Source organism: Mustela lutreola, chromosome 10, assembly GCF_030435805.1.
Source record: "Mustela lutreola isolate mMusLut2 chromosome 10, mMusLut2.pri, whole genome shotgun sequence".
Classification (NCBI taxonomy): domain Eukaryota; kingdom Metazoa; phylum Chordata; class Mammalia; order Carnivora; family Mustelidae; genus Mustela; species Mustela lutreola.
The window spans coordinates 90,801,759-90,945,937 of record NC_081299.1 but is presented as its reverse complement, the minus strand read 5'-3'; the positions used below and the strand labels follow the sequence as shown (position 1 = coordinate 90,945,937).

The 144,179-nt window shown below is 37.4% G+C and overlaps 1 long non-coding RNA gene across 1 annotated transcript; it reads left to right on the top strand.

Annotated features, from left to right (window-relative positions):
• The first annotated feature begins 29,855 nt into the window (after positions 1–29,855).
• Positions 29,856–126,629, top strand: LOC131809791 (uncharacterized). Its single transcript, XR_009345302.1, has 6 exons — positions 29,856–30,040; positions 41,146–41,284; positions 45,418–45,520; positions 62,000–62,039; positions 125,310–125,416; positions 126,412–126,629. It is a non-coding gene; the product is annotated as an uncharacterized LOC131809791 (long non-coding RNA).
• Positions 126,630–144,179: the final 17,550 nt, after the last annotated feature.

The following is a 144,179-nucleotide window of genomic DNA, read 5'->3' as shown; positions in this document are numbered from 1 at the left end:
GTAAATTCCTGCCAAGTGTTGAATATGCCTATACAGATTAGCTGTTGCTATGAGATAGTCTTCAGCAAGGGTTACAAGGAACCAATCAGAGAGTCTATCTTCACACATAATAAGTATGAGCGAGCAGAATTCCTTGACGATGTTTATAATCTGAATGATATATGCATGCAATATTTTTATAGAATGGAAAAGGTAGCCTCATTTTTCACTCATTTATGTATTCAGCATATATATGATGTGTAAGGCACAATGTCTTGGGAGAACAGGTATAGAAAGATGTTACCTCTTCCTCTCTTTCTTGTTCTCCTTCCTTTGTTCAGAAAATCTTCAATGTAATATTTTCTCTAGAATTTTATCTGGATATTTGCTTTCTCTTTCTCTTTAACTTTGATGGTTCAAAGAATCTTGTGTAACACGTGCTTCGGAGCTTCACCTAGAAACACTCCCTCCCGGGTGGAGGTACTGAGATCTCAGGTTGACAGGCTGCTCATGGTTACCCCTTCAGTCGCCCTCAGTTAAGGGCACACCTCTTCCTTTGAAGTAACCTTAAATCCAACAGAATCCAACTGAATCCTTCCAACAGAAGGCCTGGCCTCTGTGCCTCAATTTGGGAAAACTCTGAAGTATTATCTCAACTCCTGAGCTCTCTGTGGTCTTGTCTGAGGGTCTGAGGCCTCTGCTCCAACAACATTGAACTTGGACTTTTCCTTCCACCAGTCCTGCTCTCTTCACTTCTTCCCAGGTGTGGTTCCCAAATGCCCTTTGCTCTTCGCCGTCGCTTGCATACATATCTCCTTCTCAGTTTTTATAGATAGTAAACTTAACCTAGAAGACTTAGTACTGGAAGTGACCTAGAAAGCAGGCTCTAAAATGGGGTTTAGCATCTGTGGGCCAACTGGCAGGGAATACAGCTCCTAGCATGCTGTAGGGGTGTCACTGTGAAGAATTTTACAGGTGGTGAACCTGGGAGAAAGGAAGTCCTTAATGTTTGCAATATCTCAAGTATCTGAGAGCTAGAAGGAAATTAATAATTCTAAAGATCATCAGATCAAACGGCTGTTTCTGGGTAATATTGATGTGTCAGATAAAAATAGGCTGAGAGTGATTAATAAGGAAATTGATAAGCAAATTAAAGCAATTGAAGTTAAATTTTACCGTTATATGGTTTCCTTGGCAGCGTATGTGAAGTCTCTCCTTTCTGACAGCCAAAGGGCAGAAGATGAGGATGAGACCCAAGACTTGATCAGAAAGGGAGCAGAACTCTAGAATTCTAAGCGTAGGACATTTCCTGCAAAGTCTGGGCTCTGGCTGTGGAGGAATAGGACCCTGAAACTCAGATGGAGATATCTGATATAATGCTTATAGGACCTTGGAACCCAGAACACTTCTCCAGGCTTTTGGAAATGGAAAACTCCTCCCTGACAAAGTCTAGCAAACTCCCTTGCTTGAGGATGATACAGAGACTTCTGTTTCACCAGATAACATAAGCGTTGCTCTGAGGCTGCTAACGGAAGAAAAGGGCTAGATGCCGATGGCACTGCAACATCCAGCAACATGTACAGGCAACAGCTGTGACAGAACATACGGATCCGGATCTCAACATTGTTGGATCAAAGGGGGCGGGGTATTAAGACTGATAAGGGAAAGTTTACTGATACGGCAATACTGTCCCAAGGTAAGAATTTAAAGCCCTACACAAGACCTCTAGTCCTATCATGCTGTGAGGAGGGCTTTTGTAACCTAGGGAAAGCAATGGCCTATATTATAATAAGTAGAAATGCACATGTCAGATAGTAGAGGAAGGGATCAAAATGGTAAGAGAAATTCTAAATAAACTCTCTGAGCCCAGAAAACACACCAGCTGACCATGATCCATAGGGACCCTGAAGGGCATGCCGTTTACCAACATGCTGGAGAATATGCTGATTAGAACGATACTGGTATCTTTGAGAATCTCAGTGGTAGCCCAGGGCTAAGGTTAAGAGACGCTGTTACAGAACTGGGTTCCATAGTAGCGGTGGGTATCATGGGAACCCAAAATAAGAGAAGGCAGCATCAACTACCGGAAACAATATAGGTACAACTACCATAACACATGGCAAGACTGGAATGTCAGCCCGGGGCCTTAGTCTACACAGCACTAGGAAGATGATTCATAGACCCAGTTTTCATAGAGACAAGATGTATGGACAGATACTAAGAGTGTTGCCTAATTTGTACAATCAAAATGAATTAGGCACGTGATGTGGTAAGTACTGGGTATTATGCAACTGATGAATTATTGAACTCTACATCTGAAACTAATGATGCACTATAGGTTGGCTAATTGAATTTAAATTAAAAAAATGAATTAGAATGTAGAACCAGGAGGCAGAAAGCAATCATTCTAATAAAAGTTTATGTTCTGGGGTGCCTGGGAGGCTCAGTGGGTTAAAGCCTCTGCCTTCGGCTCAGGTCATGATCCCAGGGTCCTGGGATCGAGCCCCGCATTGGGCTCTCTTCTCAGCAGGGAGCCTGCTTCCCTTCCTCTCTCTCTGCCTGCCTCTCTGCTTACTTGTGATCTCTGTCTGTCAAATAAATAAATAAAAATCTTTAAAAAAAAAAGTTTATTTTCTTTGTTTAGTTCTCAGATCTGGAACACAGTGATGGGGGAATATGAATCATCATGAGGAAAGATCCTGATATGTACGTGCGATGATGATTCCCCCAGACATTCCCTAAAGGAAATTATGGTGACTTGCTCAGGGAAGCTTATACTGGACAAAAGGGAATGACAAGGCATTTACAGAACTCTTAGGCATGCATCTGAGTCCACCCTGACCACTGGATCCAAAGTATCATCATGGCACCACTACTGGAAATAAGACAGGTTCAACTCTAGCTGCCAAGGCAGGAAATGAAGTTGATTCAACTAACTCTCTTCTGGTAGATTTCCTTAATGAACAAGACAGACTAGTACCCCCACTGATCTTTACATTAGAAGGGAGTGAGCAAAGCAGGAGCATAGGAGGAGGATTATAGTGGGTGTCGTGCTGGTCTGCCTGGATCCCCTGTCCAGTACAGAGACACTCACTCCTACAGCTTCCAGGATCTTTGGTTGCTGATAGCTTACATCTGCATCTCTCACCAGTGCTTGTCTTGGCTTAAAGAAACTGTGCTCCCCATGGTCTATTTGCTCTCATTTTTTTCCTAAAGCCAGCTCATAGATGTGCCAGTTTAGAGCTTGAAGAATCCGTAATCACCACCAGATAGTAGCTGCTCCAAAGCGTGTTGCCATACTGCTCATGCTGTGAAATGAGACGGAGGCCCTGGTGAAGCCAATGAAATTCGCACAATCCGAAGAAATGCTTTTTATTTAATTCCTCAGGGGCTGCCATTGATGCTGAGCTGTGGGGCTATCCTGGATGGTCTTGCCAGGCGGGACAGCTGTAACCCACACACATTCCCTTGAAGCTGGCAGGCCACCAAGATGGGACACTACTCGATATGGCTGCTCAAGACGCTTGGTGAACCTCTATGCCTTGTATCATGCCACAGCTGTCTCAGTTCACATGCACAGACACACACACACGTGTGCACACACATGCAAGCACATACACACACACCACTCACACAGCCATTTTTTACCTGTTGAGTTACCTGGTGAATTTAGAACTGGGTAAGATCATCTGTCTGGGCTCCTCTTTCTAAAAAAGGAAGCAGTTAATATCTTAATTATTTTCTTCACAGTTAAGTCTCCATGCCTTGTGCTAATTGTCTTACATTATGCCCAGAAAATTGAATTCTACATACCAAAAAAATTTGCAGTGAAGTAATCTCTGTTAAAAACAAAAACACAAAAAACCTGTTAAAAGCTTTCTCCAAAGCAATGGGTACTGGCTGTCTCATATGTGTTATGTAAGAGACCACATGAGAGATTCCTTCCAAAGCAAAAACAACAATATTAGGGAGACTTTTATCTTTGTGCTAGATCTAGGGTCTGCTGGCTTTAAATATCAGGTTTTTGCTAATAACACTAAGAAATATTTAACATACTACCTTATCAAACATTCTTTGACATGCATATTAACTTTCTTGGTGAGACAGGAAAGAGAAACTAGACATAAGTGTTTGAAAGTAAATTAATTGTTATTATGTGATGCTAATTAACCAATTCGAAAAGCATCCCAATGTAATAATTTGTTACATTTAACTATTTCATTATTGAATACATTTTTCAGTTTTATTTTCACCTGTTTGCCATAAACTTGATATATATTTTTAATAAATATATACATATATTTAAATGCAGGTTTAAATATATACATGTATTTAAATATATATAAAATAGATATATATGTATATTTTACGCAGACTATAGTAGAGGCAAAATAAATGGTGGTTAAGTCTGCAGTAGAAATGAAATGTTAGAACTTTGGCTATAACACTGAACACGGAGTGAAGTCAAAGTTTATAGAAAGTAGCTTCCCTTGAAATACAATGATCGGTTGTCTGCGTTTGATAAATATATTTTTATAATTGCTCAAATCATATTTCAAATGGCCTCTATGAATATATCCTCCCTGGAATATTTTAAATCTTTCAATGCATTTATTAGGAGCATATATTATAAAGTATGAAATGATTATTTAATGAACTTTCTCTTCTGCCTCAGCTCCTACTGTGACGCACCCACCCACAAAGCTACAGTGAAGGGGAAAGCAATGTGTCATAAATAGAACATTCCTAAAGATGATAATATAGTATCATTTTAAAACTTTAAATTGCTAGCAGGTGATGAATGAGGTTCTAGGTCTAAAAAAAAACCAAAAGCTTCAGCTGCTGTTTTATCAGACGTCAGAATGCACCCTGCCTGATATAGGAATGCAGTGTTGCAAAAAAGAGTTCCAGAGCTGCTGCACACAGCAGTGTGTCTAAGACCAGAAGGGTGAACAGGCTTGTGACTTCCGCAAGCATGCAGGTGAGGTTTTTTGTTCATACACAGATTAGAAATTCCTGATAAGAGAACAGGGACTATACCGTCTTTCAATCACTGCAATGAGATTCAAAAATCACTGAGACATTTGCTAAAAAAACAAAGAGCCATTAAAGAAAGGCAGGAAAGTATTGCACCATGAGAAGAGAAAGAGCATACTAGTAGGGTCTAGTGGCCCGTGTTTGCAGATGTATTGGAAGAACAAAAAACATCTCGATAATGTAGCTAAAGCTGTTGACAATTGTCTTTACCTCTGCCTTAACTTTTTTATTTCAAGGGGTAAAAATAAATACACGGAGGGGACTCGGAATGTTGCCATCAGAGTGCACCCAAAGGCCACACTGAAGGGGTTGAGTGGACTCTAAGCAGAAAGAGAGAAGGAAATGGCGAGAAGTCTATTTCCCACAATGCTCCACAAGACATATTGTTAATGGCAGTGATGATAACTTGCTTTAAGTATTTCCCTCTCTGATTTTTGTTGCTTTCCTAGGAGCATTATTCATCACCACAGAAGTGGGTGTGGGTTTGAGGATAGAAAGGGCATACAGAGTGAATAATTCACTTAATCCTGCTAAATCTTTGGTACTTTCCTCTACATTTTTTTTTCTCAAGTAAAACAAAAACCCCCTAATATTTCAGATTTACATAATAGTGTCAAAGCCAAACTGACCAAAACCCTTATTAGTTCAGAATAATTAATGATTTTTCACTATCATTACTTTTGGCTTCATCTTTAAAAAATCACATTTTTCTACATTAAGGATGTGAAACTAAAAATACAAATTCAGGCTGGAGTGGTGCTCACTAATAAAAGAAACGCATTTCCGCGGGTATACTGGATCCTTGCTGACCTTCTTACCTGGCCTGTTGGAAAATCAGAAACAGAGTAGGAAGAAAATTGCTATTGAAATAAAATTGCAAATTTCTCTTTCATTACAATAGGAAGGATGAAGTCACTGTGGTTCAGAGTTATCTGTTATCTGAAACAATTATTTGTTTCAACAAACAAATACTAGACATTTATTGCCTGCCAAGCACTGTGCTAGTTGTTCAAGATAAAAATGTAAGCATGGCCCTATTTCTCCACCCTCAGCCTGCCGGCGGTGCCGCTGCGAAGTCAGAGACTGGTAAGACAGTTCACGAAACAATGTGTGCTGTCCTTGCCGTGGGGGTAGCGTTGTGACCTAATGTGGCTGCCAAGATAGAGCCAAAGAAAGCTGTAATTTTTTTTTTTTCATCCATGGTTCTTGAACATCATGAATATGTAGTCTGGGAAGGAAGGGATGCTGTCAATCACCAGCTTGAAGATCAGGCAGAAAGACACGACAGAAATAAGAGGGAGTGCCGACTTGCATCAGATTTCCAGAACACGGCTTCATTCTTTGAATGGGAGTGAACTCTAAGATTTTTGGAAATACCCCTATGGTAAAGCTCTACTCACCCCCCCCCCAAAAAAAAAACCATAAATGCTTTTTGAATTATCTGATACTTTGTATTATTCACGCTTCAGGTCCTCTCCATCAAAATAAAGACTGCATGTTGAACAGCAGGGCCCTGGCTTTCCATTTCTCCTCTGTCAGTGTGATTAAAAGGTGAAGACATATTATTGAGCCCTAGGCAACATCTTGCAGGGATCTCTGGCATTCAGTAGGGAATTATTTTGCAGTTAATGAACTACTGAAAACATTTCTAGCCAAGCAAAATATTTTATCAAATTCATTTTCTACTTTTAAAATATATGCTCATTATTTTTGGCACATAGGGAAATGCCAATTTAAAAAAGAAAAAGTCATTTAAAGTTAAAAATGATTTCTACTCAAACATGGTTAGAGGGGAGAGGCAGGGTAAAAAGTTAAGGATTAAAACAGCGCTGTCCCAGACAGAACCATGATCATAGAATCCTTTGCAAGGCCCTCTCAAGAGAGCTCACATAAGAAGATAGCTTTGAATTCTGCTTAGAAAGTACGAGTGTGTATTTTTAGGAAACTGAACACTGATAATGTTCATTGGAGAGAGTCATCAAAAAGGAAGTAACTTGTTATTCTCTTTTCTCCAAATGGAAATACTTTTGTTGTTTCCCATTATAAAAGTATTTTATGCTAAATGCAAAAATCTAAACAAGTCAGAAGAGAAAACTGGCTTCCATGAATGCCTCTAGGAACAGTTGGGTGTAATTCTCTCTGCTATACTGAGCTTCCGGCTCCTCCCAGAATATTTCATGGGCTCCCCATCCTCAAGTTTTGCATTTGCAATTCCCTCTGCTTGCAGTTCTGTTCCCTAGATATTTCAGTTGCTAGATCTCTACTCCCTCACTTCTTACAGTTTTCTTCTTGAGCACTTAGAAAAGCCCGCCAGAATGCTCTCTCACTAAAATACCAGTTCCCACCCATGACTCTCTATTCTCCTTACCCCCGTGCATTTTCCTCACAGCACTATCTTCCACTAAGGGAGCATACATAACTCGCCCAAGTTCACGCAGCTAGAAGTGGTGGACTCAGGATTCACTCAGGCTCTCTGGGTGCTTGTAATTGCTACACGAGACTGCCCTTCTGGACGAGATGTTTCATACATCTTCTGGGCTGAATTCAGTATATTTCCTGATACATTTTTATGTACATCTACGTTCTTTCACAAACTGGAGCATATGAAATAAACTGTATTCTCATCTCTTAAAATATATCAAAAGTTAAATTTCTATGCTTCTATGTGGCTCTCTCTCTCTCTATTTTTTTTTAATTTTTTATTTTTTATAAACATATATTTTTATCCCCAGGGGTACAGGTCTGTGAATCGCCAGGTTTACACACTTCACAGCACTCACCAAAGCACATACCCTCCCCAATGTCCATAACCCCACCCCCCTTCTCCCAACCCCCACCCCCAGCAACACTCAGTTTGTTTTGTGGATTAAGAGTCACTTATGGTTTGTCTCCCTCCCAATCCCATCTTGTTTCATTGATCTAAATCTGTATCCATACATCATAATTATTTTAATCAATCCATTATTGTCCGATAATTAAGTGGCATTCATAGGTTCACAGATGTCCTTATTGTAAGAGTGTTTTGACTACTTATCTGATTATTTTAGAGTAAATTTCTGCAAATGAGATTACCAGGTGAAAGGACATGCACATTTTGAAGGCATTTAAATCATTTTACGGATTCATGTGCAAAAATTCTGTACTGACTTAAACATCCATCCACCCAAGAGGGTTTCTTACGTCCTGCCCCTCGCCTGTGTCCTAACCCCCACCTAGTATTTGCCAGTTCTCTGTAGGAAGCAGGGTAGTCAGCTGTGTGCCCACACTGATGCTGTCCGAGTCAAATCCCAGCCTTTTCATACCTTTGCTTTCTTAGCTATAGAATTTTAGACTCTTTTTCTCTGAATTTGTGTCTTAAAATACTATATGTAAATATAACTGATACTTTATTGTACATGTTACATGTTTTTGTCCCTTCAATTTCTTTTTGTCTTTTATCTTAGTGTGTTTTATTTGTCTTCCATACATTTTATATTTTTTCTTTTTCTTTTTTTAATAGGGGAGCTGTTTTAGAAATTTTGTTTTACTTCTTATATAGTCACATTAATTAAACATCATGATTTCTGTCTAAATATGAAAATTATAATTCATAAGGGTAGAGGGTCTTCCTTATAATATTTTCCCCTATGTTGGGACTGTTCTTATGTTTGCATAAGTCTATTCATGAATGTTTTCTAGTATAACTTTCAAAAAATTGTAAGAGAAGGGCTTGCTCCTTGTGAGAAAATGAAATACAAAACAAAAGTACAAAATAAGGAGTAGAAGTTCTTATCTTTCACTCATTCTTAGATTAATTGCTATTAACAATTTCTTTGTATCCTCTGCACTTCCTCTGATACACAAATTCTATCCATCGTTCTGCAACAGGCTCCTCACTTAACAATATAGGTAGTAGAATATGATGTATTCTTTTAATTGTTTATATAGTTTCCCATATTTAAAAATATGAAAATGCATTTAACGATTCTTAAGTGGTAAAGCTCTAGGCTGACCCTGGTTTTCGCTACCATACGTGTTCAGCATATGTTCTTGCACATTGGTGCCAATATCAATGGAGGATAGATACCAGGATAATCAACTGATCACTCTAAGGGATATGCACTTTTAACAGTTTTGTAGAAACTGTCAAATTGCCCCCGGTTTGCACTTCCATCGATAGTTAAAAGCATGGACATGTTCCACTCTTTTAACAAATGTTCAGTATTTACCATCTGCTTTTCGATCTAATGTAAGTAACTTATTTTTTTATCCCGAATATAATTTGAATTTCTTTTTATTTTTTGGTTCCCAGATTACATGAAGACTATCCTAGACTTGTCTCTAAGGAAATTTTTCTATATTAAGTATTTAATGTTTTCTCTTCCATTGTTTCTATTCTCCATTTGTAGGATACTTGAATTGCTTGTGAAATTTCTATTCGCTACATACTGGATCATTCCAATCTACCCTCCTGTCTTTTAAAGCTTCTTTATTTAAAAATAAAAATAAATCTTCTTTATAGTTCTACATTACTTTTTATTCTGTCTTTTATTGTGGGAAAAATATATCTTCCAGATTACAAATTCCATCTTAAATATGATTTTTTTCTTCAACTCATTCTTTATGTAGAGATTTGAAATTATTTTAGTAATCAGGTTTCTAATTTCTGAGAAAAGTCACATCTTTCCGTGTATTAGTTGCTGCTAGTTCTACCACTTAATCCTTCTCCTCTTTGCCAACAGACTATGGAATAGTAATGTGCTTAGCTTAAAAAAAAAAGAGAGAGAGAGAGAGAAAGAAAAAAAGGAAAGAAGGAGGGAGTGGGGAAGAAAGGAAGAAAGGAAAGGAGAGAAAGGGAAAGATTAAAAAAAGGAAAAGGAAAAGAACATTTTTCCAGGCTCCCTTGCAGCAGTACGGGGTATTTTAGTAAATGTTTGACAGCTGACTCCCTGGAGGGAAAAAGCACAAGTTTTGCAGCTTTCACAAATTCCACGGTATAAATACTCCCAGCTGAAGTGACCAGAGGAACTCCCTTCATTTTCTCTGTGGCTGCAGTCTGTGCTCAACTCTATCAAGGAACAGGTTTGCCTTATTTCAAGAGTTAATTGTAGCGTGTTCACTGAGAACAGACATCAGAGCCAGGCCCACGGAAGACTTGTCTTGAATGAACAACCTCCCTGCTACTCCTTGGCTTACTCACCCCCTCCAGCAATGATAAACCTAGACCCTGGGTCCAGGTTCTGGATCGGCAAGTGTATGTGATTCAGCAGCTATCCTATTACGTGTGATGGAATTGCACGCTTTGTGTTTTTAGTTTCTGTCATTAATCCAGTGCAGTCCCCTTTATGTTTTCAGATTCTTCCTCAGTGTTGCTCAGTGGGTGGCCCCTTCTTGGTTTTGTTTTGAAACCATGAATTGCTTTTATATTTACATTTCTTCTGTTTCTGAAATCATCTTTCAGGAAAGAGGAAGTAAATATTTTCTAATTGAATTGGAACCAGATAAACTTTAGAATCAGACAGCAACGTTGAAAAAAAATCAGATGTTGAGTAAAATTTCATAAATGCAGTGTATACGGAAAAAGACATCAAAGTTATGTTTACTGTGTTACTAGTTTGTGAAGTTCTTAGTGCTGTAATCACTCAAGATTGCATACTGGGTAAGAACTTTCCATGTCCTCAATATTTGAGGATAATCTTTTATTTTATAATATTTTAACTGCTTGCCTGTATTAGTTTTAGGGAGCTATTTTTCTGTTGGTTATTACTGTTTTACTTTTTAAGCAATATCATAGTGAGCATCATTTTATCTAAATCTTTGGTTATGTTTATAACTAAGTGTTTGGTATAATTTTGTAGAAATTAAATCAGACCAAGAAATTCCACTTTCCAATAAATATTGATATAAATAATCAAATTGGGTAAATTGGGTAGTGGTATTAATGATAGAGATACTAAACAAAAAGAGAATGGGACCTAGAGTGAAACAGACGTGATTTTAATCTTTGCTCTGCTGTTTACCAGCTGAATCATCTTGGAGATACCCTCTCACCCCTGTATGCTTCAGTTTCCCGGAATGTAAAATTGTGATGGTAATGTTTTATTCAGGGGATTGTTGAGGCAAATAAATGAAATTCTGTGTGCAAATCACTCTGTACTGGTAACTAGTGATTCAGCGGTCCTGTTTGGGTATAGGTTCTATGTGGCAGTTGTAAAATGCATACCTATGTGATCATACGTATAAAACTTTGGCTGAAAATAAATGCTTCCTCTTTTAATTGATACATTATCAATAGCTTTACATAGCTTTCATAGTTATCAAATGTTTCAAATTCTTTTATCATTAGTGTTCTGAACTAAAACACTTAGTCAATTATCTCAATCTTCTTCTAGCTATAGTTTCTGGGCTCTAATTTATAATTTGATTGAATTTCATCTTTAATTTTTCTAAGTGTAAGCTCTGCTTTATGGTAACTGACTCCAAGTATATTTGCTCAGCATTTTTTTAATGGAGCTTTTGTGTCTTCAGAAAAATCACTATAATTGTTTCTCTCACCCCTCTAGGCGTCTCCAGATTGTATGAGAAGGCAGGGTTGACTTTATAGATAATTACGCATTTTGTGGATAATTACGTGAGAAAATTATTTGCTTTCTGGGACTTTTGGGGGGGAAATCTAACATAGTAGCCCTTGAGACAAAATCATATATACTAACAAGAATTTATATCATCACAGAGAATAAAAAAAGTAAGTAAGTAGGCTAGCACCCAGTTTTGAGATAAACATTGAATACCTACAACGTAGCAGACTTTCTGCTAAGGGTGGCAAACAATTCTAATTCTTCAGATTTCATATTCTTAAAAAAAGGTAATAGGAGTGACTCAAAAGCATTTCAGAGCCAAATGGGTCTATTTCTCATTGAAGCTATGCATGAAAATTAAATTCTTCTGGTAACCCATTAGAAGGCATCCAAATTAATGGCATATTTAAACACACTCACACAAAGGGAAACCTGATAATAAATAGTTATTCTTGCCAAATACCTACATTACATATGTGAGGAATAAATCACAAACTTCTTTTTCAACTTTATATGCACATTCCAGCCTTTAAAGGAGTGGACTTGGGACGCCTGGGTGGCTCAGTTGGTTGGACGACTGCCTTTGGCTCAGGTCATGATCCTGGAGTCCCGGGATCGAGTCCCGCATCGGGCTCCCAGCTCCACGGGGAACCTGCTTCTCTCTCTGACCTTCTCCTCGTTCATGCTCTCTCTCACGTAAATAAATAAAATCTTTAAAAAAAAAAAAAAAAGGAGTGGGCTCAGCAGAACAGCATTGCTACTATAATTGCTTTCCACTGAAGTCTTTAGCTTTTCCCAATCTGCAAAATGACATGAACCAGAATTCTTACTTCTCTCTGAAGATTATCCACAACCTTAGGGAAGAATCTGCTTTTTGTTCTGTTTTTTTGTTTTTGTTTTTGGTTTTTTTTTTTTTTTTTTTTTTGGCAATGGGGCAGAATACTCAACATTTTTATATTTTTATATAAATAAAATTTATATTATTATTATAACACATATATTAAGTCTAATGAATACAATATGTTGATAGATAAAAATACACTTTTATGCTACATGGTCTGTTAAAATCTCTTTACTCGTCTTAACATTTCAGATTTCAGTTCCCTTTTTAAATTTGTATAATATCATTTAAATATTAAAGATTAATCTCACTGATGGAGAAAATATATGCCAAGTCACTTAATTCTTGTATGATCTTACCATGAAGGTAGACAGGAATGTCCCTTGATCAAATGGACATGGGAGCTTTAGAAAGCAGCCTAATATTGAATGGGCCTTTCAAGCAAATTAATTTCACTATTGGTCAATATTAAACTGTGGTTTTCTAAAGTCTTTCAGGGTTTCTTCCCATGCATTGCTGTCAAATCAGGTCTCTGTAATGATCTGCCTGGCTCCTGTCCCTACTGCATGCCCAAACTGAGGGAATCGAGACCCCATTGTAAACTTTAAAACCACTGTATTTGGGGCTTGGCAATTTAGGATTTGTTCACCGATAATTTTGTAACAAGATTTTTTGGGTTTTGGTATTTTTCTTTGCTCTTTGGATTGAAGTTTTCCTCCAGAGAGCTCAGGATTAACAGCTGGCAACATCTCTTGTCAATCCGGGTCCCGAGACCACTGTCTTCATTCTTTAGTTCAAGTCTTGCTCTTAAGCCTCAATTTGTGTCTAATCAACAAAATCTTGTTTGTTTGCATTCTCCCCATTCTTAGGTTATTTTCCTGATAGAGATACCACTCTTGATTTGTAAGAGTGCATTTTAGGCTTACGTTGTTAACACATTCTAGTTTACTTTTATCTCCTTGCCTTAGCTGCCCTTAACTATAGGCTTTTCTCTTCGTCCTATTTCTAATCCTCCTTGTTTTTAGAAGTCAAGCTTCCTGGACTATCATTTATGCAGTGAGCAGGCTGTAGAATAGCCCCCAAAGATCTGTCGCCTGGTATGCCCATCTTTACCGAACGTCCTCCCCATGTGTGTAGGCTGGGTATGGTGACTCACCTCTAATGAAACGAAAGAAGCAAAAGTGGTGGGCTGCCATTTCCAAGGTTAGGTTAAAAAACACGATGCCTCCTGCCTTAGGCTGCCCTTTTTTGATCACATGCCTATTCATTTTGTGGGAAGCCAGCTGTCGTGCTGTGAGCTACCCTATGGAGAAACCCACTTGGCAAGGAGCTAAGGAGGACCCCTGGTCAACAGGCAGTGAGGAATCGAGTTCTGCCAACACCCACCTGAGAGGGCTTGGAAGTGGATTCTACCTCCATTGGATCCAAAAATGATTGTAGCCCTAACCCATCACTTGACTGCAGCCTTGTGAGAGACTAAGCCACACATGCCCAGCAAAACTGAGCCTGGATTTCCGACCCATAGAAATCATGCGATAGTGTGTGTGTATTGTTGCAAGTTACTAAGTTTGGGGATATTTTGCTAGGGAACAATAGATAACTAGTATAATTTCCATACAATATACTTCACCTTTTTAGGCATACAGCTCTTTGAATTTTGGCAAATGTGTATACTTCTGTATCCACTACAGTAATTCAGATATAGGATGTATCCATCACCTTCAGCCCCTAAAGTTCTGTCTTGATCCTTTTTAATCAAGATCTTCTCCCTTCCCCTAGCTCCTGGCAAACTGATCTGTTTCCTGTCCCTATGATTCTGCTTCTTCCAGAATGCCACATAAATGGAATCATACAGTATGTAGCCTTCTGTGTCTGTTTTCTCTCCCTTAGTATATAATGTATTTGAGATTCATCCAAGTTGTGGCATGTAGTGGTAGCTGAGTCCTTTTTACTGGGAGCAGAGTTCCATTTTATGTATGGACCATAGTTACTGATCTGTTACCAGATGATGAACATTTGGAATAATTCTAGTTCAGGGTGATTATGATAAAGCTACTATAAATGTCTGCAATCGTTTTTGTATGGACATATTTTTTTCCCCTTAGTTAAATACCAGACGGTAGGAACTATATGGTTGCATGTAAATATGGGTTTCACTTTATAAGAAACTAATGTGGTGAGAGTTCCAGCCACTCCACATCTTCACCGGGCCTTGGGATAATCAGATTTATTTCTGTGTTAGTCACTTAAATATATGTGTAGTGGTATTTCATCAGGAGTTTAATTTGCATTCTCCTAATGACTAATGATATTGAGCATCTTTTCATGTGTATATCTGTCATCCAGACATTCTCTTTGGTAAACTGACTGAATTTTGTGCTCGATTTTAAAATGCTGGATAGAGGGGCGACTGGGTGGCTCAGTGGGTTAAGCTGCTGCCTTCAGCTCAGGTCATGATCTCAGGGTCCTGGGATCAAGTCCCACATCAGGCTCTCTGCTCAGCAGGGAGCCTGCTTCCCTCTCTCTCTCTTTCTGCCTGCCTCTCTGCCTACTTGTGATCTCTGCCTGTCAAATAAATAAATAAAATCTTAAAAAAAAATGCTGGATAGGAGAGATGAAAAGAAATCTTTAACTTTTTCCTGGTCTTAGGAAGAAATATTCTTTATTTCACTGTTAAATGTGATGTTATCTCGAGGGTTTTTGTTGTTTTTGTTTGTTTTGGGTATTGTTGCTGTTGTTTTTTGGTAGACGCTATTCATCATGTTAAGAAAGTCTCTTTAATTCTTAAATGACTGAGATCTATTTCATATCATTAGTGAATGCTGAAATTTATCAAGTTTTTTCTGGATTTATTGAAATGGTCATATGATTTTCCTTCTTTACTCTGTTAATATGGTGAATTAAATTGATTTTCAAATGCTGAACCAAATTTGTATTCCTGGGATAAAGCACATTTGATCACGGTAGAGTCTATGGATTCAATCTGCTAATAATTTAAATATTTTAAATCTATGTTTATGATGTATATTGATCTGTAAACTTTGTTTCTTGTAATATCTTGTCCATTTTTCATATTAATACAAGCTTGGTGAATTGGGAACTCACAAAATGAGTTGGAAAGTATTCCTTCCTCTTCTGTTTTCTGGAAGGGTTTGTGTAGAATTGGTATAACTTGTTCTTATGAATATAGATCATGTCAGAGATACAACAAAACTTTTTCTATTCTTTATTCTGCTTTCAGTTAAATGATTCTTTTAGAAGTGTTTTCTTTTTTATAAATACTTGCAAATTCTTTCCTCTTTGCTTCTTTTGTAGTATAGATAAGGAAAGTATAGTTTCTCTCTTTCTTCTCTTTAAGAAATCATCTTAACACTCTCCTCCAAACACCAGGCTTTTATTTTTAGATTTGTCACACACACACACACACACACACACACACACATACACACGAATTTCTTGTTAAGTACTGTCATTTCCCTTTCTATAAACATATTTACTTGAGAGTCCTCTTTCTATTAGCATATGTTAGTTGTCAGTTCATAGCACCAAACTACGCTATTATATATAAAATGATATTTGCCTACTTGTGTTAATATATTAAGCCCCAATTTTTTGATTCAGAATTGTGTTCTCACTGTGTACAGGCATTGTCCTTAGGCGATGAGGCTATGGCGATAAAGACAGATGTGTTTTCTACTCATGGAACTTTAGGCAAGGGGGAGAAAAAGTATTTTTACTAAGTCAAGTAATTCCAGCTTTGCTTTAGATCATCTCTGTTTTTTATCCTAATATTGGGGGAGGTCATTGAAAGGATGTAACCACAGTTTGACCTTTGAGCCTGATGGAGGTAATGGGAAACTTCTCACCACTCCCCTCCCCTGGTCTTGGAATGTGTCCTTGAAATTTCCCCCTTCCCAGAAGCTGCTCCAAGGTTACAGCTTTAAGATAGTGATGTGGTGTTGAGAACCTCTGGATTTTATATGCGACCAACCCATTTGAGACCGCTATATAAACTTTTACGATTTGACTGATGGGTACAGAGATCTACTCATGTTGTGGCTTCCCAAGGCCGACATCATATGTTAATTTCCTTGTCTATTAAACTTGCCACCTACCAATCCAGAGTGGCCTGCTTTTTTTGTCAGTATCTCCCTGCCCCCTGGGTATGGGGGGTGGTTTCACATTTCACCTGGGAAGCTCCCAAAATTGCAAACCAGCACTTAAGAGTGGGGAAGCCTTCTTTACTCTGATTTTCTATTTCCCCACTCTTTTCCCTTTAGTGTTTACTTCGCGCATAGGTAAAAAAGTGGAGGATTTTCTTCTTTCCCTTCGAATTTCAGTTTAAAATTTTTCTGAACGGTCATTGAAAATAGTTGCTTTGGAACCCATTGTGTTGTCATTGGCAAATGTGGCATAGGGAGTCAAATCCCTTTCTTTAGCCATTTGCACATTGTCGAATCTTAAAAAAGTCTCAGTCACAGTTCAGGAATAGAGAATAAACTCCTGCCTATGCTAGCAGCTCTGTATGACAGCATTTCAACTATGCTGCAGTAATTCCATTTTTTCTTCTACTTCTTGAAACAAGTATGAGGTTTACTTTCTGGATTAATGAAATCTGAAATTTTCTGTCTTCAGCAATACTCCCTGGAACCTGTTTTGACTTGAAATGATGCATAATTCCTTTTGATATTTAGTATAATCCCATTCATACCACTGGTATCTTAAAACTGGATTTTATTCCATTCTAAAGTCACTGAAATTATGGTTTTTTAAATATTTAGGGTTTTTACCATGAAAGCAGTGCATACAACCTAAAATAAATAGATGAGAATGCTATGAAGTTAAAAAGTAGTCTCTTTTCAAAATTATTCTTTCCGAGGTATGCTTACAGAAATTAAAAATATTTAACTAAAAAGAAGGAAGCCAACAAATATATATGTATAATTTTTTAAAATATATTTTTTCTGGGTGCAGAATTCTAGAGTTGTTATTGTTGATAAAGATTTTCCTACTGTCTTCTAGCTTGCAATTACTCTTAGGAGGGATCTAATGTTATTTTTAATTTTATTCCCTTTTATGCTATATGTCTAGTAGATTTTAATTTTTTTTTCATTGTTATGAGTTTAAAGCAATTTGATTGTGATTTACTTTGGTGTTGTTTTCTCATGTTTGGGCTTCATTACACTCCTTGAATTTGTGAGTTTATAGTTTTTGTCAAGTTTGGAGAGATTTAGCTATTGTTGCCTTCAACTTTTTGTTGTTGTTCTCTTCCCCCCATTTTGGGATGCCAGTTACACATGTGTCAGACCCATTAAAGTTGTAGCAAATCTCACTGATGTAACAAAACTCTAAACCAAGCTTTATTCATTTATTTTTGGCCTTTTTCTCTATCTGTTTCAATTTTTATTCTATTGCTATACTTTCCTGTCCTCCACTGTTTTCTTCTACAGTATTTAATATGCTGTTAATTACAGCTGGTATACTTTTAGAAGGATTTATTTTAGATAGAGAGCATATGCAAGCAGGGGGAGGGGTGGAGAGAGAGAATTCAAAGCAGAGTCTTCACACATGGAGCCTACATGGAGCTTGATCCCAGGACCTGAGATCATGATCTGGCCCAAAACCAAGAGTCCCATGTTCAACTGACTGAGCCTTCCAGGGGCCCCACATCCAGTATATTTTTAATCACACATTTTATATATCATTTCTTGAAGATAAATTTTTATGAAAATATCTTTCGTGACTCTACTTACTTTCGTGACTATACTTATTCATGTTTCTTCTACTTTCTTGCATACTTGCTTTACTTTCTTGACACATCAAATATAGTTTAAGTTATTTAAAAATATCCTTGACTTTTAACTCTATTATTACTGTCATTCCTACTGATTAATTTACCTTCTCACTATGAATCATGTTTTCCTGCTTACTTGCCTGTCTGATAATTTCTGACTGGCTGCCACACATTTTGAATTTTAACTTTTTGCATACTGGATATTTTGTATTTTATACTCAAGTTTTTTATTTTGAAATATAGGTAGTGTACTTTGGAACAGATTGATCCTTTCAAGGCTTGCTTTTAAGCCTTGTTAGCTTGGATTAGAGTAGTCTATAGTCTTGTCCTACTCATGAAGCAAAGCTCTGCTGAGTACTCCTCAGACCTACGTATCATGAGGTTTGCAAGTGTCTGTTGGGACATGTGTTGTACCTTTTCTTGTGTTACTCTTAGGGATTTTTTCTCCAGTTCTTTTCCTGTGACTCTTTTTTCACCGCTGTGTGATAAAGTACTCAGTTGGGGACTTGTGGGGGATTACTCTCCAGTTTTCCCAACTTCTTTCTGCATTGTATCCCCCTCTCTAATACTCTTCCCTGTCTTTCCCCTCTTGAATTCTCAATAATGTCTCCTCAGTTCATAGAGACCACCAGGATCTGTTTATGGTCCCTTTCCCTGGGTAATGGACTGGAAATGCTAAGGCCAGTCGTCTGGGAGAATGGTTTTATCTCATTTACTTCTCTTCTTTCAGTGCTCACTGTCTTGTGATATCCATTATTGAAAGTCTGAAAAAACCTTAATTCACATATTTTGTCTGATATCTTACTCCTTTAAAGTGAAAGTTAAGTCTGGTCCTTGTTACTTCATCACAATAGATAGCCAAAGTCCCCCCACGATAGAGCATGTTTAGTTTTAATATGCCACTATGTTCTTACAGTATAATTTCCATGTCTCTACTGAGATTCCTTATTTGTTCACCCATGCTGTCCATCTTTTGCTATAAATCCTTTAACATATTTATTATAGTTGTTTTTAAAGTCCTTTTCTGCTATTTCTACACCTGAGACATCTGTTTGCATGCTTTTCTTGAAATTTATTTGTGATTATGGGCTACTTTTTCTGTAATTTCTAATTGTATTCCAGTTGAGGTGGCTTATAGATACTTTGGATTTTATTAACCTCTCTAGATTGGATTTCATTTGGGCTAGCAGTTAAAATTTCATAACCATTTATTTATTAACTACTTTGTTGGATTTTGTAATATATCCAGGATACAAATCTTTGGTGATTACATGTGGTACAAATATCTTTCCTGCTCTGTGATTTTACATTCTCTTAATCATATTTTTTGATTAAAGAAGTTCATAATTTTGATGTAGTATAATTTTAAGTGTTTTTTTAATGTTATCTTTTATACATGACGTATCGATTTGTACTAACACCAAAAGTGGTCACATTCTATTTCCTTATACACTTGCTAATGATAGATTTTGATTTTTTATTTGCATCTACCTCTTACATAAGACATTGTATGTTATTATTTCAGTACATGTATTCAATATATTAATCCAGGACTTGTAACATAGTTAAAAATTTTCTGTTTGTGTTCTCTGGATAGACTTATACATAATACCACAAGGTTACAACTCTCAGGGATGTTCATTCCAGTTCTAGGATGGTGTTGGGTTGGAGTGAGACAGCTAGAAAGAAATCAACTAACAAACACATTATAAAGTAGTAAAACTATGCAGGAAATCAAAACAGGGTTATGTGACAGTCATCGAAGTGTTGGCAACCTTATTTTGGGTGACTGGAAATAGTTATTTGAGAAAGTGATATTTCAGCAAAGATTTAAAAAAGAAGAAGGAGCCAGTCATATGAAGAAAGAAGGTGAAAACACTAGGAAGAGGAAATCGCTAGTGCAAAATGTCTTACTCGGGTATGAATTTTATTTGTGAAACATGAGGGAAAAATACTGTGACAGTGGTGAACATGCATGTGGGGTGAGACAGAAGTAATCAAAACTCACATTTGGTAACTGGCATGTTTAAACTTGAAGTAAGGATTAAAAGATATAAGAAAGGTGCCCACGGCCAATGGATAAATTATGAATTACCAAGAATTATGACAGGAGTGGCATTAGAGAAAGTGACCATAATTTAGGCGGTGAAATCTTCAGAGAGTTACAATGAGTATCTGTGGGTGACTGCACTATGGAGGGGTAGTTAGCGGCATAGTTTAATGCCAGACTGTTCAAATCTAGAGGCGCTTAGGGAGAAAGGAGGAAAATTGTTACAAAGCATTAATGTGCATTGAGAGGATACTTGACACTCTCTGGGCTCAGAAATGAGAAGCATGAGAGAAACACCGCCCATACTTAGGAGAACAAGTGACCAAACAACAAAGGGAAGGAAACATTCTGAGAAGAGTTTGAGTACCTAGGGATTTTGATGATTATAATTTGGTAATTTTGAGTTACAGAAAATAGAGTATCGGGACAAATAGAGAAGGGTAAGGAAATATTGTCATATTAATCTGAGAATAGGGAAGTAGAATCCGTGGATCTACTATTATTTTAAAAGATTTTATTTATTTATTTGACACAGAGAGAGAGAGAGATCACAAGTAGGCAGAGAGGCAGGCAGAGAGAGAGGGAAGCAGGCTCCCTGTGAGCAGAGAGCCTGATGTGGGGCTTGATCCCAGGACCCTGAGATTGTGACCTGAGCTGGAAGCAGAGCCCCAACCACTGAGCCACCCAGGTGCTCCTAGATCCACAGATTTAAAGCAGCTGGGTTTTTCCTGACCCTGTTGAGTTCCTGACCTACACACCTCTGGCTTCCAACAGTATTTTTTAAGCCTCTGCTGTTTGGGTTTGTTGTTACTTGTAACCAAATGGATCCTGATATAAAAGATATGGGTTGGTTTTTAGCAGGAGTCTGATTTATATCTAAGGTAAATTTTAAGAAGAACATTCTCGCTGCTCTGTGGAGAATGTGATACATGGAAGCAATGATAGAGGCAAAATTAGCAATGGCCAAGAATTCATAAAAAGATGCTCAAGCTGACTTTTAATATTGTTGACCATTTGTTTGCTTTTATCTCATTTGCTTGATGTGTTACTTTCCTAGGAAAACCAGGTGGCTTAAACCAACAGAAATTTATTTTCTCACAGTTCTGGAGGCGAGAAGTCTGAAATCAAGTGTTGGCAAGGCCATGCTCCCTCTGAAGTCTCTAGGGTGGGATGTTTTCTTGCCTCTTCCAGTTTCAGGTGTCTCCAGGTGTTTCTTGGTTTGTGGCAGCACTGACTCCAATCTCTACATCCTGCTTTAAGGGCCATCAAACCTGTGTGTATTTGAGCCCAAATTTCCTTTTATTATAAGGACACTAGATATTGGATTAAGCTCCAGCTTCTGTCTAGCATTTTTTCCTGGACTATTTGTTTCTTTCTTACTATTGCTTTGTAAATTTTTTTTAGTCTTTATACTTCATTTAAGAAAAAAATAACTATTTTAGACCTTTTTAGACCTTAGGAAGGTCTAAAAAAGAAATCTCCTTTCTTTTTTAAATTTATAGCATTTTGTTACTTATAAAAATATATATCATTCCAAGATGCCCATTTTAATCAATTATCTTTTTAATACTTAAATACTTAATACTTAAAGAACTGAATTTTGGATGACTTTGGAATTTACTTCTATTGGGATTTTTAATTATGTTATCTTTCATCACACCCTTTAACCTCTTTTATTAACACAGAGATCAACTTGTGTTTATTGCTTACATAATCAGTCCCTGCTTCAGGTCAGAATGATCCATAAAGCCCTTCCTTCACCTGGGTTGGTCCCCAACTGTTCTTTCTTCCTGTTTATCAGGATGGACCAAGTTATTTATCATATGCTCCCAAGAGCTTCTTGCTAAGCTGACTTGGAAATTTCTAGGCTTACTCTCTCTGGTCTGAAGTATAGTTTTCTCTTGGGAAATTCTACTCTTGCAAATTTAACTTTCCCATGTGTGTATGTAGACAATTGCTAAATGGAGGTACTCTTGAGGGATTTAGGGGAGGAAATAGCCTTGAATGGAGGGATAGGGCATGGATTATAGAGTAGAAAAAATTCCGAGTCTCAGTGCCCAGGAGAAAAGTGCTAGTGAATAGCAAGTTCTTGAACCAGCCTAAGTCACAAGTTGTAACTGTTTACACATAGATTTTTCTTTATTTTTCCTTTTCTTCTTCTTCTTCTTCCTCCTCCTCCTCTTCCTCCTCCTCTTCCTCCTCCTCCTCTTCTTCTTCTTCTCTCTCTCTCTCTCTTTTTTAAAGAAATAAGGACTTTCAGTCTTACGGTTGGCAGTCAAGCTTCCTTTAGTGGCCATAAATCTCTCCCAAATGCTAAGAACCTGCTCAAATTTGGCAAGCCAGCTGAGTAAAAAGGTCATCTTCTTGCCTAACGGCAGATTCTGTAGTTTTTACCACACAATTCCCTTTATGGTCATAATTGTCCCTTGCAAAAATATAGTGTTACAGCAGAACTCATAAAACTGCTGCCTCTGGAATAAACAAGAAAGGGCACATTCTCATTTCAAAACAACTTATGCACCAATAGAGTTTAGCTTCCATTTAAAATGGAAAGCAGTGATTCCACTAACAATGCAATATCTTTGATAGATGGCCTGTTTGACCTTTTAGCGTGTAGATGAATCTGTTGACACTTATTTGGATAGGTATCTTTTAGGTTGTCATCAACATATGACTCTCACATATATTTACAGTTCCTGTACAGCAGCAATGCTCTCTTTGGTTAGTCCAGGATCCAACACGCTTTTAAGTGCAAGGAGAAGCTTAATAATACGTCTGTTTTCACCATTTTCAGCCCTGAAAAGAAGCAAAAAGAAAAATAAAGAAATAAGCAGGGCATAGTGAAAAATGGGAGGTAGCCTCAACCTGAAAGAGAATTTAAATTGACCTCCACACTTTGAAGTTCACAAGAACAGGTTGTATGGAAAAAGAAAGGATAAACAGTAAGAATCACATAGGCAAATTTATTTCTAAGTTGTGTGAGGTTTCAGTGGTTATTTCACAGATGCAATGGCCAAGGCCCTCTTGTTTTGATGGAGGGAATGGTAACTTTTACATTCTTGGCCATGCAAAAGGAATAAAAATTTCGAGGGGCAGTTTAACTAGGCAAATTGCTTTCCTTCCTAATGTACCTGATCTGTAGGGAAAAGAATATCCCACAGATATGTTGTGACGGAGGGAACCATTAGACCACAGGAAAAACGTAAGACACTATCTAGCTTTTGAGTTTTAAACCATGTGGCCCAGTTATACTTTGGTTTTGATAGAAGACGGTGTGTAGATGTTAAGAGCCCTAGGGCTGAACAGTCTAGTTTGGACCTTTTTCCTCAAGTCTCTGCTCATGTGAGCAAGTAAATTTGTTCTTCCATAGGTTGCTTTATTTATAAAATGGAGCTAATGATAGGGCTCACTTTATGAGTCTATGTTGCAATGAAATGAGTCAACATATGTAATGCCCTTAGATTAGTGCCTGGTGCTAGTATAAACACAAAAATGTCAGTTATTGGAAGTAGTTGTAGAAACAGTAATACCAGTTATCCTAGTTTGCTTGGGCTGCCATAATAATGTATGATAGACAGGTGGCTTAAACTACAGAAATGTATTTCTCAGAGTTCTAGAAGCCACAAATCTAAAATCAAAGTGCCAGCAGGGCCACATGCCTTCCTTGCCTCTTTTGGCTTCTGGCTTCTGCTGGTTCTTGGTGCTTTTTGGCTTGAGGTGGCATTGCTTCGATCTCTGCCTCTATCTTACCTGGCCTTCTTCTGGGTTTTGATCTCCCTCTCCTTTATCCTACTTTGGATCCATCTGTCATTCAAGATAATCTCTTCTTGAAATCTTTCTCATTATGTCTGCAAAGTTCCCATTTCCAAATAAGGTTACATGCACAGTACCCGGGATTAGGACTTGGATGAATCTTTTGTGGGGGGACACAGTTCAACCCATGGCACACCCCACACCCCACACCCCATGGTTTAGGTGTGGCTTGTCACACACATTTCCCACCCCCACCCCAAATAGGTGTTTTAACATCTGAACTATTTAAAGTCATCCATCTTTCCGATCTCAGTTATGGGTTTAAAATGGATCGGTAATTTTAATATGGCCAGTGAAATCTTTTCTAGAGTTTTGGGATTTTTCCGATATGATGATATACCATTGATCTAAGTAGGCGTTGGCTGAAGTCATTATGCCTAACCACACTTGAGGAAGCCATTTAATTTTCAGTGCTATGAAAGCAGCTTGCAAAAGGAAGCACAACTTCAACAGTGGGAAGCTGGAAGGGAAGGATGGAGGGGACAAGAAAAAGAAAATATTTTCTGGCTTAAACGGAATGTATCTGTTCCTTACTTACCACTTGATTTCATCATATTTTAGACATTGTCTGCATGTTTCTCTCCTTTATTAAGTGCAGGATTGAAGACTCCTTGAAGGTCAAGTCTGTATGTGATTGATCTTTGTAACCTCTCATAGTTTCCGTCCATTCAAAACTGGGAACTCAGTAGACATTTATGGAATGAATGGGAATGGGTAGGATTAAGGCAACTCATCTTTTAAAATCTCTTACTATGTTCTACACTTTGTGCTATGTACTTCCCATAAAATATGTCATTTAATCCTTATAACATCTTTGTAAGGCAAGCATTATTATTTCTCTTTAGGGATAATTGAGCCACAACTCAGGAAGTTTGTGTGGATTTCTGAACACCATAAAGTCTTAGGTGGTGGAATTGGGATTTGGACCCAAAGCTACCTACTTTTAAAACTTGGCCTTCGAGTGTACCTGGTCTCCAAATCTGATGTTTGAACTGAATTTCTAACAAGAAGGAATATTTAGGTCAGGATTTATGGTGATAAATGATAGAGGTGGGATACTTCAATGGAACTTCAAGAAATGGATGTAATTTCTTTATCCAGAAAAGTATTAGGAAGATGCTTAAAATATATAAATGAGCTCATGTAAATTCCCAGTTCAAAACTCCCCAGTGGTTTCTCCTTATTCTTGGAACAAAATCTAAACTTTTCACCCTGTCTTAAAAAGCCCTTCATGAACTTTTGCCTTCTCATCTAGCTTTATGCATATATTCTTTAGCTTACTTAAATGTATTAAAGTTTGTTAGTTAACATATAGTGTGATAGTGGTTTCTGGAGTAGAATACATTATTCATCACTTACATTAAATACCCAGTGCTCATCACCAGTGCCCTCCTAACAGCCCTATATATATATTATCTCTAGACGTTCAAAAGCTTCCTTTCTCTTCCCTGAACACAACTGAACTCACTGCTTCCCATTCACGCCAGCATTCTCTTTCTCTGATGGACTCCCCTGATCTCATGACTGGTTCTTGTCTGTCACTTGGATCTCAGAGAGGTCACATATCAAAAGCTGCTTATTCACTTCCATCATTTAAAAATATTCAATTTTAAATTTTAACACTTCACACTATTTGACATTTTCTTGTTAGTTTTCTTACTTGAATGTGTTCATCTTCTATTTTCCCACTCCACTTCAGTGGAATGTAAAATATCCTAAAAGCTTGACCAATGTCTGTCTCCCCTCTCCAGATCTTTGGCTATCATACACTTCAGTAGGTATCTTTTGAATGAATGAATGAAATTATAGCAGCTTGAAGTGGCTGTGGATTGGGAGGGCCCACGATAATTGAGCTTAAGATCAGATGTAACAGAATAAATATTTGAAAGTAGTTGGCTAGAGTACAAGGTGCATTAGGGATAGCAGGATGTAAAGCAGGGCATTTTGATATGACCATTTTGATGCTGCCGTTTTTTTTTTTTTTTTTTAAATGCATTTGTATCAAAATGGTTCTGGCGAAATAGATGGGACCATGATGAAAATGCCACATGGCAAATATTCACAGGCTTTTCTTCTCTTATGCCTACAAAGGAAGAGCCTGCATTTTCTCTGTTCACTTTCTTGCATCTGTGTTAAGCAGATGATGGGAGTTACCTCCACTGGAGAGAGATCTCTAAGGTCTCTGTCTCTAATAGAGAAGAATTAGAGGGAAGGAAAGATGTGGTAATTTACATAAGAGAGGGGATGGAGTACGTCCTGCAAGGAAAGCGTTTATCAGGAAGACAAAGTCAGGGAAATAGGACTGATGTTCAGAGAGAAACAAAGAGATTGAAGGAGTAGCAGCTGTCCTTTGAAGAGGATTTTTGAAGCTTTTGATGGGTAAATAGGACTGATTAGGACATTTGGAGCACTCTGTGTGATGTGCTTTTTCTGTTTTATCGGCTCTTCAAGGTACTTCAGTAGAGATTTGTAGGATTTTTTTCAAGGCCACCAGAGTTGGATTTGTGTTTCTTCTAGATGTGACAAGGCTCAGATGAGCCTCCAAAGTAAAAGTTTTGAAACACAGATTCATCTGGCCTGCGCGTGTCTGTTTATTTTTATCAGTAAATAAGTCATGCTACAATGCAGATCTCCGATGCTGACTTCATTCTTAACCCCATTCCTGTCACTCAGTGAGCATTACTACTTTATAGCCAGAAAACAACCAATAGTGGGTTTGCATTTTAAGAACTTAGTACCTGATGCTTTTTAATTATAGTAAAAATATAGAACAAAATAAAATATAATGTCTATATGCCATTGATGATTGATTAAGGGAAGTAGTAGAAATATCATTGAGAATTTTTTGTGCAATTTGATGCTGAGATAAGTAATCGTACTAGGACCCAAGTCTCAGCCATGTTTCCCCATAATGCCACTTTTTTCAGAAAAATATTCTCAATGAAATAGCATTGGCCATATTAGGACGTTTATCAAAAGCAATTTCCAATAGATATAAAGAGGAAAATTTCCAGTATTGAGCTATTGGGTCTATCTATTCCCATTTGGAAATGATGTTTCTAAGTGAGAAATCAAAGACCAAGAGTCAGGCCATGCAAGGTGTATGTTCATATGGAGATAATCAGGAAACATTTAGCTTATATTGATTAATGGTTTTCCCTGAGAAAAACAAGAGTGGTGACCTGACTCCTGATTCTATGTGATTTGTTTGCTGGATGTTTCTTACAAGCCAGTTCATTCTTCAGCCTGTTTCTTGCCTCACACACCCCTGGCCTTCACGCTGTTTCATTCTCTACCTTGGGTTGGTCATGCAGTGGCAGAGTTTATAGATGGAATGAGGCAGAAGGAGGAGGTAAAAATATGTGTTTTCCAGAATTGAGATAGGTGAAAGTTTGGGGTTTTTCTTGTTTATTTAAGAATGACTACATCAAAAACACTCAGTAAAACTGGTCTTGGTGGACTGTGTCTGGTATTAATAATCAGCTGTACCAAAGTCACCTCTCCACATGCCACATTTCCAGGGGAAGAGCTGGGTAAGATTCATAAATGACCAAGATTAGATTTAAAAGGGACATTAGTGTTAGATCCTGCAGGGTTGAGTGAAAAACACGACATTTGGCCTCGATTCTGTAAAAAAGAGGAACTAGAAAATTGTCCTTTTAATCCAAGTGAGTGATAGAAATAAAGTGGCACTTTTATTGTGCTTTAGAAGACTAAAGCCCAAAGTTAGTTTCCTGGGTATTAAAGAATCTTACTTGGAAAAACACAAATAAATAAAAAAAAAAACAATTTTCATCATCAAATAAAGTTAAGAAATGCTGAGTTAAACACAGCTAAGCATATTTCCAAGCTGCAAGGCCTCCAGGACTGTCAGAGACAGTTTATATTCCACATAAATGTCCCAAAAGGGAATACTAGACAGTATTTGCTCAACTGGGGGAACTTTGGTCTGAAAGCACACTGATCTACAGAATGCAAATGGTTTTGAGGATAAACAGAACAAGAAGGCAGAGGAAATAGTAAAAGGATTATCCAAGTAACCCAGAGGGAGAATAATAATATCCTGCCTTAGAAGTAACAGAATGAGATTGGAAAAGGAAGTTTTCAATGTTGTGGTGTATAAGAAGTGTCCAAAAACATTGATGTGAAATAGACATCCTTGAGATACTTACTCTCCTTTATACAGGTGCATGTATCTACATCTTTAATTTTTTATTAACCTATATTTCTATGAATTGAACATTTCTGTCTTTAATTAAATGGGACACATGCCAAACTTCTTATACTTTACCTGCTCGCTTCTTATATAATTTATTCATCTAGTACCTCCATCTCTCGAGCTCTCCAACACGTCAGATTCTTCTTTGACACCTCCTTCTCACCACCTGAAAACTCACCCAAAACACTGTCACTTTTTACCTCCTAATTATTGCTAATTTTTGTCCACCTCTTCATCTCCTCAGACTTCCCATCAAATTCTCCTTCCAAAATTATTTTATTTAAAAACATGTTGAATGGTGTCACCTTCACTCCGCTTGAAATTCCATACTTCCCAGTTGCCTAAAGGATAGAGTCATCCCTCTAAGTGAAGGTTTACCTGACTGGCCCAGGCTCCACATCTACCATTTCTTTCTCAACCAAGCCGAGGTTGTTCCCTGAAACAACACAGCTGGCATTAGGTCCTGTGTCCTGTACACGTGTTGTGTCTTCTCCCTTTTCTATTTGGTGAAAGCTTGCTGATTCTTTAAAACTGCTCCCTCTTTGAAATCAGTTTTGAAGATATTAAATACATCTGTTCTGTCACTCTCCCACACATACTTCAATGCTGCTACCATATAAAGAAAACCAATGTGGTTCTACCTTTGTTTGTTCTACCAAAGTCAGTTTCCTCTTCATGAGTGAATAAGCATTTTCTTCTAATCTTCTGGTGAATATGTTGGTCTGGAAGCTTCCCAAGCCTTTCTAAATGTTGAAATAAATTATTCCCATTGGTTCCCCTTTGTCCTCTGTTCTTCAAAATATAAAAACTAAGTAAATTTAGTTAAATTTAATTCCATTTTGGCCCATTTTGCCTTTCTAAAAACAACTAAAAACTGCTTATATCATTACCATTATTTATCACACAATTTACTAATTTTCAACTCAATGCAGCAAACCAATTCCAAGGTCACTTTCCAAATCTTTTTTAAAAACGAGATGGCCAAGTGCCAGCAGTTTGGTGCTGTGTCCAATTCTAATGAAACATTAAACATTTTAGCCAGCAATTCCAGTGTCCTCTAACTGCTTTAGAAACATTTGGTTGGATGCCATCTGTTCTTGGTGATTTATTTATGTTTTGTTTGTCAAATTTTTTCTAAAGTATCCCTTTACTTATTTATTTATTGATCAATTTATCTGGCCTATACACTATGAAAGTCACTAAGAATGTATTAAACAGCTAACCGGTGCCCAGCATAGTGCTGGGTAACATGCGGAATACAAAACAATTGAGGTTATGCATCTGTCCTCTAGGAGTTTGTTTTTAGTCGGGGCAAAAAAGCAAGAACAAAAATATGTAAACCATGTGACTTAAGTAACTCAGGTGCTATCAGCTGCAGGTACAAAATACATTAAGCTCCAGGTTTCAATGTGTCCTGAGCTCCTTCCAGCAGCCTTCTCCACTTCCCTGTTAAACCCTTCCATTTCTCTGTGGAATTTCTAAGAGGTATTTCTCATGTGCTCAAGAACAGTCTATTCGCATTCTTTTATGTAGCACTCTTTTGGACATGTATTGCTTAAAAATGTTTTGAGAGAGGTATTTCACCATGGCCATTGCTGTCAGTCGTCTTGAAATTTTTGCTCTCTGAAGGCATAGCTGGTACTGTTGATGCTTCTCATCTGCTATGCAAGCTGGCTGGATGCTGCCATTTTCAGAGATGGAAAGATGAGAAGAACTTTGGTCTTCCTAACTCTGTTCCCCACACCCTGAGGTATGGCTGACTGCATACAGAGTCTCTCACTATCTTTCATCAGAGCAATCCTTCCTCTTTTGTCTTGCACTTCTTTTCTAGACCTTGAGGTGGCTGAACAATAGACTTCATCTTCTGTTTCCTCAACTTGAGTATCTTCTGTGTCTGGTCGCCATGTACTATTCTTTTGCTTCCTCTTGCAACCCCAAATTAAATTTCTCATTCACATAGACTCATGCAAAACAATGCTGGGAGGTATCATTGATCCTATGTGTCCAGTCTTCATTTGGTACTGAATAAATTCACAATGCATCTCAACCCTCACAGCAGCCCTACAAGGTAGTCACTGCTATTCATATTTTATAGCAAAATGTACTTAAGTTTACAGAAACTAGCTTAAGGGTACACGACTAGTAAGATTCCATTATTAGAAAATGTTGGCAGCCTATTCCATGAGTGGGAAACTGCAACAGTTTGATTGCTTTAATTTGCATTCCCTTTTTGTTACATAAAAAAGTAATGTCTTGATTATAGGGAAACCAGTAAAATGAATTTTATTTTGATAGAACTTTAAGCTAGAACATGATAGAACTTTAAGTTAAACTTGCTGTGGTTAATTAGTCCCTCCCTCAGAATCTTTTTTTTTTTTTTTTTTTAACTCTTATGTAACCCTCTAAGCCAAATTTGAAATCAATAAACAACAAGGCCACTGCTCAAATCAGGCATTATCTGCTTCAGAACTTGTCATGTCTCAGTTTCTGATTGGCAAGTGAATTACAGCCAAGTACTTATTAGATGGTTAAGCTCTCTTCCAGTACAGTCTTCAATTATCTTTGTTATTGTACAGCAAAGAACATTTGCTTGATGAAGTAGGGCCGATGTGCTTATTGTATGTCTTTGCATTCTCGTTAATCTCCCCAGTTCTGCAGTTTGTATCGGTTTTCTAGTTATTAGAGGGAATTCATGAGAACATGCTTTATTATTAGTGCTGTCTCCTAGCAGTATGTAAACCTTTGGAATATGCAGAAAACATGACAAATCTCCCAGCCCTGAAGTCTTTCCAAGCTGAGTATGAATGGCCCCACTACAGCAAACTGACAGGGAAGAGTGCTAGTGTTTTAACTGGTGAAGCTAGAGTGAATGGAATCTATTAACATTCTTAGTCATTTAAATAGTCATCTTTTCCTTCTTCTCATCCCTGTGGCTTAAATGTAGTTTAAAAAATGTATTTTCATATGTGTGTGATTGTCATTTCTCTACTAGTATACATGTTTCATGATGATGTTAGACTGAACCTCAATTTTACTGTAGGACTTTAACTGGAGAACTCCTTGAACCTCCTAATAAAGCTTTTCCTCTTAGGTGACCCACCTGAACTCTCTAGCTTCTAATTAAATACTGATTAAGAAACAGCCTTGCATTATCTCTTAGGAAAATCCCAAGTAATCAAATGGTCATGTTCCTGAACTTTGGGGATCCCTTGTCTTTTCCTTTCATTGGACTTCCCTAAGAATCATCGCACAACCCCTGACTGAGGGCAGACACAGGTAGCCATCTTGATATCTCTTGAACACTACTTCAAGGAGAAAGGTAACACTAATTAATACATGTCAAAGATCTTCTAATCAATTTCTTCTTCTCAGTAGTGAATTATTTCCATAGGAGAGTAAAACTCTTGCTTAAAGACTTGCAAAATATAAAATTTGGCATGGGATATGGAGATTCACACATAGCATATAATGTTGTAGCGTGGAAGCAATATTGAAAGAATAGATTACTGGAAATAATGTTTTGGACAGAATTGAAAGGTTTTGGTAAAGAGTAGATTTTTAGAAGGGGCTTAATGGAGAAAAGGAATTATTCTTTGGAGGAAGATCAAAATACCTGTTTCTACACATGGAAAATGTCTTCATGTTTACTTTCTCTAAAAACGGTAGTCCCATTCTTTCAAGATCAATATCCTGAAATGAGGGAAACATATAGTCTTTAATTTGTGTACCTTATATCTCCTGCATTTTGTTAACTGAGTACTTATGATCTTGTGTCTTTTTGGTGTTGACTCTTACATCCTTTCGGATGCCAGTGGGAAGTGACGATTTTTCCATTTCTGTTCAAGTGTCTCCATATTCAGTATTGTTTAAAGATGCCCTGAGAAGTAAAGTGTATGAATAATGATGTTTTATGACTGCAATTATTCCTCAGTTGATTATTCATTACTCATAGTATGAACTCTGAGTGAAATTTACATTTTCTTCCTATAGTTAAATGTTATTATCAATTTAGTGTTATAAATTTCTGCCAGATGTAAAGCAATCATGCCTCATTTCCAATATTGAATTGTCTTTGAGTGAAAGATCATATGTCTTTACCAAACCTTTTCTATTAATTACTAATATTTTCATTCTTGTATAGTACCATAAATCTTATCCATTAAATGAAAAATCATGGCTAATTCTGAATCATTAAATGAAAACTAATGATTAAATCTAACTCAATTCATGATAGTATCTTTCTAAATTTCATGTTTGCCCTAATCGCCACAAAACTGGATGCATTTATATGCTTGTTTCACATTTGTGTTTTAGCTTTTATCCTAGTTTATTCTTTCCCAAATGGTTCTATATTTGCACCTTGAATTCTTCCAAAAGGTTTTTTTTTTTTTTTAAGATTTTATTTATTTATTTGTCAGAGAGAGAGAGAGAGAGCAAGAGCGAGCACAGGCAGAGTGGCAGGCAGAGTCAGAGGGAGAAGCAGGCTCCCTGCGGAGCAAGGAGCCCAATGTGGGACTCAATCCCAGGATTTCATGACCTGAGCTGAAGGCAGCTGCTTAACCAACTGAGCCACCCAGGCGTCCCTGAATTCTTCTGAAAGGTTTTAAAGTAGCTTTCTGCTGGGCTCACTATCACTTGGATGTCTTTCTCAAATTACTTTTCAAAGATCTCTGTTCTTAGGAATATCTCAATAACATGATTTTTGTTTTCATCTCTTTTTTTTTTTTTTTCAAAATATTTTGAATAGATTTTTCATTTATTTCCAATACCAAAACATGTTCACATGTTTGGCTAAATATATTATACAATGAATATATAAGGCATTCATTGAAAATGAAGAGAATTGTTTTAGTTACATATACCCTTTTCTTTATTTTTTTCCCCATTATATGTAAATAGTGCTCTAATGAATATTCTTACACATAATTTTTATACATATTTCTGCTTGTTTTCTTGAGATAATTGTTTAGAAGTTGTATCTCTAGGAAAATGTTCTTTTTAGGTAAATTTTAATCATTGCTTAATTTTGGCATTTGAATTATTTGTATATATATGTAATTAAGATCTTACATATATCATTGAACCCTGATGTTTCTTCAATTACAGATTGCCTGTTTACTAGTTTCCTTTGTCCATATGTCTTGAACTTTTCATCTTCTTACTAATTTGTAGGAGATATTAATAAATTTGTGGGGTTAATCGCTTGTCACATATTCTTGCATACATATTTTATTTGCTCAACTCTTATTAATCCCCTTTTAAATAATTCTTCCTTTTCTAAAATAAAATAACTAAGAAATTTTTTAGCACCATCAAATTACATTTGCCCATCACTTCTTTTAGATTTTTTCACTTTCCCCTGTTTACCACTTTAATAAATTTGTAATTTGCTCTATTTCTCATAAACTGACCTGTTATACCCACACTCTTGCTTTTACTATTGGTCACAGGTTTAGTATGCAATTGGAGTTGCCTCTTAGAAAGTTTGATTAATTTTGCCCTCTTGCTTATAAAGTTCATTTTCCTTCTCTGTCACTAGCAGCTTTATTTGTCTGACTCCAACTGGTCCCCAGCACAAATCAGAGGTGCCACATTATTTATGTTTTATTTAATGTATTTATTCAAGAGAAGGGAAATAGGAGCAGGGGAAGAGGGAGAAGCGGTTCCTGCTGAGTAGGGAGCCCAGTGTGGGCCTCAGTCCCAGGACCCTGTGGTCATGACCTGAGCTGAAGGGGGACTCTTAACCAACTGAGCCACCTAGGTGCCCCAAGGTGCCATTTTATGATATGGCAGAATGATGGCCCAAAAAGGATGCCCATGCCCTCAGCTCTGGAACGTGTGTATATGTTACATACAACATGGCAAAAATAACTTGGAAGATGAAATTAAGGTTACAGACCTTAAGATAGGGAGAATACCTTGGATTATCTGCATGGACCCAACATAAATACACAGGCCTTAAAAATGAAAAAGAAAGGCAGGAGAATTAGAGAAATATATGTTAAAATAAACAGGAGACATTTGAGGCATAAGACACACTTGACCCTCTGTTGTTCAAATTGCCAATGCAGGAAGGGGACCTTGAGACAAAGAGTGATTGGTTTCTAGAAGTTGGAAACTCTCCTCAGCTGATAGCCAGAAAGGAAATGAGACCTCAGTCTGACAACCATAAGGAACTGAATTCCACTAAGAACCTGAATGAGCAAAGAAATGGATTCTCCCCCACAGACAGAAAGGTACATAGCATGGCCTTGCTAAACTTTGACTTTAGCTCAGTGACATCATGCTAGACTTCTGGCCTACAATATATAATACATATATATTGTATATGTGACCTGTATAATAATAAGTTTGTGTTGTTTAAGCTCCTAAGTTTATGGTAATTTGTTTTAGGAGTAATAGGAAACCAACAAGCAAGGCTTTATGGAATTTTGCTATTGGGCATTTTGTTTCAATTTCTGACTCAGGCCCTTAATAGCTGAATAATTATAGAGCTTATTCACTACTTATCTCATGGGGCTGTTGGGAACCAGAAAGTAGTTACAATAATGATAGTAATAACAATAATGACAACAATAATACTAATAATATGTTAACAGTATAATAGTATAGCTACATACAATATGTTTTTAAAATAATGACTGTGGGTAACACTTACTGAATGTTTACCACATTTCAGATCCTTAATATGTATTACTTCTTTTAATGTTTATAATGAATTTTTGTTAGATGGTATTATTACGATCCCCCATGCTTTTTTTTTTTTTCCATACACCTGAAGGATAGAGTTATTTAAAGAAAAAAAAGGAAAGGAACAGAGAGGCTAACTTGCCTCAGCTCATACATATACAGTCAAAGAATGCTGGAGCCGATGCACTGAGCCAGACAGAATTTTCCAGAGCCTGCATATTTGATCACCATGCTAGAGCTGTTCTATTACTGTTGTTGCCATTTACTATGAACCATTATACCACAGCTGCTCAACTATCATTGTTTTCATTATAATTATATTATTCTTTTCAACCCAATATCAATAAAAAGTCCACAACTGGTATAAAAGTAAGAGTGGGGTTTTGACTTTGAAGAGATTGCCTTTGAGCCTACTGTATGGTTTGATCAAGGGGCCAATTCAGTTAATCAGAGCTTACCTTTATAGTCTAAGAGGTGGCAATATATCCTGGATCAGGTGACTTGCCTTTAAGTACCAACGGTTTTTAAATCATCTATGAATTTTGAAGTGTTTATTTAACTTCTGTGCTCCAGTTGCATAACTGATATCCCTAGTAATATAGACACCTCTTAAAGTTATGAATTAAATCAGATCGATGGTCATCGTAACTATGAAGTTATGAGATAGATCATTCAAATATGAGGCTTTATGTCATAAGAACTTTTTTTTTTTTTTTAAGAATTTATCTTGGAAAAGGGAAGAAAAGTGAATTGTTGGATTTTTCACTTCTATCCAGAGGGTTTATATGTTTTGTTTGCCAATGCAATTACTTTTATAATGTTTCCTCTGGTTTTCACAGTATTTAGGCATGGGACTTAGAGCTGGCAAAGCAGAAGTGTGTAAGAAGTGAGATGGTGAGAAGCAATGGCTAGCTGCTTAATATTATGATACCACAAAAATGAATACATCTATTTTCCTGGGGGAGACAGAAGTACATTGCTCTACAGCAGCATTGTGTGCAGAGAGAAGATGCTCTAAATATTGTGGGTGTGATGACAGAGACAGGACTGGAAGCCACTAATGGATTCTCAGGCCGGTAAGACCCCTGCCCTGTTGGCCTTGACCATCCCATGGATGGTGGTTGTGTTTCACTCACCCAAAGGGCAGCAATCATGCTTTCCCCCCAGTCTGAACAAAAAGGATAATTGGGAGCCTTGGGGGATAGGCAGGGGGAGATTTTTCAAGTCAGATCTGGAAGTCCTATAAACCTAGGCCAGAGGACACAACATTTTTTTTCTTTTCTTTTTTTTTTTTTTTCTTTTTAAGATTTTATTTGAGAGAGAGAGAGAGAGATCATGAGCTGGAGGGAAGGGTAGAAGGAGCAGCAGACTCCCCGCTGGGCAGGAGGTTGACACGGGACTCAATCCCAGGACTACTGGGATCATGACCCACGCCCAAGGCAGATGCCCAGCTGCCTGGGCCACCCAGGCACCCCAGAGGATACAACTTTAATGATCGCTGGGTCCCTCCTCACTTAGCTCAGTACTCATCTGCCTTTTTATTTATTTTTTTATTTTTTATTTTTTTTAAAGATTTTATTTATTTATTTGACAGACAGAGATCACAAGTAGGCAGAGAGGCAGGCAGAGAGAGAGAGAGAGGGAAGCAGGCTTCCTGCGGAGCAGAGAGTCCGATGCGGGGCTCGATCCCAGGACCCTGAGATCATGACCCGAGCCGAAGGCAGCAGCCCAAACCACTGAGCCACCCAGGCGCCCCCTCATCTGCCTTTTTAATTAGTGTTTCATTTCTTTGACAAACTATTTACTCTGCTTATCGTTTATATCTATGGCACTCATTTGTTTTCAGCCATGGGTCATGGTAACTCAGCGAGAGCTCGATGTTAAAGGTCTCAACATCCTCCTAATCAGCGTCCTGGTTTAACTTTGCCAGCCCCCTGCCCACCCAGAAATCAGTGGGATGTCTCTTAAAGGCAGGTCTGATGGTGATTCTCCCTGTCTACCCCGAAGCCAAAATTAAACGAAAAATCAGAGCCTCTCAGTATCAGTTATTTTACCACAAGGAAAAGTTCTACATTCCTTAATACATCTTCAAAAGTATTTATGTCTTCTGCATCTCTCCCTTGTTCATTTCTCAAGTCCCATATGTTGCTGCAAACTACCCCTGCTTTAACCCTCTGTAGTCTATATGAGCAAGAGCCTCAGATCCTTGCAATCTGGTAAAACCTTGGCATCATGTCACATCATTGCTTTCTTTCTTTCTTTCTTTTTTTTTTTTTTTTTATAGATTTTATTTATTTATTTGACAGACAGAGATCACAAGTAGGCAGAGAGGCAGGCAGAGAGAGAGGGAGGGGGAAGCAGGCTCCCCCCTGAGCAGAGAGCCCGATGCCGGGCTCTATCCCAGGAACCCGGGATCATGACCTGAGCCGAAGGCAGAGGCTTTAACCCACTGAGCCACCCAGGCGCCCCTCATTGCTTTCTTATATGTTAAAGCCATCTTACTTTTCCCGAGTAAGTAGAATGCTAATCCTTATACATACATGCATATATATATGTGTGTGTGTGTGTGTGTGCTCATGGCAATTTCATATGCATTATATGGTTTAGTCTGCATAATACCACCTTGAAGTAAATAGTACATTTTTATTATCTGTGTTTTGTAGATGATACAACCGGGCCCCATGTACTCTGTTTAGCCTGAGTCACCAGACGGTGGGTGACAGACTGCATATATCTGGTTCACTATGTAGAGTCTAGTTTCTTTTCATTTCTGGGTTATTTTCGAGACGCCTCTGGTTCAAAATGAAGAATAATTCAGACGAAAATCAAGGCCATGAGAACAAATTCCATGTAGGTTTCCTTCACCACCGTGTTGCTCAGCACTGGGCATGGCGGAGGGCAGGTGCTTCATAATTATTTATTAAATGAAGGAAGGAACTTCTACTGGGCTTTCAAGACTTTTATGCTTATGAATGGCTTGCAGAGAGGAGATGAGATCTTCTCAGGGACTTAACATGCAAGAGGGATTTAAGACATTGAAGAGTGAAGAGATAGACTCAGAAATGAATCTTGGCTCTATTCATTCGTTGTGTGCTTTTGGACCATGATTTGAATTCTGAATCTCAGTTCTATCATCTGTAATTTCAATCATCTGGCTAAAACATAAAGACAACATTACTCACTTCATAAAGTTTTTGTGGGAGGTAAATGACAGATGTATAAAAAGCATGTACCACAGGGCCTAGCATTTAGTAGGTGCTTGATAAATATTACTTGTTCTCTTCCTGCTGTGAGGGAGAAGTGTTAATTCATAGCCATTTAGGTCAGCAAGAGATCCAATCATTTAACATTTTTTTTTCTAAATAGTCATTACATATTTATAATTCCAGGCTGCTTGATTTATATGTGTTCGTGTTAGCGGCTTCTAAGCAGTTTCCAGCTTTTGCATACCCCTAGAGTTTATCTCATTCTGCTACATAGGTTGGAAATAAATTTTGAAAATCATACCAATATAACTCAACAATCTTTCAGGCTGGTGGATTTAGTAGTGAGTCTTAGCTAAGGAAAATAACAACCATAGTAAAATGTTTTGTAAATCCATACCTGATTGGAGAGAGGATATTAGAAGTTAAGCTCTTGATTTTATTATATCTGGGTATTAAGCTACCTTTTGTATTTTGCTTGGTATGCTAATCCATATAGAAAGCACTACAGAAATTTTGATTTTATGAAGCTCTCTCTAAATGATTCTTTTAACCATGTAAGTACTGAAATGTGCAGTTTTGCAATCCATTCCAAGTACTCGAGGACTCAGGGAACAGTATTCATTTTGCTTTTAAATAAAAATTATTCTAGACCTGAGTTCTGTTTAGGGGGTTAAGAAAGGATAGTGATATGTTTTTGGATTCCTTTATGTTGCCATATTAAGTTAGTGCGTTTTGTTCCTTTCCTTCAAATGCCTTTTTTTTTTTTTTAATAAGTTGAAAAACTGTTTTTAGCCATTTCTACAGCTGATTATGCTGCTTGTGAAATTTTGACTCCTTTCCCTGGTGAAAATCTGTGTGGATTTCTGAAGCGACGCAGTTTACACCAACAGTTTCTGTCGAGTTTTTGCTGTGGCTCTGATTTGTTAGCTGTGTCCTTTTAACGGATAGAAGTCTCAATTTCCCCGTTGGTCAAAAGCGGCAGTTAATACCCACTTAACCAGTCTGTTGTATGGATGAAATGATATATGTAGATCTCTGTGTGTATATGGGGCAGAAGCTCTCTAAATATTAATCCCTTTTCCACCTTGTCTGCTAAGCATTCTTTAACCATCTATATGCTGCTGATGGTTTTATAACTCGTAGTAATACCACTCTGCATTTATGTACCACTTTTCACTTTTGCCAAGCCCTCTCCTGTATTAGATTTTCATCCTCATAACAAGCCTGACATGTGGGTAACACAGTGATTACCACTTCCGTTTGGGAGATAAAACCAATTGTCAAATTGTAAACTTCTTAGGGGTGAAGGACTATGTCATTGGCTCTTTTCTTTGTTCCTCAGGCTGAGCTTGGCCCTGAGCTTGGCATATATTCAGGGATATATCAATATTTGTTGTACAGAACTGATTGATGGGAAGAGCAGTAACCTGTGCAAGGTCACACAGACAGAGGTCATGGCAAGACTGGGACAGTCTTTCAGATTTTTCCATTAGACAAGCTGTGAGCAACTTTTAATTTTTTTTTCCCCCAAAAGGGTCAATTCAGGGAAAATAAAAATGTTTACGTGCCACAATTTTCCAATTAAAATGAAAATGGCTTTATTGAGTCTCAAGGAAAAATATATTCCTTCTACTTAGATTACTTCCTTCTGCAGTAGAAAAGTGCCAATGAGAAATATTAGCACTCCTTTTTCTCCACTAAAATGTTAATATCTGGGCATACTTGAGAAGGAGCCACCCAGAGGCAGCTTTCCAATCTTTTATTCCCTCATATTTGCAGAGCACTTTAGAGTTCACAAAGTGCTTTCATAGGCATTATCTAGTTACATTCTTGAAACAATCCCCGGAAGGGGTATTATTACCAACCACACTTTACAAAGGGTATGCTCAAGTTGAGAGGGGGAAATGACTTGCCTAAGCTCACACAGCCAGTGCATACTGAACAAGCCTAGATGTGTTGCCTCATAGCTGGTATATGCTGAGCACTAGCTTCCTTTATCTGTTGTAGGTCCTGCGGATGAATGGAAGATAGGGTCCCCCCACCCAAAACAAAAAACAGTATGAGCATTTCTCTTTCTTACTGCCTGAGTCTCTAGTCTTGTCTGTCTTTTTGTTTTTGTTTTTTAAATCTAGCTGAGTACAGAGGCCTGAGAACAAACCACTCCAACAAAACAAAATGAAAACATGTTATCTCCTTTCCTTTCCTTCCTTCTGCTCTGAAAGTCTCTTGCTTTGTATGGGTAAGAATTACACTGTGTGCTGAAAAGTGAAGTTCCATGGCCTTCAGTCTGACCTGAATGACCTACCCGGGTGACCGAAGCCACCAAAGAGAGATGTGTTCTGGTTTATAGAACGCCAGTGATTCGGTAGTTTTTGACTTGAAAATCTAGAAATTAATTTTGTGGTGGTTTCAAATGTAGTCAGACTAGAAATTTTTCACTAAATATGCATGCGGTGTCCTTTCCTTTTTTTTTTTTACTTTTTTATTTTATTTTATTTTTTTTATTTTTTTAATTTCTGTAATGCTTGACATGATCCTGTTTTCCCTCAAAGGAGCTTCTTTCTGGAATGAATTCCCTTCTATTCCTAACTCTGTTTACCAACGTTTCAGCTACACTTTAAGCCTTCATCCGAACCTCTATCTTCTTTTTTTTTTTTTTCTTTTAAGATTTTATTTATTTATTTATTTGACAGAGATCACAAGTTTGCAGAGAGGGAGGCAGAGAGAGAAGGGGAAGCAGGCTCCCAGCAGAGCAGAGAGCCCGATGCGGGACTCGATCCCAGGACTCTAGGACCATGACCTGAGCTGAAGGCAGAGGCCCCAACCCACTGAGCCACCCAGGCGCCCCTGCGGTGTCCTTTCTTTCCCACCTTGATCCATTACATTTTTTCATATCCATGTCATTTGCTTTTGTGGACTTGCAACCAGAGATTGCAATAAAACAGGTTTGTTTAACTAGATTGCCCACGGTGAGTAAGTAAAAAGACGACCCCTCCACCACCACCACCACCGCCACCGCCACCGCCGCCATTCCTTTTCGGGGAGTTTTCCAAGCCTCTCTGGAATGTGGAGAAAATCTGTGGAAATATGTAAGGCAGGTGCGTATTTGCACAGGGTGCCTAAGCTGGGAAGTATGAAGAAGGAATAAGAATGACACGGGGTGGGGGGGCATGGCTTTCTGCTGATGTGACTGTCTCCCCATATCCAGTCTCAGCACACTGGTCTCCTTCTTTATCTCCCCTCCACGGTTTCTCATTTGTCACAGCTACATGAGGTAAGAATTAATTTTGAAGTTCTTTTTTTAATGATACTTTTCTTTTTTTGCTACTACATCTGCTCCCTCCCTCATTTGCATTTCACAGTTTATCTGTTGTCAGTGACATCATTTTCCAAATTCCTTTGAAGAGGACGGTGTTGTCTACCCTGTGGTAACTGATAATATCTTTTGCAGGGAGAAAGAATACTTGGGGAAAGGTGGCCTCAGATAACTCGCTCCTCTTGAAATCCAAGAGCTGCTTTATGTTTGATTTTCTGCTTTCCGACCTGATAGAAATCGTCATTGACTTGTTTTAGACAAGGTTGTGTTTGCTAGCTGATTGATGAAGTCCACATTTAGTGGACTTGCTAGGTTTCTCTGTTTGTTCTTTGAGCAATGCTGCTGAAAGTAAAATTAGACCTTCTGTGGCAGGTGCTGTTTCGGTAGATGCAAGGATAGATTTAGACCATGGTAGGGAGGTTGCCTTAGACATGGGTACATATAATTTTTCTTCTCATATTTTCTTACATCTGCACTTCTAAAATATCACTGTATCTACTTTTTAATCAAAAAACATAAATGCAAAGATAAATCAATTAGTAGTTCATTGAACTGGAAATCTTCACAATATGCAATTTGCAACTATTTTGTCACTTTTGTGATGCTTGTCATTTTCCACATTTCCAACATGCTCATGACTACATAAACAATATTTAGCCCCAGGTATTTTTATTTAGTAAGAATCTAAATCCCCCCAGTCCTAGGCCTATATCCAGAATTTCTCCAAAGATAATTATTATAATTGATCAGAAAAGCTTATATTTTCTTTTCCCCATGTGGTAACTCAATTTATTGTCAAAGGTAAGATTCAGCCCAATATTACTCACATTTAGCAGACAGACATTTATGAGTCACCGAATGGCCCATGGCACAGGGCTCAGCCTTTCAATACTAGCATGTGATATTAAAGTGTTGCAACAGCATCTTAACTAATTATAATCTCCCTGCACTTTGACTCTTTATGCATCTATCAATCCTCTACACCATCCATTCCTTTATGAAGCCATTTCTGACTGCTCAGAATTATCTCAACCTGTCTTTAAGGCAGAACACTTACTCTTGTTTTAGGGCATGGGATATATGGTATCATTAGATAATGCATTCATTACAGATGATGCATATAATTAGTTACTTGTAATTAGTGACAGATACAGATAATGAGTGGTTTCCCACTCATTTTTAAAATGAATTATTGAATATAACATGCATACAAAGAAGTGCACAAATCATAATATATATCTCAATAACTTTCATATAACCCTTTTCCAGAGTCATAAATAGGATATTACCAGTTCCCAAACAGTGGCCTTTGTGTTCCCTCCCAGTCACAATTTTTCTCCCAAAGATGACACAACCCAAACTCTCATCACCATAGTTTTAGTTTTGTGTATCTGGAATTTTTTTGCTCAGTATTATATATGTGAGTACATGAATCATTAGTGGTACATTCAGTAGCACTGATATTTAATAGCCCATTTTAAGGGCATACGACAATTTATTTATTCATTCTACTATTGTTGAAAATTTGTTTTTGTTTGCTTGTTTTGCTTACTAGCCTGGGGCTATGACTGTGCTCCTATATATTTTAACATATAGCTTCCAGTAAGAACACATATATGTATATTTCTATTCATTTGTTAATCCTCTTCTTGAGATACAGAATTTCCAACATGAAATCAAGAATTGCATTTTAATTTTTAAAGAAACACAGGAATGTGTTGTGCAAACATTTGAGTTTTGAAAGCAAGTACAGAAAACTTCTTAAGTTGGTCTACTTCCTCACTCCAAACATTGGAGCTTTTAAGTCTGTTTCAAGTTCTGTTTTCCAGAAGTAAGCAGGCTAATTAGTAGTGCATATTGGTTTAAAGAAAACCTGTTCTCAATTTAAAACAAAGAAACAAATAAATATTCTGAAGCATCAAAGAAAAAGGACAAAATACAAAAAAAGGTAATATGAATTCCTAAACAGAACTTTCACATGAATTCTTAGAAATTTTTTAAATAACAACTCATACCAACACTCAGTAAACTGAAACCGGGTCTTAGCAAGGAACCCAGAAAAGACTAAAGAGATTTCTAAGATATAAAATATAAAATCAGCATCAGAAACATTTAATATGGAATGGTAGAACTGTCTCTGAAGAAGATCAAATAATGAAGTAGAAGGCAATCTGGGATAATCTTTAAAGTATACTTAATTTCAAGAGAAGATGGAGAATGAGAATGTACTGAGTAATAGGAAGCAAAAGAGAAGAACACAGAATAAAGAGAGATGAATACATAGGCAATAATAATAATAAAATTAAATAGTAATAAAAGAAAAAAAATTCTAGAACTAAAGTAAATAAATTCCCAAGATTAGGACTTGAAAGAAACCAAAAAGGTCCATTACATTCCAAGTAAAATGCATAAATGTAAACTACTATGAAAAGACATTAACAATTTTTAACTTTAATTTTCAATATCAACATACAGTAAAACCACCTATCAATCAGATGGATACTGATTAAATCACTTTTCCAAATACCTTTTCCTGAATTCCTGAATTCCTGAACTCCTGAATGGCAGGTGTGATCCAATATCTTAAGATGTGGAATTCTACACCTTTGAATTCAGCAACAGTGTTGTTTGTCTCTGAATTTTCCTAGCACTTAGTTCACTCAGTACATGTTCCTATTTAATCCAAATTGATCTTTCTTTAGTCTTATAAATATGTATTGTACAGGTTATATCTCAGTATGTCCCATGGCACCTCAAAAAGACTCACAAGATCAATGATGAACATTCAAGGGTTAAGTAAGACTGCTATCTCAAAGCACAGGTACAGTTCTATACCAGTAATGGACTATGCACTAAACACGATCATTGTTTTTGAGAAGAAATATTTGGATTTAATTAAATAACATCATAAAGATAGCAAAAAGACTAATAAAAATTAATTGGAATACAGAACGCCAAAAGGAGAGCTGGGACTAAAAAAATCTTAACTGGTATGACTACTTGAGCAAAATAGGACACAAAGAAAAAAAAGTGAAAATTAATGGACTCTACCTTCATGATAAAGGTAGATAAGTGTCAGAAGGTAAGAGAAGCTCTGAAAGTGGTCAAATTTTCTATTTTGAAAGGTAAGTATGGAAGGACTATTCTTATATTCTAAAATTTGTGATACATTATAAAATGATTAATTATGTTATTAAGAAATAGTAAAATAAGAACATAAAATAGAATTACAGAAGATGGGGGCGCCTGGGTGGCTCAGTGGTTAAGCCGCTGCCTTCGGCTCAGGTCATGATCTCAGGGTCCTGGGATCGAGTCCCGCATCGGGCTCTCTGCTCAGCAGGGAGCCTGCTTCCTCCTCTCTCTCTCTCTCTGCCTGCCTCTCTGCCTACTTGTGATTTCTCTCTGTCAAATAAATAAATAAAATCTTTAAAAAAAAAAAAAAAAAAAAAAAGAATTACAGAAGATGACATCTAAATAATAACTAGAAGACTAGATTTAAGTGGTTTAACCTCTATTAGAAGAGGAAGAAACTTAGGGGCTCCTGGGTGGCTTTGTCGTCAAAGTGTCTGCCTTCGGCTTAGGTCGTGATCCTCAGATCCTGGGATCGAGCAGGAAGCCCGCTTCTCCCTCTCCCACTCCCCCTGCTTGTGTTCCTTCTATTGCTGTCTCTCTCTGTCAAATAAATAAAATCTTAAAAAAAAAAAAAGAAACTTAAATTGAATTAATAAATTTATAATATACAAATACAGTTTAAAAAAATCTATATAGGACACCTATGGGGACCGATGGGGGCCCCACACTGTTGTATGTGAGTCAGTGTGAACCTGGATCCACCTTCATCTGAAGTCAGGAGTCCCAAACATAGGCATGGGTCAACCAGAGCCTCATCTGCCTCCCTCTGCCCTTTCTTGCCAGGACCAGATTGACCCTCTCCATGGAGGTGCCAGCCTAAGCAAGACTACGTTAGGGGACAATTATTTGTAAGGGATCATTCAAGGAAGGAGTTTTGCTGGAGGAGGTAAGATAACATGAAACCTTTAAGCCCTGGTGACTCACAAAGCAGCAGCACAATTTTTTTCCAAACAGTCCAGACCCATCATTAGCCTTGTTCAAAACGTTTGAGTTTTTATGACTGTGCAAGCAAAATTAATGAATAGAGTTTGAATAGGATCCTTAAAGATTGGAGAAAGAGAATTATTGGTGGTACGGATTCCAGAGAAACATACACTAGCCACATGAAGAAAGCAGGTCATCTGTGAGCAGCTCCCCTACATCCCCTGTGTGCAGGATCTCCTCCTCTTCCTTCTCTTCACCTTCATCTCTGTCACCAACACTCCCACTCATGCTTTAGAATGAATGCATTTTCTTCAGACCAAATTGGAAGAACTAAAAGGAAATCTTTTGTTCTTCCCAACCTAGTCAATAGTAGCTCGGGTGAGGGCGAATTGCCTTCAGTCACAAATACTTCTCAGAGTTATGGCAAAGTTATTAAACAACACAGTACTGAGTTTTTTTGACAAGGTTGGAATGATGAAAGACATCAGAGCGATTTACAGGTTTATTTATTTATTTATTTAAAGATTATTTATTTATTTGACAGAGAGAGACAGCAAGAGAGGGAACACAAGCAGGGGGAGTAGAAGGGGGAGAAGCAGGCTTCCCACAGAGCAGGGAGCCCCAGGTGGGGCTTGATCCCAGAACCCTGGGATCACAACCTGAGCCGAAGGCAGATGCTTAACAACTCAGCCACCCAGGAGTCCCTGATTTACAGGTTTATAACACACTTCACACAAGCCAGTGTATGCAGATGTGGAAAACTGAGCTAGTTGTTGAATCTTGTCGGGCAGAAGTAAACATATTAAGAAGACAAATCACTCAGAGGGAAAACGTCTAGAACAGAAGATTGTAGCAGCGCATGATGCTAAGAAGACTGATGTCATCTGAAAATTTGGAACTAGTGTTTGGTCCTCACATGTCATAATTAAGTGTGTAGTAGAAAGTAGAAACACACTAGGAGATACAGAGGCCTCTGATCTACCTCTCTCTCACTCTTTTTTTCTTTTTTCTTTTCTTTTTTCTTTCTTTTCTTTCTTTCTTTTTTTTAATTGCACCCATCAATCAAGAAAGTACTTTGAGCCATTCTTGCATAGAAAGTTGTATCCTTCTGCCTGGACCTCAAATCATGGGCTCTTCTAACTCTGCTTCCACCAAGGCCAAACTGAAGTATCCTAGAAGTAAGGAAGCCCTTCTTACTTCCCTAAGAGTAGCTGGAGACAGAGTTGAGATAGTTGAGACATCAGATAACCGTGATTATGAAAATTGTATTGACCCCTATAGACTCTTTAACAGGGAATACTCAGATTTGAGGGATTGTCAGTACATGACATATCCCCATGGGGCTCAGACTGCCTAGATTTAACTATAAGAAAAGAAACTCTCCATTTAGCACCATTTTACTTGATTACTCGTTGAGGAAAAAAAAAATTTTTTTTTGAGGACTGGGTCATGGGGGGAGGTTACTTACTCGGATCCCTGGACTCCAAAGAGGAGGATCCTATGCATAGAACTTACAGTGGCCTAGAATTTGTGGTTCTACCTTTTGACCCAGTGTGTAGGTTTCAATAGAGAATCATTAAAAATATCAAATTGTCAGAGGGACTGGGTGGCTCAGTTGGTTGTGCATCCAGCTCTTGATTTCAGCTCAGGTCATGGTCCTAGGATAGAGCCCTGCCTCCAGCTTCTCACTCAGCAGGAAATCTGCTTGTCTCCCTCTTCCTCTGTGTCTCCCTCCCTCAAAAAAAAAAAAAAAAAAAATTTTCAAAAGAACATCAAATTGTCCTAATTCTGGTGCTATTCATACATTTACTGGTATATTTAGACAAAGTAAAATTTATGAACAAAATTCCTGTTCTCTAAAATAAATTAGAAATTAAATACTAAGCACAAGTAGTCTATGAATGTTCTATAATGAGTCTATAAATGAAAAACTTACCCTTTGCACTATCATGTCTCAAAATTTATGTTTTTCAAAAGAAAGTGAGTTTACCAACAGCCTCTAGAGAATCTTCTTTCTTTGATGAGCCAAGTTTATCTTTGCCAGAAAAAAATTTTTGATAAGAAACCTGATTGGAACAAATCAGGTTTGCCTTCTCTTGTCTTATCAGATGTGACCTAGAGAGTTTGAAAGAGAGGGTTTTGTTTTAACCTCTTTCTACTAGCCTAAATGTGTTGGCACTTAAAATGGCTTCCTTTAAAGAAATATACAAATGCTAATTACCAATAAGTAATCATGCAAATAATTATGCCATAAAATAAATAAATAAACTTTCTTTTGGAGGATTACACTGACTTCTGTCTTACACTAGCCACATTTATGATCTCTCTTCTGAAGTTCTAAAGGAAGGACATACAGCAGTAGATAACAGAAAGGCATTAGGTACCAGATCCAAACTTTATGTTCGATTCCAGACACAGTGGATTTAGTTCATTATATGTGAGGGATGCAATTCATTTAGGCCACCTGACAAATCCTAGTGTCAATTTGGTTTGTGGAGGAGAGATACTTAATAAAATGTTTGGAAATTTTTTAAAGACATATTTATTATTTGAGAGAGAGAGAGAGCATGTGGACAGTATGGGAGGGAAAGAGAGAATCTCAAGTAAAACCACCTACTGAGCAAAGAGCCCAACACAGGGCTCCATCTGAGGACCCTGAGATCTGAAATGACCTGAGCTGAAATCAAGGGTTGTATGCTTAATCAAATCAGCCACCCAGCTGCTCCAATTGGGAATCTTGATGAATGAAGATTCATTTTAAATCCAAGGAGGTGGAGAAACCCTTACAGGCTACAAATTAAAATAACTAATGAGAATTTATATTTTGTTTTTATAATCTTTTTTTTTTTCAAATATAGAGATTGTATCAATGTTTCTCAGACTGGAGAAGAATAAAATACCTTTTTGGATCTGGTTGCAGTTCATTCTAAATTCAGGGAATATAAAACGAAACTCACAGCTTTTTACTTTGAGTGCATAAAATTGAAAGTCAGAACAGATGAAATAAAATACACATTTTATTTAAAATCATAGAAAAGAAAGGGTAAAAATGAAAAGAAACAAATTTTCAATGTCTGTTTTCAGGATAATAGCCAAACTGGACAAGTTTGTTGTAAATATTGATCAAAGTGTCTGCCTAATTGCCTTTGCACCACTATTTAATATAGATGAGATAAAATTGAACAGTGTTGGTAGTAATTCCTATTTAGATTTCCAGATTACATACGAGGCTTTAAATCAAAGGATTTAGTGGCACAGTAGGCAAAATGTATAACATGGGTCAAAGGTATGGATTAGGATATAATGCTCCTTAACTTACTAATACAGTAGATAAGGTCTGCAGAGGAGACTGATGATGTTCATACTTGCTACGAATGGAAATTCCCAGCATAAGACTTACATTCACAAATTTGCATGCAATTCATATTATTATATTTACTTTTCATATTATTATATTTACTTTATAAACTTATTTTGAATGTAACAGAGAAACTCACCATGAGATAAAGTAGAGTCTTCTGACAGCTATGTTTTCATTTGTTTATAGCGATTGAAGAAATTCTAGGCATATTCATGAAAATGAATACAATATTATAGAAAATACAATAGCAAGAAATCCATTTTATGCATCAAGTTCTTGAATACTTTTTTGAATGGCTGTCCTGCTCAGTCTCATCAACTTCAGTGCATAATTTAAGGCTTGGAAGGAACATCGCATATCATCATTTGGTTTTAACATCTACCCTGAGTATTTCCCTGATAACAAATGTATTTGACATTATCACAGATGAAATTTTTTGTTTGGTTACATATTAATCTGCCATTTCCCTTTGTTTTAATATATTGAAACTGGTGGTTTTATATATAATTCATGCCAATATACCTAAACTATGCTGAACTATAAACCAAAAATATAAGCTCTAAAATTTAATAAAATGTTTTTCAAGCAATGATATATATGTTCTTAGTCATCACCTCGGAATTAAGTTTGAGAGGCCATTTGTCATAGCCATTTTGAAACCCCACATAGTGAAATTATTTTTACCCTATTTATGTTTTATTATGTTTTTGTATAGTCAGAGTATAGATTAATTGGTTTTCTTATATGTGTTACTTGAATATTTTTCACTCTGTGTCCTCCATCATATATTAGGCTCACATACATATATTAAGCTCACCATTACATATATTAAGCTCACCATTAACCCCTTTGAATTTGTTTAAAAATACATTTCATTCACTATGCAATTGAGTCTAGATTTAAAGTTGGTTCCTTTCTTTTTCTGCGTTTTCTCATGAAAATAAACCAAGATACATTTGGAGACATAAACCATTTTTTCAGATGGTTATTATATGTGGACTAAATATAGTCCATATAAATGTAATAGGAAGCAATGAAGTTCTAGGAAAAAAAAATAGAAGATATGCCATCTTCTGAGAATTAAACTAGTAAAATACAGACAAAAAGAGTGTGGTTAGAGGTTTATTGTTGATATTAAGATGGAGATACTTGAATATTTGCATAACAAAGTAAATAATGTGGACATTAGGGGGAAGCAGCTGTTACAGTGAGTATCAATAGCCAAGACCTCCCAGCATAGGAGACAGATACTCTTATTTTATTTTATTTTATTTTACTTATTTATTTTTTTAAGATTATTTATTTATTTATTTGACAGAGAGAGATCACAAGTAGGCAGAGAGGCAGGCAGAGAGAGAGGAGGAAGCAGGCTCCCTGCTGAGCAGAGAGCCCAATGCGGAACTTGATCCCAGGACCCTAAGTGTGATACTTATATTTGCTCTCTTTTTAAATTACTTTTATTTTTTTTTTAATTTTTGGTGAGGTTATTTATCCTTTACTTTCAGAAAGGGTCTTGTTTTAAGTAACTTGTCTAACTTCACAGAGTATTTTCTTCTACATGCATGAATGTGTGTGTTCCTCTGTGTGTGTATGTGTGTGTTTAATGCTTAAAATATGTGTGTGTTCCTCTGTGTGTGTATGTGTGTGTTTAATGCTTAAAATATATATATATGGTAGCTTGCTTTGTAGGATTTTATGCCTCTGTTAGCTTTCCCCACTGGATTATTTTCTTCCTTTGATTCTGTTCTATTGAGATCAATTTTTATCCCACTGTTAGTTGTTACTCCTCAATATGGATTCCCATTCCAGAAAGGAGCTCTAGCATGTCAGTTTGAGAGTTCTTAGGGAGACAGACTGCTTCAGCTCCTCAGATAATCTTGCTGTGCAGTCCTGTAAGGGCCTATTCAGCCAGAGTGGCCCCACCTGGGTTGAACTGCCATTTTGTTGTTTATGCAGTAAAACTTAAATTGACCCTGCCCCCCTCCCCCCAGGGGAACTTACTAAAAAGCAAGTCCGGGAAACCAGTCCCAGGTAACAAAGCCCAAGTACAAGGGTGGGTCGGGTCAGGTGGAGACATTCAATCAGTGGGGCTGCATCAGTATGGGCCCCGCCCTTGGGGTGCCTTTTGGGCATCCATTCTGACTAAGGTGATAGGCTAATTCAAATAGCTACTATGCGGTGAACTGTAGTTCAATTGGCCACCTGTGTGTGACCTAGCATGACTGTGCAGATTTCTCTGTATATTGCAATCTCTTTGGCCACCTGTGTGTGGCCAGGCTCAACTGCATGGCCTTTGCTTATAAAATTCTGTGAGGCAGGGAGGGGTCGCGTTCTCTGTAAGAGGCCTGACCCTGGCCAGTCTGTTTGATTCTTGATGCTTGGCGCAAAATAAAGCTTTGCTTGACCTTCGCTTTGTATCAGTCTTGCTCCTTTAATCACGGACCCATTATTAGGGGACCCAACATTGGGGACCCAATAGTCCTTAAGTTCCCTCATGTATTACAGTGGGGGAAAACCACTTAGGTTTGGCTCATGTTCTCAGACTGGTCCCTCAGCAAATATCTGTTGGCTCCTTGGTGTTCTCTTGTTTTGGAGTCTGTCAAATATCACATTGTTCTATCCAACCCCATGCAGTTCCTGAGGCAGTTGGCACTTATTTCCCACCTGTGGATGGATTGGGGGATATGTTGTGAGGATATCTCAAGTAGTTTTGTTGTAAATACTGTCTGTGTCATCATGATTTTGCTATCTAGTTACTTTGCCCATTTTTATGTGGGAATTCAAGATAGAAACTATGCCTGGCATTCTGAATTTATATATATTTTTGAAGATGTTACTTGTTCATTTGAGATGGAGAGAGAGCTCACAAGAGCAGGGGAAGGTGAAAGCAGATTTCCCGCTGAGCGGGAGCCTGATGCAGGGCTTGATCCCAGGAAGCTGGGATCATGACCTCAGCTGAAGTCAGACACTTAACCGACTAAGCCACCCAGGTGCCTCTAAATTTATATTTTTATACAGGTCTATAGGTGATTTTTATATACCACTGTAGTACCTACGAGTATCTCAGCTCCAGTGCATACCAATAGCTAACCTCAGTCTGTGTTTCTCTCTGCCCCAATATATTAGAGAGAGTAAGCCTGAGTAATTATTAGCCAGATGATTTTGCTTATTCTCATGTCCAACCACAGACTGATCAGCAATGGGTGGTGATAGGAACTATTACATATTTTTAAGATTGAAAAGTACAGATCAACAGAGGAAAGAAAAATGGCTACTTAATACTTATCACAACTCTAATTTATGGTTTTCTCTGAAATATTAAAATATGTAACTAAAAAATAGGAAAAGAATTTCTTTCTCAAACTATTACCTCTGCCTGGACTCACCCTGTGCCCCATTATTAGGCTGGCTGATTTCAACTTTTTCATCACATGTCAGTCCTGATCCCTGAACCTTCCCTGACCTATTCTTTTCTTTCAGTCTGAGTTAAAAATTTTCTCATTCGCCCACTAAGGTTCAATTTTTTATCTTTTTGTCCTTTTCCAAACAACACTAAAAATTCCTTAGGATGGGAATTGTGTTTTTCTCTCTGTATCTCCAGCATCAAGCATGATATTTTTCATGTAGAAGGAGCTAATAATGATGAATGAATAATTGATGAATGAGAGAAATGAATGAAATTAATAATTTCATTATTAAAATCATTAATAATAATTCATAATTCACCACTTAGCAGTCCTCATTGGCTGTTTATAGCAGGCTAAATAATATACCTCACCCCTCCAGGACATTTGTGTCCTAATCTCTAGAACCTGTGAATATTGTTACCTTATATATCAAAAGTGTGATTATGGATCAAAGGATGTAATTAAGGATCCTGAGGTGCAAAGATTGATCATCCTAGATTATCTGGATGCGTCCTAAATATAGTCACAGTGGTCCTTGAGGGAGACCACATGGAGTAGGGGATGTGACTATAGGAGAAAGAAGTAGTAGTCAGTCTGGTTAGTGGTCACTAGCTAGAGAATGCAGGCAGACAATGAGTTGGGAAAGGCCAAGAAACAAATTCTCCCTTAAAGCCTCTAGAAAGAGACAACTGTGTCAACATCTTGGTTCTTGGCTTCTTTCCTCTAAAACTATAAGAGAATACATTTGAGTTGTTTTAAGCTTCTTATTCCATAATAAATTGTCACAACAGCCATAGGAATCTAAGGCCTATTTTGGTACCTCAAAGTAGAGAGCTGCTTACCAAATCCCTAAAAATGCATTAAGAGTGGCTTTGGAATTACAGGAGCAGAGGCTGGAAGAGTTTGAGAGAATGATAGAAAAGGCTGACTTTGCCTGAAACAGACTACTGGTAGAAATGTGACTGTTAAAGCTGTTGTTGGTAAGGGCTCAGAAGGAGATGAGGAACACAGCAAGCCTGTATCAGGGGGAATACCAAACTAGTTAAAAATAGAATGTATCTGGATGTATGAATATTGAAAATACTTCTGTTGAGGGCTCAGAAGGAAATGAGTCCGAGAGGAAAGGGGATTCTTGTCACATAGTGGCAGAAAACTTAGTAGAATTGTGTCCTACACTTGTGTTAGGAGCAAAGTATATAGAAGAAGAACTTGGAGGGGCGCCTGGGTGGCTCAGTGGTTTAAGCCGCTGCCTTCGGCTCAGGTCATGATCTCAGGGTCCTGGAATCAAGTCCCGCATCGGGCTCTCTGCTCAGCAGGAAGCCTGCTTCCTTTTCTCTTTCTCTGCCTGCCTCTCTGCCTACTTGTGATCTCTGTCTGTCAAATAAATAAATAAAATCTTTAAAAAAAAAAAAAAAGAAGAAGAACTTGGGTATTTGGCTGGGATGATTTCCAAGCATGAAGGTATGGCTTGGTTTCTTCTTGCTGCTGATAGTAAAATCCAAGAGGGAAGAGATCAACTGAGAGATCTCTTACCCAAAAAGAAAACAGAACTTGATTTGAGAGATTCTCAGCCTATCCAAATGGTAAAAGATGCTAACATTAGGGGGTTCATTGTAAGGAAAGCATACTCTAGAGATAAAGTCAAGGGTTTGGCTGGATAATCTCTTGACAGTGCCCCCAATGGATCTAATGGTCAAAGTATCCCCACACAGAGAGCTCTTTGAGGAGATTAGACATGTCGTTCATGTACCCCTTCAGCCATCTCAGCAGAGGCAGGGAATAGAGATAGGATTATCCAGGAAAGATCTGTGGCAGAGTTCTCTTATCTAATGGAGTGAATCCCTGAGATATACACAGAAGACCCTCAGTTCATTTAGAATGTTATACCAGCAGAAACACTGTCAGCTTGGACTGCAAAGGACAGAGAGGGGATGAAATGAAAGGAGACTTTCAGACTTCCAAGATTCTGCAGGAAGAAAATAGGCTAAAAACATGACTCAGGTGCAAACATGTGCTACCCTTCATGAAAAGGGCAGGATGGTTCAGAGGAAGCTGCAGGCCTATAGGGTAGAGCTATGAACCCAGAAGATAGAATGATGAGCCCAGAAGGCAGAGCGTCTTGCCAGAAAAGACCAATCCCAGACCTTGAAACCTATCAGGGTTTGCCCAGTTGGATTTTGATATTGTTTGGCGCCAAGGACTCCTTTTTCCTTTCATTTTCTCTCGATTTGGGTGCCTGTAACTATTAACCTGTGCTTGTCACCATTATGATAACTTGTTTTTAAGTTTAATAGGTCCATAGATGGAAAGAAATTTTTTTCCCAGGATGTATTCAACTCAGACTCCCAATCCTACCAAATTTAGATAAATTAAATGGTGAGGTTTGGGATTTTTGAATGGATGAGACTTAATGAGATTTGAAGCTGTAATGGTTTGAGACTTTGGAGAAACTTGGGATATGGTAAATGTATTTTGCGTTTGGGATGAACATGAATATTTGGAGGCCAGAGGATACCCTGTGGTAGGCTGAATACTATTCCACACTCCTACCATATGACTGTGTCCTACTTCCTGTAACCTGTGAATATGCTACCTTATATAACCAAAGACATTTTGTAGATGTGATGAAATCAGAAATTTTGAGATTATTTTGGGTAATCTGGGAGCAGAAGAGGAGGCAAGTCTAATGATAATGGTATTATTTTTTAAAATATTTATTTATTTGAGAGAAAGAGATAGCACACCCATGCAGAGGGGAGGGTAGAGGGAGAGGAAGAGTCTTAAGCAGACTTTATGCTGAGCACAGAGCCAGACATAGGGCTCAATCTCATGACCCTGAGATCAGGACCCTGAGAATGCAACCTGTGCCAAAACCAAGAGCTGGATGCTTTACCAACTGTGCTGCCCAGATGCCCCAATAATGGTCTTATAAGAAAGAGACAGAGGGTGAATGAGGAGTAGAAGTCATGATGGCAGAAGAAAGCAGTTGGAGTTATGTCAAGAAAGGTCCATGGGCCAAGAAATGCAAGTAGCCTCTAGAAGCTAAAAAAGGAAAGGAAACAGAATTTCCCTCTGAAGACTCCAGAAGGAACACAGTACAAATGACCAACTGGTTTTAGACTCTTGACCTCCAGAACCATAATAGAATAAATTTGTATTGTTTTGTGCCACTAAATCTGTGGTGATTTTGTACAGAAGCAGTTGGATACGAACACATTGCCATACTTTCGTTGATGTTTCTGATCAATAACATATACTTCTAAGTTATGTAAAAATTAACTGACAATTGTTTTGTGTTGGGTAGAGAATATATTCCCAGTAAAGATTTGAGGACATTCTTCATTTTAATAACTGCATGAGTGTATGAGTTTTCTCAAGGTACTTGGGAATAGATTCTAGTCCCATAAATATGAAAGTCACTACCAGATGTTTCTTTTCCTATGAAATGTTTTTGCCACAGGCAAGCTTTTATCTTCTTCCTCACTGTTACTTTGTATTCTCAATGTCTGACCTTCAGAGACTGAGGCATCTCCCAACATACATTAGACCACACAAGGGCACTTAATCATGTAAACAGTAAAATCAGTCTCGCTGCTAATCTTTTATCTAATGGCAAGTTTCTTAGCTGTGTGTACTTTGATGGTGATGATGAAAGGAAATACTTTTATTATTCCACAATGCACATTCTAACTTGAGAATCCCAACATGCTCTGGTTGCAATTACAATAAAAAAAAATCTTGTTTCTTTTTCTTCTTTCTTGATTGTAGATACATTAGCATTGCTTTGGAATAGAATGCCACTCCGGTTTCACTTTTCTTTTTGGAATGTGTAATGTAGGGGGAAAAAAAAAGATGCAGCTAGTGATATTTTATCCATGAAAAGAACATTAGTTTTTTTCTTTTTCCTCTTGTTATGTTATGGAATATGTTGGAGATAATGGATTACCGTGAAGCCATCCTCTTTGTGATTCATCAATCTTGGTAGGTGGGGGCAGGATCCTTCTGCCCTTAATGATTGGTTTCTAACTGACAAGGCCTTTTGTGGCATGGAAAAAAAAAAAGCCTAGTTTCTAAGGCTTGAGAATTACATTTAGCAAGAAGACAGAAAATGTACTTATTGTCAATGACTAAATTAAGAGGACAAAAAGGATGTGGAATTGTTTAGGCTTCATCTTTAGAGAAATGAAAAGTAGAGTGGTTTCTCACACAGTCACACATCCACAGTCCTTTTACCTGTAGAATAATTAAACAACAAAAGCAGTTTGTGGTTTGGAAGATTCTACATTTGTAAGATCAGCTTGATTTAAGCTGCTAATCTTAGATCCGTGGTTCAACTCTGAAAGAAAGGTTTAATTTTAAATCTGATTTATAAATTATCCAGTTTAAATAATTGGATAAATGACAAGGCAATTAAAACAGCTTAGATTAGCTCTGATTTTAATATGTTAATCCTCCAAAGTTTAAAATGCTTTGGTCATCATATGTGATAGACTCAGTCACATACCAATGCTACTAATCACTTTTTGAAATTTATTATTTTATGAATTTTTCCATTTATTAATGGGTTCTCTTATTAGCTTCTCTTTTTTCACTTTTTTTTTTTTTTTTTGCAAAATTTAAAAATGTCAAAATTTAAAAATGTTATAGCCTATAGGCTTGGGGCACTAGAGTGCATCTTTTTCACCTTTAAACTTTAAAAAGACAAATAAAATTTGGATTCTAGAAGATTAAGTTTCTCTGAACGCCCAAGACAACAAAGTGATCCCTCCAGTAACTACAACCTGTCTCTGGACAATTTCTCACTGTTTTGTCTTCTGTTGGATTATAGTCCTGTTGTCACATCAATGCTGACAGTCATGTGCTTCCTGCTTATGAGTTCATAGAAGGGTTAGTAAAGAGAAAAATTAAATATCTGGGAAGGACTGGAATACAATCACTGAAAGCTGTTTGTTTACCCACCCACACCACTTCTAGTATTTGACCTCATGCTTGCAACCCCTTTGGGTCTCAATAGAATCTCTTGATTATGAATTGAAATACTGAGATTATTATTATGTTAATTAGTCATTATTTTTAAAGAAAGTTTGCTCCCCTTAGGATTTCTAATTTATTCCTTTGGATAGCTAGTATATAATTATGCAGTATTTCTGGTGAGAAATATAAATGAGATAGAAACCATGACTGTCTTGATGAGACATCCCAACACTCTACCAAGCTAACCTCTTTATGAACCTTGTTAGTTTTACTTGAGAAAGCACATATTCATCCCATTATTTACTCTATGAAATGTCATTACACCTGAAAATTGGCCCCCAAATTGTAGGTAACAATTTTCTAAATGCATTTTCCACTTACATAAATTCAGAGTCAAAGCAACCTAAATCCTTCCACAAAAAACTAAGAATAATTATTACTTCCTCCACACTCCCAATGAAGGGCATTTAAAATTCCTTTCAAGATTATAAGAGAAATGAATAATTTTTTATTTATTAAGCTTATTCATTCTGGGCCATTGAAAATGGGGAATTTTATCTTGGATATTTAATGAACAATTTTTTTCACGTATTAAATTGATATTTTATCAGGCTCTTTAAAATAAGGAAAGCTGGATGGTGGAACTTTGGGCTCTACCATTTACGTTGGATGGTAGGGCCGGAGAACTTAGCTTTGTCATCAGACTGACTTTATCTAATCCAGGCTACCTCAGTTCATTTGTACAAATTACTTCTACTTCTTTTTCTATAAAATAAGATAAAAATAGATACACCTCATTATAGATCAAATGAGATAGTCTGTATAAAGCACTTGGTACACTGCCTGGTACAAAGTGAGCACTCAATGTGTTAGATGTATTTATCATTCGTGATAACAGAATTCATGGTTATATACTGGCATTCCAACCCAAGTATGAGAATGTAGAGTATTCAGAACAAAAAAACCTGATCAGCCAATTTCTGGTTCTATTCTATGAAAATATAAGTTAATAGAAGAAAGGAAAAAGCCATGGAATGCCTGTATTATCAAAATGGGTTGAACTATGGATTCCTTTTTTTTTTTTTTTTTTAGATTTTATTTATTTATTTGACAGAGATCACAGGTAGACAGAGAGGCAGGCAGAGAGAGATGAGGAAGCAGGCTCCCTGATGAGCAGAGAGCATGATGTGGAGCTCGATTCCAGGACCCTGAGATCATGACCTGAGCTGAAAGCAGAGACTTTAACCCACTGAGCCACCCAGACACCCACTATGGAATCCTTTAAATCATTAGTCCTTCTACTGCTTATAGAAGATGACTCAATTTCTAAAACTCCAACTCAGAAAAAACTTGTCTGGAATTGAACTACTGTATGGAGGTGGTATACCACTTTTAAGAACATACTGATGTCAGTTTTCCATTTGCTTTGGTGTTGGTTCTTCTGCTGGGTTGAAGATAAACCTCCATGAAGAATGCCAGTGATTTGTTGTCATATTACAGGTTTCCATTTTGACTGTCTTTAAAACACAGTCATTTTTTTCTTTATTCTCCTGCCAAAATGAGAATGCTGATGGTTTGGAAGAAAAATAATACAGCAGGTTTTCTAGATCTGTTAGTGCTGTATTTCCTTTTGCAGGACCTGTTCAGATTAGCATAAGTACTCTGCAGGAACCACAGGGTTTCTAACTTCTCTTGCATCATTCTTTGTGCCTAGAACTATGTTTTTTTAATGCAATTTAAAATAAAAATCTCTCACTAAATAAAAGTCATGTTTTCCTAAAGATAATTATTAATTAATAAGTAATAATTAATTTATTAATAATTATTTATTTAGAAGTATTTTTTTTTCCTTTGAAAGTGTTAATACCTGAGTGGAAGGCCCTGAAAATAATACAATTACAGGAAATTTATTTTGTGCAGTTTATAAATTAAAAGAACACAGGAAAGAAAACATGTAGAAAATTCTTTTGGAGCTAAATTAAGAAAAAAAACTCAATTGCTTTGTGAGTTACTATGATTAACATAATTTGATAAAGTAAATGATTTGTACCATTTTGCTATCTGCTTTTAGTGGGACTTGAAATTGACACTTTTGACTCACATTTAAGGATCTTCCTATGGTCCAGTGAAATATACCAAATCACATATAAAATACATATTCTGAGAATTTCTCAAAGCTCAGGTTTAAACTTGTATATCAAAATTTCACTTCCACTTCCATCATTTTCTATGTTCTTGATACCTTTATTACTATTGATACTATTTTTGGAGAGATGATATAAAAATAAAGGTCTTATATATTTTACTTCATTTGTTCCTCATGATACAACTTTGTGTTAGACATTATTCTCATTTGAAGGATGAGATCAGTTAAACTGGGAGGGGTTAAATAACTGGCCTGAGGTTATATGCCTACTAAATGATGAAGTTAGACTTTAAACCAGGATTCCTAATTGAAGTGCAACTTGACTATGGTTTTATATCCCAAGAACACTATTTGTCACTAAGAAGAGAAACAAGACATACAAAATAACTACCATCTCAATCTAAAGTATGATGTTGGTGATAGAGGAGTCAGATGGTAAACTGGGATCGAGAGTTTTCCTGGAGGCAGTTGAAACATTTTCAGAGAGGAGATGGCAACTGGGCTATGTATTGACAGATGAGGGAGAGTTTACTGGGAAAGTAATGGTATCACAAAAATTGCCCAAGCCATGGAAATAAAGCATGGAGATAAAGAAAGATTTTGGGTTTTCCTTTCAGGGGAGTGCTGAGTGATATTTGGTGGGTCAGAGCTGTGTACCTTTGGTTGACTTCCTATTCACCAGGCTATTCTCAATTCTTAAGGAATAGGGACTTAACTTCTAGAAAACTAAGAGTCACACAAATGATTCGTTCAAAGGAATGAAAATGAATTTTTCCTCAGTAAAGACAGAATTTATTTCCATCCAACACAAATGATAACCCTAAATATTGCATTTTATCACTTTGTGGAATCTGGGATATTAACTAGACTTGAATATATGCAAACTTATTTCAGTTTCCTAAGTAGATACCATGTCTGTTTGTGTGTGTGTGTGTGTGTGTGTGTGTGTGTGTGTGTGTGTACACAGGCCCAGTGGTCATTATATATATATTACATATATATTTATATTTATATATATACATTTTTCTCAGGTTCATTTTATATTTTCATGACAACAATGCAAAAATTTTTTTGGAAAATTTTTTATTTTAGCAATGAGATGGATATTTTCACTCAGCAACTACCTCAAACATACAACAGACTCATAAAATTGTCTGGCATGTAGGGGTTGCACATACATCTAAAATAAAAGAGAGAAGAATGCTTTGGGTAATGCACGAAACAGGGAAAGCAAGCAAGTTCCACTTTTATAGACCTTGAATGCTATGCTAAGCAACTGGAGTTATCATGTAGGTATAAATGTTAGGTTGAGCCAAAACTCATAAGTTAAAGTCAGAAAACAGCTGTATCCTTTTTTTAATGTCTGAGTAAGCTCACTTGGTTGGGACCTCTCTATATATGGGATTCAATAAAAAAAGATTGCAATAACTTTTCTGAACACTCAATAAATTCTAGTGAAAAGTATCAATCAGTAATTAATATGCTCAGTCCTAGGTAATCAAAATTTCCAGCTTCATTCAAGTCCTGTCCACTCTGTAGCTTGGTCCTGTTGCAAAGTTGGTGAGCAGGTAGAAGGGGGCATGGTCATTATCTCCCTGTATCTATTTGCCTGTAGAGACTGTGCTCTGTCTCTCCTCAGCCACTTAACAGGTGGTAAGTAATGACTCCTGAATCTTACTTGACTGGTTCTATCCAGGTTGTCAAGAGTTAGACCTCTTTTGGCTTGATAAGCATTTAAAGCTACTCTTTTCCCATAGGGTACTTTTGAAGGTAATCTGGAGACCCCTCCATCACTGGAATTCTTATAAAGACTTGCAGGTCCTTCAATATAATGAACTCCATCATGCTTTGAATGACTACTATCATGATTGTTTTAATGTATGTAAAATATATAAGGTACAAAATAAATGTCCAATAAACATTTATTGCTATTATTGTTAAATTTTGAAATATCTGCAACATGTGATTATAGCCACAAAAGAGACATAGAGGTATGTTTGAAAATTTCAATTTCCTCTTTCATATAGTCTTAAGTATCTTAAAAGTGATACTAAACATAATTTTAAAATGATAATAAGACACATATAGAAATACTGTTTTGAAGGATTTTAAGTGTTTATGTAAAAATACTTTGCCAAATCACAATGACTTTCTGGCATAGTCATCTTGAGTTATTACACATTTTTGATTTTTTATTACCAAACTGATTAGAATTAATTTTGTTTGCTCTTTTTTCAGTTCCCAGGCACCAACCTAATTGATACTGTGTTTCTGCTTCAGTTGATTAGTTTTTTCTGTTTATATGCTATTTGGGGTTTGAAGGGAAATAATGATAAGCAGATTGAATGTCAGTAAGTTTATCAACATACATTTTTCTATCTGAATTGAATGTAAAAATTTATTAAAATTCACCTTTGAAACCTATGAAGAAATAGTTTTGAAAAATATCTAATGAGATGGCAACTGAAATTGTCTAAATGTAACTTCTGCTATTACAGTCTTTATTAAAATATAACAAACCAATTGACACATTTCTCTTTAATTCTTTTCTAGTAATGGTAGAGATGCTACCTGCAGAATCCTGATGCAAGAAGTAAGTGGTATTCTTCTTGCTTCCCTGTAAGTTGTCTTGTTTTGTTGCCTTTCCCTCACTCTTTGGATTCTTGTTCCACAACCTTCTCTAACCTTTATTTCTGTTTTTAGCACTCATACCCGAACAATACCTTGACTTACTTGAAGCGTATAGCATGCAGATACATCCATCTTCTGTGTGGTTATTTTAGATGACTAAAACATCTGTATCGATAACATTTCTAAAGTTCTGGTCTCTCAGTTATTTAATCTCCCTAATTCCTTTGAACTTTTCAACATCTCATATCAGCAACCCACTAGCATTTTTTAGTTCATTATCAAACAAACACAAAACAAAGCGAAACCAAACCCAACCCTACCACTCTCAAGACTTGAGCCCTGTGTCCTAAGGAATTCAACATAGAAATTACATTACCTGCCCTTTGTTTTCCTCATTTCCTTTTATTTGTAAAATATTATCTAATAGCTGTTGAGGGATGTTTGAACACACTTATTTAAACATGTTAAAAGACTTCATTGTGGGCAAAGGGGAATATGGGAAATCTCTGTATCTTCCACTGAATTTTGTTGTGAACCTGAAACTCTTTGTTTTTATATATAAACATATATATATGTGTGTGTATATATATATATATATATATATATATATATATATTCTCATGTAAAGCCCATAGTATCTTAGTGCCATGCTTGACTGAGCACTTAGAAGATGTTGAAAAATCAAAGATGACCTGGAAGATCCATGCCTTGGAAGAATATCATATACACACATATATATGACTCCTCTGTGCATTTATGCAGTCTAACCCTCTGTGGGCTCTTTAGGAACACCTCAGAAATCCCTTTGCACACCTATATAGTCTCTTTTCAAGCTGTTATAGATCCTCTCAAATTGTCTCAAGGTGCTAAACTACTTTGTCAACCAATGTCCTTAATACCAGACATTCCATATCAGGTCATTGAAAACTTTCAGACCATCTGGAAGTGGTTCCTTAAAGTCTGTGCTTCAGCATCTTGAAGGTCTCTCCACTCATTCTTCCTTCTGCTCTCTGGGATGAAGACATAATGGTTCCCTACTGCAAGCTTTCTTGGCTCTATACTCTCATTCCACTTCTCTACACTTCTTCTTTAACCAACCTACTTCTATTGTTTTCTAACCATTTTGGATTTTTCTTTCATGATTTCTTTCCCTCATACCTATGAATACACTTTTTCTCCCTATTTTAAATTGAAGGCAAAACCCAAAAATACTTATGTAGATATTTCTACTCAGTGAACTTATACAAAGGATATTATCTTTATATCTCTCATTAGGAAACCTTACTGTGCTGTAACTTTTACACTCAATTTTAATATTATTTCAGAATAAAGCATATATTAATATTATATATAAACATATATTAATATTTGACAACATATAAGTCAAAATTCTGGGATAAAGTATTATTTTTTAAATAATGTCTGACTCCTGATCATATAGAGTTTTAGAATATAACTTTTGCAAACCATTCATTTATTAAATAGATTCCCTTGAATCTTCAACACATTTTTTAAAAGATTTTATTGATTTATTTGAGAGAGAGAGAGAGAGAGGGAGAGCGCACAAGCAAGGGGGAGAGAAAGAGGGAGAAGGAGGCTCCCTGCTGAAAAGGGAGCTGAGCCCATCCATGCAGGGTTCAATCCCAGGACCATGAGATCATGACCTTAGCTGAAAGCAGATGCTTAAGCAACTAAGCCACCTAGGCACCACTCCCTTGAATCTTTAAATTAGAAAAATGAAATTTCCAAATCTCAGTCCTAACCTTCTGTAAAATTTAGCATTACTTTTATAAGGCTGGTTACATATTCTCCTGAAATTTTACCTTGATTGTCTTTCTAGATCTGTGGGTATTTTATCTTTTCTGCCTCTTCAGACTCTCTTCTTTTTCTTTCCTTCTACAAAGAGTCATACTCCACAAGCTCCTGCCTGACCCAAGCTGCTTCTTTCCTCCCCTTCTTTCCTGTGGTGCTTTCAATAAGTCTCACAATTTAGTCTCCCTCAGAGCAAAATGATCAACATATTTATATCTCAGATTGCCTTCTTTTCTGGAATTCTGAGATACAGAATGAAGTCAGTTGGCTGAGTCACCTTACACTTAACATGTTCAAAGTACACCTATCACCATCTTCCCTAATCTTAATCCTCCTCCTGCTACATTTATCTGAGTTAACGGAAGAAAATGATATTCTTCCAAGGCATGGATCTTCCAGGTCATCTTTGATTTTTCAACATCTTCTAAGTGCTCAGTCAAGCATGGCACTAAGATACTATGGGCTTTACATGAGAATATTGATGTCGCTTTCCTCAAAAAGCTTAGAAGTTGTTTTTAGTTAAATTATAAAAATATACAGTGGAAAAAAGACAGTCTCTTCAATAAATGGTGCTGGGAAAACTGGAATGTAGAAGAATGAAACTCGACCATTCTCTTATACCGTACACTAAGATAAACTCAAAATGGATAAAAGACCTCAACGTGAGACAGGAATCCATCAGAATCCTAGAGGAGAACATAGGCAGTAATCTCTTCTATATCAGCCACAGCAACTTCTTTCAAGATATGTCTCCAAAGGCAAAGGGAACAAAAGCAAAAATAAACTTTTGGGACTTCATCAAAATCAAAAGCTTCTGCACAGCAAAGGAAACAGTCAAAAAAACAAAGAGGCAACCCATGGAATGGGAGAAGATATTTGCAAATGACAGTACAGACAAAAGGTTGATATCCAGGATATCACACACAAAACAGACAAACATATCAAAAAATGGGCAGAAGATATGAACAGACACTTCTCCAATCAAGACATACAAATGGCTATCAGACACATGAAAAAATGTTCATCATCACTAGCCCTCAGGGAGATTCAAATTAAAACCACATTGAGATATCACCTTACACCAGTTAGAATGGCCAAAATTAACAAAAGAGGAAACAACATGTGTTGGAGAGGATGTGGAGAAAGGGGAACCCTCTTACACTGTTGGTGGGAATGCAAGTTGGTGCAGCCTCTTTGGAGAACAGTGTGGAGATTCCTCAAGAAATTAAAAATAGAACTTCCCTATGACCTGCCATTGCACTCCTGGGTATTTACCCCAAGGATACAGATGTCATGAAAAGAAGGGCCAACTGTACCCCAATGTTTATAGCAGCAATGGCCATGGTCGCCGAACTATAGAAAGAACCAAGATGCCCTTCAATGGATGAATGGATAAGGAAGATGTGGTCCATATACACTATGGAGGTGCCTCCATCAGAAAGGATGAACACCCAACTTTTGTAGCAACATGGATGGGACTGGAAGAGATTATGCTGATTGAAATAAGTCAAGCAGAGAAAGTCAATTATCATATGGTTTTACTTATTTGTGGAGCATAACAAATATCATGGAAGACAAGGGGTGTTAGAGAGGAGAAGGGAGTTGGGGTAAATTGGAAGGGGAGGTGAATCATGAGAGACTATGGACTCTGAAAAACAATCTGAGGGGTTTGAAATGGTGGGGGGGGGGTGAGAGGTTTTGGTACCAGGTGGTGGGTATTATAGAGGGCACGGATTGCATGGAGCACTGGGTGTGGTGAAAAAAATAATGAATACTGTTTTTCTGAAAATAAATAAATTAATTTAATTAAAAATTATAATAAGGATATTCTAGAATAGGATCTAGAAAGTAATTTTTAAAGAATTTTATTTCCAATATCTTATTAGGACATTAGAGCATTTCGAGAAGACAGGAACAAAAGTTGGGTTAGTCTTGGTAGGTGATTCAGCAGTGAAAGGCAGGAGAGCAATGAGACACAAGTTTCAGCAATCTCCCTCGAAAAAGCATTGCATTGTGAAGCTCTCTGTGCCTCTGTGGTGAGGTTGGGTGAATTACAGTATCAAGGCTCAATAACACCAGTCATCAATTCATTTTAATAACTCTATTTCTTCTTTTTCTACTTTCATCTGGCCACTTTCTGATTATATTTTGGCTTCTATGTCATTTTACCAAACTCAGTTGAGGCAATTGTTCAGTCTAAATAATAGCTGTATTTTCATTATAAATAGAAATATTGGCTTTTTAGGTTTTATACTGTCATCCTGATGAATGTTGGTACATTTCAGAGGATGGTCAATTTCTTTTTATTTTGCTTTCTTTGAACATATATATGACCTATGATAATTGTATAGCTCCATGAGTTTCAGACAGTTACAACACCCATATGAACCAAAATCCTGATCAATAAGCAGAAATGATCAGTACCCTCAAATCACACTATCCCAAGCCTCTGGAATCTTTTACATCGGTGCTCAGAACAGACTTCACTGCAGCCTTCCTCCTTCACTTCATGGCATTTTCTGAATCATAGTTTAGTCATAGGACCCTTTTGCTTGCAGACCCTCAGTGCTTCTAATCTATCTCATCACTGCCTAACTTCTAAGGTACTTTGAAGTCCTAACCTACTTTTCCTGCTCCAAAGCCTACTACTTCCCTCTCCAAAATAAATAATGTTCCAGATTTAGTGATTCATCAGGAAAGCAAATCAACAGGGATTACATCAAGATAAACAGGAGTTGCCACCAGAGCAGCGATTCTTGACCAACATTTCACTTTGCAATTATCAGAGAATTTTCAAAAATATACATATCTGGCACACTTTATCCATTTAACTGTTCTCTGTCATATCTGACAACCAACCTGCCAGCAAATTATGTCAGCTCTATTTTCTTTTTTTAAGATTTTTTTTCTTTTTTTGGTCAGAAAGAGTGAGAGAGCGCGCAAAAGCACGGGGAGAGGCAGGCAGAGGGAAAAACAAAGTCCTCGCCGAGCAAGGAGCCCAATGTGGGATTCAATGTGGGACTTGATGTAGGACTCCATCCCCAGGACCCTGGGATCATGACCCAAGTTGAAGGCAGTTATTCAACTCATTGAATCACCCGGGCATCCCAATCAGCTCTACTTTCAAAACATATCTAGAACTCAATCATTTCTCACAGCTTCCATGATCAACCCCTCAGCAAATATCCTATCTCATGTGGGATATTGTAATAGTTTTCAAATTTGATCTCTTTCCATGTTCCAGTTTTTTAACACAGTAGTCAGAAAGATCTAGTCAAAATGTATGAGTCAAGGCATACCTCTTTCTTTGTTCTAAAAATCCTTCAGTAGTTCTCTATCTTAGAGTAAAACCCAAAGTCCTTAAAGTAGCTTTCTAGTTCCTCAGTTTATACTGTCTGGCACAGTAGCCATCTCTGTATGTTTCTACTGAGTACTGCAGGTATGAAGTCTAAACTGAGAAGTACTGTAGGTGGAAAATATACACCAGATCCCAAAGATGTTGTACAAAAAAGTTTTTAAATATGTCAATACTTTTAATTTATTATAGTTTAAAATCCTAACACTCCTCAAATACTGGATTAAATAACACATCAACATTAAGTTTGCATGTTCTATTTTTCACTTTTTAATGTGATTATTAGAAAATTTAAAATTAGCTATATGCCTGGGAAGCCTGCATGTCTCAGTCAGTTAAGCATCTCTTGGTTTCAGCTTAGGGTTGTAAGATCATCCCATGTGGGATTCCCCTCTCAGCGAGGAGTCTGCTTGAAGCTTCTCCACCCTCCCCTCTTGTGTGCTATCTCTAAATAAATAAATAAATCTTTTTAAAAAACTGCTAATGTGACACATTATCTCTATTCGATGTTGCCACTCTAAACAGTCTGTATTATCATTCTGACTTCCTTTCCTGCTACTCCTTTGCTGTTGTCTTACCGTATCATCTTCCTAGCTCTTCTTGAAGCCCACCAGGCATGCTTCTGCTGCAGGGCCTTTGTATTTTCATTTTCTTTCAGTCTGGAAGGTTCTTTCCCCTAATATTTCATGAAATCTTCCTCATTTCCTTGAGGACTTTTTAAAAAACATTATCTTTACAGTGAAACCGTCTATGACTACTTGATCTAAAATTGAAATCCATAGAACTTTGTATCTCTCTTCTCTTTATTTTTTCCATATAGTTCTTATCTTTATGTTAACAGAGATTCATCTGATAGAGCAAACTGAATACTAGAGAATTTGTTTAAATCTAGCAATCTAGTTTCTGTGGGCCAAAGCACACAGCCCAAAGGTTTTGGTAATTTTTCCTCAAAGTTTATACAAATAATAGGGGTTTTAAAACAAAGACAAGTTCTCTCCAGGACTTAGAGCACATGACTAAGTACTTAGGAGTCCTTCATGTTCAGGAGGTACCATCATAAATAGCAGAAGCCCAGAAGTTCATCTCCTAAGAAGGACAACTGTAAGAATGTCATGGTCACACTCCTGGCCTAGGAGGGGCCTGGGTTGTTATAAGCAGAGGCGCTTACAATGGAGACTGAAGCGAAAGACCAATCTCTTCTTACTAATGGGCACAATATATGGTGGATTACTAAGAATGAAAAGCATTATCTGAGGGAATAGGCCTATTAAGCTTGTCAGTAATACTAGAGAATGCCACTCAGCAGTTATAACCATCATTAACACCGAAACAATGATCACATGGAGGAGATCTGAGGAGTCCATTGTTCTAGGATGCATACTTTATTTTATTTTTTTATTTGAAAAATATGAGAGAGCATGAGCAGGGGGAGGGGCAGAGGAAGAGGGAGAAGTAGACCACCCACTGAGTGGGGAGCCTAATGCAGGGCATGAATTCAGGAACATGGGATCATGACCTTAGCTGAAGGCAGATGCTTAACCCATTGAGCCATCTATGCACCCCTGGGATGCACTTTAATGCCTGTCATTTTTTGGCTGTATAATACACTACAGGCCAATAGTCTGATTATCCGGCAGCCTCTTGCATTGTTAGGTCACTGAATGAGCCTTTGCATCATAGCAGGCTTACCAAATGTCTCAGAAGGGCAGCAGTGTTGACTCTTTTTCCATTTCTATCCAAGAATGGAAGAAATTTGATCCTTTGAGCCATAGTGTCCAAGAGTGCTTCATCTTATCAGAGAATACACTGCACACTTCCCTTGAAAGGACTTTATTCAATATATTGCCTCCTAAAAAAATAGTTTAGAAATATCAATTATCCCTGGTCATCTTTCAAGTTTAAACATATCGCCAAAGCATGATTCCTGTTCACTACATAGAACCTCATAAACCATCAGATGTGAGCATGCTACCAGCAGGAAGAATAAAATTGGAGTCTTCCAGATCCAAGCTAGCTTATTTTTATCATCATTATTAATGATAACACTTTATTTAAAAATGAAAAATGAAGAGCAATTGCTAAATCAGGACACAGGATGACCACATCCAATGACCACTCACTAAAGAATATATACATATTATGAGGCTAGATGGTGGAGGAGTGGGGTATTCTGTTTCAACTGGTCCCTTGAATTTAGCTAGATGTCTACCAAGCCATTCTGAATGGACATGAAACAAGCCTGAGATGTAAGATTATACATCTGGATCTCTATGGGGGCAGAGGATCATCAGTTGAGAGGTATGAAGGACGAAATTGTGATTGCATGGACAGATGTCAGAGGATAAACAGAAGGGGGAGGGGACCCCCAGAATCCAGCCACCAGAAAATACAACATCAGTGCAAAAGCATCCTGTACCTGGGACTAACAATAGCTTGGAGACCAGTAGTGGCAGAATGAGAAGAGACTGATAATAGCACTCAAACAGAACACAGGGGCTTAAGCAGCAAATGTTGGGACCAGGTGTCCTCAGGCATGGACCTGAGCACACAGTCCCAGGACTGGCCACTTCCATGGCCCAACCCACAGGACCAGGATCGCTTGTGGTTTTGGTAGCATGGGGGTAGGGGGAGCAGAGACAAGTGGGGACCAGGGCCCACTGAAAGGATCTCTGGGGGCATTCACCATCTGTGGGAGGCTGCAGCTTTCAGTAGCACTTACAGAGGGGGAGACTGTGTGTTCCAGAAGGTTCAGAGAGAAACAGAATCTGGCTTCTCTCCTCTGGGGCAGAGGTTCGGGTGTGGACAGTTTGCTCTGACCCTCTGAAAAGGCCTGAAAAACTACCAGAGAGCAAAAAGCCACCAGAGAACTAAAGCCCAAAAAAACAGTATCCAAGGAGTCCAGCCTCTTGATAAGGGGGCAGGGCAACTCCGCCCAAGCAGGATTGATTGAAAAACAACACATCAGGCCGCTCCCCTAGAAGGACAAACTGGAAGAATTACAAGAAAATCTAACAATTGTATATATCTATGTCCCCAACAGGGGAGCAACCAACTACTTAAGCCAACTGTTAACCAAAATAAAGAGACATATTGATAATAATATGTTGATAATAGGAGACCTCAACATACCACTCTCAGCAATATACAGGTCATCTAAGCATCTAAATCAACAAAGAAATGAGAGCTTTGACTGATACACTGGCCAGATGGACCTCACAGATATGAATAGAACATTCCACCCTAAAACAACAGAATACTCCTTCTTCTCGACCACACATGGAATTTTCTCTGGAACAGACCACATACTGGGTCACAAATCAGGTCTCAATCAATACCAAAAGATTAAGATTTTTTCTCCTGCATATTCTCAGACTGCAATGCTCTGAAAACTGTAAATCAATCATAAGAAAAAGTTTGGAAGAAATTCAAACACTTGGAAGCTAAAGATCCTCCTGCTCAAGAATGTTTGGGTCAACCAGGAAATCAAAGAAGGACTAAACAATTCATGGAAACCGATAAGTAAAACACATCAGTCCAAAACATGAGATACTACAAAGGTGGTCCTAATCTGTCCATGACTCACTCAAAAAAATAGAAAAATCCTGAATACACAAACTTTCCTAACACTTTAAAGATCTGGAGACTCAACAACAAATTAACCTTAACCCACACATGAGAAGGAAAATAATTAAGATTAGAGTAGAGATCAATGAATCAGAAATCAGAAATATAGTAGAACACATCAACAAAACTAGAAGGTGGTTCTTTGAAAGAATTAAAAAGATTAATAAACCACTGGTCAGACTTAATCAAAAGAAAAGAGAAAGGGGGAAAAAAAAAGAAAAGAAAAAGGAAAGGACCCAAATTAATAAAATTTGGAATGAAGGGGGAAAGATCATGACTACCACCAAGGAAATAAAAACAATTATCAGCAATTATTATCAACAGCTATATGCAAATAAATTAAGCAACCTGGGAAAAAAGGATGTATTCCTGGAAAGCTATAAACTACCAAGACTGAAACAGGAAGAAATTAACAACCTGAATAGACCAATAACCAGTAATGAGATTGAAGCAGTGATCAAACCCCCCAAATCTCCCCCAAAACAAGAGTCCAGGACCTAGGAAATTCTACCAAACATTCAAAGAAGAAATAATACCTATACTCCTGAAGCTGTTTCAAAAAATAGAAACAGAAGGAAAACTTCCAGACTCATTCTATGAGGCCAGCATCACCTTGATCTCAAAACCAGGCAAAGACCCATCAAAAAGGAGAATTACAGACCAATATTTCTGATGAATATGGATGCAAAATTTTCAGCAAGATCCTAGCTAATAGGATCTAGTAGTACATTAAAAGGATTATGCATAACAACCAGGTGGGATTTATCTCTGGGATTCAAGTGTGGTTCAACATTCATAAATCAATCAATGTGATAGAGCACATAAGTAAGAGAAGAGACAAGAATCACATGGTCCTCTCAATTGCTGCAGAAAATGTGTCTGACAAAATACAGCATTCTTTCCTGATTAAAACTCTTCAGAGTATAGGGATAGAGGGAACATTCCTCAATTTTATAAAATCCATCTATGAAAAACCCACGGCAAATATCATTCTCAATGGAGAGAAGCTGAGAGCCTTTCTCTGAAGATCAGAAACATGGCAAGGATATTCACTCTGGCCAATGTTGTTCAACACAGTACTAGAAGTCCTAACAACAGCAATCAGACAACAAAAAGAAATAAAAGGTATTCAAACTGGCAAAGAAGTCAAACTCTATCTCTTCACAGATGATATAATACTTTATGTGGAAAACCTAAAAGAATCCACCCCCAAATTACTAGAACTCATTCAGCAATTCAGTAATGTGACAGGATACAAAATCAATGCACAGAAATATGTTGCTTTCTTATACACTAACAACCTAAACTGTAGAAAAATTAGAGAATCAATTCCATTTACAATTGCACCAAAAACCTTAAGACACCTTGGGATAAACCTAACCAAAGAAGTAAAGGATCTATACTCTAGAAACTACAGAACGCTCATGAAAGATATTGGAGAAGACACAAAAAGATGGAGAAACATTCCATGCTCACGGATCAGAAGAATAAACTTTGTGAAAAATGTCTATACTTTCATCACCATCCTGATCAAAATACCAATGGCGTTTTTCAAAGTGCTGGAACTAACAATCCTACAATTTGAATGGAACCAGAAAAGATCCTGAATCATCAAGGAAATGTTGAAAAAGAAAAACAGAGCTGGGAAATCACGTTGCCTGATTTCAAGCTATAGTACAAAGCTGTGATCACCAAGACAGCATGGTACTGGAACAAAAACAGACACATAGGCCAATGGAACAGAATAAAGAGCCCAGATATGGACCCTGAATTCTATGCTCAAATAATCTTTGACAACACAGGAAAAAATATCCAATGGGGAAAAAAAATTCTCTTCAATAAATGATGCTGGGAAAATTGGACAACTATATACAGAATAATGGAATTCAACCATTCTCTTACACCATATACAAAGATAAACTCTAAATGGATGAAAGATCTCAATGTGAGATAGGAATCCATCAAAATCCTAGAGGAGAACATAGGCAGTAACCTCTTTGACAGCTACCATAGCAACTTCTTTCAAGACACATCTCCAGAGACAAGGGAAACAAGAGCAAAAATGACCTTTGGGACTTCATCAAGATAAAAAGCTTCTGCACAGCAAAGGAAATAGTCAACAAAACAAAGAGGCAAACCACAGAATGGGAGAAGATATTTGCAAATGACTCTGCAGCTAAAGGACTGATATCCAAGATCTCTAAAGAACTTTTCAAACTCAGCACTCAAAAAGCAAATAATCAAGTCAAAAAATGGACAGAAGACATGAACAGATACTTCTCAAAAGAAGACATACAAATGGCTAACAGACACATGAAAAAATGTTCATTATTTTAGCCATTAGGGTAATTCAAATCAAAACCCCATTGAGATACCACCTTATAGCAGTTAGAATGGCAAAAAGTGACAAGGCAAGAAACAACAAATGTTGGAGAGGTTGTGGAGAAAGGGGAATCCTCTTACACTGTCAGTGGCAAGCTGGTACAGCCACTTTGGAGAAAAGTACAGACGTTTCTCAAAAAATTAAAAACAGAGCTACCCTATGACCCTGCAATTGCACTATTGGGTATTTACCCCAAAGATAAAGATACAGTGAAAAAAAGGCCATATACACCCCAATATTAGTAGCAGCAATGTCAACAATAACCAAACTGTGGAAAGAGCCGAGACGCCCTTCAACAGATGAATGGATGAAGAAGATGTGGTCCATATACACGATGGAATATTACTCAATGATCAGAAAGGATGAATACCCAACTTTTGCATCAACATGGATGGAACTGGAGGAGATTATGCTAAGTGAAATGTGTGAGCCAGAGAAAGCCAATTATCATATGGTTTCATTTATTTGTGGGACATAAGGAACATCATGGAGGACATTAAGGGGAAAAATAAGGGGTGGGAGATGAACCATAAGGAACAATGGACCCCAAGAAACAAACTGAGGGTTTTAGAGGGGAGGGGGTTGGGGGATGGGTTAGCCCAGTGATGAGTATTAAGGAGGGCATGTATTACATGGAGCACTGGGTGTTATACGCAAACAACGAATCAGGGAACGCTACATCAAAAACTAATGATGTACTGTATGGTGACTAACATGACATAATTTTAAAAATTAAATTAAATTAAATTTTAAAAAATACACATATTACATAACAAAATGCAACACAGAAAATTTCCAAATCTAACTGTATTAGAGTCACCAACAAAGACTACAAAGAATTTAAAATCAGATGAAATGAGCCAAATTAGTGGGGCTGCTTGTGACACTATTGTTTATACCTGCTCCCTTTAGCACTACTGGAGACCAAATCTGGCATAGGTGCTCCAGTATATATCTGATGTTCCCCATATACAACATGGGCAACATTATCCCTGCTTATTTCCCATGGTGATTTCTCCATGACACAGAAGCTTTCTATTCATCTATAGTGTAGTGCTCCACATTTTTTTTTTAAAGAAACCCTCAAAACAAAAATAAGTATACTTCTAAGAGACCAAGATGTGCACATTGCATATGGCTTTATAGGTTAGGGATGAGTAGAAAGATACAAGGGAGATTAGGAAGAGACAGGACATCATGAAATCGAATACAAAGTGTCAGGGTGTTGTTAACTCTTTTAAAAACTGGGAATCACTAGCCTGGTGAATTATGGGTAGAAGGGGAATTGACTGGGCAGCTTACTTAAGGTTTCTAAAACTCAGTTTCTACTGTGGGGGAGCATATTTACATGAAGTGTTTGCTGGGAAGAAAAAACAACATAATTCACCTAGAGCCCTGTGCCTGATCCATAGCAACCATTCCCTCAAAGTATATTTTTATTATTGTACTTACTATTTGTTCACCCAGTGGATAAGAGTTAACCCCGAGTCTGCTTTTATTGTATACTTTAATGCACACATCAAACAATTAAATATTTTTCCTGACTCTAACAATGATATTGCAGTATTATCATGAAGAAGAATTTGCTCTTCACAAAGAGGTCCTGTTTTTACAGAATCCCTGCCTCCAAGGACTATACAATCCTTTCAAACAGGTCATGTTTACACACAGGAAACAAGTTATGTCAACTCAAAGGGCTCCTCCTGCATACCTACTCAGGATGGGATGCATGAAAGCTGTGATCATTCTTTGTGTGACAATGACAAAAAGAAGAAGAAAGAGAAAAATATCTTTCACTGACTTTATGCCAAAATAATGCTAAACATTTTTAATTGATTTCTCATATTCAACTCTCATAGCACATCACATAGGAAAACACTGTGATCCTCCCCATTTTATATATAATGAAACTGGAACTTAAAGGGATAAAGTATCTTGCCCAAAGTCATGAGCTATTGGATGAGCCCACAAGTGCACTCAGTCCTTCGGACTCCAGACTCCACTTTGCTCTTTATGGTTTTACCCAGGGACCTAGTATGATACTGGGAACATAACAAACATCAAATATCTCTTCGTTGAAAGACTGGATTCAATGAAAAAAAAAAAAAAACCCATAGTGTAAGGTATAAACTACACATGCTTTTAGGAATTCCAAGACTGGGGAAATTCTTTTATTTAAGGATTTTCTCCACACACATTCATCAAGCATCTACCATAAACCAGGCATGATAATTAAAACCTCAGAATATGACAAAGGGTGAGAAATGATTTTTGCCTTTAACAATTTCTTATTCAATAAGTAGAATAAATACTTTTGATATGATGTGGTAAGAGCTGTCATAGAGGAGTACTCCAAGTGCTGTGGTAAAATGACTGAAGGAGAGATTGCTCTTGGCTATGTTGCAGTGGATAGAGAATATCTCATGAATGAAGGGTTATTAGAAGATATTCCCCAGATAGAAGAGAAATCCTAGCCAGGGAGGAGAGGCAACTTAACACTAGGTTTGTGAAACATTTTACGTTAGAAAACAAAAACAAAAACAAAAACAAAAACAACAGCTGTGAGTGGCTGGTATGTGAGTAGGGGAGGAAAATGAGAGGAGAGGGTTAACTTGACATGAGGCTGACCCCTGCAGCTGTAGCCCAGAGCAAATGCTGGCCTTCTGTGTAGGACAGTTGCTTGGATAAAGGGCATCAGGCATACAGCGTGGTAGACTACCTAGAAGGTAAAACAGGAGTTTACCACTATTCTAACTGCAAGCCTTGCACCACCCCCTGAACGTTCTAGAGAAGGCACTGGGACTTCTTTTTTATATGGTGATACATCCAAAGCCCAGGGGTCAGGATCCCTCTCCCTGTCTGAAGGTCTTTTTAAGTCCCTTTGTGCTGCTTCAGAGCCATGAGAGGACTGTGAATGCCTCACTAGGTTTCCTTCACTAAATTTGTTCCAGGTGTGGCAAATGTACAATGTATTTATGCGCTCTTAAATGATCTGCAGCTGATGAAGCTAGAGGGGCAGATTGGTCATTAGTGAATGGCATTAGCTATAGTACCAATGCTATAGACTGAGGCCCTCCCCCACCCCCACCCAATCCATATTTTGAAGCCCTAGTCCCTAATTTGGCTGCATCTGGAGAGTCTTTAGGAGATAATTAAGGTTAAATGAGGACCTAAGTGAGGGGCCCAAATCCAATAGGGCTGCAGCCATATAAAAAGAAGAGGCAGGTCTCTTCACTCTGTGAAGACATAAAGAGCAGGCAATCATTTGCTAGGAAGAGGGAAAGAGCTCTCACCAGGCCTGGACAATGCTGGTACTCTAATTCTGGATTTCAAGCCTCCAGAACTGTAAGAAAATGAATTTCTGTTGTTTTAGCTACCCAGTTATGGTTATTATGGTATTCCAAGGAGACTAAGACAACCAAGGATTAGAAATAGACAATAAATAGAGACAATTGTGGGAGTGAAAAGTACATGTATCTAGAATTGTAAGGCAACAGGCACTTTTAAGGGAATACAATTTTAATGCATATCCCCATCCTTTTCTGTTTTTTCTTCCTTTACCTAGAATAGGCTATTAAGCTTCCAACAGAAAAATGTGTTTTGAAAGAAAAAAAAGATTTTCACTAAAGGATTAAATGGATTATGTCTTCCACAGCTATTTCACAAATAAAAAAGATATAAAAATTAAAGTCAATGATACACAAAAAGGAAAGACTCTGACCTTGAAAATTGAATCATTAGCCAGAGACTATTGTTGAAAAGAGGAATTTCAAATTCCTGAAAATACTCAAAATACATAGTATTAAAACGAAAATAAACAGCTTCGCTCATGCATGCCTCTATCTCATTTAGAAAGGCTGAATGAAAAAAAGAAAGAAAGAAAGAAAGAAAGAAAGAAAGAAAGAAAGAAAGAAAACCTGAATGTAGGATGTGGGTTTTAGAAAAGAACCTTCCTCTGCTAGTGGGAAAGGAACTCTTGCTTTTACTTAAGGATCACTTGTTTCTTTTGCAAAAATCCCTTCTCCCAAAGAACAGTATTCAAGCAGTTGAGCTTTTTTTATCCCTAACTCTGACACTTTATTCCTAAGTTTTAACCATCTTAAAATAAGCATGATGAGATAAATCAACCTATTCCCCAGATCTTACTACTCTGCATTCACAGCAAGTCCACTTTAAAAATTCATTTTCAGTTTTCTGTCTTCATTTGCTATCTTCCTAATAATGACTGCACACACTGTTACCTGACTTCAGCCCTGAAAAATCCACTACATTTTCTCTACTTCAAGTCCTCCTGACTTATCAGGAACCAAATCCAGAAGACATTGCATTACCTGCCCAATATGCAAATTTTTAACTTTAAACATTTCATCCTTTTGGATCATATTTTCTATCTAGACTGCTTGCTTTTCTATGTTTTGCTTCTTCATTCTGTTTCTGGGGAATCTGTCTGTCACAGAGATTTGTCTGTGGTATTGTCTTCTCACTCCACAGATAACAACTCGGTGGACAGGTCTACTCTCATGGCGTCAGCTATAAAGTTAAGTTCTACACTCATATGTCTGGTGAACAGCTCTCTTTGGAGCTTTAACTGTGCATATCCAATGGTTTACTGGCCATGTAAAATTTTAATTTATCCTTGGAAAGATTACTTAGTTTCTTTAAATTCCTTTACTCGTAACATGGAATAATAATAATAATAATAATGACCTCACAGAGGTTTTTTGTGAGGAGAAAATGAGGTAAAGATAGAGTCATGCCTATTAGTCCACATTATTAATTTTATTTCAGGACCCATAGTTTACTTTGACTCTTTTTTTTTTTTTTAAACCACCCTACCCAAAGAGAACTTTTGGTTCTTTAAGTACACATCTCTGTGAGGTACCTATCTCTGTGTATCCTCTACACAGTTTTTCAAGGCAATGGCTAGGGAATCATTCTGAATTCTCCACTCTCCATTAACTTCCCCATCTTGTTGGCCACCAGTCTAGATGACATTTCTGGGACCCATTCTGTCTTTGCTTTCATAGCCATTCCCTTAATTCAATCACTCATCATTTCACTCTGGGGAAGGAATGCATTTTAGTTACTTCTAAACTACGTTATGTCTTTAGTCTTAATTTGATTGAATCTATTCTTGACATCACTTCCAGAATTCTCTTTCCAAAATACAATTGTGTTTATTTTCTTTCTTCTTTTTAAGTGTTTCTTTAACTCATTCTAATGTTCTCAATATAGTCCAGGCTTGGTAAATCACACAAGACCCTCCAGAACCTAAATCTAGTCATTATTTTTTTTACCTTATCTCCTATAAATCTCCAATTCCTATTCCTTTTCATACAATTATTCCTCTTTCTAAAATGGCCATCAACTATTCTCTGCCTGGTAAATACTATTTTTCCTTCCATGTCCCTTTGACGGTCTAAGCTGGAATATCACCTATATGTCTCCATTATACACTGTTTTCACATCTGTTATAACACTGATCACTTTGTGTAGTCCTGGAGATCCCCAGTGGTGAAATGATATGAAAAACAGTACAGAATTCATGTGGCCAGACTGTGTTTCAGGGACCAGGGAGGAAGCAATATTTATAGGTGGGAAAGCCTGGGGATATTGGGAGTTGTGTCTTTGGTTACATAGCTGGGTCGGTCTGTCAGTTCTGTAGTATCTGGGACAGAGCCTTAGTTTTTTAATATTGATAAAATTCCTTCCAGATAGATTGAGTCCCTAGCTATTCAGAACATCATACATCAGGCAGAGAATATTAAAGGAAATTTATATATAATTCTTTCTTTTCTTTTCTTTTGACAAGGGAAAAATATGTTAAAGTGACTGTCATATTATTTACAATATGACATCTGGAACAAGAATATTTAATTTTTTAATCTAAAATATCCCTTAGAAATATATAATGGCCTCTTGCAAGTTTTGAATAATTCATGGTGGTAGACATCAAAATTGTTTGCAAGAATACTAATTTATCCCCTTCTTTTTCTAGTTTCTCTCGTCTGGATAATAAAAAGCACTTAACATACATTTGCTTATTGTGAAATAGATTTTATTTTAAAATTAAAATGTGATATCTGGTGTTAATCGAGATTTTTGGCAGTCTCTAAGGCTTAAATTTTTAAAATCACTGCAGAACTTCATCACAGGTCCTTTTATATAATTGACATTGAGAACGTGGAGACTGGATTCCTTTTCCTTTCACCTGACATTATCTCTTTCTAGGACAAGAACTGAGGTAATGGAGGGCTTTAAACCACTGATACTACATTGTTTATTGTCCCACAAGGATGCAAGTACAACTTTCTTGACAGGTATAGTTATCTATAGTTGGCCTGCTCCAGGAAGTCCTCAAATAGAAATATGTTAAAAACAAAGCAAAAAGAACATGCAGGATATAATGTGAGTCAGGGGTAGAGAAGGGGGTACAATCCCTGTGCCAACATGACAAGAATTTCAAGAACCAGATCTTGGAAAGTAGACTTTGTGACATGATTTCTTGAGTAGAGAGATGAGTTGATGCTCTGTGCTGATGTGGCTCTAAATACCAAAGTCAGAGAGCTCACCATTCTGTGAGCCTCTGACCTTAAGGACTTCTCTCTCTGTCCAGACGTTTGAGAACTCTGAACTTGAGGACTTGACTAAGAGGAGTACAAGGAGGCAGTGGAAAACTGTGCCCACCCCTGTGCTTTTTTATCCAGTGTAGATGTTTTCTAAAACATGTTAGTTGCTCTGGGAGTAAACCACAGTAAACGTAACCTTGAACTGAGCCCCTCTTTTGAACTGGGACCAGAGTTTGTGATCTGTCAGTCAAGAGTAACCAAATCCACAGTGTTCGGAGCACTCGATTTAAAGAATCTTAGCTATAAAAGCTACCATTTTCAGACCCTTTTCTACTTTACACCACCCAACCACCCAACCTCCTGGGAACTTCTCACATACGTTTCTTAGTCATGGTCATTATATATATAGAGAAAAAGAGAAAGTTCGTTTCAAACAGCATTTTCCATAAAAGAAAAATATTGACAAATGGTTATTTGAGATAAAAATTTTGGAGCAAAATATCATAACTCCCCCCCCACCTTCGCCCGGCCAAAAAAAATCAGGCTACAATTAGATTTCTTTGGAAACTAAAAATAGCATCAATAATTTTGATTAAAAGGCTAAGTAGCCTTTCCTTAATGCTTTAGAGAATATTTCTTTTTTTTTTTTTAAGATTTTATTTATTTGACAGACAGAGATCACAAGTAGGCAGAGAGAGGGGGGAAGCAGGCTCCCCACCGAGCAGAGAGTCCAACGCGGGGCTTGATCCCAGGACCCTGGGATCATGACCCGAGCCAAAGGCAGAGGCTTAACCCACTGCGCCACTCAGGTGCCCTGAGAATATTTCTTTTTTTTTTTTTTAAATTTATTTTCAGCATAACAGTAATCATTATTTTTGCACCACACTCAGTGCTCCATGCAATCCATGCCCTCTATAATACCCACCACCTGGTACCCCAACCTTTCACCCCCTGCCCCTTCAAAACACTATGGAGTATTATGCCTCTATCAGAAAGGACGAATACCCAACTTTTGTAACAACATGGATGGGACTGGAAGAGATTATGCTGAGTGAAATAAGTCAAGTAGAGAGAGTCAATTATATGGTTTTACTTATTTGTGGAGCATAACAAATAGCATGGAGGACATGGGGAGTTAGAGAGAAGGGGGTTGGGGTAAATTGGAAGGGGATTGAAAAACAATCTGAGAATATTTCTTAAAGATATGTACCCCCCTTCTTCTTTCCAAAAGAAAGAACGAATATGTATTTTGAAAGATAAGGTTCTGGATCAATGATATTTATGAGTATTTTTCTATTTGTTCAAATGTTTTTAATTGGAAAGTAGTAATTAGCTCAGTGGCACTCATAGTAAATGCTCATTATTAAGTCTCTTAATGTTCTTGGTATGACCCCCCTCTCTGGTGGTTTCTTGGAGAAATTACTATAATTTATTTTTCCACATTGTCCAATGTGTGTGCATGTGTGTGTGGCTAAATTGTGGAGATTGCGTCTACGGATGGTTTTCCTTTAGAAAACTCAACTCTCACCTAATTAACCTGTCTGAGAAAAAGGGTATGATCAGTTCAGCTCTGTGTGAACCAGTTGTTAGTATTACTGGCACATTTGGGAGACAGAAGAATTTCCAGCTCCCTCTAAGCATTGTTTGGGCCTGAAACAATTTATTGCAAGAAACCTGATCATTCCATTTCTTTTTATTGAATAAATACCGGATGGGTTTAGACTCCCATGAGGAGAAAAGGAGTGGGCTTGTGAGACATATTATTTCTAAATTAAATATTATGTTAGCTTTTGTTTCTACTCAGCCAGAAATCTTAACCTCATAATCAAAATGCCACAGTAATGCAAAGTCGGGGAAATACATATTTATCTTTGTCCATCATATCAAATGCCCATGTAAGCATTGCAGGGCTGAGAGTGTGTGTGAAAAGCCAGATAAGGAAGAATTGAAGAGAAACAAAGCAGCAGGATATAGAGGGAACAAAGCAGGAGGCAAAGTGATGGTCAAGATACTTAAAATTTTTCTGGTTCAAAATGGTTCAAAAACTCATTTTAACTTTGCCAGCATTAATTTCTTCACCTGTAAAATCTGAATCCTTCAAAGCTCATTTCAGATTTAATCATTTTAAGAAATCCTTTATATCCATATGTACTTCTAATCAGATTTTTTAAAATTTGTAATCAAGTGGTTTATATAATGGTATCCATTTCAGAGCTCTTAGTAAATTGATACAAATTAAGAGATTTATTCAACAAGTATTTATTGAAGGCTGACTGTATGCTAAATGTTACATAAGACACAAGGTGTGATCAATGAATCACACCCTCCTGGTCCATAAAACATACTTAGAAGAGCCAAAGAGACATGGTTATCTCTGAGAAAAGTAGCATCTTAGATACATACAAATAGTGCTAGGAAGAAAAGATGAGATGGGGGCGAGGATGCATAGGTACACAGAGAAAATGACATTGAAGTTGAGTGCTGAAGGAGAAGAAAAGTAGGACAATTCAGGATGTTAGAATGGTATTGAAGTAGTGTGAACAAACATGAGACTAGGACATATATTGCCGAGAAATCACAAAATCTCTGTTACTTTCATTTTCATTTGAAAAGTAGTCATTGCTTGCCTCCCACATTCTTGGTAGTATAGTTAGCCATGAAGAATGAAAAATGTGGAAGTATAGGCACTAAACTCTGAGAGCCATAGTCCACTGGGGAGAGGAAGAAATGGATCATTTTGGTCACAGGTGTCAAATATTAGAGAGGAGTATGGGGTGTTCTAACAGATATGATGGAACATCCTACCCAAATCTAGAGGAAGCAGAACCTGGACATTGCCATATAAGTTGGGTAAAATTCTATTAACAGTGGAGTATTTCAGGAAAAGGAGACCAGAAGGAGCTAGTTAAGAAACAGGTTAGAAGAGGACTACTAGTTTATTATTGTTGGATCCTAAAGTTAAAAATAGAGAATATGGGATATGAGACTGAAGAAAGAAGAGGCAGGTTAGAGAAGCTTCATATTCAGTAATACCATATTTGGCCTTGACTCCACACGTGACAATGAAGCTGTTTAGAGTTTTAAACCGAAGAACGACTTAGATCTTTACTTTAGGACTGTGGAGGATGAAAATGAGGGACATGGACTTGAGTGGAAAGATCTGTTAGGAGGCAACTGTAATCATCCCGGCAAGAGGTTAAGGAAGGCCAGAAATACAAAGCGAAGGCATAGAGGAGAGAAGTGGGGATTAACTAGAATAAATTTCTAAGAGTAAAATATGAAGTTTTCATTCCATTATTTGTAGCCTTGTGAGGAAAAGAATCAACCCCCATCCTCAACTCCATGCCCTGCCAACATGTCTCTCTCTTTCCAAGCTTAGAAACTAGTGTCTTGATGATTTCATGGAGTCTCCTATCTCATGTCTGTAAATACTCCCAATTTGGTCCTGTCCAATAGAACTTTCTGAGATGACAGAAATGTTCTATATTTGGGTTGTCTAATATGATAGCCACTGGGCCCATGTGCCACTAGCCACACAGAGTACTTGAAATGAGCCTAGTGGGACTCATTAAATTTTTTTTCTTAAATTAATGTAAATTTAAATAGCCACATGTGCCTGGTGACTATCATATTGGGCAGCAAAGATGACAACCCCTACATTTCTGTCTTCAACTTGGATCTTTCCTCTTTCCAAAAGACTGCTTCCAATTTTCTACTCAATATCCCCACTTAGATTTCTAGGGGACATTACATGTAGCCGTTTACAATCTAACTTAGGGACTTTTCCCTTGACCTGCTTCTCCTCACATCTTACCCATCTCAATAAATGGCAACTTAACTTTTGATTCCTCCTTGAGTTTTCTTTCTTTCTTTCTCTCTCTCTCTCTCTTTCCCTTCCTTCCTTCCTTCGTCTGTCCTTCCTTCCTTTTCTAACACTCTACATCTTATCTGTAAATGAATCAAATAAAAATTTGTCCAGAATCTAACTGGTTCTTCCCACCTACATAACTAATTGCCACAAAGTCCACAACAGTGTTACCTCTTGTGAGGATTATTGCAGTAGCCTCCTGACTGGCTTCTCTGCTTTGATCTTTGTGCTTTGTGGAAATCTAGGTCCTGCAACATTATTCTTATTCTCAAAATTCTTGTTCTAAGTTAAACCTATATCCTTACAATGTTCTATACAATCTACCCTATGTTTCCTGTATCAATTCATCTTCCATTCTCCCTCATGCTCCCTCTGCCCTGGTTACTTCCCCTTGCTATTCCTGGGACATTCCAGACATACTCCCACTGCAAAACTTTGCATTTATACTTTCCTCTGTCTGGAATGCTCTTTTGGACATTGGACATTTACATGGCTTGCTTCCTCATCTTCCACATGGCCTTGTTCAAACACAGTTTAGCAGTAAGGTGTTCCCTGACAACCTTGTTTAAAATTCTGTTTCACCAAACTGACACTCTTCATTCACCTCTTATCCACTTCCCCAACTTAACATTCTCCACAGTACTTAGGTGCACCCGGCCCAGCAACTATTTTATTTATTTCATTTATTGACTGTGCTTCCCCTAGATACCATGTAAGTCTCCTGTGGCTGGGTTCTGTAATCAGTTTTGTTCATAATTACATTCCCAGCACTTAGAACATTGCCTGAAACATGATAGTGCTCGATAAATGTATCACTTACATGACTAAGTGATTTTTAGATTTCTAATTTATGTTGAGTGGTCGTATCACTAGAGCAGATATCATGCGAAAAACAAGTTATGGCATATGGTAGGTGTTCCAAATATTTGTTGAGTGAGATTTTTAAATGAATTAATAGAACTAGCATGCTAAGTTTAATCTTGTGTGGCAAAAAACATAGAATAAAGGGGGTGGAGATCATTCAGAGGATGGTCGGTTTAGTGAGCAAAAGGTAAGTCTGTGATATCAACAAGGTTGAATTTTATTCTTTAGAAGGGGGAACCACTGGAGATGATTTTAAGTTGTGGAATTCTGGCAAAGCAATAAACTGTGTTTGTATTACCTCTTTTGACATTCAAACTAATCTCCCCATCACCGGCCTAGTTCAGGTCCTCGTTTCTTACCCAGCAGTAATCTCCCAAATGATCGCTGTGTCTCCAATTCTTATTCCTCAAATCCATCCTTCATCTTGCCATATATTGATTTTGTAAAATATATATAGGTTCTTATACTGTTGACTTTCTGTCCCACTGACATTCCTTATGTTTATATATAAATCTGCAGCCTATTGGCTCTGATTCTTCAGTAGTAACTAACAGAATATACTGAGGAAGGTTGTGATGGGATCAAGGCTAGAGACTCCTATAGAGTCAGGGACTTCTCTGTACTTATCCTTATATATTAAAAATAGGCATTTGTTTGTAAAGTTCACTCTCTCCAAAAATATGCTACCATGATTTGCTATTCCCTAGAAGTTTTTCAAGTGTAGGCACTTGTCAAAAGCCACCCGTATTCTCTAATGATTTCACTTCATGATGACAAATCCTTGGCATTTGGTAGCTAGGCTTTGGGGGATAGGTACAAGGTGGACCATTAGTGCATGCATAATGGGTACCTTCAACAGCTCCAGCGTCAAGGTGTTTCTGACGCAGCCCTGTAATTAATGGGCATGCACTTTCTGTGCTGTATGTCAGTAATTTGGCAATGACAGAAACCTATGCCATGTTTGATGAACCTAAAAGTGAGAGGAGGTAGGAGAAAACTTGCTAGAAAGCTTATCCCAGTTGACAGTCTAGCCGGGGTGACATTAACAAGGCTTCAAGCATGTTGATATAAATGAAGATATAGCCAGAAGCAAGGCCAAGGCTGCTTGACGAAACTGAAATTGGCTGTGTTAGTGTCTCTGGAGCCAATGAAGCAATGATGTTGCTTTCAACTTTGGGAAAACTTACCCTCTTAGTTACTGAAAGGGAGAAAAATCCAACATTCACTTTCAGAACCTAACACCATACCCTAAACCTGAACACAGCCAGGGCAAAGGATGAGTGGAACCACCAGTAGCCTAAGTCAGAAATCTAGAGTCCCCCTCATGTTCTCACTCCCCATATCCAGTCATTCTTGTGTCCTGTAGCTCTTACTCCTAAATATTTCTCAAGCCTGACCTTGCTTTTCTATCTCTCCTCCAACTACATACATTGGGTGATCATTAAACAGTCTCCTAACTGTTCATCTTGTTTTCAGTATTTCCCTCCATTGAATCCAGCCACTAAAAGGCTACCAAAGAGAGACTTGGCATTAAAAATTACTCAGGGTAACACATTGACTTCAGCATTTATGTGCCAGGCACTATTCTGGGCTTTGTGTATACTATTTTATTGAAATAATAAGTCTATGAGATAGGATTATGATCAACAATCATAGATAAGGAAACTGAGTCACAGCAGTTGGGTGAATTATCCATAGTCTCAAACGTCCTACAAAGTAGTAATTGGAATTGACTTCAAGTAGTTTATCTCCAGATACCTTTCTTCATGTGACAGTGCTTCCTAGGAGAGCAGACAGAACTCTCATGATCAGGCTTCTATCTGCCTCCCTCTTTTATTAACTCTCCATGCACCACAGTACCCACCCAGTTACATTGACTTAGAAGTCCTGCCACAGGTAATGCATGCTCTGATTTTGTCTTTCTTTCTGTCTCTCTTTCTCCCTCTTCCTCTCTTCCTCTCTCTTGCTCTCTCTCTCTCTCTCATTCTCTCTCTCTCTCTCTCTCTCTTTTTTTTTCTGGTAGATTGTGATATTGGCTTAGGCTCTTTCTTTCCCTTCCCCTTTTCTACCTGGTTGGTAGCTCAGTGTTACCTCTTGGAGGAAGCTTTCATGTTTACCTCTCTCTAAAACTGAATTTATAGTAAAGTATCATGTTACTTATAGCCCCAGATGCCCTGAATCAGCATCAATTAGATAACTTCTTGGAAAAAGAAAAGTATTATTTCTGAACTTGTCCTAGTTCAGTTTGTTTAAACTGGAGAGTTTGTTTAACAAACTCTCCAGGTAATGCTTAGTGACTATGGTGTTTGAGAACTATTGGTACAGTGATTAGGCAGGTATGAGCCCAGATCTCAGCTTGGTCACTCACTGTGCAACTGCTTTGGTGACACTGTCTGAACCTAGTTTCCTTTTGCTATGAAATAAAACCATAAGCAGTAGAGTGGGGGGGGGGGGAGGCATAATGCATGTAACATGCTTTGCAAGATGTGGTACATAACCAGAACTCAGTAATGCCAGCTGTTATTAGTCTTGTCCTTCTTTGTTTACACAGCACTTCACTAATACTGCTGTTATAGAATTCCTTGCACTTGTATGCAATCCTGGGTCACCTGTTTATCTCCCATATTGGACTGCAAAAAAAGAGAAAAGTGAGTCATCTTCGGCTTATACCCCCAAATATCCAGTATACCTTTCCACTCACTCCCAGTATTTAATGTGTTAGTTGAATGTAAGATTAAATTACTTTTAAGTGTCCTATTTGTTTTTTTTTTAAACTTTCTGATAAAAATTTAAAATAGAGCCATAGGACGAAGGACCCCAATTCCCTATAAACTAATAAGCCCTTCAGTTTAAAACACATTATCTTGAACTTTATTTAATAACAGCTTTGATATAAGATACACTCACTGATGAAAACTTTGATCTTTAAAAAATATTTTTTCATTTCATATATATTTAGGGAAAGCCTACTAGGTGCTGAATAATCTTCTTGGACACTGGAGATACAGCAGTTTCAAAATCGGACAAAAAAAATTCCTTTTCTCATGATGCTTATAAGCTAATGAACATGTTGGGAGGGACAGGGGCCAGAAAATACATATACAGATACATAGATACATAAAATGCACAGCATATTAGTTTTCTATTGCTTAGTAACAAACTACCGCAAAATTAGCAGTTTCCAACATGCAGTTATTATCCCCACAGTGTCCATGGGTAGGAGTCCCAGCTTAGGTGAGCAAGGTCCTCTGCAGGGTTGCAGTGAAGGTGTTGGCTGTGCTGAGGTCCTTTTTGGAGCTTGGGGTTCTGTTCCAAGATCATGTAGTTGTTGGCAAAATCAGTTGCTTGAAGCTATAGGACTGAGGTCCCTGTCTTCTTGCTGGCTATCGCTAGGAGCCATTCTCAGCTTGTGGAGGTCCTCATAATTCCTTACCTTGTGGGCCTTTCAGAATCCGGTGGCTTCCCTCTTCAAGGCCATCAGGAAAATTTCTTGCTTCAATTTGCTAAGAAGGAATCTTATGTAATTCAACCTAATCAAGGGAGAGATATCCTATACTTCTTACCTAGAAGCAACTCACAGGTCCTGCCTGGATTCAAAAGTAGGGCATGGGGCAACTGGATAGCTCGGTGGGTTAGCCCTCTGCCTTTGGCTAAGGTCATGATCTCAGGGTCCTGGGATCGAGCCCCACATCTGGCTCTCTGCTCAGCAGGGAGTCTGCTTCCCCCCTCTCTGCCTTCCTCTCTGACTACGTGTGATCTCTCTCTCTTTCTCTCTCTGTGTCAAATAAATAAATATAATCTTAAAACAAACAAACAAACAAACCAAGTAGGGCATTCTACATGGATGGGATTCATGGGGTTGGGGGGCACAAAGGGGGGTCATAGTGGAATGATGCTTCCCCACACACATGATATGGTGATGGTGTTAAGTATTATGGAAAAAGTAAAATGAGGGAGGTGTGGTATGTATCAAGGTGATAGGGGAAGCAGTCCTTGCAATATGAATGAGAATGAGCAGGAGAGGAAAGATCTCTGTTATTCTGCTTAATGCATCTTATATATTTTCTTAATAGCTTCTAACATAAATGAAATATCAATCAAAGGATGAAAAGCAATGATTAATCCCGGAACATTTCACAAAATTGAGTTAAAATAATCAGAGCAATTATATGACAACCTTCTCTGTCCAGACAAACCTGTGAGCAGAAAAGAAGGAGTCCACACAATAAAATCAACATTTTAGAAATCAGCCTTACACAAAAGGAGAAAAGTATAAATGAGCGCTTTTCTCCTCAGGGATTTCCATTCATCAGTTAAGAATGTGGGGCTTTATTCTTTTATTACTTGTAATTCATCTCAGAAAGTTCTTTATTCCCAGAAGGAACCGTGTTTTACTCATTCCCACTCACTATGGGACTGGGTCCCTATGAAGCAGTTATTTTTAGTCAACAATTTATACTCCTAATTTGCTTCCTAAGTATTATCATTGGTTAACCCACCAATCTTCACAAAATCTATTTATATCCCAATCAAATGAGACTCTTAACAGCTGTTAGCATTAGAAGGGTGAACTTGTCTTCATTACAAGTTTTCTTTCTGGTTGAGTTGGGAGGAACACAGAAGTGACAAGAAATGTCTAAGCCATATGTTCCATGCTGCAAACATCATAAATGGCCAAAAGAACAAAACCACACAGGACTTCTTCCCCCAGCAATAATTGAAGACTTCCATCTTTTTGCTGGAACAGTGATTATTTTTCATAATCTTTGTTTTTGTATTGGTTTCTTCAGGCTGCCACAACAAAAATACTATAAACAAGGTGGCTTATAACCAACAGAAGTTGATTTCTCACAGTTCTGGGGCCTGGGGAGCCCAAGATCAAGGAACCAGCACGTTTAGTGTCTCTTGAGGACCCATTATCTCATAGAAGGCATGCTTCTCACTAGAACTTCAGGAGGAAGAAGAGGAAGGGAGCCATCTTAGAACTCTTCGATAAGGGCACTAATTCTATTTATGAACTAATCACCCCATTTACTAGCACTATCACACTGAGCATTAAGCTTTTAACACATGAATGGCAGCAGGGTTGGAGATTGGCAGGGGGAAGGATACAAACATTTAGACTATAGCAATTTTTCTGTTCTTGGTTGTACAAATACTTTGATCTGTGTGGGAGGATTTTCCTAAAGACTGGGTTGTGGGTAAAAGAAGGTTGCACTAAAACTAGTTAATTTTGCTACCAATTATCAGAGCCACTCAACAGGTAGGTAAACATGAAGAGAACCTTAGCTAAAAGGAATTTTGATTTTTATCTTTATGTTTTAATTATCTATTGTCTGTCTACATTATAAAGGTTGAAGATAAGGGGATATTAATTACTTTGTAGAATTTGAATGGCAATATGAAATTCCCTTTCCTTGTTTGTAAACAGACCCAGTGTAAAACTACACCTTTTCTTCTGAAGTATATGGAGGGGGCATGTTTGCTCTGATGAGTAATTTCTGCTCAAGCATGAATTTCTTTGAAGTCTTATGTTTATGTTAAGAACTATATTAAGTCTTTATATGAATATACTTATTTTCATAAAACAATACTTCGATAAATTACTTACCATAACTCTAAGGGAAAACACTCCTCTGTGTGTGTCCTCTACTCTCAGTACTCCACTGCACTTCTGGCCCTCTCTGTCACCAAATATGTGGTCATTTTTCTCACACCAAAAAATTCTTAGATTCTCTGAACACAAAGCTGGGTGTCCTGTGATTTAACTCAGTTCTTCCCGCCCCCCCCAGAGATTTTATTGACTGAGAGAGAGATAGAGAATGTGCCAGCAGGGGTGAAGAGGGGGAGAGGGAGAGGGAGAGAGCAAGCGCTCCTAGCCTGATGCGGGGCTCAATCTCATACCTCTGAGATGATGACCTAAGCCGAAATCAGGAGTCAGATGCTTAGCTAACTGAGCCAGCCAGGTGTCCCTAATTTAACTCGGTTTTGACCTTATCTACATGGAGATAGTGACAGATCCCATAGGTTAAGGGCTCAATCCCACAGACTGCCCCCCCACCCTTCAGATGCCAGTTGCCAAGTCCAAGTTGTCTCCTGCGCTTCTGACTGACCAGTTACAAATTGAAGTTTTCTAGGACTTCGCCTTAATGTTCTGTTACTTTGCTAGAGCAACTCACAGAACCAGGAAAATCATTTATTTACCAGATTATCAGTTTGTTGTAAAAGAATATAACTCAAGAACAGCCAGATGGAGGAGGTGCATAGGGCAAGGGAAGAGGAAACGGATATGGAGTTTCTGCCCTCTCTGAATGCCACTTTCCCTGCATCTCCATGTGTTTAGCAATGCAGAAGCTCCCCAGATCTTGTCCTTCCGGATTTTTAATGGAGGTTTCATTACATGGGCATGTTGATTAAATCATTGGCTATTGCAGATTAAACTCAATGTTTAGCTATTCTCCCCTCTGGAAAATCAGGGAGTGGGGCTGAAAGTTCTAGTCCTCTAATCATGGTTAGTTCTTCTTGCAATTAGCCCCCATCCTTAAGCCACATTGCCAAAAGTTACCTAATCGACAAAAACTCAGGTGTGGAATGTATAACAAAAAACACCTTTATCTCTCTCATCACTTAGGAAATTTCAAGGGCTTTAGGAGGTCCTTGCCAGAAATGGGGACAAATTATAACTTTTATCTTATTATAATAACATAATTATTATAAATCTTATTATAGGCTTATTAGAACCACAGTGTCTCTCTCTCTCTCTCTCTCTCTCTCTTTCTCACACACACACACACACACACACACAGACATGGTGAAGGTGCTAAAGTAGGGTGCAAACAGCCCTAGTACCACTAAGAAATGTATACAATTTCAGGAGAACAATAAAAGAGTCTTTCCAGGCACACCTCTTTCTTTCTTTCTTTCTTTGACAGAGAGAGAGAGACCACAAGTAGGCAGGGAGGCAGGTAGAGAAAGAGGGGGAGAAGCAGGCTCCATGCTGAACAGAGAGCCCGATGTGGGGCTCCATCCCAAGACCCTGAGAACATGACCTGAGCTGAAGGCTGAGGCTTAACCCACTGAGGCACCCAGGTGCTCCCAGGCACCACTTTAATGATCAAAGGGTTGATAGCATGCTAACCAACTTAGGTATTTTTGATATAACCCTAAAATTGCTGTTATTTTCTTATTGGAGTATTTACTTGATAATGTATTATTACTAAATGGGTAGGCTTATGAAATGAATGTATCAGTCATTTGTATTCTGCATGTAAAATTAGATTACAAGAAAGCTTTTGTAAGCAGAATTTTGTTCAAATCATTAATTCTTCCTCTCCAGAGAGTCAGTTCAAATTTACCAACCCAAGGAAACTTAGATTGTTTCTTAGTCTATTTCCCCTTCTCTTTCCAACTTCCTTGTTCTCCATTCGCCTCGCTACTCGTCACCTATATCTCACAATGTGCTCGCCAACCTCTATTCTTATCCCATGAATTGTACTGCCATTTTGATAAATTCTGTTTCTCCAGTTTCTTTCTTGTTCATCCTCATTCATTGGATCTCTCTTCGCCTGTCTGTTCCCATTTGTCCTACTTATGGCACCGTTTGTATTGAGCCATAGCCTCTGTTTAATTTGGTTTTATTTTGTTTTTTCTTCCTTAGTTTTCTTTGGTTGTCTCTGGTCTTGCCATTTGTTGGCCAAAAGAAAACTCTGCATTTCGTATTTACTAACTCCTTGTTTCTGAATGAAAATATCTTGTCATACTAATATAGTAGGATAGACTCTTGCTTAGCAAAAATTAGTTACTGTTTAAAAAACCTTGACCTTGGGGTGCCTGGTGGCTCAGTCAGTTGGGTGTCCGACTCATGATTTCAGCTTAGGTCATGATCTCAGGGTCCTGGGATTGCACCCTGGCTGGGGCTCTGTACTGTGCACACAGTCTACTTGAGATTCCCTCTCTCCTTCTGCCCACCCCCCACTCCCCTGCTCATGCTCTCTCTCTAAATAAATAAAATCTTAAAAAAAAAAAATCCTTGGCCTTTGTTAGTCCCTTTTAATTATAAGTTCTATATAGCTAGAAAAATTCAATATATATCTAATAGGAATCTATTAGGAAGCTCTACTAAGCCTTCTGGATAGATGTGGTATTCATTCGTTTCCTCAATGAAAATGTATTAAGCACCTACCTTGTCTCACCATATATCATGTGCTTTGCTGGATTCACAGAGTTCTGCTGTGAAGAAATAAAAAATAGCCATTTTTTTCATGGAACTTATGTATGACTGGAAAAAACAAAAATTGATCAAATAATTGAACCAATAATCTGAATAGGAATTTGGTAAGTGTTAGGCACCTGGGTGGTTCTGTTGGTTGAGCAAGCAACTCTTGATTTCAGCTCAGGTTATAATCTCAGGGTCCTGAGATAGAGTCCCGTGCCCCTGCAGCAGGCTCCATGCTTAGCAGGGAGTCTGTTTGAGATTCTTTTCCTCTCTTCTTCTTCCTCTGCCAAGGGTTACATGGAAAGATCCTCTCCCCTCCAGCATCACTCTCCTTACTCTAAACAGGAAGAAACTAGCCTAAGCCTTTTTCTGGCTTATAGAAGCAGGTAACTAACAACATAATTCATTTCTTTTTTTTAAATTTTTATTTATTTATTTTTTATTTGACAGAGATTACAAGTAGGCAGAGGAGACAGGCAGAGAGAGGGGAGGAAGCAGGTTCCCCGTCGAACAGAGAGCCTGATGTGGGGCTCAATCCCAGGACTCTGGGACCATGACCTGAGCCGAAGGCAGAGGCTTTAACCCACTGAGCCACCCAGGCGCCCCCAACATAATTCATTTCTATATGTCTTGTAGGACCTTATAACATCTTATAGGTGTCTATAAACATAATTACTATAAATATAATCCAACCATTAATTGTAAAATTCATTTAATAATGGTTATTTCTCCCCAAAACATAAGTGCCAAGACTATAGGAGCTGTGTCAATCGTATTCAATTCTGATTCCCCAGGGTCTAACAATAATGCCCACACTGAGTAGTATATGACAAATGTTTGTTGAAGAAGGGAATGAGCCATATTTATTATCTAAAATAATCCTGTGCGATGTGACCTCAAATTGAACCTTTACCCTTCTGTTTCTTCAGGCACACAGTTCTGTCTCCTGGACACACTGCTTCCTAATGCTGTAGCTGAATCTGGGAGGCAGGATATTAAAGGATTCAATTTATTTGTTAAGCAGGAATTATTTACTGATGGGGCACAAATCAGATCCTAGAATCCAAAATAAACACAAAATAAATATAAAACAAAGGATTCTTAAAAGTTCCAGTTCCTAGGCATTGGCTGATTACATGTAGGGTAGTGGGAAATTAGACTTTCTGCCCCCTCGTGGGTTTTTAGAAATTGAAAAAACCCTGATGTTGGCTTAGAAGAAAAGTTCTCAAATTTTTGAGTTTCCTGTACACTGTTAAAAATTCTTGAATATCAGAGTGTTTTTCTGTGGGTTATATTTATACATAGCTTCTGTATCAGCAGTTAAACCAAAGATGCAATAAACAATACTGAAGTATTGAATGTGTGGGCTTAGACTAAAAATTTTAGATAAAATATCATTTAAATTTGTAAGGTTAATCACTGTTAAGCATTCTATGGTTTCTATATTAATATGTTAAGAAGGATAAAATATACTGTCTAACTTTAGACTTTGAGTGTGAATATCAAAATAGCTGGAAAAACCTCTGAATATAGACAGTGTAACTCCAAAATGTAAAGGAAAAAGTTGGAAAAAACTCAAGGGAAAAAATATGAATTATTATAAAAGAAGAAGAAAAATGGCACACATGAAGTTCAAAAATGATGGTAGAAAAAAAATCTAAAAATATTATAAACCTCCAGAAAAATATCTCGGGGAAAAAAGATTAAACTGGAAAATGAAGATTTTAATCTTTAAAAAGCAACAGCAATAACCTTACTACATGTTAACATAAAAGCATATTTTATTAAAAATAACTACCTTTTCTGAAACAAAAAATAGAAGCAGTGGCATTGTTTTATATGTTTGTCAATCTCTTTCATGTCTCACTTAGTACAGTAGACAGCTGAATACTCACAGAGGAAGAAAAATAAAATGAAACCTTGTAGTTTAAATAATTTAAATTAATTTAAAAATGCATTTTGATTAGCTCTTGAGGTGGTTCTGTTATGTAGTAATGAGGAATCTTTAAATGAAAAGTTGTTGGGGTCACTAGATGACTGAATGGAGGAGGTGTGAGGGGAGAAACTTAAACAGGTGTTAACATCATAGAAATCCAACTTCAGGTCTCAACTTTATGAATACACTGACAGTGTCTACTGGTTTCTTCCTTTGTAAGAGGGGCAGAAGTACTTCCATTAAGTGAAAGAATATATATGAAGTGGCTGGGAAGCTGTTTGCTCCCTGTAGACGTTAGTTCCTTTTCCTTTCTCTAATCCCCAAATCCTTGAATAGCCTAGAACAGAAGCATGACAGTCATTAAACTGGCAAGTACAGTTAAGACTTATGTATATCAGACATTATTTCTATTATGAATGCTATTTCATCAACTTTTGTGTTTAATTTCATCCTACAAATATCATCAACCAATGTCTTTGAATCTCTGTGCAACATCAAGGATACTATAGTAGCGTCCTTGCTCCCAAGTTCCTGATGTTCAGTTGAGCAGGCAAGACTCATAGTGTGGAAAGCTCAAGAACTTATACACAAGTGGGAAGTAGTATAGTACAAAGGTTATGAAGAAAGGTGATTTAAGCCAAAGAAGGTAGACCTCCAGAGATCACAGTGGGAATGATCTGAGGATATTAAATATACACGTCCAGTCCAAATGTGTATGTATGTGTAGGGGTATCAGCAATCTGAAAATAGTAGAGCATCACATAATGAAAACACACTCATTGGATTGTCTTTTACGCAGTTAGAGTAGTGGAAAAGAACATGGCTTTTGAAATTGGAAACATCTGGTTTCAATTTCTGGTGCTGCCCTTAGGAACTACGTGAACTTCAGTAATTAATTAAATGTTCAGAGCCTCATTTAGTTACATGATGGGATTGTAGTAAAGGTTATCACTATCTGCAAAATAATAATAACACCTATCCATCAGGTTATCAAGAGGGTGACATAATGAATGAAAGAACTCAGTTCTGTGGTTCAGACAGCAAATACTCAGTATTAGTCACCATTAATATTACTGTTGTTAATATATATCTATCTGGGAGAACATAGATTGGCAATTGGGTTTTTTGAATCACTCAGGACAATCTTAATTCAGAAACTTTTGTCAGGATGCACTTGGGTGGCTCAGTCAGTTAAGCATCTGCCTTTAGCTTAGGTCATGATCCCAGGGCCCTGGGATTGAATCCTACATCTGGCTCCCTGCTCTGTGAGAAGTCTTCTTCTCCCTCTATCCTTCCCTCTGCTCATTATTTCTCTCTTTCAAATAAAATACTTTTTAAAAAACCACTTTTATCAGATGGTATTCCAGATATCCTCATTTTTTAAGATTTTTTTATTTATTTATCAGAGAGAGAGAGGGGAGAGAGCGAGCACAGGCAGACAGAATGGCAGGCAGAGGCAGAGGGAGAAGCAGGCTCCCCGCCGAGCAAGGAGCCCGATGTGGGACTCCATCCCAGGACGCTGGGATCATGACCTGAGCCGAAGGCAGCTGCTTAACCAACTGAGCCACCCAGGCGTCCCCAGATATCCTCATTTTTAATTAAAAACACTTACTACAATGAAATAGCCAAGAAAAATTTCATATACAGTATTGGAGACACATTCTGAATATATATTTTTTTATTATCCAAGGAATTTGTTCTATTTTCTCAGTCTGCTTCAGTGAGGGGCTTCTTGTGTTGATCCCAGCTCCTCCTCCATTTGCTAGGTAACTCTCCCAACCATGCAAGGCATTTGGCAAATTATATGTGGGGACCTACATAAGGATTTTAGCCCCTGGTGTAACTGTTCCAACATCTGTCCCCCATCATCCTGTAGTTCCAACTCTGAAACAAGGCCAAACTTTTACACTAGTTTCCCTAGTGATCCTGTCTTCTTGAATTTTGTGTATAGCTTTTAGATCCAATTATGGATCTAAGTCTAATATTCATTCACCCCATTGGAAAAACACTGATCAAGTATTCACAACTGAGGGTTTTTTTTTTTTTTTTAAGATTTTATTTATTTTTCAGAGAGAGAGAGAGAGAGCACAAGCAGGGGAAGCAGCAGGCAGAAGCAGGCAGAAGGAGAAGCAGGCTCCCTGATGAGCAAGAAACCCAAGGAAATGGATCCCAGGATCCTGTCATGACTTGCACTGAAGGTGAATGCTTGACCAACTGAGCCACCCAGGGGTCCCAGAACTGATCATTTCTTAACCTTCTATTTTGTCTTGACCAATCTTCAGTCAAGCTTTTCTCCTTCCTCCAGGCTTCTGAACTCTGCTTGCTCCTAAGCCAGAACAAGCAGAAGCAAGTAGAATGTGTTCCATGTTGGTTTCTCTTGGGAATCAGTGAGACACTCTCCCTGTTATACCCAACTGGTCCTTTCTTTTTGCTTGTCCAACTTCCCTTCAAAAGACTCTGCTGATCTATGTTTACTCCTCTTTAGCCTCCATAAGAAAAGCCTTTCTGTTAATTTTAAGATGGCTGCAGATTTCTGAGATCAGAGTTTTTTCCCTAATGCAATAGTTTTTCTTCTGAACAAAATCTCTTCCTATTGAAATCTGAGCTGTTTTTGACAATATCTTGGTTCTAATCCCCTAAAAAACTCCCCATTCTCCCTGGTTGTTGCGGAACGCCATCTCTTTCCCTTGATGTCCTGATCTCCTGGTCAATTCTTGGCAAAAGTATCCAGCAACATTTTCCCATATATCCTGTTCTCTGGGCCTGAGTGGCTGAGTCTGAACCATTAGATATAGCATTGATGTTAAATTCAAAACACACATCCTTTCAGAGTAATGAAAATCATTCTTACATTGAGCAAAAGCCCAAGTATCTCTCCAAGTTTAAGGGAAAATATAAAAAATTTACTTGCTACGTATCAGGCGGCATGGAGAAGCAAAAAGAAAACAAGAATAAACTATTTTGTCAACCCTTCGTTTACTCTGCTTGATTATGTCAATTAAAGTAGTGTTTTCTAGATGAATTTCCATACTGAATCTAATTAATATGTTGGTTCATGTGCTTATTATATAGGAATCGCTGCTTTGTTCTTCTAACCCCATTGAGCTTATTAACATGTCCCAATTTAGTATTACCTGAAAATAATGAATGGCTTCCTCCTCTCTTACAAAGAATAAACAAGAAGGCTAAATCACTTACTGCACTTTGCCCCCATTGTATCTTCACGGCTGCTTCTTCTCATCTCAATTCCATTTAATTATTACCCTCCCTTAGCTTCTTACCATGTGCAAGTCACCCTACTTTTGGCACTTATGAAGGAATTCCTTAATTATCATTTAGATCCTAGCATTTTCTCTTCCAGAAGCTTACAATTTTCTTTTGAGGCATGTTAGAACAAAGTCCTTTACCTCTTGCCTCTTCATTCCCTAGCCCTGGGTCTCCAGCTGATGGCCAAACAGGTTGACATAATGTCCATGCATCTCAACTTAACTCTCAGAACATATCCATATGACTCTTTCATTCATCCATTGCCTTAAATTCTTCCAAACATCTTTGGTATGTTTGAATTTGTTTCCTTCCTGGGATTATACACTTATATCACAAATATATATTTTTTAAATAATTTAAGACTGCCTGAATGCTTTTAAATTCCAGGTAAACTTCTTAGATTTTCAGAAAGATTTCATTAGTCCTTCCTCCCCAAAAACCAAATTCATTATCTAAAAGTCTAAAATAACCACTGTTTTGAATTAATTTATTTTTCCTTTTTCTTTTCCTTATATCTTTGTTCACATTCCCCCATATAGTTTTTCTATCTTGATATCCAAATCAATTAGAAAATAATCATAACTATTAAAAAACTACTAGGAAACAGTATTTTCTTTTTTTTTTAAGATTTTATTTATTTATTTGACAGACAGAAATCACAAGCAGGCAGAGAGGCAGGCAGAGAGAGAGGGGGAAGCAGGCTCTTCGCTGAGCAGAGAGCCCCATGCGGGGCTCCAGCCCAGGGTCCTGGGATCATGACCTGAGCCAAAGGCAGAGGCTTTAACCCACTGAGCCACCCAGGTGTCCAGAAACAGTATTTTCTAAACATTGTCTTTTATTGTTGCAAGTTCTGAGGCAGAAATTCTATTTAAGTAAGGTGATGTAGCAGCCCTAGTCTCCCTCCATACAATAATGCCTCTGTAATCTGAAATGAGCATGAGCAAGCTTGCTTTAGGTATGGAAATAGGCAGCACTTTGGTAGTATTTTATAAGCATACAAATGCAGGTATTCCTCCTTGAGAACTCATGAGAGATACCTCTGTCATATCGCTTCCCTTGCTAAATTTGGTCAGATTAGTGTAGATTTACACCTGGCCTGTTCTGATGCCTATTAGAATCCACCTTTGGTGCCCTATGTGTCCTGTTAGGATTGGACCATCTGAGCTACCTAATGCTGGACACATTCTTGCTGGCCAAATCTCACCCCGGGACGGCTGCACCTGCACAAATGGGCAGTAGACCAGGAAGCTAGCATTAAGAACAATAACATGAAATAACAATAAGAATTAGAACAGCTATATTCACTAATCAGTTCTGCCAAGTGCTGTGTTGAATGCTTTATACAATCATTTTAACTTATCCTGATAAGCCATATGAGGAAAACACAATTGTGTCTACCAATTTAAGAAGTTTATCTCACAATTTGAAATTCATAAGCATTTCAAATATGTTAAGAACATCTTCATTTCAGCCTCTGATTCTCTCACCTAGTTGAGAATCTCAGGCTCTCTGCTCATGCTTACACTGCCAGAAATTTAAAAAAAAAAAAAAAAAAAACAACCAAATAGGATAAGTATATTGGATGTTTTTACTGTTATGTAGTCTAATGCACATATTTTCTATAATAATTATATTACAATATGTGGTAGGGGTAAATAAATGTGACCATATAATTTATTATCTAAACACGGACACTTTCAAGGGTGAAAGAGGATGTTAAGAATCTAACAGGTGTCAACTCATATGTATAGATGTACCTAGGACTGTCCCCAGGAGAGTAAGAAATGTGGTCACCTTATATCTAAACCATATCAGCTAGCTGTATAATACTGAAATTTTTCTGGATGCAGATCAATTAGATGAGCATGTTATCTACCTATTATATGAAATACATGCAATGAAAAGTTAAAATATTTTCAAAATCACAAATTGTGCATTTTACTATATTACTATAATTAATTATAAGGAAATAATTGATAGTCAAGCTTTTTTACTCCAATTCTATAAGACTGCCAAAAAATTACAGTATCGCTTAATATTAGTAAGTTAGATAAAAAAAAAAATTATGGTCCATATCTTTACTTCATTACAAGATTAAAATGAGGGACAAAATAAATTTTTAGAAATAACCAGAACACTAATTATAACAGTATATGATTTTCATATTTTTATATCATTGCTTATTAGTACTTAGATCTCATAGTGCATTAAGACACTCTTTGGATTATGTCAATTTTGTTTAGAGCATTTCAAATTTTTCTGTATTACCTCCAGAAAATACTGTCTTCTTACACTGATATCAGAAGGCCTTCTGCAAATTTGCCTCTTTTGTGCTGTCCAGTATAGTAGACCACACAGGCGGCCATTTAGATTTAAAATTAAATTAATTAGACTTGAGTAAAATTAAAAATTTAGTGCCTCCAGTATAGTAGGCACATTTCAAGTGCTCAGACAGACTAGGTGGCTAGTGACTACTATATTAGACAATGAAAAACAGGAAATATTCATCACCAAAAGCTCTACCTAATGACAAATATTCTTAAACTTATCTATTGTTTTGCTTTAGAAAATTGCTGCTCTTGCCAAATTAGACTTGTTCCCATTATCTACTAGATTATACCTTTTTTTTTTTTTTTAGCCATTTTTGCTTAGTTTAACTCTATGCCTTGGAAAACCTCTACTACTTGAAGAATTCATACATTTATCCATACAAAAAATTATATATTGGTGGGGCGCCTGAGGGGCTTGGTGGGTTAAAGCCTCTGCCTTCAGCTCAGGTCATGATCTCAGGGTCCTGGGTTCGAGCCACGCATCGGGCTCTCTGCTCGGCGGGGAGCCTGCTTCTTCCTCTCTCTCTGCCTGCCTCTCTGACTACTTGTGATCTCTATGTCTCTGTCAAGTAAATGAATAAAATCTTAAAAAAAAATTATATATTGGTGATACCATAAAGAGACAAAGACAGAAAAAGACAAGAAAGAAAAGAAAGTCCTTGCCTGCGAAGTCACAGTCTAATGGGGGAAAGTGACAAGCAGACAAGTGGGTAAGGTGATAGCAGCTAAAAGAGGTAGGCAGCAAGTTTCACAGGAGCAGATGAATACTCCTGTCAGAAATTGGAAATTTACAGCAAATTCTCCTGTAAAAGATGGCACATGATCTGAACCTAGGAGCATAGGAGTTTAGAAAATGAAATAATGGAGAATGGAGACAAGAAGAATGATCTGAGAGAATACAGGCCAATTGGAAATTGAACATCACTATGGCTAGACTTTAGCATATAAGTTTACTGCAATACCAGATCATGACACCTGGGTCATGTGAGAGCTCAGATGCCATGTTGAGAATGTTGGCTTTATTTGCAAACCTAAAAGGCCACTGGCAGGGATGTAGGGCCTAAATGCAGGGATGTGACAAGATCAGATTCGTGTTTTTGCACAGAAGACTCTAGCAACAAAGAGGAAGGGGATTAGAGAAGAAAGACATTTAGAAGACCTATTCATAATCTGGGTGACAAATAATAAGGGGTAAATTAAGGCAGTGGCTGTTGGGTAGGAGGGAAGATTCTGAGAGATTACAAGGCATAATTGATTGATAATAATCGTTAGGTATTGGCCATTTCAGATACCATCTTCAGGTTGAAGTCTTTCACATCTGGGGATCTCTGTGTTTAAATTATTATGGCACTTATTTGCTAATGCTACTTCCACTACTGATTCTTGATACCAAAGACTAAGGTATATACTTTGCATTATCCCTTACAGTGAGCAGCCCAGATCTTTGCTTTAATGAGCACTTGATATATAATTGATCAAATTTGATTTGATCAAAATTAATATTGTTGAGCAAATGTCTACGTGAACTCTAGTAACAAAGGACATATGAGAGAAATAATGAAAATAAAGTTATGGGTGGTAAGGTTGGTGCTTTCGTATCACACTATGTTCTTTGATTGTACTTTCCACAATGTTAATAAAATAACAAAAAGTGTAATTGTTGAGCCTTGGTCTTTCCCACTAGGGTATATACATTTTATTACTGTAAGAATCATGGCTGTCCTGATTACTGTTGAAATCTAGTTCCTAGAATGGTGTCTAAATCATAGTTGATGCCTAATAAATATTTAGGGAATGAATGAATCTAAACTTCATAGATGAGAGAGAAATTATCATTTATGGACACTACAGTATTCTCTGGACATTAGCCTTAGTTTATAGTTTTACAAATATTGTCTTTTACTAATCAACATATTTTTTAAAAAAAATTTTTTATTTTTTTATAAACATATAATGTATTATTAGATTCAGGGGTACAGGTCTGTGAATCGCCAGGTTTATACACTTCACAGCACTCACCATAGCACATACCCTCCCCAATGTTGATAACCCAACCACCCCCTCCCTTCCCCCTCCCCCCTCCCCCCAGCAACCCTCAGTTTGTTTTATGAGATTAAGAGTCTCTTATGGTTTGTCTCCCTCCCAATCCCATATTGTTTCATTTATATTTATCAACATATTATAAGCATTAGTACACCAGGAAAATAAGTATCATTAACCCCCTTTTTTCCCCATTTTATTTTATTTCTTTTCAGTGTTCCAGCATTCATTGTTTATGCACCACACCCAGTGCTCCATGCAATACATGCCCTCCATAATGCCCACAACCAGGCTCACTCAACCCCCGCCCCCCTCCCTTCCAAAACCCTCAGTTTGTTTCTGAGTCCACAGTCTCTCTTGGTTTGTCCCCAACTCACTTCTCCTCTCTATCTCCCCATGTCCTCCATGTTATTCGTTAATGCTCCACAAGTAAGTGAAACCATATGATACTTGACTCTCTCTGCTTGACTTATTTCACTCAGCATAATCTCTTCCAGCCCAGTCCATGTTGATATAAAAATTGGTATTCATCCTTTCTGATGGAGGCATAATATTCCATTGTATATATGGACCATATCTTCTTTATCCATTTATCCATTGAAGGGCATTTTGTTTCTTTCCACAGTTTGGTGACTGTGACCATTGGACACTATGAACATTGGGTTACAGATGGCCCTTCTTTTCACTATATCTGTATCTTTGGGGTAAATACCCCGTAGTGCAATTGCAGGGTAACAGGGAAGCTCTATTTTTAATTTCTTAAGGAATCTCCACACTGTTTTCCAAAGTGGCTGTACCAACTTGCATTGCCACAAACAGTGTAAGAGGGTTCCCCTTTCTCCACATCCTTTACAACACATGTTATTTACTCTCTTCTTAATTTTGGCCATTCTAACTGGTGTAAGGTTGTATTTCAATGTGGTTTTGATTTTAATCTCCCTGATGGTTAATGATGATGAACTTTTTTTCATGTGTCTGTTAGCCATTTGTATGTCTTCTTTGGAGAAGTATCTGTTCATGTCTTCTACCCATTTTTTGACATGACTATCTGTTTTGTGTGTGCTGAATTTGAGGAGTTCCTTATAGATCTTGGATATCAGCCATTGGGTAGAATTCATGCAGAAGGTGGTGAAAGTTTGTCATGTCTGACACAAGAATGGTAAAGACATTTTATTTATTTTTATTTTTATTTATTTATTTTTAAAGATTTTATTTATTTATTTGACAGAGAGATCACAAGTAGGCAGAAAGGCAGGCAGAGAGAGAGGGGGAAACAGGCTCCCCACTGAGCAGAGAGCCCAATGTAGGGCTCAATCCAAGGACCCTGAGATCATGACCTGAGCTGAAGGCAGAGGCTTAACCCACTGAGTCACCCAGGTGCCCTAGTAAAAGCATTTTAATATGGTGAGATTGACACCCACTGAATTTGAAAACCATCCACACAAGTGCATGATATTAAAGAGAGCTCAGTAAGTTGGCTGTAAGATTGGATGAGAGAAATTTGGAAATTGATTAAGAACCAGAGAATTCTAGGGAGGTTCTGGCATAAAAGCATAATTGAATAGATTTGTGGGAAATAGTTCAAGTGATTAATCCAGTATTCTAAACTGGCAAGGCCATGGCATATCTGGGAGGCTCAGTCAAGTGTCTGCCTTTGGCTTGGGTCATGATCTCGGGGTCCTGGGATGAAGACCGGAGTGGGGCTCTCTGTTCAACAGAGAGTCTGCTTTTCCTTCTCCCTCTGCCTCTCTCCTGCAACAACTCACCGCCCACCCCTGCTCACTGTCTCTCTCTTCCAAATAAATATTTTAAAAATAAGTAAATAATTGGTGAGGCCAATAAATATTATTTCTTACTGTGGATTAGAATCAGAGTTAAACTACAAACTAAATTATAGGTTGGGGAGGAAAACTTTGTAAGAGTAAAAAGAGCATTTAAAACTAAAAAGAGCATTTTTCTTTTCTGATAAAATATATTTAAGTTTAACACCATCCCGAGGCAGGTGCCACGTACACTGGCAAGTTATGTAGCCATGTAGGTATCTGATTCAAACGTCCAAAGGAAAACAACATCTAGCCCACACAGACTGCTCCCTCTGGTCATGGGAAGGGGAAAAGCATGTTTAATTCTTACAGGCACAGGTCCAATGCAGAGGTAATCACTGTGAGTACTTTAGTGGACATCTTTTAGATATTACTCTATGGCATAGGCAAAGTTATGTAAACAGAATCACATTTATGTAAACGGAATCACAAACAGAATTTATATAAACAGAAACAGAAATGTTGTAAGCTTTTCCTAAACCTGAAAGCTGTAATTCTGCTTCATCTCCCTGTCCATGGGTAGATCTATGAAGCTTAATTTTGTCAGAGCTGCATGGTCTCATTATCTGTTATCTCTCTATCATCTATTTAGTTAGTTAGTTTCAGAGGTAGAATTTAGTGATTCATCAGTTGCATATAACACCCCATTACATCAAGTGCCCTCCTTAACACCCATCACCCAATTATCTCTTCCCCTCTTCTTCCCTCCAGCAATCATCTGTTTGTTTCCAAGAGTTCAGCATCTCTTATGGTTTGCCTCCTCTCAATTTTCCTCTTATTTTATTTTTCCTTCCCTTCCCCTGTGTCCATTTGATTTATTTCTTAAATCCCAAATCTGAGTGAAATTATATGGCATTTGTCTTTCTCTGATTGACTTACTTTGCATATCACAATACCCTCTAGTTCTATCCATGTCATTGCAAATGGCAAGATTTCATTATTTTTGATGGCAAAGTAATATTTCATATTTATCTATACCACATCTTTATCCATTTATCTTTTGATAGACATCTGGGCTCTTTACATAGTTTGACTATTGTGGATGTTGCTGTTACAAACATTGGGGTGCAGGTGAATACTACTTTTGTAACCTTTTGATCAATACCTAGTAGTGAAATTGTTGGATCTGAGGGTAGTTCTATTTTTGTAAAATTATGGGGAACCTCCATACTGTATTCTAAAGTGACTGCACCAGCTTGCATTCCCACCAACAGCGTAAGAAGGTTCCCCTTTCTCTGCATTCTTGCCAACATCTGTTGTTTCCTGAGTTGTTAACTTTAGCCATTCTGACCAGTGTGAGGTGGTATCTTACTGTGGCTTTGATTTGCATTTCCCTGATGCTGAGTGATGGTAAGCATTTTTTTATGTGTCTGTTGGCCACTTATATGTCTCTTTGGAGAAATATCTGTTCATGTCTTCTGCCCATTTCTTCACTGGATTTTTTGGTTTTTGGGGGGGGTGTTGAGTTTGATTAAGTTCTTTACAGATTTTGGATACTAGCACTTTATCTGATAATACATTTGCAAATATCTTCTCCCAGTTGGTAGGTTGCCTTTTAGTTTTGTTGACTATTCCCCTTTGCTGTGCAGAAGTTTTTTATCTTGATGAATCAGTCTCAATAGTTGATTTTTGCTTTTGTTTCTCTTACCTTTAGAGATGTGTCTAGCAGGAAGTTGCTGGGGCTGAGGTCAAAGAGGTTGCTGCCTGTGTTTTTTTTCTAGGATTTTGATGGATTCTTGTCTCACATTTTGTTCTTTCCTTTTGAGTTTTTGTGTATGGTGGAAAAAAGCGAAACAAGGAATTGATCCCATTTACAACTGTACCATTATTTGTTTAATGGATAATCTAATGATAAATACTCAGGTTCTCAGGAAATATTATTCCTTTAGTAGCATAGGATAATGCCCAGTTTCTTTCAATATCATCCAAATTAGCTTTTAAAAAATCTTGACTATTTTGGCCAATTTTACAAACAGAAATATCTCAAGTTATTTCAATTCTTTGATTATTTATATATTAGGCATATTCATTTGTATTTATTTTCAAGTAGATTTTCTATTCACCACTAAGAACCAGTGAAGTATGTAGATGAAACTCACAGATTCTCAAATCCGTGTATCCATGCTGGAAAACTACTTACTAGTTAAAAAAACCTTGAACACATTAGTTAACCCTTCTACATCATTAGGTTTTTCTGAGGATTTAGATAAGTTAATATAAATATGATGTTTAGAAAATTCTCTACAGATAGTAAATGCTATTTAAGTAGTAACTGTTTTTGTTGTTCAAATCACTTAATCTTATTTTTTTCTTTTCTAAGTATAGCATTATAATTAAGAATGTGGGTTTTGCAATCAGATGGGATTTGATCATTGACTCTGCAATTACTGGCCTTATGACTGAGCAAGTGACTTCATCTCTCTGAGCTTCAGTTTACTTACTTGGAATCTTCTTAGTATAGTAACTACTGTTAATGTTGCAATGATTTCTTTATATTATAAACAGTAATCCTTGTCTGTTATAAACATTTCAATTTCTTTCCTAGTATATGTGTCAGTGTCCCGACAGAAAACATCTAGCCCAATCAAATTAGGATAATTTGAGAAAGATTTATGAAGATTGTAGGACCGTGTTTTAAAATGTATGGTGAAGGGAGGAAACCACAGGGGATTAAACAGTAACCTAGAGTAGACACCTCTAGAGTAAAAGGACAATGGGAGGAAGAGATTTCTGGAAATTGGGAATAACAATGGACATTGACAGAGCAACACATCAAGTGTTGCTTGATGATCAAGTGATCATCAAGCTTGCTGGGGCTTTCCATGGTAAAGCCCAAGGGAAACCAAAGCATCCCCAGGAGCTACTGATTCAGACAAATTCAATGATTTCTGGAGGCCTTAGAAGTCTATTCAGGCACAGAGATAGAGAGTAGATTAAAAAAAAGGTGGAATTAGATCTCAAGGGACAAAGCTATAGTGTCATTTTAATTTTTGTTCATGTTCGCATTTGCCAAATATTCACATCTAATTTTTTAAATAAGATTGGTTAAATTTCTTTATAGTGTCTGGTATTGAGGTCACATTTTGGCTATATCTGTTCCAAGATTATAAAAAATACTCTTTCATATTTTTTTCTACGTCTATACTTGTATAGTTTCCTTTCTTAATTTACATATAAATCTATCTGAAATATATTCCACATTTTTTATGTCTCAAATGTCTAACTAGCTAGTTGAATGCAATTTATTAAATTATTCATTTGTTGGAGCTGTGCTTTGATTGGATATTTTATTGTGATGGTATGAGAACTCAAAAATTAGGGGCTAGAAGTAGGTGTTAATTTTCTAAATTGTGCTGGGGCTAACTGAGAAAGAGATGCTAATAGAAGAGTAGGGAATCTATGCAGGTAAAAGGTATTAAAAAATTAAGATGAAATTGGTAATATTTTAGGCTTTCATAAATATTATTTCCATTGCCTAAAATGCATTTCTCACCTCACCTACTATATCCCAAGTCATTTTCTGCTGATGGACCTTGTCTTGTCTTTTTGCACTCATCTCAAATGTCAACTTTTAGGAAATGGCCCCATCTCTTCTCCAGTGCATCTCTGTTCTTTGCTTTCAGGTACTCTGCATACTCTATTTTTTTTTTTTTAAGTTCACTTTAACATTGTAATAATTACATGGATATTACTTCCTAGCTAAAACTATGAGATCCTCCAAGGCATGGCTACTCATTTTGAGTGTTGATTTCCCAGTTTCTGGATCATGTCCTAGAATGCCCACAGATAATGCCATAAGTAATGTGTATCACACAGTGAATAAAACTGACATAGGGCTAACAGGTTATGGAAATTCTCTAGAGCTGAGGGCAAGGGTCATGTAGAGAGCGATGTTTCATGCTGAGATAATTCATAAAATAGAAGTCAGGTGGGAAAGAGAGAGTCGACTGAGAAAAGTTTCTGCCAGCTTCATCAATAGGCTTGGAATTAGTAGGAGGATTTGGCCCAGGGTGGAAAGTGGATAACTAGGTGTGTGGAAGAATGAAGTTCAGCAGCAGACAGTTAACTGAGGTGTGATGGTCCAACTATTCTGTGACTCAGGGAAAAGAGGGTTGTACAAGGTCAGAAAGGAGGAAAAAAGGGTCTGTCTTCCTTTCTCAAATCCTATCTTTACCATTTCACATAAGGGCTATACACATTTTGAAGGTTTAGAATTTTTTCTGGGTGCTATTTTACTTGTAACAGACACTTAATTACAATGTGTGAGTGGGTGGGCAGGATCGCTGAACCAGGAGGATGTTTAGGCCTGAATGGAAGATTCCAGAATTCATGTCATGACTGGTTAGGCATTTAAATATGTCCATTGACTCCCTTACTAAATACGTTTGATCTTGGTCTCTCCCTAATGTTAGGCTCTCAATCTATTTAAAAAATCAAATATAAGATAATGTTAATTAAATTTATTGTGGTAATCATTTCACGGTATTTTAAGTCAAAGCCTTATGCTGTATACCTCAAAATTACATAGTACTGAATGTCAATTATATGTCAGTAAGACTGGAAAAAGGAAATAGTATCAATTATACATTGTTGTGTCAATATTTTTAATGATAAATCTTGTGTAGAGTATCCAGTTTTAAGATTATATAAATAAGTTGAGTTACATTGAAGACCTCTTATCCATAATTTTAGTGTGCTTATATGTAGGCTTTTACCTCTTTCCTTTTACTTTATTTGTTGTAAATGAGCACTGAGAGTTTTAGGTAGAAAAGTATGCATGCTTTCATCAACAATCTACAGGTATATTTATGTTTTTCTTATTGAAAATAGATTAAATGCAAAAACTGCACATTGCTATTTACACTCTGCAGATACAGAAGGAGTTTCTGAGCTCCATCAGCCTTCTTCTCTGATGCACACTAACACCGCCACTTCTGTGTTAGAAGCTACAACACTGCATCAACAGCAATACTAAGAACTAACAATATTAAACAGAGTCAACACTCACAGAGCACTTATTACATAGTAGGTACTTTTCTGTGCCCTGAGTATACTCAATTCACTTCATCTTCATGTTAGTTCTATGAAACACACATAATTATTATTTCTAAAGATGAGAAAACTGAAGTACAGAGATATTACTCATACAAGATTACATAACTAGTAAGTAGAAGGGTAGGACTTGAACCCAGGCAGTCTGGCTCGAAATTCCAATACTGCTCCCAAGATCCACATATAATCCAAATATTGGTGGCACAAGCTCTCATGTGTTAGGAAAGTACCAACACCATTTTCCAGCTGGTTCTGAGAGTTTCCCTGGACATTGCCAGTTGCACTCGGGACACATTTCCATTGATTGAGAACCTCATTACCCCAGTCTGATTTGCGGAGATAACTTTACCTTCTACTTGTTTGCTTCTCACTAATCATCAGAAATGCTCTTATTCCCCAAATGCATAGGATCCTAGACAATAACTTTAATATTTTAATGAGAGTTCAGAGGTAATTCAAAGAAAGAACCTCCATAAATGAACTTTTCACCACTGCAGGTAGCCCAACCCATCCTTAAATTTCCTCCCGTGTTGTGCTTTTTATCCATTTCTGTCCCACCTCCCTGGGGCCTTGAGAAGCTCTGCCTATCAAGAGTTGTTCAGGCTGCCTCCTAGACTTCTGAGAATGGGTCACTTTGGTTGGCCTCAGTGCAATCTGTTGACAGTATTTGCCTTTTTCTTCATTTTGAATGGATAATTTAATGGTGAGTTAGGACGGGAGTTACCACAGATTGTGATCACCATGCTGCCTTAAACCAAAAGTTCTCACATTTTGAACTTTGCAGCTTTCCTGCACGTAACTCTTATAAGACATTTTCAGAGTTCAGATCTTCAGATTAGACATTTTAATATTTGCTAAATAGGAAAAGTTGTTTATTACATCTTCTTGTTTTTGTTATTTTATTCTCGTTTATTTTTAACACCAGAAATGAACATGTAACTCCCAAGTTTTAAACTTGAACTTAGTTCCAAGTCTTACCCCTTACCAATTAAGTGGCCTTTGGCAAGTTCTTTGAACTCTGTTTCACTGAATATAAAATAATGCAAAATTTTCACATTGTATTTTAATGATATGCTCCAAGAAAATACAACATAAAGCAAAATACTTATAAAAAGAATGTTTCCAGGGTGCCTGGGTGGCTCAGTGGGTTAAAGCCTCTGCCTTCGGCTCAGGTCATGATCCCAGAGTGGTGGGATCGAGCTCCGCATCGGGCTCTCTGCTCGGCAGGGAGCCTGCTTCCTCCTCTTTCTCTGCCTGCTTCTCTGCCTGCTTGTGATCTCTGTCTGTCAAATAAATAAAATATTAAAAAAAAAAAGAATGTTTCCATAAAAATCTATGTAAAAATCAAGAGAGATTCCCAGATACTCATTATCCAAGACCTGTTATGACCACAGCTTCATCCTGCCATTCCTTTTCTTACCCTACCTCGAACATATAAGATCTTTCATTCAAACTCCTACCATGGCCAGTAAGGTGGCTTATATCATGTGGATTCTACTTACCCTCTTTCAGGTGATTTCTTATTACTCAAATACTTGCTCATTCTGCTCTAGTCACATAAGCTTTTGTTCTGGTCTCTGAATATGCCAAGTTAATCCCTGCCTTACAGATTTTGCAAGAAGCTATTCTTTGTGCCTGAACTATTCTTCCCCAAATCTTCCTATACATGGCTCTTGCTTGCAATTAAATCTAAGCTCAAATGTGACATTGTCAGGGAGGCTCTGACCATCTACCCCATCTTATCACTGAGAATCATAGTAGTCTGTTTTTCCTTCTCCATAGCACTTACTACCTGAAGTTATTTTATTTGCTGCTGTGCATTTTCTGTCTCCTATAATGAAAGGGTATGCTCCTTGTGAACACAGACCATATCTGCCATTTTCACAGTTATATTCCAATGTATAGAATACAGCATCATAAATAGTAAACCTCCAATAAATGTCTGGCTAATAGTGTTGAGTAAATTAGAAGTAATTCATTTTTGACTTCTGGTTTGATGGAAGAATTATGCAGACACACAAAGCTGTGGCCCCAAAGGAAATGATTAATCAATTCCTAAAATGGAGTGAGTTAAATAGAGGGGGTGGGTTCTTGCAAAGTTTCATTGACCACTTTCCTCAATTCTTTATCTACCTTCAAGAGTAGAATCAGAGGAAGGGCTCACAGTTAGAGTTTAAGAAAGACCTAAAATCTCTGTATCCTTATTGTCTTTCTTGAAGAGTTAACAAACAAATGAAGTATAGATTGATTTTGAATTTTATCACAATGGTCCTTTTCTTTATTCCTAGCCAAAGTACTTGTATGGCTTATGTCACTAAAGTTAGTGCAAAATATGAATACTGATAACAAAATAGGATATGTGTAAGTGAGAAGAGTAATTATAAAAGAAGCTGTAAAGGGATGATAAGCTATAGCCAGATCTCTTTCACCTAATACATAGTGAAACCTCATATTGAGAAATTCTGACATAACAGGACCAGGTGGGCCCTGGCCGTTGGTAATTTTGTTAAGCTATCCAGGCTCTTAAAATCATTTGCCATTATTGAGAATGACTGATCTAGACCAGTCCCTTCCTAGTTTAAAACAAAATTTAGAAACCAATATGATGTTTTTACATAATGTTTTTTGTGCATTTTTGTGCATTTCTGTGTTTGATTTTTGCATTGGAATTTTTCAGCAATTAAAAAACTACAGTTATGCCTAGTTATAGAAGCCTGATAGTAAAAATTAGACAGACATGCTTTCAAAGCCTGTTTGATTACATTCTGAATGTTATAAAGTTCTAACTTTGTATTTAATCGATAATGGGCCTAGTAAATGTCATGAGTTTCTTAATTCTTTTGAGAATTTAATATAAAGAACATTTTCAAAGAATCATACCAATAAAGAATAATTAGATGAAAGCAAAATATTTTTAAAGTCTAATTTATGTTCTGGAGTCATAAATGTAGAATTTTTCTATTTTTATACAAGCATACTAAAAGCTAGATTTTTATTTAAAGTATCATAAATAATTTTTAGTTATTTAGTAGAAATTAATAAATAAAAATATTTTTTCTTTAAATGACATTTTAAATATTCCCCAGGAATTCAGGCGATATTCCCAAAGCAAATGAAAATTTTGAATTAATGTAAATATTAATTTTTATGCCCAGCGTGGGGTTTTGCTGGGTATTTAAAATATATATACATTTTTATCTTGATATGTACACTTAATTTTTCCTTGTGCTCTGTGTACTTAGCATTGGACTGCTTGTCTTCTTTAATGAATATTTATTTATCACATATCAATGCTGGGAGATGAGTCACAGGGCCAGGCTAGGATTCCTGCCCTCTTGAACCTTACAGTTTGGTCCAATGTTTTTCAAACTTTATTGTGTATACAAGTCACCTGCATCTGCTAAAATCCAATCTTTGATATAGATTTGGCGCATGGTTTGAGAGTTTGCATTCTCACAAGCTCCCGATCATGCTGCTAGTCTGTGGATCACACTTAAAGTAGAAGACTTCATCCTTCCTTAGTGGTTTTAAGCTTCAGTGGCTCTATTATTAATCAGTCCCAACTTGTAGTTTTCTTATGAAGTGTACTATTGAAATCAGTTTATTCATTTTTTTTTTAAAGATTTTATTTATTTGACAGAGAGAGATGACAAGCAGGCAGAGAGGCAGGCACAGAGAGAGGAGGAAGCAGGCTCCCTGCCGAGCAGAGAGCCCGAAGCGGGGTTCAATCCCAGGACTCTGAGATCATGACCTGAGCCGAAGGCAGTGGCTTAACCCACTGAGCCACCCAGGCACCCAGTATATTCATTTTTTATCTTGTTGTAGTTCTATTCTCTCACTCAATTATAACTTGTCTGAAGGCAAGAACCAAGTTTTGTATTTATTTCTGTCTCATAAAGCCTAGTGTGCCTGGGATCAGAGAAACTACTCAGTGTATACTTAACAGGGTGATACTCCATGATTTAGGTTTAGCTCTCCATAAAAGCTGAAGGGGGCATCCGAAGATTTCTTAAAACCCCTAATGTAACAGACTGAAGATCAAATGGCTTTGGAGATAGTAATCTTTCCACTGAAAGAAATTCTGACCTCCTTCACAACACACCCCAATAGTCCATCTCTTTTTTTGTTTTTGGCATGTGATTCAAGTAGAGGACATGCAGCAGGACAGGAACCTCCTACCCCCACCCCACCACCAACAGGAAGTGGCTCTCAGACGAAGTGTCCACAGATAAAAAAGGTTTGTGGAGAGAAAGCAGCGGTGTGCCTAATCTGCAGGAAAGGTTTGTGGGGAAAAGATAGGTTCTGATTATTCCCACAGTGCCTCTTCTGAACAGAAATGAGAATTGTGGGCTTTATTTTATTATTTTAATTAGCCTTATGCGGTGCATTACAGACCCCAAAGTGGTCAGAAAGCCACAGCACATCCCCATGTATATTTCATAGGTCTGCACTATAGCTTTCATATTTCAAATAATTTCATCCCTAGGCTTTGGCCATTTATTAAAATAATGCAAGTGTGCATGAGCACATGCAGTGTTATTTATTACATAAATGCCCACCAAATGCTACCTAGCATCCCCCTTTTTATTTATTTATTTATTTTTACCCTGAGAAATGCCTTCTCAAGCTGACCTTACAGAAACGTGTTTCTGTGTGTTAAACTGCCTTCTTAGAGCACGGATTCTTACATGCATATATAGTGAGATTTCTGTCCTGATGCAAAGGGGCCATTTTCCTCGGTGACACAAGCCTTTTTCAACTGCTTCACACATGCAGCTGCCTGCTGCTTTGGGCCTAGTTATTGTTGCCCAAGGAGTGCTGCATTTTCTTCCTCTAGTATGAGGGGCTCGATGTGACAATAACCATTAGTTCTCAATACTGAATGAACTATAGAGAAAACACAGACAGCCAAAATCCAAGAGGCAATGTCCTGTTGGAAGGATAGTGAACCTTATTCTAAGCCAATGTTTGTTTGTTTTTAGTCACTGTTGAATAAAACCAACAGCATCATCTCATACACATCACCTGCAAGAGAGTGGGTCTTGAGAGTTGAGTCAATGCTGAACACTTTATTTAGATTGCAAATTATCTAGCTACCTCAGCAGACTGCAAAATCAACTGGAAGCTTTTCAGCATTTAATTAAGCAGGACAAAAGAAAGTCCCAATAATAACAGTGTGAAACTGCAGGAGAAAAATTATGAATACAAAGGGAGAAATCATCAGTAATTAACCCCAATCTGAGACTACAGAGGAGACTCCAAAACAAGAAAGGAGCACATACAAATAATACTAAATTTGCTTGACTTGAATGATTTCGTGTTTAATTTAACTATAAATTCACAAGAACAGTGATCCAATTGCTAGGGGGAAAAATATTCCACGTAGCAATTTCCCAAACCTTCATAGGGAAGATGAGTTTCACATCTAATGTGTGCTTTTCCTTTTGTTTCAAGGTTGGATTTTTACAGTATTACGTTAAGTTATCATCCCCTGCTGAGATATTGGGGGGTGTGGTGGGGAAAAATAATGGCTATGGGGTTTAGGGATTAAGGAAGTGTGGGAATTCTGCCTATAAAACTGCAGTGTTCCTTTAGCGTCTGACAAAACTCTTTCCTCACTGCTAGTCAACCTGGAGAGGTTTTTGTTTGTTTGTTTGTTTTGTTTGTTTGTTTGTTTTTATTCTAGCTTGTATATTATTTTCTTTAATGGCACCTTCTGTGACCCCCAGGGTCTGTGTGCTCTTAGCATTCTGAAGAACTTCTATTAATTAGCCAGTTTCACCATTACCCTATGACTGTTTAGTCTCCATTATGACTCATTTTTCTCCCCCTTTTAGCTTTTCTTCTGCTTCTTTAGGGCATAACCTGGATCATTCTCATTTTCTAGCTCCTAGGACAGTGCCTGACTACATGTTAGCTTCTTAATAAAAGTTTCTGAATTTTCAGGGCTCAGCTCTGTACCCCCTTGTTATTTTATATGGTGCAGAGGCAAAATTATTGGACTCGTGGGATAAAGTGACATTGACTGAATGTTAGGATCAGCTGATTTTCAAAAATTTTAGGTAAAATACAAATCATGTAGAGAAATTGGCTTTTATTTATAAGAATGATATACAAATAGCCCTTTATATTTATCTGACCATAAAATAGCAACTGTAATTTTCCTTTATATTAGCTCACAGTTTATAATAATGCCAGGACTGCTTCCTTAATTATTTTAAACTTGACCTTTTTGTTTTTCTAAAGTGCCAATTTATTGCTGGAATGTTATCTGTTGTTCAATAATGATACTTGTAATTTAAAGAGATGACACACTGTCAGGTATCCTAGTCAGTTAAAGTATATTTTTTAAGTAGGGGTGTTATTTTGAAAATAACATCCTAAGCCATTGTTAAAACTGTTATTTTGAGAATTAAAGAGAATTTGCCCTAATGATTGTTTAAACAAATTCCTGTGCTAATAGCATTCTACCACTGTAAATATCAGCTCTGAATGACATTACATATTTCAGTAAAAGTAACCCCCTGCTAATTGATTCTTGACTCATATTCTTTAAATTATTATGAATTGGGATTAGTCTCGGTTGTTTAATTTTCTTGCCTCTGTGCATTTCTTCAAACTGTTCTCTCCACCTGGAATACCCTTCCTTCTTATCTCTGTCTATTTAAATCCCAATCATTTTTTGGTTTCCAGTCCATTGTCATTCACAGAATGTATGCCAGCCAGTGCCTTACCTTTGTAGCTATTCATTTGCTTTCTCTCTTCCAGGAAGGATTTGTAGTCCAGCCCATAATTATTCCTCCTTCTAGTACACAACCCTGGCAATTGCATTAGAAATGTACTCAATAATACAGATTCACTTGGGTATGCATGGATTGGGATTGGGGAGTGTGAGAGCACGTGTGCATGTTCAGAGAGATTTTGAATAGAGGGTGATTTTAAAGCTCCTAACCATATCCCATTCCATTTAAAGCAAATATCCTAAATGAGCATGAGTTCCTAGATGGGTTCCCTTAGCTATTCTCAATTACCTAGATCTCAGAAGGTAAGATCTCACCACTATGCTTAGTTCATTCAATGTGACCCCAAACAGGCTTATGCTTGATTTGATAATGTAACAATAGATCAACTGTTTGTTCCAATACTGAAGGGGAGCCTGATCAAATAGGATTTAATGAACAACTCAGTCTAAGTTGTCTTCCTAAAGAGTTTTCTGGGAAATTTAAAAATTCTATTCAATAATTTTCCTCTGACTCATTGACTTTGCAGTTTAACCTTCACTTTAAATGTGACTTCTTTGATCATATGATAAATACTTCTTTGCATATCTATTTTTCTCTGTTAGATGACTATAGTAGATTGCATTCCTGCTTTCAGTTCTCTTTCATTAACATTATACTTCCCCCTTTTTGTCATGGTTTGATGGCAACTAGATTTTACTTTTCCACCTTTATCTGTTGGTCTTGATAGTGATGAGACACAGCAGACTTTAAACATGCTGTTGAATATGGCTTTTTCTCTTGTGTTCTTATGATTCACCATGAGAAGTACAAGGTCCCAGTAGCAACCTTTTCAAGAATAAACACTTGTAGCAGAAGGGAGTGGAGTTATCTGATTCCACCCAACATTAACACCAACAGCCAATTAACGGTGGTATGCCCTTGTTCTTTATCTATTGGAGGAAGATAATGGTGGTGGTGGTAACATACTATCCATAGTATAGCGTCTCTGCCTGTATTAAATGAGGCACTATGTATCTTAGAACAGTATCTGACTCAAAGGAAGTGCTCAGTAAGTGTCAATAATTATCATTACCATTAAAGAAAAAATTTTTTTTTTGGAGTAGGTTCCATGCCCAACATGGGGCTTGAATTCATAACCTCATGATCAAGAGTCACATGACTCTACTGATTGAGCTAACCAGCGCCCCATCATTACATTTTTAATCACCTTCGATATAGTATCACAATACTAAAACTTTATAAGATAAACCCCACCATTGTTTCCGTTCAACAGATGAAAAATGGTAGATCAGAGAGTTAAAAATTTTACCCAGGGTCACACAACTATTAAATAGCAACGTGAGACTCAGAATGAGTCTGGAGCTCACATCTAACCACTAAGCTGTCTTCTTAATGTTACTTTTGTGACTTAATGCATATATAACCCAAGGCAATGTTGGAACAGAACCAGCTAACTGCTAAAATGGAAGGGAACCAAAGAGAAATAATACAGGACAGAGAAAGAATAGTATCTCAGAATATTATCTCACCACACTAAGATTGTTGAGTAACCATAATGATTTTCACTTTCTGTTTGTTTCTAAGGGAGAACACAGGAACCCATAGAAAGTGTTTTCACAAATTTTCTTTTCTAATGGGGTTTTAGGAGCCAGCATAAAATATATTTAGAAAAGAAGGAAAGCACAGAAGATAGCCTCTTTGCAAACCAGACTTATTAAAAATATTCACTTACTTGTATATGTGGATTTTTCACAGTATTTCAAGACAAGTGAAGGGTCCTTTGTTAAAATGCTGTATTTTAAATCCTAATGCTTATTGCCCAGAAGTGGTAAGGACATGGAATTTTCTTATGGAATTGAAGTCTCTGATTCAGGTAACCTAGTCCTTTATCTGATGTCAAGGAAAATAGACTAATATTCAGTTGATAGCTATCTTATTTCCCCAAAGGCATGAGTGGCTGAGTGCGGAAGGAAGAAAAGCCCATGTCATCTACTAGGATTACAAATATTTCCACAGGAAAGCATTTTTTGTTAAATTTCAAAGTTATGCTGGGATCCCAACACAGTCTCACCAACAGTGGGATCCACAAAGCCTTTGGGTAGGTAAGATTGGTAGCATTTCCCCTTGGTGAAGGGAAAACACCCAGTTATTCATGCAGATGTTTTGACATGACCAGTGCAGTAGAATGTTTTTGGTAAGTGTCTTTTCTAGAAAAAATTTCCCTAAATTTTTAAAGGACATAATCCAATATTTATGACCTCTTACCCAAGGTTTGAAATAGAGGTCACATCTATGGCCATACCACCCTGAACATACCTGATCTCGTCTGAAATAGAGGTCACCTGGGGACAGACCAGGATTTTAGCTCACATACATAAGTCAATAGATCGAGAAAGACAATAGTGGCTGGGACTTTCTAGTCTGCCTATGAGTTAAAGTCTTCAGCTGCCTGTTCTGCAGTGGAGAGATTTGTCTGACACTAACTAACACTATTATCTCTACCCTACATATTTGGATTTTTGGAACTTTAGAAGGAATCTAGAAAGAGGACACCCTACCCTAAGGATCAATGTCCCCACTGAGAGGCCAAAGAGAATAAACCTCATAGAAGAGTCATTTAGACATTTGGAAAGAACAATGTCTTGAGATTTCTGCCAGCTAAAGAGAAGTCAGGATTGGAAAGTCAAGGGTTAGGAGAATATGCCACCCCAAAATATGACTATAGGGCTTCAGTATATGCTTTGGAATACTGATTATCTTGAGTTATAGCACCTGAAACCAGCAAATACAGGAAGAGGTTTCTGTAAATGGTCTGATCTGCCTAAAGAAGATCCTTTAAAAAGGAACTTACTTGTCACATCAACAGGGAATACAGACTCTTATCACTGGAGAGAGACTAGAAGTTGACACCATATTCAGTCAAATTTATCATGAAAGGTCATACTTCCCATCTGTTCTTATAAGGCCCATCCATCTTCCCTAAACACCATTTACTCTCCCCTAAGAAGCCCACATCCCCTTTATCCTTTCAGTATTAAGATGGTATTTCAGTCCAAATTCTATGCTACTTTGGGAAGGTATCCATTTTTTCCCAGGTTTCTCCCCGGGGGAGGTATATGTGATAATAGACTTCTGTTTGTTTGTTTCTGGTTAATCTGTCTTTTATTACAGGGGTCTCAGCTAAGAACTCATAAGGATAGAAGGAAAATCATTCCTCTCCCTTACAAAGGCATAGTCTACTCCTTATCATTAGCAACCCCATCCCCAACCCAATCAGAGAAATAAAGTTGGCATTAGGTCAGAGCCAACAGAAGAGAAACCCAAGGCTCTGCATCTCCTTTGGTCACCAAAATGGAATTTCCATTTTGTTTGGAATGCTTTTTTTTTTTTTTTTTTTTGCGGGGCGGGGGGGCATTAGTTTGTTTGGGAAATGATATTGCTTAGTTTGACAAGCTGAAATACATTCCTGGAAAGCCCCAGAAAAACCAATGCAACCCCACCACAGCACATATTATAGTATCTCTTTGGCACTGAGATTTATCAGTAGCATTTTCACTCCTTTCCAACATGGGGGACAAATTTACTACAACAGAAGTTTTTCTTTCAGTGGACATATTATAATTCTGCTAAAGCTTTTGGTTTGTCAGCTTTTGACCTAAAATGATATCACATGAGAAAACATTCACACAATCTAGTCAAAGTGTAAAAATGTAGAGAAGATAAATAAGCCTACTTTTGAAGAGAAGACATTTTGAGCAAGATTTCTAAAAACTGAGGAAATCACAGACTCTTATTTGTAAGGTTCTCCATGAGAAAGGGTGGGGCAGGAGTGAAATTTACAATAAAAATATATGCTTGTAATGAAAGGAGAAATCCTCAGAATGGTTCTCCAGTGAGGGAGGTTACAAACTACTAAATGCCAAGAGGTTGTGGTTCTTACCAACTGTCTTCAACTCTCTGTTATAAGAGAAGTATGAACTGGTTTGCTCTGGCTTGATTCCCCTGGCCACAAGACAGGAGAAGAAAAACAATGTGGTGAGAACATGAAGAGGCCATCCTTGGGACAGTTTGTACATTGCCTCATTTTACCTCTTCCTTGGTGAATATAGTGTACCCAGGTAAGGCTCCGAAGAAGCAATGTGAGATATTGTGATCAAACAGCCTACCATGCTCAGTGTATACCCTGCCAGGTGATAATGATTAATGTACTTCCAGATAACTATAGAAGGCCGACTTACTCCCCAGAACAAATACTTGCAGGTTTGCTAGAGGTTTCCCTCTGATGGCCACTGGCCTGCTGATTTTTCTAAATCTGGTTTTGGGAATCAGAAGCAGCCTGTACAAGGAAAATAGAACTTTTAGGTGAGCCCTAGAACCTCCAGTCTTTTCTACCATCACATTTTGTCAGGCATCTTTTTCATTTTTTTTTTTAGATTTTATTTATATATTTGAGAGAGAGAGAGTGAGAGAGAACATGAGCAAGGAGAAGGTCAGAGAGAGAAGCAGACTCCCCGTGGAACTGGGAGCCCTATGCGGGACTCGATCCTGGGACTCCGGGATCATGACCTGAGCCGAAGGCAGTCGTCCAACCAACTGGGCCACCCAGGCGTCCCATGGCATCTTTTTCATTTTCATCAGATCCAGGGAATCCGGGCTACTGTGCAGAGAAGTAAAAGGTGGACCCATTCTCTGTTTGTTCCAGTGAGGAACCAGTGGTTCTCCAGATCACTTACGAGGAAGTGCTGACACACAGGCTTCTGGGCTGTACTCCCAGAGTGTTTGATTCACAGGGTCTGACATGAAGCCTGAGATTTTCTCCAGGTGATCCTGATGTTGCTACTCTGGGGACCACATTTTAAGACTCCTCATAATAGGGGCACCTAGGTGGTTCATTCAGTTAAGCATCTGCCTTTGGCTCAAGTCAGGACCCAGGGTCCCAGGATTGAGCTCTGCACTGGGCTCCCTGCTCAGAGGGAAGTCTGCTTCTCCTTCTCCTTCTGCTTCTCCCCCTGCTTGTGCTCTCTCTGTGTCTCTATCTCCTATGTCAAATAAATAAATAAAATCCTAAAAAAAAAAAAAAAAAGAATCATTGTAATAGGTCAGATAGAAGTGTTAGTGTTCAAGCAAGAACATTTCCAGGTGTGATGTTCAGACTTTGCGCTTCAGTGGCCTGGAAGGGAGAGGAAGCCTCAGAGACCAAGGCTGAAATATGTGTGTGTAGTTCGGGAGCTAGAGGCTCCCAGACCTTTTAAGCCTGGTCATTCAGATAGAATCATTGGCAGCAATCTGCCTACATTACAAACCTATACTTAATACCAGTCTTAAATATTCTGTATCATTTTTATAGGAGATGACTGAGAAGTCATTTTAGCCATGAAAACATTTGGGGCATAAAAGGGAAAAATGGTTTGTGTTGAACTATGAGCATTTCAGGCAGGGGACTCTAGGCAGCTCTAGTATAGGGTTGAAGGACAACCAGAAACAGTTGCAATATTTGTGCTTGTCATATACTTACCTTTTCCTAATTTTCCTGTTTCCTTCCTCCTTCTCTTCCTTCCTTCTACACAAACTCACAAGCAAAATAAACATGACATTTTTAGGAAATAAATGGCATCTACTTAATATACATAGGAAAAAAAACCTTTAAGGTGTACATCTGCCAAATTTCAATCATGTAAGAAAGTATGCTAAAAAAGTAAACACTTGATCTTCTGACTCTGAAAGATTTGCTCCTTTTAGCATTCCATTGGGAGAACATCCCCCCCCCCCAAAAAAAAAATTCTCTTCCCCTTCTAAGTAGGTAACCATTTAGCTTCTGACATGAAATAGCTAATAACCATCTCTTCCTTTTTAAAAGATGGAAATCACTGTTGAAGACATGGTTAATTTTTAATGTGCTTTCTTCAAAAGTTAGACTAACTTTTAAAAACTCAAGTCAGAAACTAAAACGGATGTTATCCCATGGATGGATGACATCAATTGAAATGTATTTTTTTTTTTCTTCCTGGTGATTGATGTAATTTTCTATTAAAGTGACCTTTGCTAGAAATGTTTTCCCTGTAATGATTTCCTGTCCTTTTGACTCAGCAACCAGAACAGAAAAACTAGCTTAAGCCTTTCAGCTACTTGATGTTGAAGTGGGAAAAGAAGTTGAATCTGAAGGGAGCACAGCTGTATGCCATGTGAGTGCCAATCCCAAACCAGCCTTCCAGCTCCAACATCACAGCCCACTGTGGTCATCTCACGGACATCCCTTCAACGTTAATACAGTCCTACTTCCCTTTTTATTGTGAAGCATCTGTGGCCACACTCAGAATTCCAGCTAAATATGCTAACGTAATGTGTATCAGGTAGGGACACAAATATGCGTATGGTGGGGAGGAGCTATACTCTCAAGAACTGGGAAAGGGAAGGCTGATAATCAGATGGAAAGGAGCAGTGTAGGGGTAAGGAGTGGGGGATATACACATATAGCTTGCAATAGCGTGCTATTCTATGATCTCCAGTTGGGGAATCAGGGGATATGTATGTGTGTGTGTGTGTGTGTGTGTGTGTGTGTAAACCAGCACTTTTTGGTACGTCATTCTCTGCCATTCTTTATTAGGTCTTTTCCTAACTGGCTTCTGTCTCCTGGGCCCTTTCCTGTGTATCCTGTTCTATCATCTCCTGTGTGGAGTTCAGCACTAGCTCTAGTACAAAAATCTAATAGTACAATATATTACCAATTGCATCTTTGAATGTATGACTTTACTGACCCATGTATTTAGTACTACTGAGAATGTGAAAAAACAACAACCAGTATTTCTTTGGTTGTCAGAGTGTTTACAGTTTTAATTGTGAAGGAGGATTGTTTTCCTGCAGCATAGAAACTTATGTTTATTACTGTCTGACACAAAACCAGAATCATATCTGTGATAGCCTCATCTAAAAGGAAGTAAGAGTGGCATGGGAGTCTTAGACATCCATGCTTCCCTAGGAAGGGAACTAGAGGAGGTAAGCAGAAGTGGGTAACAAAAGTAATGATCTGTGGTAAACAGTCATTATGGTTTATAAATTCAAATCTATTCCACTCCTTTTAGAAAAAGCAGATCATCAATTTTTTCAAAGAAATGGAACAAATAATCTTAAAATTTATATGGAACCAAAAAATACCCCCAATAGCCAGAGGAATGTTGAAGAAAAAAACCAAAGCTTGTGGCATTACAATTCCAGACTTCCAGCTCTATTACAAAGCTGTCGTCATCAAGACAGTATGGTACTGGCACAAAAACAGACACATATATCAATGGAACAGAATAGAGAGCCCAGAAATGCACCCTGAAATCTATGGTCAGCTAATTTGACAAATCAGGAAAGAATGTCCAACGGAAAAAAGACAGTCCCTTCAACAAATGGTGTTGGGAAATTTGGACAGCCACATGCAGAAGAATGAAACTGGGCCATTTCCTTACACCATACACAAAAATAGTCAAAATGGATAAAAGGCCTAAATGTGAGACAGGAATCCATCAAAATTGTTGAGAAGAACACAGGCAGGAACCTCTTTGACCTCAGTCATGGCAACTCCTTCCTAGAAACATCGCCAAAGGCAAGGGAAGTAAGGCAAAAATGAACTACTGGTACTACATCAAGATAAAAATCTTTTGCCCATCAAAGGAAACAGTCAACAAAACCAAAAGACAACTGACAGAGTGGGAGAAGGTATTTGCAAATGACATATCAGATAAAGGACTAACATCCAAAATCTATAAAGAACTTACTAAACTCAACACCCAAAGAACAAATAAACTAATCAAGAAATGGGCAGAAGAGATGAACAGACATTTCTGCAAAGACATCCAAATGGCCAATATGAAAAAGTGCTCAACATCACCTGCCATCAGGTAAATACAAGTCAAAACCACAGTGAGATACCACACCACACCAGTCAGAATGACTTAAATGAACAAGTCAGAAAATGACAGGTGTTGGTAGGGATGAAGAGAAAGAGGAACCCTCCTACACTATAGGTGGGAATGGAAGCTGGGGCAGCCACTCTGGAAAACAGTATGGAGGTTCCTCAAAAAGTTGAAAGTAGAATCCTATGACCCAGCAATTGCACTAATGGGTATTTACTGCAAATATACAAATGTAGTGTTCTGAAGGGGCACATGCACCTCAATGTTTATAGCAGCAATATCCATAATAGCTAAAATGTGGAGAGAACCTAGATGTCCATCAATAGATGAATGGATAAAGATGTGGTTTATATATACAATGGAATATTATACAGCCATCAAAACCCAAAATCTTGCCCTTTGCAATGATGTGTATGGAACTAGAAAGTATTAGGCTAAGAAAAATAAGCAATCAGAGAGGAATAATTATATTATCTCATTGATTTGAGGAATTTGAGAAATAAGACAGAAAATCATAGGGGAGGGGAGGGAAAAATGAAACAAGATGAAACCAAAGAGAGAAACAAACCATAAGATACTCTTAATCTCAGGAAACAAACTGAGGGTTGCTTGAGTGGAGGGGGGTGGGAGGGATGGGGTGTCAGGGTGATGGACATTGGTGAGAGTGTGTGCTATGGTGAGTGCTGTGAATTGTGTAAGACTGATGAATCACAAACCTGTACCCCTGAAACAAGTAAAACATTATATGTTAATTTAAAAAAAAGTATCTATAGAATTATATGAATGAATATTGATATTTTCTCTTACTATGCTTCATGCTGGATCAACTAAATCCACTCTGCCTTTGAATACACACACACACACAGTCTTGTCACTACCATTTATTTTCTTAGGGATAAGAGATACCAACAATAAATACAAAAAAATGTATGACTTTTGTCATTTGAAACTATACTTGATTTTGTTGAAAAGCTCCCCCCTTCAGCTTAAACATTATGAACTTTGCTCAGCATACCAGCTAGTCTCCCTGTAAATATTTATCCTTAATATTTAAATACAGATCCTACCTGAATTTGAATGTATTAAGGTACAGAGAAATGGGATGAAGACATAAATTAAGCTTTTGTCTAGTGCTTGTATCTGAGGTGATTTCAAGGAAAGATATACTATATCCTTGTATCAGAGACACTTAACCCACAAATTTTAGGTACAATCCAAATTGACTTAGGTCAACTGAATTAAATTCAATAGCCTAAAAAGAAAGAAAACCAACAATTTTGTTGAAGAATGAAGTGGAATTCAACACATGCATGTGTATAAGAATTCAGTCCCCAAAAGCCTGGATAATGCAAGAAGAATTAGAAAAGTATGGGAGTGTCTTAGTCTTCCAGTCTGTTATACTAGAATACCATAGACGGGATGGTTTATATATAATCATCTTTCATGTTTTCAGAGACTGGCCATCTGAAATCAGGATGCCAACTTCGCTGAGTTCTGTTGAGAGCCCCCTCCCAGGCTACAGACCGTGGACTTCTAGTATCCTCATGTGGTGGAGAACAGGTATCGGAGGCTCATGCTCATGATTCCTACAAGGGCACTAACCCCATTCATGTAGGCTCCACCCTTACAACATCATCTAAACCTAATTATCTCCCAAAGGCCCTACTTCCTAAGAGAATCACACCGTGGGGTGATTTTCAATTTAGGATTTGGGGGCAGACCCATTCAGTCCACAACAGAGAGAAATGATGAAAAAGAATAGAGTTGAATTAGATTTCCCCCGCGTTCCCCAAATATTTTCAGAAACATCTCTAACCCAATTTTCTACATGATCCTGGGTTGCCATCCTTCCATCTATAACAAACACCAAGCTTAACACTCTCGATATCAGCAGGTGGGGACACATTTCTCCAATCAGTGCAGGTTCTGTCCCCTGTAGAGGACAGAGAAGTTGCTATGACTCTCAGTCTTTCTTTGATTTGTAGGTGAACTGTGTTCAATAGACACCAGAGAGATATTTTTGGAAGTGAGGATGTCTTTCTATGTAAAAGATATGATTCTCATGGATTAACTAGAAAGCTGAAATTAAAACCCTTAACAGAAAATTACAAATCAGATGTACACAGGCAAATTTTTGTAAGTATTTTATAGATCTATAATTTTTTCATTATAGTTTTAAATCTTTTTGATTTTACTTTGGTACTTCCTTATATTGCTCTGATTATTTTACTGCATGAGCCACTGAGAATCACAGATTCTATATATCAAACTTTATTTTTCACAAATAATTTTAGAACTCAAAGTGTTTGGTAAGTATACTTAGGTGTTTTATGGGAATAAATCTGGTAAAAGGAAGCATTTAAGTATTATACATTTAGAAATCACATCTTTTGGAAATAAACTATACCATCAAGACATATTGAATAAGATCCTCATATACAATATTTTTCCTAAATATTCCACAATTTGGTTGTGTAGCTTTGTATTCAGACTTGCTCTTTACTAATCTGAAAATAATCTTCAAGTTGCAAATAAAGAACTTTTCACCCTCACAGGTCCAAGCATGAAACAATGCCATGTGAGGAAGACAGTCTTTAGTTTTCCACAAACAGCTCTGTTAAGGCCAGCCATATTACCAAGAAACCACAGTTCCAAGTGGAGAACATGCTAGGCTATCTTATTCATGCTGATGTATGATCTAATTTCAAGTTTTTCACTTTGTAAAAGTTCTTGTTTCAAGGAAAGCAATTCTCCCAGCCTACATCCTATTTTTGCCTGTGAAATGAATAAAAAAAAAATGCAAGATACCTTTGGAATGGAATTTTTTTTTATTATTATTCAGAGCTGATTCTGCCCTTCTTTGAACTACAATGCACATCATCACTTATCAATAAATCATTCCAATGGCTTCCGTCATCCCTCTCAGGCCAGAAAGTCACACTGTCTCTGGTTTGACAAACTTACTAGGTTACTTCTTTAATGTATGGCAAATGTATCTACACATCAAATGACATTTCAAGCGTTCCAAGTATCTCAGAACTTAAGTATTCTATTTTGCTTTTAAAGAGGTAAAAAATACAAATTTAGGTGACAATATTTTTACCCTTTAGGTATTTTTATATCTACCCCCCTACCCTACCAGATCATGAGCTTTAATGGATTAGGTCTCAGTCTTCATCAACTTTTTAACACCCTCCCTTGGTAGAGTGCTTTGAATACAACACATGAGCAGTAAATTTTGAGTAAAACTGAAATTTCTAGAAATACATCTCTATACCAAAGAAATGGACAAAGGGAGAAGCAAAGGGAAAGGACATTTCACTGATGACATTAAGGAATTTGAGGGAATCAATTTGAGGAAAGCTCTCTTCTTCCCATCACACACCTACAACACAGTACTACTTGGCCCATTTTCACTTACAATCAATATTAATATTAATTGAAAGTTCTGTGCTTTACTTACCTGCTCTATTTAAACTGCTTACTCTATGTGAAGAGACAATATTAGTGGGTATCCGACTTAGTGAATTGTCTGATATCACGAGCGCAACTGGACATAGTGTTTATGTGCCATTTTTATTTTCAATGGTGAGATAGCTCTCTTCCTCCTGCCTATCCTGTTGTTCTCAAATACATCCCCTTTTGTCCCTTTCAACCTTTATTATTTGCCACTATCACTTTCTTGCCAAACATCTCCATTCTTGGTTTTTTTTTTTTTTTTTTTTTTTTTTCTTAAACGTCCCTTGGGCTCTCTCTCATCCTAAATTTGCTTCTCTTGACCTTGTACTTCCTTATGGCTACAGCCTGATTGCCCTCTTCTCCATGAAGAGGTAATCTACACTCATTGTCCCCACTTCCTCATTTCTCATTTATAATGCAACTCACAGGGATTAGCTTTTGTGCCAAGCAAACTGAAATTGCTCTGGCAAGGGTCAACAACCAACGGACATGTTTCAACTTTTAGATTCTTGGAATAAAGACCTGGAATAAAAACACTAACTTTTACTGGATGGATATATAATCTCTTTGACTTTCTTGAAGCTCCTAGTTGCCTTCTGTGGTACCAGTTATCCTCTTACCGTCTCTGATTTCTACTTTAAGTTTCTCCAATGAGTACCTCTTTTACATACCACTTAAACTGTGGTGATTTCATGTATTCCATTCTTATGATCCATGATTCTGCTCACCTTAACTCTTAGTTTGGATACCATCCTCTTCTTTTTTAGATGAAACCTTTGCCCATATATGTATGTGAAAGGCAAATTATTCCAGTTTGCCCTGAGGCAATCTAATTTCTTTTTGCCCATTTCCACCCAAACATTGCAGAAATACTTGCTACTTAACAGGTCTCTTTTGAAAGAATTTGTGACTTTGACTTTCAGATTTCCTTTTCTCCCCCCCCCCCCCTCCGCATTGCACAGGTTTGAAAAAGCATCACCATCCACCTGGAAATGCCAACGAATCCTATTCCTTATCCATCCCATCCAGCCTACGGCCAAATCCTTTTGATCTCATCTCCTACATTGTTCTGAAATCGGTTTCTTATTTTGTGCTACAACCATCTGATACCAAGTCCGAGCAGGTTCTCATTCTCATTAGCATGGAATAGGAAGAGAGCCAAGTAACCGAATTCTTCATTTTCAGTGCGGCCTTTCCTTCCCACCTCACAGACAATCAATCCATCCCCATCCTGCAGCCAGAGAGATGTAAATAAATAAATAAATAAAAAGACAAAGAAAAACAGAAAAAGTGACCAAATCACTCTCCTTTTTAAAGCTTTTCAGTGGCTCTTCACCATCTATAGGATGAAATACAATCTCTTTGGTTTGGTATTAAACATTTATATAAACTATATTGTTTATATCTCTGTACATTTTTGTTTTTTGATCTCTTTCAGGTTGACTTTGGACCTATGTTTGGACCTAAATGCTCTACAGAGCATTTATTAAAAGTTTTGTCTTTCTTAATGTGTTCCTTCTTAAGTTTCAGTGTGGTTTTTATCTCCAGGAAGCCTATAGTTTATCATAACTATTTCTCTCTTGTCATCTTGCAACATCTTATGTATAGCTCCAATAGCTTTACTATGTTGTATTAAAATAACTTTCTCTCCACTAGGTGATAAGCCACTCAAGGCCATAGATTATGTCTGATCTATCTTTGCAGATCTATGTGTCATCACATACTTCACACAGTAGGTACCAATATATGCATCTTACTGGCTTCACTTTGAGTACATATGTTATTTGTTATTACCCATATTCTTCAGTGCTTTAGAGACTTTTGTTGATTCTTCCTCTAACATGCAACTAGAGTAGTGACTAAAACAGTTTTGCCTAATATATCTTATTAATCACAACTCTAACAGGGAGATAGTAGAATTCCCAGGTTGGAAGTGAGAAAACAGATTTGCAAAAATTTTAAGTAATATGTCCAAAGTCACACATCTAGTAAGGAGCAGAGCTCGGATTTGTATCCAGGGAGACTGCCTATCCCATAACTAGATCCATACCAAGAAATCACCAGGTTTTTCACATATTTATATATCTCAGGAAAATGAAGTCTTATTTTATGCCTTATTCATTTTCATAGCTATTCCTTTGATGCAAAATAGGGATGGGTTTACTCTATTCCTTTTGGGGATATGAAAACTGAATTTCAAGTAAAATGAAATTACATTATAAAAATGTTTAAGAATAACAACGAATCAAAATTCTCACAACCCAATCTCCACAAGGCTCAATGCTATGCCCAGAACATATTACAAAATGTAGGTGGTCATATTTTTATTTCAATGAATAACATAATTCACTGAAAAAAAAAATACGACTCTATTATCCATGCCCTCAGTACTATAGGCACAGTAATTTAAAAAAATAAAAGAGGTATAACTTGACTCATTAGGAATATTCAGAAATAGTTTTGAAAAGTTACTTTCCTTCACTTGTATTCATTCAAACACCTACTAAGTTCATCTCCACAGGTCTCTCTGTAACCCCCCAGTATCTAAAACAGGGAAAATGACATAGGTCTTTCAGTTTTATTATGATGTTTATGTGAGATAACTTACGTAAAGTTTATGGCCCGGAGGGAGGGCAAGCGCTCAATAAATACAAATTTCTCACACTTCCTATTTCCCTTCCTTTTTTCTGTTCCTGTTCCTGTAGCCTTCTATAGTATTCACTAGATGCCTGCCACGCTGTCTTCAAAGGTTTCTCATTCTCCACCTTTTTTGTAATCCATCTTCTATTCGGCTATCTGGGCACAAAGTGAGCTAATTAGAAGGCCGCTGGAAAGGTCAGGCTGCTAATCTTCAAAAATGTTTATTGCTAATGAAATCTAACATAAGATTTAATTTACATTTTGAATGTTGGAAAAAGAAGGCATCTGTAAGCTTTAAGTCCAAGCCACTTGCATGTCATTTTAAACCACGCACTGAGGTCCATCCAGTCTAATCCATGTCCAAAGCTTTCTTCTTAATAACACAATCTAAGAACCTTCCCCGACATGTTAGACAAGAATTTGCACCGACATTTTCCCTCTCTTAGCCGAGGGAGGAGAAAGCGTCAAAGTTCTTCCCAGTTAAATGTTTCCTCTAACTTAAAACCAATTCATTCAAATGAGTGTGAACCTATTACCATATATAATTTAGAGCTGTCAAAAGCAAGTTCTTAAATGATTATAAAATATTGTAATCCTGTACAATTTTTTAAGGGCTGTTGTTCATGCAGCAAAACACCTTCAAACAGGGCACTGGCCCAGTTGATGGGATTATCTTCTGCCTTGCCCCTTTCAGAGTTCCCTCCTTCCAAAGAAACACTTGTTTCCATGGGCAACAGAGCCACCCAGGCACACAGATTCTGAAGCTCTGGATTGACTCGTGCCCTGAGGTAAACAGTTGCCTGCTGCACTACATAAACACTGAAAGCAAACTCCCTTGGTAAAATAGAGGGATGAATAGAGGGCTAACTACAGGCTGCTCCAAAAAGCCCACCTCCAACTGTTCCCTGACAAAGGTTCCCAGAGAGAGTGCTCTATGCCCTGTGGTTTCAATAATTTCTGCCATTTAGGGATGGGAGTCTTATTGTCAGAGGTCTGCAGCTTTTATATCTGTTTGACATACAACAGAATATCATTAATGTTATCGTTGCCCTTCATATTCCAGGGAGGACAAAATTTCTGGCCAATATGTTTCTCGATCAAGGTGAATTGAAGGAATTTTCATCTTGCTTTGAAACCAAGAGTTTTGGGCATGTATATATGACCACACATTTTTGGCTATGAACAAAAGTGGGGTAGTTATTTTAACATAAACTTTCATAGTGAATCCCTTTCTGATCTGTAGGTTCATAATGTGTCCCACATATGATAATAGGCTATTTCTAAATAGTATTTAATAATAATTACAAAATTCAGATGATCCTAGCAATGTTGTTTTTATAATTTAGGCTATCTGAATAAGAGTTAGGCAAAACATCTAGGCTGACTAATTTTTTTTTTTTTTAAACCTCATGAGTATGTGCAAAGGAGAAAAAATAGTTCTTGGAGGGAGAAATTCCTAGAGACTGGCTTTATTTTACTATTCTTTAACTATAATGCAGTTTCTTCATTTTTCCAAGCACTGTCTCCACTGAGAAGCATTGAATAGAAAGAATGACTTTGCTATATTTTAATGGTGTATTTATTCTGTGAGCATAAGGGGTAAGGCATTTAGTCCACCATTGTATTCCCATCCTCTGGCATCACTTGCACTTAATTATGGATCTTAGTAATACTTGCTGAAAGACTGGCATGTAGATTAACAGAAACATTTGCAGGGACACTAAAATATTAAACCACATTTTCTGTACTGGAGTGAAGAAATACATAAGTCAATACCTATAAGGTATAAATGTTGTGGTAAAAATAGAGACTCATTTAGGAATCTACTGTTCAAGTCCATAAGAGCATCAAAGTGGTGAAATGATGTTCACAATAAGATTAACTTACATTTGTAGGACTATTTATGAAGCACTTCCTCTTATTTGATCCTCCTAGCTAAACTATGATTTAGGGGTATGTAAATGAAAGTTGAGAGAACTTGAGTCATTTCCCTAAGGTCAGAGGGCAGTTATTTAGGTCCTTAGAATCCTTTCTCAGTACTCTTTCTGGTCTACCCCTGCTTTCTCAAATTCTCCATGGGAAAAACTGGGGTGAAGGCTCTAGAATGCAGAGAGTCAGCAGAATCAGTTACAGATAAAATCCAAAATTTTTAAAATACTCTACCACGCATAAAACTGAAGATTCATTGATAGAATTTGGGCCATGTTACCAAAGGGCTAAAAGAGATATTCTAATGGAAACGTGATTTTGGGAAATACATGCTAACATATTAACTACTGATATTTGAAGATGCTTCAAACTGGGTTACACTACCAGTTACTTCTATGATCAAGTTCTCTTCATTCCTAAGCTAATTGGTAAAACATTCTGAAGGCCATGGCAGTATTGCCAGTGTGGTGTGTATCCACAGATAAATCCCCACCTGGGGCCACTCAGTTTCTGACAGCTCCATGGACACTACCTATACAGTGGCTTTCTGCAGAAGGTTCTTCAATTCTATCAGGGACAGGGCACAACAGGGTGACTTGATTAGTTCAAGTCCATCCTACAAAATGGAAAAGCGTTCATTCCACATTTGCTGAATATTTTGCCACATACGAGGTACTATGATAGATCCTGGCTTTATTCTACCCAATGTAAAAGACATTGTTTTTGTTCTCAACTAGGTTATCAACCACACAACAGTTTCTTCACCTTTCTATATAAAGAAGATAACAGAAGGTTACACAATTAGAAAACGTCTTTTGCAAAATTTCTAAAGAATGAATTTACTGGATGAAGTCATAGTGGTTGAGGTTATTGTTAGATTGCTTATCACCTAAAATATTTTTCACAAGAATTCAAATTTAGTGTGCAGGTGTCAAGAATATTTTATTTAAAGTTACAGCTTAATTTGATGATTTGGGGGGGGGGGTTAAACACTTGGGCAGCTTTTTTTTTTTCTACCCATTGGTAAAAATAATTTCTTTTGGTTTTGCAGGAGTGTATATAACTGCAGAATGGAGGTCAATGTTAGGTTCTAGGATTTGCTCCTTGAACAGATGATCTGGTTTCAGGTTATTCAGTAGCCTCCTCTTTTCAACTGCTGGCAAGTTGACTTTGTGATACTTCTCCTGGTACTGTTTTAAAGACATATATTAACATCTCAAGTCCCATTCTAAAAATGTACTTGGAAACATAATGATGTAAAGAAAGGGACATGGGAGGAGGAAGAGCAAGATGGCGGCAAAGTAGGAGACCCTGTTTCAACTAGTCCCCTGAAGTGAACTAAACAGCTACCAGAACACTCTGAACACCCATGAACCAGCCTGAGATGTAAGATTATACACTTCTGGATCTCGACAGAGGCAGAAGACATCAGTGGAGAGGTAACATGGAGTGGGACCCCTCAGACTGATATCTGATGATAAACAGAAGGGAGAGGGAGCCACCAGAAGTGACCCATTGGAAAGTAATACCCCATTATGAAAGTTTCCTGTGCTTGGGGACGAGCATTAACTTGGTCTGGTTAAAAGCACTGAAAAAGAACAAAGGGTCTTAAGAGGCAATTGGTGGAATCGGGTGTCCACAGGTATGGCCCTAAGCCCATGGTCCCAGGATGGTCACAGCTGGCACCCACCTGTGCCTGAGAGAACCTGGCAGGGCCTCCAGTCCAAGGTCCCTGGGCCCATAGCCTTCTGCAACTTGCAGGCTGCTGCCAGGTATGAGTGCACCTGGAGTGGACCTGGTCTTCAGAGAGCAGTCCTGGCAATGCCAGCCACCAGAATCAGGCTCCCCAGAACCAGTATTACTCACAGTTTTAGTTGCACGGAGGTGCACAGACAAGCAGGGCCTCAGGCAACCACTGAGATAGTGGCTGGAGTGCACACCACCTGTGGGAGGTTGTGGTATTCAGCGGAGTTTGCAAAGTGGGAGTCTGTGTGTTCTGGACCATCCAGAGGGAAGCAGATTGAGGTTTCTCTCTGAGGTTGAAGTCTGGGTGCTGATGGTTTACTTTACACTAACCCTGTGAAAAGCCACAAAAAACCACCAAAGAACAAAAACTTCCAGAAAACAAAAGCCTGAAAGACAGTTTTCCACACAGTCCAGCCCCTTGGTAGCCTGCAGGGCATCTCAACCCAAGCAAGACTGACTGGAGAAATGTGGCAGGCTCCTCCCCCAGAAGACAAGCCAAAAGAACAAGAGGACAATAGCCACAGGGTCCCCACAAAATTGTCAAACCCCAACATTGGGGAAAACAATATATTAAGCCCCCAGTATTGCCCCAAACCTGTATATTCATAGATACAACTTTATTTTTTTTAATTCATTCTTACAATTCTTCATATTTTTAACCTACTTACCACTAAAACTAGATGTTTAATACAACATATTACATAATAAGTTTTTAACATGAACTTTTTTTCATACACTTACCTGTCTTTCTTTTTCTTTTCCTTTTTTAAAATTAATATATATGTAGATATGAGCTTCAAGGTAATCTTTTTTCCCTATTCAATACTACCCCTATATATAAACCAGTTTTAATTTCCCTGTATCTCTGGGAAGTTCAGTCCTCTAACAAAGATAACAAGATATACCCAGGAAGAATGAAATAAGCTTCCTTGCCCATATTGAGGGTTTATAGCCAACTTCCCATCTTATTCTTCTGTCAGTGTTTCTGTATATTTCTTTTTGGTTTTGCTCTTTATAAATCTTATTCTTGGAGTTCATTTTGGCTGGGTTTTTCTTTTCTTCTTTTTTTTTTTTAATCTTGTCTTTTACTTTTGGGCTCATTCTAGCTGGACTTTTTCTTTTTTTCCCTTTTTCTCTTTCTTTTTTCTTCCTTTTTGGTGGTGACTTCTGAGTGCTCTGAAACTTTCCAGAGTGCAGCTTGCCTGGATTGTGGTTGAAATATTCAGCTATACATCCCCTCAACCACCTCTCACCAAAATGACTAGGAGCAGAACACCCAACAGAGGAAAATTTCAGGGACTGTGACCTCCGCCACAGAACTACTGGATATGGACATAAACAATATGTCAGAAAGGGAATTCAGGGTAACTGTTAACCAGGCAATGGCTAGGTTGGAGAAGACCATTAGTGGCAACATAGAATCTCTAAGGGCAAAAGTGAGGGCTGATCTGGCAGTACTAAAAAATGCTGTCAATAAGATCCAATCTAATCTAAATACTCTAACAGTTAGGGTAACTAAGGCAGAAGATCAAATTATTGATCTAGAATACAAACTGATAGAAAAGCATCAAGAGAAGTCCTGAAACAAACAGCTTAGAAGCCATGAAAACAGAATTAGGGAAACAAATGATGCCATGAAGCATTCCAGTGTCAGAATTATTGGGATCCTGAGGGGGTGGAGAATGAGAGAATACTAGAGATATACTTAAACAAATCCTGGATGAAAATTTTCCTAATATGGGGAATGGAACAAGTGCTCATATCATACAGGCAGAAGGGAAATCCCCCAATATCAACTAGTGTATAAAGACCTCCAGACACTTAATTGTGAAATTCATGAATCATAATTTCAGACAGGAGTTCTTAAGGGCAGCTAGGGAGAAGAGATTCCTTACATACAGAGGAAGGAACATCAGAATAACATTAGACCTGTCCGCAGAAACCTGGCAATCCAGAAAGGACTGGCAAGACATATTTAGGGCAATAAATGAGAAGAACATACAGCCGAGAATACTTTGTCCAGCAAGGATGACGTTCAAAATGAATGGAAAGATAAAGCGCTTCCAAGACCGGCAAAGTTTAAAAGATTATGTGATCATCAAGCTGGCACTAGAAAAAGTCTTAAGACAGGGGGGGGTGGAGGGGAGCATTCTATAAAAGAGCAAAGAACCCAAGAGTGACATAGAGCAGAAATTTACAGAGACAATCTATAGATACAAGTACTTCACGGGCAACATGACATCAATAAAACTTATTTTTCAATAATCACTCTCAATGTGAATGACCTAAACGTTCCCATAAAATGGCACAGGGCTGCAGACTGTATAAAACAACAGGACCCATCCATATGCTATCTACAAGAGACATATTTGGAACCTAAAGATACATCCAGACTGAAAGTGAAAGGATGGAGAATCATCTTTCATCCAACAAGCCTCAAAAAAAAGCTGGGGTAACAGTTCTCATATCAGATAAATTAGATTTTAAGCTAAATACTGTAGTCAGAGAAACAGAAGGACACTACATCATTCTTAAAGGATCTATCTACCGAGAAGTTCTAACAATTGTAAATATTTATGCCCTCAATATGGGAGCAGCCAATTATTAACCAAAATAAAGAGTCATATTGATATAAATACATTTATTGAAATGGATTTTAACATGCTCCTGTCAGTAATAGATCATCTAAGCAGAAAATCAAAAAAGAAACAAGAGCTTTGAATGACACATTGGACCAGATGGACCTCATAGATATATAGAGAACACTCCACCCTAAAACTCATTCTTCACAAGCACACATGGAACTTTCTCCATAATAGATCACATACTGGGTCACAAATCAGGGCTCAACTGATATGAAAAGATTGAGATTATTCCCTGCATATTCTCACACCACAATGCTTTGAAACTGGAACACAACCACAAGAAAAAGTTTGGAATTTAAAAAAGAAGGGATTCAAACACTTGGAAGCTAAAGACCATCCTCCTCAAGAATGTTTGGATCAACCAGAAAAATCAAAGAAGAACTTAAACAACTCATGGAAACCAATGAGAATGAAGACACATCAGTCCAAAACCTATGGGTTATGGCAAAGGCAGTCCTACGGGGGGAATACATAGCCATCCAAACCTCACTAAAAACAAAACAAAACAAAACAAAAAAAACCCTGAAAAATCCCAAGTACACCAACTCTCTTTATACCTTAAAGTACTGGAAAATCAAAGACAAATTAAGCCAACACCATGCACAAGAAGGGAAATAATCAAGACTAGAGCAGAGATCAATGAGTTAGAAACTAGAGATACAGTAGAACACATCAATAAACTAGAAGCTGATTCTTTGAAAGAATTAATAAGTCAAAAAGCCACTGACCAAACTAATCCAAAAGAAAAGGGAGAGGACCCAAATTAATAAAATTAGGAATGAAAGGGGAGAGAACATGACTAACACCAAGAAAATAGAATCAACCATCAGAAATTATTATCAACAGTTATATGCCAATAAATTAAGCAACCTGGAAGAAATGGATGCAGTCCTGGAAACCTATAAACTTCCAAGACTGAAATAGGAAGAAACTGACAACTTCAATAGACCAATATCTAGTAACAAGATTGAAGCAGTGATCAAAAACCTCCCAAAAAACAAAAGCCCAGGACCTGATAGATTATCTCAGGAATTCTAACAAACATTCGTAGAAGAATCAATAGGTATTCTCTTGAAGCAGTTTCAAAAAATAGAAACAGGAGGAAAACTTCCAGACTCTTGCTATGAAGCCAGCATTACTCTGATCCCCAAACCAGTCAAAGACTCCCTCAAAAAGAAGAATTACAAACCAATATCCCTACTGAATATGGATGCCAAGATTCTCAACAAGATCCTAGCTAATAGAATCCAAAAGTACATTAAAAAGATTATCCACCATGACCAGGTGGGATTTATCCATGGAACGCAAGGGTAGTTCAACATTTACAAGTCAATCAATGTGATAAAACAAATCAATAAGAGAAGAGAGAGGAACCACATGGTCCTCTCAATTGATGCAGAAAAAGCACTTGACAAAATACAGCATGTGTTCCGGATTAAAACTCTTCAAACTATAGGGACATAGGGAACATTGCTCAACTTCATAAAATCTAAGAAAAACCCACAGCGATTATCATTCTCAATGGGCAAAAGCTGATAGCATTCCCGTTGAGATCAGGAACACAAGGATTTCCACTCTTACCACTGTTGTTCAACATAGTACCAGAAGTCCTAGCAACAGCAATCGGACAACAAAAAGAAATAAAAGGTATTCAAATTGGCAGAGAAGAAGTCAAATTCTCTCTTTTTGCAGATGACAAGATACTGCATACAGAAAACTCAAAAGACTCCACCCCCAACTACTAGAACTCATACAGAAATTCAGTAATGGGGCAGGATACAGAATCAATGGTACAGAAATCAGTTGCTTTCATATATACCAACAATGAAAATATAGAATGGGAATTAGAGAATCAATTCCATTTACTATAGCACAAGAACCATAAGATACCTTGGAATAAACCTAACAAAAGAGGTTAAGGATCTGTATTCAACAAACTACAGAACACTCATGAAAGAAATTGAAGAAGGCACAAAAAGATGCAAGAAGCTGATTCTTTGAAAGAATTAGTAAGTCAAAAAGCCACTGACCAAACTAATCCAAAAGAAAAGGGAGAGGACCCAAATTAATAAAATTAGGAATGAAAGGGGAGAGAACATGACTAACACCAAGGAAATAGAGCATTCCATGCTCATGGATCAGAAGAATAAACATTGTTAAAATGTCTATACTGCCCAGAGCAATCTATACTTTCAATGCCATCCCCATCAAAATTCCAATGGCATTTTTTCAAAGTACTGTAACAAACAACTTTAAAATTTGTATGGAATCAGGAAAAACCTCAAATTGCTAAAGAAATGTTGAAAAACAAAGCTGGGGCATCATGTTGCCTGATTTCAAGCTTTACTACAAAAGCTGTGATCACCAAGACACCATGGTACTGGCACAAAAACAGACACATAGACCAGTGGAACAGAGTAGAGAGCCCAGATATGGACCTGCAATTCTATGGTTAAATAATCCTCAACAAAGCAGGAAAAAATATCCAGTGGAAAAAAGATAGTCTCTTAAATAAACGGTGCTGGGAAAATTGGACAGCTATGTATAAAAGAATGAAACTCAACCATTCACTTACACCATACACAAAGATAAACTCGAAATGGATAAAAGACCTCAACATGAGGCAGAAATCTATCAAAATCATAGAGGAGAACATAAGCAGTAACCTCTTCAAGATCGAACACAGCAACTTCTTTCAAGACATGTCGTCAAAGGCAAAGGAAACAAAAATGAATATGAACTTTTGGGACTTGATCAAGATCAAGAGCTTCTGCACAGCAAAGGAAATAGTCAACAAAACAAAGAAATAACCCACAGAATGGGAGAAGATAGTTGCAAATGACACTCAGACAAGATCTGCTTGTCTGTATCCAAGATCTATAAAGGACTTCTCAAACTCAACACCCAAAAAACAGATAATCAAGTCAAAAAATGGGCAGAAGACATGAACAGACATTTCTCCAAAGAAGACATACAAATGGCTAACAGACACATGCTAGAATGTTCATCATCATTAGCCATCAGGGAAATTCAAATCAAAACTCCATTGAGATACCACCTTACAATAGCTTGGATGGCAAAAACTGACAAGAAACAACAAATGTTGGAAAAGGAGAACCCTCTTACAATGTTGGTGAGAATGCAAGTTAGTAGAGCTACTTTGGAAATCAGTGTGGAGATTCCTCAAAAAGTTAAAAATAGAGCTACCCTATGACCCAGCAATTGCACTCTGGGTATTTACTCCAAAGAAACAGATGTGGTGAAAAGAAAGGTCATATGCACCCCAGTGTAAAAAAAGCAGCAATGTCCACAATACCCAAACTGATAGTTTAGAATCAACTAATATTTTTTCCAAATTATCTGCTATTACTACTAATGGTCAATTCACATATTTATATAAACCTGGATGTGCCAGGTACATAGGGGAAATACTGGTTTCATGAACATGAAAGATTATCTTCAGCTTTCTATTTTTGGCTGTGGCTTGTCAGTAAGTGAATAGGTAATTCTGGTTTTGTTTGTTTGTTTGCAGTACAGAGTCTCCTTGTATTTTATTTATTTATTTTTTAAATTTTCTCCTAGAATTCAATATTTTCTTTTATCTTCTTGAATACAGTAAGCAGATAAATGTGTCCATGTCTGGAAGCTTTGGTGGTTTATTTCTGTTGTCCATTGTTTCTTCTAGCTTCTGGTTCAAATACTTTATTTATCTATTTTTCTTAGCCCCTGATTTTATTGTATAGTATGATTTTTTAACTTATCTTTTAAATTTCTTTTCAGTGTACTAGAATTCATTGTTTATGCACCACACCCAGTGTTCTATGCAATATGTGCCCTCCATAATACCCACCACCAGGCTTACCCAACCTCCCACCTCCTGCCCCTTCAAACCCTCAGATTGTTTTTCAGAGTCCATAGACAAAAGGCTGATATTCAGGATCTATAAAGAACTCCTCAAACTCAACACACACAAAACAGATAATCATGGGGGTGAACCATGATTATGGTTTTTTCAGAGACTATGGACTCTGAAAAATGATCTGAGGGTTTTGAAGGGGTGGGGGGTGGGAGGTCGAGGTACCAGGTGGTGGGTATTACAGAGGGCACGGATTGCATGGAGCACTGGGTGTGATGCAAAAATAATGAATACTGTTATGCTGAAAATAAATTAAAAATAAATTTTAAAAAATGGGCAGAAGACATGAACAGACACTTCTCCAAAGAAGACATACAAATGGCAACAGATAAATGAAAAAATGTTCATCATCATTACCCATTAGGTAGATTCAAATCAAAACCACATTGAGATACCACCTTACACCAGTTAGAATGGCCAAAATTAACGACGGTAAACAACAAGTGTTGGAGAGAATTTGGAGAAATGGGAACCCTCTTATACTGTTGGTGGGAATGCAAGTTGGCACAGCCACTTTAGAAAACAGTGTGAAGATCCCTTATGAAATTAGAAATAAAGCCAGGTACATAGTTGGCTTTACCCCAAAGGTACAGATGTAGTGAAAAGAAGGGTCATCTGTACCCCAATATTCATAGCAGCAATGGCCACAATTGCCAAACTGTGGAAAGAACCAAGATGCCCTTCAAGGGATGAATGGATAAAGATATGGCTCATATATACAATGGAGTATTATGCCTCCATCAGAAAGGATGAATACCTAACTTTTGTATCAGCATGGACAGGTCTGGAACAGATTATGCTGAGTGAAATAAGTCAAGCAGAGAGAGTCAATTATCCTATGGTTTCACTTTTTTGTGGAACATAAAAAATAACATATAGGACATTAGGAGATATAAAGGAAAAGTGAATTGGGGTAAATTGGAGGGGGAAATGAACCATGAGACTGTGGACTCTGAGAAATAAACTGAGGGTTTTGGGAGGGAGGGTGGTAGAGGGTGGTAGAGGGATGGGTGAGCCTGGTGGTGGGTATTAAGGAGGGCATGCATTTCATGGAGCACTGGGTGTGGTGCATAAACAATGAATTTTGGGACACTGTAAAAATCAAATCAAATCAAATATTTTTTAAAAAAAGGGGGACATGGGCTTCAGAGCCAAGTCAGGCAAGATTTTGAAACTCAGTTCTATAGATGAACATTTATACTCAGTTCTATAGATGAACATTTTACTTTGGGGAGTTAGTGAGCTTCTCTGAACTCCAGTTTCTTGACCTATAAATAGGGGTCAGATTTCCTGTCCCTAGATTTTTCTCATATTTACAAAGAAAATATCAAAATAGTTATAAAGCCAAATAAAAGTATAAATGATTATTATAAATTTTTTCACAGCTGTCTTTATAATTTTTTGGTGGTCCTTAAATTGATAGGTAATGGCAGTTCTCCTAAGTCTGGACTCCTGAGGATCCAGTATATACAGTATCCAGTACAACAGATTTCTGCTTTCATTGCACAATGCATTTGGAAACCGAATCCCAAGACTGATCTCATAGAGTAAACAAATCACCAAAATGTGTGTGTGTTCCTCTGTTCAAGCATCTTTTGTTTATACACTTATATCTTTATATATGTTCAGTAAATCTGCTTCACTATTGGTTTTGTATAGTTAACATGAATATTGATTGTCGTGTTTAGCCAATTGATAAATGCATTTAATTCATTGATTGAAAGTGTCCAATAAATTGATAAAGATTCAAGAACTGTAAGTATTTTTAGAGAATGCTGAACATTTAAATACTTTGGACTCTTACTTGGTTTTTACCATTTTTCTAGGACTACCTGATTCAATAAAACTTTTTTTTAAGGATTTTATTTATTTATTTGACAGAGAGAGCAAGAGAGCAGAAGCAGGCAGAGCAGCAGAGAGAGAGGGAGAAGTAGGGTCCCCACTGAGCAGGGAGACCAACATGGGGCTCGATCCCAGAACCCTGGGACCATGACCTGAGCTGAAGGTAGTTGCTTAACCAACTGAACCACCCAGGTACTCTCAATAAAACTTTTTGAAAGCATAACTATACTATACTCTTATATGCCAGTGCTCATAATAGCCTCATCATAGGTTGTGACCTTTAGATCTGATAAACAGGTATATACTTTTTTTTATTTTTTTTTTGGACTGACAGAGACCACAAGTAGGCAGAGAGGCAGGCAGAAAGAGAGGAGGAAGCAGGCTCCCTGGTGAGTAGAGAGCCCGATGCGGGGCTCAATCCCAGGACCCTGAGATCATGACCTGAGCTGAAGGCAGAGGCTTAACCCACGGAGCCACCCACGTTCCCCAACAGGTATATACCTTATGTTTATCAATTGTCCATTGCATGCCAGGCACTCTGCTGGGCATTAGAAAAATTATTGTGAGTGAAAACAAATAACGTGACACCCATTGAATAAGACATCATAAACAATTCTCCAATTGGCCAGGTCTCTGCAACATTACCCAATCCTCCAGGTCAACATGAACTGGCCAGAGGTGGAGATCCCTGGCGTAAGCTTGACCATTCATGGTCTCTCTCTAAACAGTTTGAAAATCTAATAAGAGACATCAAAATATGGGCCTCACCGAGACTGGGTCATATTAATGTCACCTGGGGAGGACCACACACTGATCTAGTGGGATACCTGGAATTGCTTCATCTTTACCTTTTGATTTTGTGAGCTAACCCTAGTTTTGAGTTTAAGCTGACTTAAAGCAATCGATTTCTTTTTAAGTTACATTGACCAATATAATATTTATCAATAGGTGATGTAATACTATGTATTATTTCATATATGTATATAAGTATATGACCAATAGGAAGCCCAAACCTGTAATGTACAACCATGTTCTCCTTTACATTAGTTAAGTAATTTTCATTTGATCATACTCATCCCTTAGGATAGTTAATAAAATAAATTTTTAAAAAACCTCTCACTTCTTGTGTTTTTAGCACTCTGTATGTCTAAAGTGATATCCTAGGTCTCGTGGGAGTTATAAACCCGATTATCACTATATATGTTACGAGTTCACTGTCCTTGTTTTAAACTACTTTGTACCTGGAGGGATAAATGGGCTCAGAGCTCTTTTATACTAATTTAATTTTAATTATAATTAACAACTTAGTGTCTTCTTAAAGGAATTTTAAGGTCCTAAAAGCATACAACTGAAAAAATGCTTTAAATAGTGCAGCAAAGATATTATTCATTGATCTATGTTAATATCAAGCTCAATATGGATACTCCATATCTCCCTCACTTTCTCTTTTTTCTTCATAACTCTAATTACAATATGACTTCTATTCATATCTTATTTCTTACCAAACTAGACAGTAATCTTTGAAGTATTTAGGACTTTGTCTGGGTTGTTCCTATCTTTATTGCCAGCACCTGAACTATGTCTTATAGGTTGTAACTACCCAATCATTATCTGTTGATTAAATAAAGGAATAGAGCACTTGTGCACTAAAATGGTTAAATGCATTGATTCTGGCCTAACCAGACTTAGATTCAAATACTGGCTTGTCACTTATTAGCTCTATGAATTGGAAGAAAAATAGTTAACAACTATAGGACTCAGAGTTTCCTCATCTGTGAGATTGGTATAATAATTCACTGGTTCTTTTGAAAAGTGAATTATACAACATAGTTCTGTTCTCTGTTCATCATGAATACTCAATAAATGGTAGGCATTGTTATTTAGATACTAGCTTGTGAGTGTTCACAATGTAACTTACCTTTCTTTTTTCCTAATTCTCCCTAACATAAACTGATGTGTTTAGTTTTACTTTTGGTTTTGATTTTAATTTTAGTTTTTGAATGATTAATGAAGAACAAATATTTCCCCTTTTGCTCTTTTTATGACTATTTTATATCTTATGACTTTAATTCAAAGTTGCAAATCACATCATTATGATTTACATTTATTTTTCTTTTGAAAAACAGTAGAGAAAAATCAATAAAAT